General features: G+C 48.6%; 1 protein-coding gene across 4 annotated transcripts; it reads right to left on the bottom strand.

Moving 5' to 3' along the window:
- Positions 1 to 31,009: 31,009 nt before the first annotated feature.
- Positions 31,010 to 126,051, bottom strand: Znf516 (zinc finger protein 516). 4 transcript variants are annotated; one of them, XM_059245956.1, is made up of 6 exons: positions 122,138 to 122,239; positions 75,770 to 77,713; positions 48,941 to 50,398; positions 44,591 to 44,695; positions 42,967 to 43,034; positions 34,974 to 35,033 (listed from the first exon to the last, which is right to left on the bottom strand). In XM_059245956.1, exons 2-6 carry the CDS (start codon positions 77,544 to 77,546, stop codon positions 34,974 to 34,976), a joined length of 3,468 nt encoding a protein of 1,155 aa, XP_059101939.1. In that variant the 5' UTR covers positions 77,547 to 77,713; positions 122,138 to 122,239. The 4 variants fall into 4 exon arrangements, with proteins under 4 accessions (XP_059101937.1, XP_059101936.1, XP_059101938.1 ...); XM_059245954.1 differs by lacking the exons at positions 42,967 to 43,034; positions 122,138 to 122,239 and adding an exon at positions 125,947 to 126,051 and having other exon boundaries at positions 31,010 to 35,033; XM_059245953.1 differs by lacking the exon at positions 42,967 to 43,034 and having other exon boundaries at positions 31,010 to 35,033.
- Positions 126,052 to 144,179: the final 18,128 nt, after the last annotated feature.

Below are 144,179 nucleotides of genomic sequence, written 5' to 3'. Positions count from 1 at the left end.
GTGTGTATGTGTGTGTGTGTGTGTGTGTGTGTGTGTGTCTTCCTGTTTGTGGATCAGATATAAGCTCTCAGCTACTGCTCCAGTGCCATGCCTGCCTGCCGCCATGCTACCCCACCCTGACGTCAGGTCATGGACTCCACCCTCTGAAACTGTAAGCAAGCCCCCAATGCAATACTTTCTTTTATAAGTATTGCTTTGGTCATGGTGTCTCTCGCAGCAATAAAACAGTAACTACGACACTAGGTGTGGTGGTGTACACTGTAATCCTAGTACTTGAGGGGAGGGGTCAGGAGGGTTCAAAGTTCAAGCTTGTCCTTGGCTACCCAGCTGGTTCAAGGAGGCATGAGGCCCAGACAGGATGAGACAGAAAAAGGGAGAGGAAGGGGAGGGAAAGAGGGGGGGAGGAGGCAGAGGAGGAAGGAGGGGGATGAAAACAAAACAAGAAGAGTTAACCCAAAAGAGCCCCCTGCAGGCAATGGCCACCGTGTGAACAACATTCGCTCTATTGTTTGAAACAGACCGGCTGTACCCATCTGAGCTGTTTGACCTGCAGTCTTCTGAAGTTGCAAAGTCAAACGCATTTCAAAACAAATGCAAACAGCCGGAGGATCGATCATCTACTGTTTGGGATTCTACACCACCCCGCAGCACGCTTTCATTACTGTGGGGAGCCACAGCATCTGCCAAGGTTAAAAAAAAATCATCGTGGAAAGAACAAACATCTGACCAAATAAGTTAGCTGTGATCAAGTTACCTGGTGTTTACCACCACAGCAGCAGCAGCTGGGCGTTCACAAACCAACAGCACACCCAGCCTTCAGAAACGAAAGAGCCTCCAGGGCAGACTGTGTAGAGGAAATGGGGCACCAAGAGCCTCCAGAAATAGCCTTATCCCACCAAAGGCCTGTGTAGGAGCAGTGTTCCCTGCTCAGGGTCTAAACTCGGCAGGAATAAACATAAACTGAAATGTAACTTTCAAGCCCAAGAACACACTCTGCGCACGCGCAGGCTGCCGGGCCATTTTGCTTCCTTGTGTGTAAAGTGAATGTTGTGATGCTTGAAAGTAAATCAGCATCTTCCAATTTCTATGGAATTGGTCCCTAAATGTGCTCATGAGAGACAGGGATAGGGGATACAGAGAAAAACAACAGGAGTCCCCAAGAAGAATTAGAGACCTGGGGAGATGGGACACAGTGGGGAATGGCAGTGACCTTGGGTGACAGAGCATGGTGACCGGATGGTGTTTTCCCACACCACAGACAGCCTTGGTTAGCCCAGCTGTTTTTGTTTGGTGTGGGCAGGTTCTCTTTTCCTTCTGTAGAGAAGAGGGAGACTTGGTGCCCACTGGACAGTCTCCTTCAACTGTTCAGCTCTGAGCATTTGCCTCCCCATGAAAGCTGTTTGCTATCACAGCATGTGACCGGACCTGGAGTTGGTAAAGGTGCCTGTGAGCTAAGTGAGGAGGAAGAGACAGCAGCTAGAACTCTAGTGGGAACAATGTTCAAACTCAAGTTCAGCACAGTGACAAAGCATTGCGCTTCGTCACTTCTCAACACAGAGGAGATGACAACTTCTGAGTTTTACAAACATATTCTCTCTTCCACAGGAATAGTTTTGGGTATTTGCTCGATCCCCAGCAGTTTTAGAAAACATACACAAGCATGTTTTATGAAGAAAAGAAAGCCATACAAGCCTCACACTAGAAGGAGAATACTCTGGAAAAGATTCTGGGTGTGCAGTCTTAATATTTGAGACCAATATTTGGTCATCCATGGAAAACATCCCCAAGCCTGAATTACCACAGGGGAAAAATGCCTACATAAGGATCTCTTTGTCAACATGCGCTCAGCCCAGTTTGAAAGCTTAAGTGTAAATACACACGTTTCCTGCGTATGGCGGCAGAAAGCAAGCCATGGCAGGGAAGTGACTCCATTTCATTCCACACGCACGCACGTTTGCTGAGCAAACCCAAGAGCAGCAATAATATACACAACTACGTTACTGCACCCAAATGCACCGTTCCTCATTAGTCACCTTCTGCTGGTGGTCCAGAAACAAAACCACACAGAAGTACAGAGCCGTATTCTAAGTACTGTCCTATGAAAATGCTTTTTCCCTTCTTTCCTTGGCTTTTTGTGAACAGAAGATATAAAATGGGCCTTTGAGAATCCCAGGAAATACCTCTACTTTATACTCAAATAGCCCATAAAATGCACAGAGAGCCATGGATATAATTTTTATACCCAAACTGAATTCCAACCCTTAAGAGCTATGGTGCTATTGACTAGTTCACTGGACTAGTTATCCCACACCGACTACCTGGGGCAAGCTGTAGCCTGAAGCCCCGTGTAGGCCACAGACTTTGCTCTCCTTTGAGACCACAGGTGCTTTGGGTTGACCAGTGACCAGTCACATCACCCCTCTCCGGCGTCAGTGAGTAAGATTTGGGTGGATGAGTGAATGACCAGTTTGGAAAACTGGCAAAATCCCAGACACATGTAAATTGTGGTGAGCACAGACTGAGCGCGGGTCTAACAAAGCCGTGGGCTGCCTGCCATGCCTGAATCTTCCGGCATGCAGACTGTTTCTCAGAGCGCCGATTTTATTGTGGCTTCTATTACACGCTGCCCCGCACCCTGAATTTATAACCTCTCCCCAGGTCCCTCTGCAAATGCCCACCCCCTCTTGCCATCTCCCTCCCCCATCCCCAGGGTAAACATGGCCCCTTCACACAGTCACAGAGGGCAGGGACACCAGGCAGCTGATGGTGACTTCTTTTTCATCTCTCTCCCTCAGCCTCGGCGGAGGCTGGTACCTAACAAGCACTTGGTGAACTTGTATGAGGCCCGTCTGTGTCCTTCAGGCCACTTTCCCCGCAGAGGTGGGTGAGTGTGTTGGCTCTGCGACCTCTCAGCCTGGCGACACGGAGCAAGCACTGAGCAGCTGTGCACCGCCCCCTGAGTCTCTGTCACTTTGCCTCCTCCTTGGCAAGAACGGACTCGCTCGTCTCGAGGAAGATTGCCAAGGCCTCTCAAAACACTGTTCTCAGACACAAAAACTTGAAGAGACCTGCAAATGCCTATTGTGGATTTCAATGACACTGAAAAGGCTTGCCATTCAAGCCACATGAATACTCTCAAGATACGAAAGAACCCTAGCCCTCAAGGACCTTGTTCGCATGAAGAGCTGACAGGCATTTCATGAGGTCAGCAAATGAGGCACCATCTCCCACACCTACACAAAATCTCCCAGGCTCCTGGAGATGTGCCTCTCCAGAGAGCCTGTGTGCTACTCTGTGCAGATGATTCAGTGCTGAGGCAGCAGAATCCAGGAACGGCTAGCAAGCCCATTATGGTTAACCATGTACGCAGTGCAGCTTGACACAGTGGGGCTGTGTAGCAGGCACCCACAGGCTGAAGGAGAGCCTGGTAAGATAAAGCTATGGGACTTTCAAATTTTTTTGTGAAATCTTCCCTTTATACCTAATCATAAAGATTCTTAAAATTAAGAAAAGATAACCCTTTGCTTATTAGCAAAACAAAAGACATGGCTTTCACAGCTCTGTTTTCTTAGGAAACACAATGAATAATCACACCAAGACATTCCCAACACTCCCAGGGAAACATTGTTGCCATTTAAATTTTCCTGGGGACAATTCAGGGAGAGTCATTTGTGTTAGGCTATATTACATGCTCATTTAAAAAAATAATAATAACTCCAAATTTGACAGGTTGCCCTGCCTTTAAAGTAAAATATTCCGAGAGTTCATCAAAAGCCACAGAGAGAAGACAGGGTCTTTTCACAGAGGGACACTCTTCCCAGAGATGCCGTCGCTCTCTGCTTACGTGCAGGTCTCAGATCTCAATCATCTCTTTCAGGCATCATGAGCATCCCGGGTTCCTGGGGCGCGTTATTGCCACAGCTCTGTTCTCTTTCCTGCCACTCACTGCCAAGAGATTGGGAACAAAAGCCTGCTGCTTTACTCTCAATTTGTTACACTAAAAATGCAAAATTAAAGAAAAAGGAGGAAAGTTTAATATTGCCAGAGAATGTGATTGATAACATTGTGTCATGTTACGATTTTTAATATTATAAACTGAGTTTTATATGGCTGTCTTCTAATAGTGACATATTTAACATTTTAAGACTGGATATAATAATTTTATGGGGTAAAATGGATATTATTAGATGATTATACTGTAGTACTTTGTCAAATTCTTGTATATTAAATACAAAAGAACTACAATAAAAATAAGAGAGAATTCTGCCCTCCACTGAGTTTAAGAATACAACCTGCTGCTGACCTCCCCTGTGCTCAGCTACCCCTGCCCCAACTCAGAGAGCTGAAGGATGGCTTTCCTACGGGACACGGTGACACGGACATCTCATCTCCCTCAGTATTTAAGGTCCTGCGTTGCTGGTTCTCGTGGCTGTGTCTGAACTCCATTCCCGTCAGTAACTCCCCACCAAATCTCCCTCGTTTCCTTGAATGCATTTCTGGGGCAAACCTGAATCACATTCTTGAAGGACAATTGCCCAGTGGCCAGTTAAACAGGCTGAGGGGCTAGGGGAATCGGACCACAGGACTCTGCGTCTAAAAGCTCCTGCTGGAGAAGCACCACTTAAACACTGAAAAAAAAATTATCACAAGGCAGTTTCACCTTTTGTAGAACCTCTTTTAGGTGGTCAAAGGTCACATATTTCTGGAGACATGGAGGTCTAATTTGTTCCCAAGACAAGGTGGACATTCAAGCTTTGCACTTCCTTAGCAGAAAGGACAGCAGGGGAGACTATCATGCCACTGCCACAGAGAGGAAAGGTGGATCTGGGGAGCCTATGGCGTATGGAATCAAGCACCCAAAGCAATCGAGGTCACGACAGGAAGCAGCAGAGCTAGCCAGCCCCACTTCCAACTGCCATCAATAAGCAGACACCATTGCTCACTGCCCCTTGTGTGTACGCAGGGGAGAACCGAGCTGTCCAAATGCATCTGCGCTCATCCTCGTAGTACAGTGAGTGTGTGCCCCATTGTGTCCACTTGCAGATTCACAAGCCAGAATTCCTGTCCCATCCCCTCTGCACACAAACTTCTGAGTGACAGCTGTCCTTGAGCAGGAAGCACACAGTGTTCAGGGCTTCATTCTACTCTATGCCTGAGGCCGAGAGGTATCCCTCCCTTTCCCTCCTGAGTCTTTTTGTGTAGCAAAGTGCTTTCCAGAGAGGAAAAGACATTCACGAAGACACCAGTGTCACAGGCACACATCCAAGTCCAGGGGGTGCCCACTGAGATTTCCACACTCTTGTGTCCAGCCAAGGCCAACAGACTGCGCCAGGCATACACAGTCTGCAGCAGAAGAGAGACTGTTTATTGAAAACAAGAGAGATGCTCCTGAACTTGGGAGTGGCTAGTGAATAAGGAAATGTGAGAGGGTCAAAGTGCCAGACCACACATCCCAAGACCCTCCTAGGCCATTTACAGGGCACCCACCTTCCATCCCATGTGTTAAGCAGGCTTTTTTTTCCCCATGTCAATTCCATGTAATTCAAATGGAAAAGGGTTTTCACACACCTCTGTGTGTGTGTGTGTGTGTGTGTGTGTGTGTGTGTGTGTGTGTGGTGTCATGTCCCCCTGTCCATCCATAGCCCTACTCCCTGTCACACTAGGAATCAAAACAGAGAATGGACCAGCGTCATCCACCTTGGTTGTACATGCTCTGGCAGAGAGGCTGGGTCAGGAGGGCTGACAAGAATGAGCTTCAACAGGAAGACCATGCACATTCCAGAGCACTTGGCTTCCTTTGAACAAGACTACTGGGAAGTTCTTTTAACTCACCATCTTCATCAAGATGAGAATATATGGAGACAGGATGTCCAGGCCTTCGAATGACTCTCCTAAGTCCACTGTTTGCAAAAGCAGACTACCATAATCACTGTGGATTTACAGACACCTATTTCTGCCTAGAGGGATGGTAAGGACCCAAGATTCAGCTTCACTTTCAAACAATGAACACAATCTCAAGCTGGACATCTGTGTCCTCCCTGCCCCGCCCTGTTTTTTCTATTCTCAAACAAAATACCCTGTTTCTACATTGGTATTCCTATAGATGCACGTATAGGTTTAGGTATCATTAGAAATGCTGGCGTAGGGAAGGGTTTACCTACAGGTTTGTATTAGAAGTGTATAAATGTAGATTATCTGTTTAACTTCCATTACAGCTAACAATTTAAATGTCTGTACCACAATAGCAAACCAAGTTTAGACCAAATAAGAGTCCCAGAGCAGCTGGGTTGTTGTGTACACCCTTAATCCCAGCAAGAGGTGGGTCTCAGTGGTTTGAGGCCTGTCTGGTCTAACAGAGTGAGTTTTAAGGCAGTCAGGGCTACTGGAGAGATGGATCATCAGTTCAGAACACTGGCTGCTCTTCCAGAAGACCCAGGATCAATTCCCAGCACCCATACAGTGGCTCCCAACCATCTGTAACTCTAGTTCCAGAGACTCTGATGAGCTTCTGGACTTACAAGGCACCAGGCATGCACTTGGTACAGGCCTACCACCACCAAAACATCAATACCCATAAAATAACTGAAAAAGTTTAAAAAATCCTAGAGCAAAATATTATCCTATAAAAATGCCTGCCATGGTACTCCTGAAAGTATCCCATAGCCCTGTCTGCTCTACATTTCCTGAGGTGTCTGACAGGTGTCTAGTCCCTGTAACAGGAATGTCCATATGGATGGTCTGTCCCATACACTGGGAACAACAGCAGGCCCTGAGATTTGTAGACATTTGTCTCTATTCTGACTCACAAAAGAAGCAACGCAAAACAAAACTTTATGCGGCAAAATCCTTGTGAGCACATGCACATTTTAGGCCCAAATGATAGATTTGGGGCCTAAATCATATGATTTATTGTTTCAATAACGCCAGTTCCCTTAATACAAAATGGCTTTGGAAATAAGGCTTCATCCACACACCACAGATGGAGTCATGGCTACCTTGTGGGCAGGGCCAGGATATCTCACAGGCCCAAGACTAGACTGGAAGATTGGTCGTGGTCATCTGCTTTCAGAGGGACAGTAACTTCAAAATTGTTCCATCCAGATGGGCATTTTACTCGGTAGCCAGAGGGGCACACTGAGGGTGATAGCCTCCAGCAGGTGGGAACAGGAGCCTGCAGCAGAGGCAATCTGCTGGACTTGTGCCTAGATGGAAAATTCAGCAGTGTTGAGTCTGAAAAAAGCTGTGTGTCAAGGAATTGTGGGCAGGCCAGTAATCCCAGCTCCAGGGAAACTGCTGCAGGAGGAAGCCAAGTTCCAGGCCAGCCTGGACTGCAGAGCAAGATTCCACCCCAAAAGGAAGAAAGGGGGGGGGGGATAAAGTCAAAGGAAAGAGAAAACCAAAGACAGAAAAGAAGAGAGATGAAAGGGGAAAGAGAAATGAAGGGGAGAAGGGGAGCAGAGGAAGGGAGAGGAGGGGAGAGAAGGAGAGAAGAGGGGAGGGGAGGGGAGGGGAGGGGAGGGGAGGGGAGGGGAGGGGAGGGGAAGGGAGAGGAGAGACAATCAGAAGCCACGATGCCCAAATTCAAATCCCATTCTTCCATTTCTTAATAGTGCAGCCTCCAGTAAGTTAATTACAAAGTATTCTGTCTTAGTTACTTTTCTCACTGCTGACACAAAAGTATCTAACAAAAGCAACTTCAGGAAGAAGAGAGGGCGGGGTTCCTTGGGCTCCCAGTTCAAGGTACAGGCCATCAGGGCAGGGACATCTTAGCAGCAAGCACTTGAGACAACAGGTCACACTGTGTCCGTCCCCACTCAGGAAGAAAACAATGACTGCTTGAACGAAGCTTGTGTTCTCCTTCCGACTCAGTCCGTGGGTCCAGTCCTGTGGAACAGTACCACCCACTTTTAGGGTAGCTGTTCCCACCTCAGTTAGACCAGTCAAGATAACTCCTCACAGGTACGCTAGAGGTTTGTCTCCGCCTGGCTCCCTGTCAAGCTGATAACCAACAGTAACTGTCACACTCTCAGTCCAGAACAACAACAGCAGCATGTCTGTCCGAGCCTCCACAGCCCAGGCAATGACATCTGGAAAAGGTCATCAGTAGATGTAAATACATTGTACACGAAGAGAACAACAATGTCATTTAAAGCAAAACTCCATGAAAATGCCGAGAAACACAAGGCAAAGTGGGAAACTTTGAAACTGGTAGGAGATTAAAAAAAAAACTCTTGGAAAAGGTTTCATAGTTGAGTGCACACTTATTAATGTTATTATTTATAACACTTGTATAGTGAGTAAGACATTTTGCCAGGCACAGACAATAATATGGTCACTATTTTTACTTAACAACCAGGAAAACATAAACAACTCTCCAAGGGCTCTGACAAAGATGCTTCATTTTGTTTTAAAGGAAACAAATTCGTATTAATATTGTTCTTGCCCCCATGCTATTTGTGTTGGTGGAGTATGTTATCACACACAGTCTCCCAAACCTGAGAAAATATTCAGAAGAAAGAGAAGGGACTTGACATTGGCAACAACTTATCCTATAACCTTAAAGAAAGAAGAAAGATTCCAACTTTCTTTCAGAAGGCACCAGAAACATCAAGAAATATAGAAAGTAATACATAATCTGCAAGAAATCGCTAGAATTATCATGTGGTGATTTGAATAAGAATGTCCCCCCATAGGTTCATATATTTGAATGTTTAAAGAGTGGCACTCTGAAAGGATCTGGAGGTGTGGCCCTGTTGGAGGAACTGTGTCACTGGGGGTGGCTTTGAGGTTTCCAAAGCTCATGTCAGGTCCAAGGTCCCTCTCTTTCTGCTGCCTTTGGATTTGGATGTAGAACTCTCAGCTCCTTCTCCAGTACCACATCTGCCTGCACGCTGCCATGCTCCCACCATGATGATAATGGACTAAACCTCCGAAACTGTAAGCCAGCCCCGTTTCAATGTTTTTATTTATAAGCATTGCCATGGTCACAGTGTCTCTTCACAGAAATAGAACAACACTGACTAAGACATTCCAGTAGGAATATACTTGCACTATAAACCCAAGTTCAAGGGTAGAAGAGATACAAGCTCAAAAACATGTCCAGTCATTAGTGCTCTCAACAAACAGCAGGAGGGTGTGGTCTTTTCCAACGGTCCTCAGTGTCCAAACTCAAGGAGGGGCAGGCTCTAAAGGGAGGCATGGCCATCTTACTTCACTCACTTCCTGACCAATGGATGCCACAAATATAGCCATCCCCAGGTGACAGTGTTTACAGGGAGCACTTCGTTCAGACTGTCAAAAACTCTGAAGCAAGCCGGGCAGTGGTGGCGCACACCTTTAATCCCAGCACTCGGGAGGCTGAGCCAGGCGGATCTCTGTGAGTTCGAGGCCAGCCTGGGCTACCAAGTGAGTTCCAGGAGAGGCGCAAAGCTACACAGAGAAACCCTGTCTCGAAAAACCAAAAAAAAAAAAAAAAAAAAAAACACCTCTGAAACAACCACTTTGAAGTCACACCACCACCAAGTTAATTGCAGGGACTACTTTATATTAGGATATGCTTGTGACACAGTACAATGGCAGCATATGAACCTGTCAAAACAAATAACCCCCTTAAAATATATACACAGTGAAATCTACTGCATAAAGAGCTAAACAAATTATGGGATAGAAGCAAATGTCTACTACATCAGCTGAACTAATACCCGAAGAAAAACCCAGGAAGCCTTCTAGAATTAACTGGGAACTATTGAGCACCAAGAGAAAGCCATGTTGGGACGGAAGGGCATCAGTGGTGTGGTCACAGACCCGGGGCACAGCACCGTGTGAAAACACTACCTGTGCTGCACCTGGCTGGACATCTCTCAGAAGAGAATGCCAAAGCCATGTGGTTCAGAGGAGGGGTAGGGAGGTTGTTCCCAGGCTGTTTATGTGGACTCACTCATGGCTGTTAGGGTCCTGGAGAAGTCCCACAAAAGACCACCATCCGTGTATGCCATCAGCAAGAGTGTCTTTTATTCCAGCATGCTGGGGCCGTCCATTCCACAGAAAGGCAAAATGGTGACAACCCAAAAGGAGCTCACAGACTCCTTTTAAGCATAGCCAAGGGGAGGTCCTAGAGCAGTTAGGTCATCTTGGATATGATTGGTTTAAACAAGTGGCAATCATATTAGTACATTCTAATTGGCTAGGGCTAGTTAGGGGCTGGTCAGGGCTACAGCTTTCCATTTTGGGGCAGGCCTAGACAAGTCCCAGGCTTTGTCCTTATTTGGTTATTACCTTGAGCTTGCTGACTGTGACTCAGGCTTGGCCTAGCCTGGTATTGCATGTACCAGGTCTCCTTGTCCTTGCTGCCGGGGGTGGTGGAGATTGATTATCCTTTGTTTGTAGCTCTTTCAGAAACTGCTTGTTCAGTCTCAGGAGGCCTGATCTCTGAGAGAATTCTCAGCAGCCTGTTATGGTGTCTGCTCAGTCCTCTCAATGGCCACCAACATGCAGAGTCTTGGATAGCATCCAAATGCTTCTCCCTCATTTCTAACCAGAGATGAGGGCCTTGGTACTAATCCAGTATGGCAACTGATCCACAGCTGAGGTGGTTGATTGGCATTAAAGAGATAGTTATGGTAAGGAGACAGACAGCTTAAAAGAACGTGGTCGGAAGTATGCAGGGAAACACTGAGCATGGACAGGGGGTGGTTTTGAATCCTTAAAAACATACCAGCTTTTTGGGTGTCACATGACAATTGGGGACCAATGCTCTGGAAGGGCATTGCTGTGTGACAATACTTTTCCTTGGAAGATACAACACACGCCTCAGATAGGGAGCTCACAACAGAACAAAGTATGGCCACCACTGAAGTCCAACTTAGTGACCCATTGAGTTTTTGGGGGGTAACTTACTGGAATAGGGGTTACTTACAGGAGCAGAAATGACTCAAAGACAGCTGGATCATCAAAACCCAACAGCTCACGAAAGCTGGGAACCTGGAGCACGCTGCACGGCCTCCGGGCAGCTCACCGGGCTGGAGAGTGCCCTTTCCAGGTGCCTCAGTCAAAGCCTCTTCCAGGGAGCTCAGCTGGTGACTGCTTCTTTCCAGCAGCTAACTTAGTCCCAGGGTCTTCTCTGCAGCTTGTCTTGTCTGAGAGTGACTTTCAGTAGACTTTCCTGTTTATATAGCATTGGCAGAGGGAGGGTGTGCGGACTAGTCTTATGTCAACGTGACACAAGCTATTTATCTGAAAGGAAGGATCCTCAGCTGAGGAAAGGCCTCCATGAGATCCAGCTGTAAGGCATTTTCTTAAATAGTGATGGATGGGGGAGGATCCAGACCATAGTGGGTGGTGCCATCCCTGGGCTGGTGGTCCTGGGTTCTATAAGAAAGCAGGCTGAGCAAGCCATGGGAAGCAAGCCAGGCAGCAGAACCCCTCTATGGCCTCTGCATCAGCTCCTGCCTCCAGATTTTTGCCCTGTTCAAGTTCCTGTACTGATTTCCTTTGAAGATGAACAGCAGTGTGGAAGTGAAAGCCGAATAAACCCTTTCCTCCCAACTTGCTTTTTGGTCATGGTGTTTCATTGCAGCAATAGAAACCCTAAGACAGAGGGACCTTGTGAACCTGACCAGTTTCAGGGACTTCCTGAAGCTATTTTGACTTGTTTGCCTTCTGTCTTAAGGAGGGGCCTCCCTGGGAGATGGGACATTTCAATCGTAAAGGAAACTGCTACATGACAGGTAGCCAGCCCTCTTATACTCCACCATGAGAGTCAGAAGAACCCAATATGAGCCTGCAGGGAGGGGAGCAAACGAGGCTCCTTAGAATATTGAGACAACAGGAAGCAATCCACAGGCCCACTGGGGCAGAACTGGCTACACAAATAATGCAAAATGAACTGCTTTGGAACCATTAAAAGTCATGTTCATTAACATGGAAGATATTCACTGTTGGGAGCACATCACAAAGGTCCTTGCACCCCCAGATCTCCAGAGAAACCAGGAATGTTAAGCACACAGGATGGTCTTCTCAAAAGAATGAATATAAAATCTGTTCTTCCATCCAGAACGCTGGGAATTGGAGGTGATTAATAGCCTGGTGATCTGCATTGTCTGTTGGGCCAGGCCATATCAAGCTCCTATAACCAAGACTGGAGGTGGCTAGTAATCTAAATGACCCTTACAGCCAGGGGCTCCCCAAGCTCCCACAACCAGGTCCAGAGGTGGCTAATAGCCCAAATGACTTCCATGTTCTCTGTATGACTGACACCAGGTCATACCCTTCCTTGAGCTAGTTGAGGTAGCATATCTCTGGAGCCCATTTTCTTGGAAGAAATGACATGTACCTGAGTTGAGTTTTGAAGTAGTTATGCTTTCTTGTGCACCAGGAATTGTATTACACCAGGAAGCTTTTTCCCCCCTCAAGTTATACTGTTTAACTATGCTGGCAGGAAACCCCCGGGCATCACACTCCCTGAGGTTGACAAAATCAATCTTGTAACACGAATTGCTAAACAGTCTTATTAATAATTTAAAAAAAAAACAGAGCCAGATATTGGGGTGAAAGCTTAAAGATCAGAAAAACAGAACAAACCAGCCACGTTCTTACCTCTATGAAATCCTCAGTCTAAAGAGTGAGACTTTCTGTTTACTCACGCCTTATATACCTTTCTGTGCCCTGCCATCTTACTTACTTCCTAGTGCTGGGATTAATGGCATGTGTGCTTCCCAAATACTTGGTAGCAAAAGCATGAGATCTCAAGTGTTGGGATTAAAGGTGTGTGCCACGACTGTCCAGCCTCCATATCTGATCTAGTGGCTGGCTTTGTCCTCCAATCCCCAGGCAAGTTTATTAGGGTACACAATATGTCACTACACAATCTGAATCAAGTTTTCATTTTCACCTCTTAGTGGTTCACGTCCCTGTCTGCTGTGACCACCTGCAGGATCCCCCTCAATTCACAAAGTCAAATAAACAAGAAATAATCTCATTTGGGGAAGTAAAGCTTGTTAGAGTCTTTGCTGTGTTACAGCATAGCATAGAACATATATAAGAAACTATTTTGAATCATATTTACCAAATATTAATAGTGAGTACCTCTTTGTCACATGCCCTCAGACTATTAGTTTTTCTTTTTGCTTACCTGATTTTTCTAAGGAAAGAAATTAACATGTCATCATCACTTTGGTAATTTAAAAATAAGTAAATCCAGCGCCCTCTTCTGGCCCCCGTGAGCACCAGGCATGCACATTGTATATATGCATACATACAGATAAGACACATAAAATAATAAATTAAAAGCAACTAAATAAGTCATCATATTTAGTCTTAACAGCAAAGGGAAATCATTTGGGGGCTAGGGAGATGGATCATTGAGTAAAGTGCTTGAGGACCTGAGTTTAGACACCCAGCACCCATGAGCACAGTGATGTGTCCACACCCATTACTGGGGAGATGGGCTACAGGAGAGGCCCTGGGGCTTGCTGGTCAATCAGTTTAGTTGGAACAGTAGGCTCCAGGGAGAGACCCTGCATATGCGTGCACACACATGTGCTATACAAACATGCAAAAGAAAATCATTTGGAAATTTAAAAATTAGTGAACTAGAAGAAAGACTCGATCCTTCTACAAAGTGAAGGAGAGGAGGAGAAGGAGCAAGAGAGCAGGAGTAGAGATGTGGACGCCAACAGGTGGAAGGCCCCATGACCGGAAGCAAGTGGAGCAGAGGCATGAGCAGGTTTTCTTCCTTCAGTCTCTCAAAAATTGCATTCATTTCTGAGAAAGAAAGCCAGTCCAGGCCACAGCCTCCTTCTCTAGTTCTAAACAAAAGAAAAAACTTAAAACCCTGAGCAGCTTGGCCTGTGGATGGCCGTGGAGAAGCTCAGCATTCATAGCTCATCATTAGCTAGAGGCAGGACACATAATATGATGCTCATTGATTTCCCCTCCCACCAATTCATTTAAAAGAATGGTGTTGCTAAATCTGAAATGAAGCGAGCTTGCTCGGATGGTAGTCATTCATTAGCCAGGCTGGACCCAATGCCGCAATATATACTTAAAGTAAGGACAGGGATGAGACAGGACCTGTAATTAGACTGTCTCTGGGGTGAGACTGGGCAATGGAAACAGGCATTATTCATGGGGTGACACCAAACAATGTCCCCATCACTTAGGAACAGTGTCTCCTCCATCAGGAGGCCTGGATTATGGGCATCAGACAGAGACCCAGCCCTATTCTCCACACAGTGCCTGTGCTCCAGTAGACCCATCACTGGGGTTGCTCAGCACTCACAATACAAAGCGCATTTGGTGGTCATTCTCTCCTTGGGGACTTCATTAACCTTATTTCTATAGGGACACCATGCCCCATGGATGCAGGCTGAGTGTAACTACTGTCCATACCTCAGACTACTGACAACACTCGCTCTAATATCATGTGCATGGTTTGACTCTTGCTGCCCAGTCAAACCTGGAAAAGAACCTGTTATAGACAGAACAGGCTAGAATTAACTCCCCAAGGGATGGCTCACTGTCTGCATTGGCTTCCCGCAAGGGACCTTCACAACACAAGATGGAGCCTCCTCATACCATTTTCACATCTTAGGGCCCTAGTGGGTATCAGCAGGCACCCCACAACAACCCTGAAAACTCAGAATGGCTTTTCACAGTACCTAATGCTGGGGAACTCCTATAATAATACACACAGCTCTTAATCATTCAAAAGAAAATCAAGTGATTTCAGACACGTGGAGAGTGTATCTGGTTTCAATAGGAAGGAAGCAGGACAAGTCACAGTAACTGCTGTCAGGTCAGACATATCTACTTGTAACCCACAGACTGCATGAGCCCAGAATATCTATGAATGTGGCACAAAACAAACTGATAAATCTACTTAAAACACTGGTTTTTGCAGTTTTTGTAACCTGATTGCCCACAGTTCTCATGCATGAACTCTGTATATGACAACATCCTATCACACTGTCCAAAGGTGGGATATGCCTGGAACTTTGGGTTGTTATAGAGTATATGTTGGTAGAATGACCCAGGGAGTCTTAATGTGGAGTTATCTTGATCAAGTTGGATTGTGGGCATGTCTGTGGTGAATTGTCTTGATTATTAATTGATAGAGAAAGACTCAGCCCACTGTGGGCAGCATCATTCCCTAGACAGACTGTGAACTCTATAGGAACAAGGGAGCATTTCTCTCTGCTCTTCACCTGCTTCTTCACAGCAATGGACTGTGTAACCTGGAATTGTGAGCTAAAATAAATACTTTCTCCCTTATGTAGTTTCCTGCTGAGGCTTTTGTGACAGCAATGGAAATGAAACTAGGGAAGATCATTTCTGCCTCACAAGCAGTCTCCAGATCATACACATCACCCACAGCTTTCAAGGGCCTTGCTGCACACCGTTCTTCACAGAAATCCCCTTCATACGGGAGAGGTGGGGAGAAACTAATGCTAAGTAATGCTTGTAAATATTAACCTTCCCTTTTCTTGTGCACAACATGGACACAGTGTCACATACACACACACTCTCACACATACACACACACACACACACACACACACACACACACACACACACACACACACCTTTGCTTGTGTGCTGTGTGACTTATCACACCCTAGGACACCAGAAGCTTTCTGAGTTCATTCGGCAAGTCCAGCAACACCAGCATCTTCAGGTTAAAGCAGACCCTGGAAAGGGAAGTTAGCTGGATGAGAACCAGGTCTTCTCACCCCAACCCATGTAACACTGACCGTGTCACAAGCCAGTCCTATCCATGCTTCCACTTCCCAGACCAAGAGAGCAAGGAACACCACATATGCCCCGCTGTGGTCTGCTCCAAACACAGCCAGGGAAACACAGTCTCCATGCCATTAGGAGATGGGAAACTCCAGACACCTCTGCTGGAGAAATGGGGGCATGACAAGAATGATTGAAGAATGACCCCAGGAGTGAGAGGAAGAGCAGTTGGCTGCATCCGGAGAAAACAAGCCTCTAGGTATTTTTGGTTTCATGATGGACATCATTAGCAACTTCCACAGAGGGTGGGAGCTGTTGTAGACTATTAGTCAAAGATGTGTTTCATTTGTTTATGCTGTGGAACATTTGTTTAATGGTGCAAAGATGTGCTGCATTCTTTTATGTTGCATTTGTTTAACTCTGTGAAGCTGTGTTACTTGCCTGTCTAAAACACCTGATTGGTCTAATAAAGAACTGAACAGCCAATAATGAGATAAGAGAAAGGATAGGCAGGGCTGGCAGGCTGGAAGGAGAAATCTGGGAGGAAAAGATCAAAGAGGAGAGAGAAAAAGGAGGACTTCAGGGACCAGCCACCCAGCTATACAGCAAGCCACGGAGAAAGAATGAAAGTAAAATATACAGAAATAAGAAAAGGAAAAAGCCTAGAGGGAAAAGATAAATGGGATAATTTAAGTTAAGAAAAGCTGGCTAGAAACAAGCCAAGTAAAGGCCAGGCATTTATAATTAACAATAAGCCACTATGTGTGATTTATTTGGAAGCTGGTTGGTGGGCCCCCCAAAATAACCAAAAGAGCAAAAACAAACAACAACAGGAAGCCAAGACCCTACTACTCAAGTTCAGAGCCAGATGTTCAAGCAAGCAGCTCCTGTATCCTCTCAAGCCCACAGGGGGACATGTGGGGAGACTCTCCCCAGCCAGATGCAGACAGCCTGAACAGGTGTGCTCCTCTGGGCTCCTGATCAGCTTCTTCCATAGCTTCTCAGAAAGCAACTGCCCTCCTGTCTTCTACTTGCAGACCTCCCCAGAGTGCCTCTTCATGCTGTGTTTAACCTAAGGCTATTCAAGAATGAGGATGAGTGCTGGCCAAGGCAGCTGGAAGCTGCTCTTGTGTAGGGCACAAGAAGTCTGGAAGAGGTGGTGCAGACTTGACACCAGACAGCACAGCAGCATGGCTCGTGCCAACTCGCACAGTGTGTGTGTGTGTGTGTGTGTGTGTGTGTGTGTGGTGTGTGCATATGTACAGGTACACACGCACACACACATGAGATCTAATGCTGACTAAGGAGTGCAGCAGTGGTGAGAGAGACAGGAATAGGGAATAGCTTAGTAACCCATGTCTCCACTTGGCTTGGACCATGCATACACTTCTCTTCTAACAATGCACATGGCAGCCTATGACCCTTAGCTGTGTGCACTCTGCATGCACACTCCTCTCTACACAATGCACCAGGCAGTCTACACCTACACAAATCTGCACACTCTTTGAACAACGGAGTAAGTTTCTTTTCCCCTTAATATCCACCAAACTTGGACAGTTTATACTCAAGCTTATTCCCAATACATTCATGTTTGGAAAGTATGAGGCAATCCAGTCTTATACTTATCTTAGTGCACGCACAATGAGGCAAACCATATCTCCGAATAAACTTTCATAGAGATTCCCCTATAAGCTATCTATGCCTGTGCATTATTGGGTTTGCATATAATTAAAATCAGATGCATTATGAGAAGGGACAAGCATAGTAGAAAAACGGTATATAACCTATTCTGCCAGTCAACATAAAGAACCACCCAAATTATGCTTCTAGTAACTAAGCTCTTCCATCTCTTGAACCCCTTAAAATGCCCCAAGCAACACTCAGAGCCTTTTGGTATCAGTCACATGGCCTGCTGTTCTCTTGCAGTATATCTGGTCTGTCCTGTGGCTTTGATTGAATGAAGTTTCCTTGCTCGTTTACTGTGTGGGCTCATTCTTGACTAAGAAGGCAAGAACTCAGAAGTACCTGGCCTAGACCCCACCAGCAGCAGTGGTCCTGGACATCATTGGGAAAGATACTTCTCTACGTTGTTGTAGATGTAGAAGTGTAAGAAGATGCCCACAGAAAAAGCACCTATGTGGACTTCAGTTCCTGAAGGCCAAGTGAAGTAGGATATTGGGCAAACACAGCAGTGGTGGGCTTCTCTGAGAGCTGAATCAACATGATCGACAACTAACTGGTATGGGGAGAGAGGCGAGTGGAGCCTGAGCCTGCCTGCTTGGTGGCTGTGCGTAGCTAGAGTTTTCCTGCCTGGCCCACAGTCAGGACAAATCTCTGTCACTCACCAGTACCACAGCCACTCAGACCCGACCAAGTAAACACAGAGACTTATATTGGTTACAAACTGTATGGCCTTGGCAGGCTTCTTGCTAACTTTTCTTACAGCTTAAATTAATCCATTTCTATAAATCTATACTTTGCCATGTGGCTTGTGGCTTACCGGCATCTTCACATGCTGTTTGTCATCATGGCGGCTGGCAGTGTCTCTAACTCAGCCTTCCACTTCCCAGCTTTATTCTCCTCCTTGTCCTGCCTATACTTCCTGCCTGGCCACTGGCCAATCAGTGATTTATTTATTGACCAATCAGCAACACACTTGACATACAGACCATCCCACAGCATTTCCCCTTTTCTTTTTTTTTTCAAAAAGGAAGGTTTTAACCTTAACAAAGTAAAATTACATATAATTTGGGAATTTGGGCGTAGCTTCTCTTATTACTTCCTGCTGGAGGGGGGCGCTGTATCTTATGGGGACACAAAGAAAATTTTAGGATTATGGAATAGTCCGTGAGGCTGTATTGTCTGAGCCAGTTGCCTTCAAACCATTCTGGATGTTGGATCATCTGGGCCATGGTGTCATCCGAGACTTTTCAGGGGGTCTTGGCTGGTCAAACCTGATGTATCTTAATCTGGAACAAATCCATAGCCTCTGGCTTTCTGTGGAAACAAAAGCAGAGACTCTTTTCCAAAGCAACATATCCTTATATCCAAATTTTGAAGTGAAGGTACCTTTAAAATATACATTTTGGCATAACTCAACAGCTTTTACAATCAAATGTTTTTCTGCAGTTAAAAATCCCAAAGACAACACAATCCAGATTCTCTGTGTAATATTCATCTTCACGTGGCTTATTTTTTTATATTAATTTTACTGTCTCTTTAAAGACTTTATTTTTTAAAACTATGTATTTGTTTATATAACTGTATATATCACCTTTTTTGTCTCTTTCAAGCCTACATATATTTTACACACATTGTAAACTATTACATCTGAATCTGTCTTATTGAGAATCTATTGCTTTAAACTGCAGCAGCTGTGGCTGCTGGCTCCGCCCACCTCAGCTTCCCAACATGGCGGTGGTAGTTTACCGCCAGCTCTGGGAGCTATCGTGGGTCTATGCTTTTTATCCAAGCAGCGTGTAGCCCAGAAACCTCTTTTTTTGTTTTGTACTAGCAAAGGCTAAATCCACCATGCAGCTTAATGTGCCACTTGCAGAGGCCTCATTCCCGCCATACTGCAGGTTGAGCGTGCACGCTAGGAACCCACCAGTAGCTCAAACCAGCAGCTGCTGCTCATTTGAGAGAGACAATTAGGAAGTTGTTTTTAGCTCCATTTTAGAATCTTTTCTCAGGTTTTAGGTGGAAACTCTTGCCAACACGTTGGGCGCCATTTGTAGCTAGAGTTTTCCTGCCTGGCCCACAGTCAGGGCAAATCTCTCTCACCTGCCAGTCCCACAGCCGCTCAGACCTGACCAAGTAAACACAGAGACTTATATTGGTTACAAACTGTATGGCCGTGGCAGGCTTCTTGCTAACTTTTCTTACAGCTTAAATTAATCCATTTCTATAAATCTATACCTTGCCACGTGGCTCGTGGCTTACCGGCATCTTCACATGCTGTTTGTCATGGTGGCGGCTGGTGTGTCTCTGACTCAGCCTTCCACTTCCCAGCTTTACTCTCCTCCTTGTCCCGCCTACACTTCCTGCCTAGCCACTGGCCAATCAGTGATTTATTTATTGACCAATCAGCAACACACTTGACATACAGACCATCCCACAGCAGCTGTGTGACATGGTGCCTCCCCTAAGCTTCCACTCCCAATTGTTTTGTCTCTCCATTGTTGTGTGTCTTTGGCATCTTCTCCACTCCTGAGGAACTCAGGACACATGACAGCCTCACACAAAGTATGCTGTTACCTTCGCAGCATTCCACCTCAAGCCTGTCCTCTGTGTCCGATCCTCCCTGGGATGGCCATTCCGCAGAGAAACCTGAACGCCAGCCTTATGCCCCTTTCAGCCGAGTTTCTGGCCTGTCCAGCTTATTCCAGGGTCTTTCCACTTGCTTCCTGATACAAGAGAACAAGCAGGATGTTCTAAGGGGAGGGGAGATAGTCCATGCTGAAGGGAGGCTCCTTGAGCTTAGGATGCACACAACTCAGAGTGGCTTCTGGAAGTCACTGAAAAAGACCAGATTCACCAGGCCTCTCCTGTGGACCTCAGGAGTAAGGACCCACTGAAGTGCCTGGAAGAAGCAGAGACCAGCCAGGGCGCCTGGGAGAGGCTCAGACCAGCTGAGCTGTGTGGACAGGACACTCCCCGATGTGTCCAGCTGTCTGCAGGTTGCACAGTGTGGTTGGATCTCCAGCTTTAGTGAGCCCTCCCTCACCCATGCTGGGGTGGGCTTCTGGTGATACAATGCAGCTGCCTCTAAGCCATGTCTGCTCCTGTCAGTTACCTCAGGAAAACTCAGACTGAGTTGGATTTTCATGGCGTTCATACTTTGGTCTGTCATCAGTTCCCTATCTGGTGTGAGTAGACATTTGTTCCCATCTCTCCATAAATAGTGTCACCCAAGAGCCAAGATTCTGTCATCCACCACCCCACCCCACCCCCCGCCACTCCTACCCACCCACCCCCACCCCGCTACCTCGGGCTTCAGTTTCAGTGGTATTCAGGCGAGAATTCTCTGAGACCTTGCCACTGTAACTAAATTGGGACTCCCTTTTTTATTTTTAGCATGGAAGTAGCAGGTTTCCACGTGGCATTTTCATACCTGTTTGGTTTTGGCTGACCTGCCTGCCCCTCTTCTCTCTGTCCCCGTACCCTGTTTTAGAAATGTGACTATGTTGTTACACCCTTGTTAATGCTTGTTAAATATCTTCTGAGCAAGCGTGTAAGCGTGTAGGGAACTGGCTCCTGCTAACTCCGGCTCCTGGCCCTCCTCTTCCCCATGCACAGCCCATCAGACCCTTGCTACCACCCAGATGCATCTGTCTTCTGTCGGGCTGTGTCTTTCACTAATTTTTCAAAACTTCCAAAGGAGAAAATGCACTTAGACTGGCAATACTTTTTATTTATTCAATGGCCATTTCCAGAACACAATGATGGATGAGTCTTAGGCTGGAGACAAAAAGTCGGGGGTCACTGGCCTCATTCTTGGGGATCTTCTGTCTCTCCTGAGAGCTCCACTTGCCTCCTCAGTGACGTCTCTGGGCAGACCTTATGTAAATCCACCAACACACAGAGTTTTTTTTTTTTAAACTACAGCTATGCTTGTGTGTGGCTTGTCCTTCCTCAGTTTCCCCAATTTCTCAAAGACCGCTAGTGATACCACTCTTATCTATGGGTTGTTTGTCTTCAGGTGAAGGTGAGCGGGCAGGGCACACCCGAACCAACACTGCCCATGTTGAAGACATACCCTCAATTTCTTGCCTTCCTGCCCTTCCCCCCACACCTCATCAGTGCTCCCAGCCCCCAGCTGAGTGCCAGTCTTAGAGTCAGGTCTGGGGTATATACAGTGTGGTCCTTCCTTCAGGAAAGGTCGTCCAACAAACCAGCTCAAAGTGATACAGTGTAGTGTGCAGCTGAAGCCATAAACAGTCTTACTAATTCTAGATACCGCATGAGAGCATTTATTTGCCTGGCAATTCTAAGAAAATACTTCAGTGATGCTGTGAGCTTATCACAGTTCCCGAAAGGAAGGCACTCATTCTTCTCCACCCCAACCTTACATTATAACAGAAGCTTCCTCATTTTCCAAAGTAGTGATATTATGAGAGAAACAGACTGGAAATCCCCAGAGACAACTTTCTTCCAAGAAACCATTTAAAATTATGTAACTGATTTACAGTGGCTGCTAGATCCTGTCTATTAATAGTGCAGATTTCAATTCTAATTCTCCAAGCGAACATTCCAGAAAAGGACTCCTTATTTTGGTTCATTGCAACCCCAGCTGGTATCTGGCAAAGGGATGATGTCTTTGGGCTCCCCCGAGGTGCCAGGGCAGCAAAGTGGTGACACTTGCTGATGCCTGGTTCTGCAGGGTACGGCGTGATCTTCCACCATAAGAATTCCATCCACCACTCAGGGAGACTCTGCCTTCCCACACCAATCTGGCCTAGACTCTGTGAAAGCGTTTGGCCTAGGCTAGCCATGCGCTTGCATCAGCTGGTCCACAGCAGCACCTACACCTGCCGCTAGCTACATCTCCTTCTCTTCTTCCCACATGAGCATCATCGCCCACTGATACATGAACTCCCTTTTATATCACTTTTTTTTAGAAAGCTCACACATTTTCCCGGCTTTAGCCATAAGACTAACTACACAGGAGGCTGTATGTTCCATCTTCTCTCAAATCCTCTGGTCTGTGCTTCCACCTGGGGCAATGTTATTCACATACAGTGATAACGGTAAAGATGGATTCGATGGCAAAGGTGGTGAGGACAATAGTGGTGGTGATGGTGACAGTGATGTTCTGGTGACGAGGATGGTGATGTCATAACTACGGTTGTCTTAATTAGGGTTACAGTTGATGTGATAAAAACACAATGACCCAAGGCAACTTGGGGGAGGAAAGGGCTTGTTTTGCTTACATACCCTATCACAGTCAATTCAGGGAAGCCAAGGAAGAAACTCAAGACAGGAACCTGGAAGCAGGAACAGGAGCAGAGGCCATGGAGAGGCACTGCTTACTGGCTTGGTCTCACTGGCTTGCTCAGCCTGCTTTCTTATAGAACCAGGACCACCAGCTCAGGGATGGCGCCACCCACCACGGGCTGGGCCGTCCCCCGTCAATCACCAATGAAGGAGACGCTGTGCAGACTTGCCTGCAGCCTCCTCTTATGGAGGCCTTCTCCCGCTCCTCTCTGATGACTGTCACTTATGTCAAGTTGACACAAACACTAGCCAGTGGTGATGGTGGTGGTGGTGACAGTCAGGATGACGGTGGCACTGATGATGATGAAGGGAGAGGATGGAGGATGGTGGTAAGAATGACGGTAGCGGTGGTGATGACACTGGTGTTATGGTAATGAATGGACAATGGCTGTTGTAGGGATGGGGAGGATGGTGGTGGCGGTGACGGTTATATCAAGTTCTCAAAGGGCCGAGAATAACTGACTGCTGAACTGAGCCCTCAACGGGACCTCTCTCTCTCTCTCTCTCTCTCTCTCTCTCTCTCTCTCTGTCACACACACACACACACACACACACACACACACACACACACACACACCATCATACTCGGGGAACATTGAAGAAGAGAGAACAGAAAGACTGTAAGAGCTGGAGGAAGAGAAATGTCATAGAACGCTTTCTTCCAGACGTTTACCAGGCCATTGCACTCTCGAACCCTCGGTAGCTGTGATTATCCACACAAGACCTGCACAAGATTGAGCTCATCAATGGGGGCTGGAGAGATGGTTCAGTGGTTAAGAGCACTGCCTGCTCTACCAAGAGGTCCTAAGTTCAACTCCCAGCAACCACATGGTGGCTCACAACCATCTCTAGTGGAATCTGATGCCCTCTTCTGGCATAAAGTTGTACATGCAGATAAAGCACTCACATACATAAATAAATAATAAAAATCTTGAAAAAAAAAGATTGAGCTCATCAACATTCGGTCACAGAAAGTGTAAGAGATCATGTGCCTCTCATCCTGGGCATAAATGTAATGGTGGGGCTCAGATTTGTTGCCCTGACCTCTTGGGCTCCAATCCTCCTTCCCCTCTCTCATTTCCATGCAGTTTACTCCTCTCCTGCAGAAAGACCCAGGTTTACGGTGAGAGGGGCACCTAATGTGCCCATCACCCAGCTGCCATCCCCAGCCTCTGCCCACCTTCACCTGGTGCAGACACAGATGTGGAGCAAGCACTCATCCCTTAACCATCTGACAACTTGAGACCCCATACCATGACAGATACACATCCCCCTGTCTTCCCCAGCCAGTGAGGGGCTCCATCCACTTCAGCAGCCCTGACTCCAAAGCTGGTGGACAAGAGTTTTCATTTCCCAAATAAAAACCCATTCTACCAACAGCACACAAGTGGAATTTTTCTGGTTTCTTGCTTGTTTTTTTGTACGTGGGTTTTTGTTTTTTTGTTTTGTAGCACTGTTAGGAATGGAACCTAGGGTCTGGAGATCTTCATATTTCTTATTTCCTAGGCAAATCTCTTCCATGGAACCACATCCTCGCCCTAGACAAGCGAACTCTGACAAACATAAACATATATTTCTTCCACTGTTCTGTGCCCCTAAAGCGTCACACAACTCCCTGTGGTCCCCACTGCCCTCTGACATGCTCGAAATGAGAGGTCCCCTTCAACCCATTGTCCTCCCTTTGCCTGGACCATCTCACACTGGTCCTCCAGAGTGAGGAAGCATGTTGCCACACAGGCCTGTGGTCCTTGACATCCTCCTTCTCCGGGAGCCCACAGCCTCTCGGCTTCCCACCCTGGTTTCCTGCTGAGATGTCGGCAGGGGGTGGTTTAGTGACCCCAAACAGAAGAGTCCCAGAAGCAGGACTTGCACCATCACCCTCTCCCCGGTACCTGGTTCTTCCGACCAGATCATTAGGCATTTGGAAGGACGTGATACCTGTTTCCTTCATTGCAGGCTTCCCACATCACCACAGACTTACTGTGTCATCTTCATTCAGGCAGCCCCTCAGCATGGGGATGCTGTAGGTGCTCAGTGTGTTTAGAACAAACAAAAACAAAACAACCAAGTGGATACATCTGATATTGGCATTCGTCTTCATGTGTGACCTCCACCCGCCATCTAGTGGTGAAAGAAGGAAACTCCACGACAGCACGCTTTCCCAAGGCAGTCTGGGAGCAGCGGAGGAGCTGGGCGTCCAGGTCCAGAGGGACACCCGCTGTAGTCCTGTAGACGCCAACCTTTGTTTCCTAGAACAGGTATTCCACTGTGCAGCCAGCCATATCATACATGTTGGGGAGATAATCATCAACACGGAGGGGGGGAAACCCTGTTAGGAATGAGAGCCGTGCGTCGATCTAGTGGGATGACCTATGAGAGAGATCGCCCACCTTGTCAGATGGGACAATCCAGGCAGATCTTCTGTGGGCCCAGGGGCCAGATGTGTGCGCAAGCTTTCACTGGGGGACATGGGGTCTTCATAGTTCATATTTCCTGGGCCAACTTGGTAGAGAATTGGGGACAAGTTAAAAGAAATTGACAAGAGTGCTGAATGTAAAGTTGAGGGGTACTGGTGGAGAAAATAGAAAAGATGCCCAGCATGTGAAACTCCAAAGATAAGTAGACTATTCCATGTGCAATGGTAAGGAAATAAAATGAAGCGGACATGACACCTGGGTGTGTCCTGAAGACAACTTGGGGACCACTCACTCCTCAAAGGTTCACTTACCTCCTACCTTTGAGCTCTGATTTTGAGTTAACTTAAAGTCCTCCACCCCCATCCCCACCCCCATAAGAAGCTATGTTAATAACAAGCACATGGATTGGGGGATTTTCCTTGAGTAATCATACTGATGGGGGTCACCTTACCCCGAAGGGTGGAAGTCCCCTATCAAAGGTGCCATGATCGGTACTTCAGTCTGTGACTTGTCTAACACACTTCTAGGGAGCTAAGAGGGTTCAGTAATCCTGGGGAATAGACATTGAAAACTTAGCTTGATGAGGTATGCGAGGCCCAAGGCCTTCCTGGCACAAAGCAACCCTGGCCCACAGGTATGCACTAAACCATAAAGCCACCCAGGACATCAGATGAATGCCTGGGAGCGTCCATGAACCCCAAGTGCCTGCTGGACTTCTGACTACAGAGATGGTTATGGGGGAAGGCAGCTGTCTCATCTGGAAATCGGCAGGAGGCGGCAGCCGTGAGTCCTTGCTCTTGGTGTATCCACACTCCAGGTGCCACGCCTGTGTGGTGATGGGATTGCAGAGCCAGGCCGGACTAAACCGGACTGCTACCTCCACACCTCTGCCTCGCATTCAAGGTACACACAAGAGCCCTTTAATGGTCCTGGATCACCAGCTGTCAAGCCCATTCTTGAGAAAACCTACGTTCTGAGCACTCTGGAGATGGAGGCAGGGGGATCATGATTTCTGGAACAGCCTGGCCTTGCATAGCCAGAAAATAACCGACAGAAACCCTGCCCCCACCTGCCTACAAAAGGCCTAGCCACCAAAAAGTGGATCTGAGCACCCCAGGTTGCTCAGATGGCTTTTTATAAAAGATGGTTCTTCCAAAACCAACCCATCAGCCCTTTAGCAGGTTTTGAATGGGCAAACAATTCTGTTTCAACCACAGTCAGCTTGATCACAGTCTAACTGAGGTCTACACCTCTGTGGGTGGGAAACAAATTCTAGCTATATTTGGTCAAACAAAAACAAAGAGACCCCCAGTTGGTAGAGTACCTGCCTAGCATGAGTGAAGCCCTGGGTTTGATCCCCAGAACAACAGGACAGAAACCAAGCAGAGTGGCTACACTCCTGTAATCCCAGCACCTGAGCTGTGGGGACAGAAGTTTAAAGTCATCTTTGGCTGAAAGCAATTTGAGGTCACCCTGGGCAACATGAGACCCTGTTCAAAAATAAAATAAAAAAATAAGAGCATTGAACATGGGACAATGGCCTAATTTCTTGAGTGTCACATAAAAATAAAATATGCGTTTTCTGCTGTATAAATGCAGGTTTATAAAAGGTGAGGGATGGGCAATATAAAAATCTACTTGGTGACAACTGAATGAGACTTGAAAAAATATATATAAACTCAACTAAATGTCTCACATTTTGTGTATCATACTAAAGTTTGAAAAATTGCGCTCATAATATCCTTCACCACAGGACCAAGTCACTGGAGTAAGTGTTTACACTTGAGGGCTGGGAACGAGACTAAGCTGACAGAATACTTGCCTGGCATGCTTGAGCCCTAGGTCAGAATAAGCCAGACATGGTGGCAAAAGTCTGTAATTCCAGCACTGGGGACATGTCGGCAGAAATAAAGGAAATTCAAGGTCATCCTTGACTACCTAGGGAGTTTGAGGCCAGCCTAAGCTACATAGGGAGTTTAAAGCCAGCCTGGGCTAAGAACTGTTTCACCAGAAGAAAAAGGGCATTCCAATTGAAAGGTCACAACAGCTAGGGTCATTTGAAGGGAAGGAGAGAGGCCAGAACCTGAATGATCAGGAGTATCTGAGTGTATATAATTTCCCACCGAAAAGGCTAGAACAGAGTAGTCATTACATTTACTAACTACATAGTCTCTGACAACCTCAACAAGAGATAGGGAAAATGGTGGTGGGTGCAATCCCAGACACCCCCGGAAGCTGAATTTGAAGTGTGGAGAATTGGAATGAGTGTGTGTTGTGGAAGAAGGCACCATCATCACCAACTTTGTGACAAGGGGGTGGCTTAAATGCACCAACGTGAGCAAGGGACGACCCAACCAGTCGAAGAGAGGAAAAGCTAATGGATGCTGGGTTCTGCAGGCAATATGATAGCCCTGAAACTCATACCCTATCTTCAGAATCTGAGTTCACCTCCACTTTCTGTTGCTGAGAGATACAAAGCCAGCCTCTGAGGGAAAGGCTTAGAGAGCCAAAGCACCAGGTCTCCCGAATGGACTGGCAACATCCCACACTTCCTACTTCACTGTGTGATTTCCAGATCCATGAGAGATGTTCTTGCCCCATGGGTGTGGCATCCTATGGCACACAGGCTAGGGACATGCAAACCACAAAAGATCTGAGCCAACACCCCAGGGTCTTGATTTCTGAAAGTACTAGCTGGTTCTTACGGTCCTCTACTTCAGCTTTCCATACCGTAAGATAGCATCAGTGACGCTGATCGTGGAGGGTACTGAGACGACAAAGTCACATTCCCAGGAGAGAGTAGCCTGGAAATGACAGCATGTCCATCTCCGATCATCATCACTCTTTCAGGACAAGTCAGAAGATCTGGGTGAAGATGACCACTCCCCATCCCTGTGCCTCAGACCCAGGATCTTCCTTCCACAAGTCTCCCCCAGCCTGGTCCTCTCTTGACCCTTTACCTAGCCTGAGACAGCTTCCGAGTCATGTTTCTCAAATCTATTGCCTATGTCCTTGACGTTGACCAGAGACTCAAAAACACAGACCACCTTTGCGCTGAGCCAACCCTCTTCTCTCAGGATCATGGCAGCTGTTGGACACCTTTTCTTCCTGAAGCTTCATTCCGGCTGCCATCAAAGAGTAACTGACAAGGATTCTTGTTACCTTCCCTCTGGCAGATCTGACAATTAATGTTCTTGATGCACTGCCCCGGCCCAAAGACTTCCTTGAGCATCTCTCAGCAGCGTTAGTGTTGTTTTCTGTCTTAATCGTCCATCTTATCAATAGAGCTCTGAATTTCATGACTGCCCCCACGATGTGAAGTGACCTGGTCCTAGGTATAGGTGGGCATGTAACTTTGGACCCCTGACCTCCAAGTGACCCCTATCCCTTCCACACACATCCTTATACACAGAACAGCCCCCTGGACTGGACCCCATCACCTCTAGGTATTGTCGTTCTTGCTCCACTGTGAGCCCAAGGTACAGGCTTTTTCCTGTGTCAGCATCCAACACAATTGGCTCATGGCAGCCAATGAGTTTGGCAAACTTCTAACACCCATTTCTACAGACACCCCACAATTTTAGTGGAGCCAGAACTCTTGATAGGGTGAAACACAATGCTGCCCTGGCTCTCTGCGCAAGATTATACAGCGTTCCTCGAAAACAAACCAGAAGCAGCTCAGGGAACTGGCTTCTCCAGAGGCAAGCCATTCACTGTCCCATGGCTACCCTCCGGGTGACTCTTGATACTGCGCCTGGGCTGCACTCAGCTGAGAAGGCATCCTTACCTCAAGGCTAAGCTCCAAACCTTTCAAGCATCCATTTGGGTCAGCTTTGTGGACATAGCCCTCTCCTCTGGCTCTCCAAGCCCCACCCTTTCCCTGGGAGAGTTCAGAAAAGGTGGAGGGTGGCTTATGAGTCTTTGAGATCTAAGCATTGCCCTACTGCCAAGTGGTCAGATGCCCCTGCCCCTTAGAAGTTGTCACCAGTTCACTCTGATGTTCCACTTTTGCCAAGGACTTAACGTGGGATCCCACACATCCTCCACAGGAGGAAAGAGCCACTGCTGTCCTCTGAGGGTTTACACACTTCCAGGACAGACACACTGAAATATATCCCCACTGTGGTGACCTGAAGTGGGGGAGCCTCTGAGAGCCCAGTCTCCAGAGCAAGAACCCTCTTGGGTGGCATCAGTGCCCTTATGAAAGAGGTGGCAAGTTTCTCCCTTCTACCCAGGGATGATGCCACAAAGTGCAGCAGTGTGGGAGAGCTGGCTCCAGCTAGATGCCAAGTCTCTGGTGCCTTGCTCCTGGATTTCCCACCACCCGGAACTGAGCGCGGTGAATCCACTGCTTAAAAATGACCCGAACTAAAGTATTTTCTTATAGGGTCCCAGAAAGAAGACCTGCTCGTTATGTCTTCCTCTTCCAACAGGGGAAATCTAATGGACTGTGTGATCACGTGCTTCTACATCCCTAGAGGACTCCCTGGAAGTCATCCTAGGCCTTTTATCAGTTCAGAGTATGCACTGAACATACTGGCCACAAGCAACAGCCACGATTCGTATTTCAATCTGCTGGTCCCTCTCGTAGTATTTACCTTAAAAGAAAAAAAAAGACTGAACACAAACTAGCACCTTGGGTTGACTGGGCCCACCAGTTTCATCACTTGAGCGTTATCAGTTGTGAGTGTGAGTGTGTGACACGAGCATGTTCAGCGCTTGCTTTCAGATCAGGGACATGGTGATCACTGGCTGGTCTTCTCCCGTAACCCCAAACAGCCAAGGAAGTGCTCCAGGCAGCATGCACGTCCGTACTGTTACACAGAGGCGGTGATAGAGAATGCCGGGCTACGTTCCTGAAAACGTGTTTCCATGAAGAATAAGGGGAAATGTGTATCTGGGATGTGAACACTGGAGCATCATCAAGTCTGAGAGCTAGTCACTCCTGGCGAAACATGGGGGCCTGGGCTGGGCTTGGCTCTCACATCTCAGGGGCTGTTGCATTTGTTCAGCTCAGCCTCAGCTGCCTTTTGACAACTTGGTATTCCCATCTTCTCTCTCCTCATCTCATCCTTTTAGGAACCAGCCATCCAATGGCGGGGAGGCCCAGAACAGCCACACCTCTCACCTGAATCAGAGCTGGCTGTATTCCCTCTGCTCAACCCTGAGGCCTTAGGAAACCCCTCAAAAATGGCAATTCACCTTAGAGCACAGCAGGAGTGGGTGAGCGTGAGGCTGCCCATGGCTCTGTGGTTGGAGGGACTGAGAGCAGTGACGGCCACTTTCATGCCGCCAAAAGCCACGCCCAAGTACTTGCTCATCCCTTTTCGGGGGCACGTAGACATACAGGTACATCTTTTACTTTTAAGACATACTTTCTAGTTAGGCAGTTGATGGCCAGATCCCATGTTTATTACCTAGTGGGAGGGTCAAAGGCCCTAGGCCACCAGATGCCCAAAGTCTGGTACAGAGACCAGGCATGGCTCCAGCACCCAGATCCCCTCCCCACACTCTACTATGATAATCCCACTGCACCAAGGGATTATCTAAGTTTGCTGCAAATATTAAAATATAGTGTTCATGCAGAAGAGGTGTGTAGCAAAAAAAAAAAAAAAAGAAAGAAAGAAAAGGCTTTTCACTAAAAACAAAGCGAAAAAAGCATATCCTGGAATTCACAAAAGATTGGGGGGGCTGTCCATTTGGCATCTTTTTAGGTGAATCACCCCATGGCTTGTTGTAAAACTGTACAAATAAAGAATAGTAACATTTGGGCTTACGTTCAGCCAATAAAAAGAAATAACCATAGGTCAAGACAGGCTGTCAAATGATGGAAGCCACCTTCTAAAGGAGGGGCAAATATCTTACAACTCCAAGATGTTTTTATTTATTTCAAATTCCAATAGCGTGAATATGTTTTATCTAAATATCTTTTATCACACAGCTGTAACATTGAATTTTTTCTCAGAAATAGTTAAATACATCAATCTAGTTACAGATTCTAATATAAAGAGTACAAAATATAGCATTATAAATTGTATTTTTAAAAAGAAATACAAACTCTATGGTCTTCTGCATCTTCCCACCTCAGAGAATAATTAGTGAAATTGGTGAAGAAGGAACCTTTGCTTGGTGGTCACTTCATGCAGGCATGTCCCGGAGGCTCTGCGGTTTGCAGCATCACCCATGGTGGGAGAGGCCTTGTCTGCAGGGCCTTTTTCTTTGTTTTGTTTTTTCCTCAGCAAATAAAAGTTACTATTAGAAGTTGCTGGATTTGTAAGCATTAAAAACCAATCACGTTCTGCAGGTGGTGGTGGCAGGGAGGGGTCTTGTCTTACAGAGGCTGGTCAAGAGTTCCTCACAAGGGCAGGGGTGCTTCTTCCTAGAGAACTGTACCAACTGTGCGACTTGGAAGACACCCTCATCTGCCCAGCATAGCCATCCTCCTGGCTCCAAGGAGGAGAAAAGATCACAGCTACCAGCCCTGGAGAGGCCAAGGTAGAACCGGCCACCTGCTCTGCTCAACAGGGCCCCTGAAAGGCCTGTGACTCCTGCCCCAGCGCCTCCCAGCAGCCAATCTGAAGAGGCCTCCCTGCAGCCTACAGAACACTGGCACTCTCATTGGTATGAAGTGACCTTGTGCTGCCTGAGCACCTAAGTTTCAGAAACCAGTGTCTTTCTGGACTTAAAAAATAAATAAGTAAATATTGGGGAAAATTTCTTAAAATATCTACTACTTTTCAGAACCAAAAAGGTGAAGCCCACTTGACCTGGACACTGTACTGTGCAGGGGAGGCTGAACTGTCTCCACCTAAGACGGAAGAGACTTCCGAGAGCCAGCAGAAGTGTGGACAGGTACACTGGGCAACTCCCCAGGGGAGACAGTTAGAACCCACGATTTGTTTATTATTTGTGAATTTAAATCTTCATTCTCTGAATTAAGAAAGGGTTTGAGAAATGTGTTATTTGCCATTGAAATGAGGAAGATGTGTAAGAGAGGAGGTAAGAAAAAGGCAAGAGAGAGGTGAAAGGTGGACTGAGCGAGGCAGGGAGGGAGGGAGGCAGGAACCAGGAAGAGCGCGGGGCAGAAGGCAGGGGAGACACACAGAGCGGCTGCAGTGTAGACAACCAAACCCTTTATTGTCTAAGTCACATTAGACCAACACTGTAAAAGTCCCGTTAGGAAACAAGGAGACAGCAGATTCATAGAGGTAGTAGGAAGTCTGTAACAGTCAGAAATGTGGAAATTATCGCAGAGGGAGCAAATCAAAACAGACTGGCTAAATAAATAAGAAAACACAAATCATATTAAATACTAGGGTTGAGCTGACATAAATGAATTAACAAACCGGTCCAATACTGATGGTCAGTGGGACAAAGAGGCCATACACCCAGGCCAGCACGTAGCTGGTCCCAGGAGGAGTGTGAGCTGGGGGGATGGGAGGGCGTTGCTCACGGCCTTGTGGCTACATGAAAACTGTATCTCTGTGCTTTGAGGAGCAGGTTATCCTGGGATTGGCTGTTCTCCTGGCTGCTCTTCAGACAGACCCTCAGCTGCAGGGACCCCATGCACCCCTCTTTCCCTAGACCAACTGGGAAGGAGGCCCCACTGGAAGACAGACCCTTCCAGCTTCAATGCCAAGTGCAGTTTCAGACACAGTAAAAACGCAGACGACACCTTTGTGTCCCTTTGTGTACAGAATTTTTTAATAACTAAAACACAGATAGAGATGGGGCCCAAACCACAGGCCCCTGCACATTCCTAACTGTCACCTTTACTTTCAGCCAAGAAAACAAAAAGCCAGAGAATGCAGAAACGGTGGGGCGAGCTATCAAAATGATCGAACACGAATCAACAGAACAGTACTCTGCTGCCTCAGGTGGAGAGAGGAATGTGTCTCTGCGACCTGCTCAAGGTAATGTCTCAGAACGATCAATATTCCCAAGCACTCGGACATGGCAAGCCGTTCTCATACATACCTGGTGTAGGCGTATCAGGAAAAAAATAAGTAAAAAAAATAATTATATATACACATAGATATGTATATATGTATCTGCTAGCCAGTTAACATTGCATTGTCTGCAAGTGTCACAGCCACCTGAACGGTCAAGTAATTAAAACAGCAACAAGTAGAATCCAGAATCAAACATTAGCTAACAATAACAATAACAATAATAATAATAATATAATAATAATCCAACATTATTAGAACAGAGAAACCACACGCCAGGGTTCATGTATACATGTGTGTTTAAACAAGTCTTTGTATCAGAAGCCCATTTCCTACAAAAACTGCACTGATCCATTACTGTGTTAAGTAAACTGTCGCTCTCGCCAGTATATTAAAGGTTAGGATAATTTCTGTACATGTAAAATTATTGCTTCTTTTTTTGAAAAATATATTTAGCATGCTCGTCTTAATCCATTTCCTGCCTTTACAAAATTTCACAATAAAAAAAAAAACTAGTAAAGCTTTTGCAAAAAATTTCACAGAACGTTTTCATTCAAGGCAGCAGTAACTTCTGATAATGCATAAAATCCTATGTGCAAACATCTGGAACTTGCAGAAGTATCGCCATCACACACAGTGTCACAGCAATGGGGAAGGGGGACGCTGCTACCTGCGGAATACAGTTCCGAGCGCACACGCGGCTGCGTGGGCTCAGAGCCTCTGCCAGGGCCTTCACCCCACCGCAGAACCGTGAACTCGCGTGACTAAGGAAGAGGTATATAAAGCCGTCCTCGCCCTCAGGCCTGGTGCCCTCCCACCAACCTAGGAACAAAGCCACTAGGCCAATGGTGGGCACCAGGCCCAAGAGGGAAAGACATCTATTTGCCGGGGTGCTGCAGGGGAGAGGCTGGGATGGGGAGGAGGGGAAGAGAAGGTTCCAGGGCAGTAGCACCCTAATGATCTAGGGCCCCCAAACTGCTCAAGGATTCTTCTGCCATCACTAAAACAGGCCCAAACTGGGAGGATTCAGTGGCTTAATCTGTTAAGACGTGTAGTCTTCTTTTGTGAGCAGTTTGCAGAATGTAGCCCTGTTACAAAAAGGTCCTGAGAATAAACAAAGACGCCTGCTCTTCTTAGTGTTCAACTAACTCTCTTTTCCAAAGCGGATTTCTATGTGTTCCCATCTCTGCCGTGTTTCCTGTGCCAGACGCAGCCCAAACGGCGAAAACACAGAGAGAGCATGAGGATGACATGAACGGCTCAGAGCGGGTCACGGCCAGACCTCGGAACTGTGAGGATCCGCCATCGCCCTGCCTTACCGAGCCTGAGCACCACCAAGCCTTACAGCTCCTGAATACACCCTCCATCTTACCTGCTACTAAATACCCACTGAGGCAGGGAGAGGCGGGAGTGCGGGCCCTCAGCGGCCTCCACTCCCCACGTCCTGACAGCGTCACCTCTAAGCACTGGACACCTCCCACAGTGCTTAGGTCTCCACTCCATCCAAAACACACCAGTATCTTTTTTCCAGTGTCTCACGCTTGTCTTGAGTAATACAGATGCCTTGAGCTCCCACTGTGCCTGCCAATACCACTGCTTATCATGAGGAAACACAGGCCATGGTGGATGAGCACATACATGTGTGTGAAAGAGCTACACGGGATTCTAGGCATAGCATCTTCGCTGTCCCTAAATGTTACCAAGGGAGGCATCTCCCTTGGCCTGCTCTAGCGCAGCGGCTCCCGGGTCTAAGGTATCTGGTCAGGAGACCCTGGCTCTTCTTCCCCAAGGTGGCCATGGTCACCGCTGGGAGCCTTCCAATCGCCCGTGAGGCCACTGTCGACACCATCACGGGCTGAGCGCTGGAGGCGTGTCTCTAGGTCCCCTTTCGGAGAGGCCCCGCTGGCACAGTCCCTGGGGTAGTATGGTCTCTCCCCTGCAAAAGAAAGAAAATAGCAGGCAAGCTTAGTTGTCTTCCAGTCACAAGAGCACTTACGGTATCAATTTTCTTAGCAAGACCCAGAAACACAGGTGCCCTTCACAGCAAAGTAGCAGGGGCGACAGAGGCCTCTGGTTTTAGGGGCAGCTCACTTTATACCAGCACGGACACTTTGCTGTCACCTTGCTGCCTTCCGTGGGGGCAGCTCTAGGAAATCAGTGTTGGAAAGCATCACCAGCTTCAGGCAGCAAGCAGCAGTGGTGGGCTTGGCTCCGAGCAGGGGCTAAAAATCAGCAAGGCAGGAGGAACAGGGTTTGAAAAGCACAAGTCTATGGTACGGAGACGATTCCCAGGTGAACGGCAGTGCTTACGGGTGAACGTGGAGCCACACAAGCAAAAAAGGAAAGCCCCTGGTTTCCACATCTGAAGACAGTGCTTCCCTCAGTGGAGAAGCAGAAGAGCTATGCTGTGAGTCCGATGAACAGAGACAGCTGGGAGCACAGACATGAGCCTGTACAGTACCCCCCAGTAAGTGGGAGCACTGGTGTTCGAACAATGTCATGTTCCAGCGGAGGACAAGATAACATGCCAAGATAAATCTTTCTGTGGTGGTTTGAATAGGTATGACCCACACAGACTCATGGGTTTGGAAACTTGGCCACAGGGAGTGGCACTGTTGGGAGGTGTGGCCTTATTGGAGGAAGTGTGTCACTGTAGGGGTGGGCTGTGAGGACATCTATGCTCAAGCTATGCCAAGTGTGGCCCACAGTTGCTTCTGCTGCCTGTGGACCAAGATGTAGAACTCTCAGCTCCTTCTCTAGCACCACGTCCGTCTGCGCACGGCCACGAAGATAATGAACTAAACCTCTGAAACTGTAAGCCAGGCCCAATTAAATGTTTTCCTTTATAAGAGTTGCTGTAGTCACGGTGTCTCTTCACAGCAATAGAAACCCTAACAAAGACACCAACCAACCACTTGAAATCAACATGCATCCACAAACCACAGAGCGCATGGGAAACTCTAGTCTCTAGCTAAGTTTATGGGAACCCTAGAAACACACAGGAAATGAGCTCATTGCCATCATGAATTTAATGTTTCAAATCTTTAGCTAAGATTTTCAGAAAAATACTAAAAGCTGGTCTCGCACACAATGTCGACTGGTCAACACACAGTAGAAACCAGAAAGATACTAGAGAATGTCTACGAGACAAGGCAAGTACAGAGCTCTAGCCAGTGGCCGGTCTGCAGCCCTGGAAGTAACATCCATTAGAGATGTGACAACCCCCTCTTAGGAGATGGTAAACTTCCTGCTGTGGACCAGGAGAGATGGCTGACAGGGCTGCACGGCAGCCATCTCTGTGGACACCAAGCTGCAGCAGGGCTCACTGGGAACTAGTTCTGGGCAAGTTTACCAAGCAACAGGGGGCTCTGACTCCCACAAGAAAAAGAGCTGTGATTCTGAGTGTTTGGCCTTGAGTGTCACTCATAAACACCTGTCTATACCAAACACACTGCCAGAGGTTCCAGGACAGGGGAAGCTGTGCAAGGCCGAGGTGTCATGAACAAGGCTGTGGTGTTGTGCAAATCTGGAGTCTGCATGGACTGCTGCCCTACAGCCCTGGTACACATCTACCTGTGGCTTCTATCTTTGGACAGACCCCATAAACTGCCCCTGGGACAGGGCAGAGAGAACAGGGATAGCCCTCCCCCAATAAAGGGCAGAACACTGCACAGCTCAGAAAGCTTTCCAAGCATTTATCCCAACTGTGTAAAGCCTGAAAATCTAGAATAAGGCACTTGCTATGATGAATCCACAAATTGTTGCAGGACTGGCATTTCCCCTTTATACTGGAAGAGATGAGTTCACATGCCTCACTTCTGAAGAGTCATTTTATATCACTGATTCATCAGGACCATCAATGATGGGACCATTAATACAGTAACTCTTGCAGGGATCTAAAGAAATAATGAGTTAAACAGGGACAAGAGATCTACAGTAGTAATCTGAAAATGCACAAATTGCTTCCTCTTCCAGGGAGGCCGCAGCCAGGACATAGGAGCTGGCTTTGGGGACACTGGATTTTGTTTCTCACAGCTGTGAACTGTGAGATGAGGTTGAGCTGAAATGAATACTAGCTATCATTGTTTCAGTGTTCTAGGGCTAGACATTGACTCTGGAACCAGGTGAGATCAATTTTCCCCTTCTTTATAAGACAAGGGGCCAAACTGTACAGTCATGGGGGTCTGTCTTCAACATGCACACAAGCCACAAGGGGCACACAAGAAAAGCCACAGAGCAAGGCTCGTCGGTGCTAACCCACAACTGTGCACCAGACCTCGGGGACCCTGGCCTTTGCCCAGCCAGCAGTCAGTCAGCAGTGACAAGGTGAAGTGATTTTGGTTAAGTCTGCAGTTACACTTACATGTGGTGGAGTATTATACTGGGAGAAAACAGATGATGTTCGGAAGATGCTTGTTTGATTTCACAAATAAAAGCTTCAGCTTGCATTAGCTATCAGATCTGTGATGCCAAAAATCTACAAGTGCACTGGTGAGAATGGGCCAAAGATGCAGGTTCACAGACCCCCGCAACACACCGTCTCTACTGCTCACTGCACAGGATGCAGGTTCACAGACCCCCCAATGCACCGTCTCTACTGCTCACTGCACAGGATGCCAGGTTCACAGACCTCCCCAATGCACCGTCTCTACTGCTCACTGCACAGGATGCAGGTTCACAGACCTCCCCAATGCACCGTCTCTACTGCTCACTGCACAGGATGCAGGTTCACAGACCTCCCCAATGCACCATCTCTACTGCTCACTGCACAGGATGAAAATGATGCAGGGTGAGTTGCCTTTTTTTTTTTAACTTTTCTTGTTAGTTTGATTAATAGAATTATTTCTCCAGCTTAACTATTTTAAACTAACATTTAGAATAACAAAGAATAAACATCTATTTTAGATTCTGACAATAAATCCAAACAAATAAAAACACTCTATTTCACATTACAGCAAAGCTCTATAAACTGGGGGGGTGGGATGGGGGGGGGGTTTGGGATGGTTTCAAAAGTTCTTCTAACTTCTTTTTAAAATATTGTACTACATTTATGTAGTCCCAGTGTGTGCACCTGTGGGCATGCACACTACGGTGCATGTGTGGAGGTCAGAGGACAGTGTGCAGGAGACAGCTCCTTCCATGCTTCATACATGGCTCAGGTACTCATGAGGACTCAGGTCCTCAGGCAGCAAACCACTTGCCCACTAAGCCATCTCACCAGCTACTAGTTTAATTTCTAATTGTTGAACAATAAAATAATGATAAAAAACGGTTTCTCTGAAATGTTAGACAGTTTTTACCATGGATTAGTAACGCTCATACTTCAGCATGTAATTTTCAAAAAGTGTTTTGTGTTTTTTTTTCCTAATGGCAAATGCTGAGGATTACCAGGACCTAAACATGGACATGATACACCATCCTTAAATAAAAACTCTCCTTGGAAACTTGGTTTGGTATCCTGCCCACGCTTGTGATAGAGAATGTTCAACCAGGATGAAACCGAGTCCTGTGAGGGCCTGCCCTCCCACCAGGAGGAAGAAATGGCTTCTCAACTCAAGGCCAAGACACTTCATGGCTTCCTAAGTTTGTGTCTTTATTTTGGTTTTTACAATAATTGGGAGGTAACAAGCAGTTCAGACAACATGTCATGTGGCCAGAGCTACCGTCTGCAAACTCACGCCATAAACTAACCTGGAACTTCCAAGCCTCTTACTTCCGATAGAGACGTGTGGACATCACAAAGGAGAGGTTGGGGACCTGTTTTCTGAAGGTCCTGGGCTCTTGTGACTATACACCTGTGATCTGGGACATGTACATCACAGGACATGTACAGGAAAAAGATTACCCTCAGACTCAGCAGCAAATTAGCTCTCGCTCCTCTGAGTTCATGTATGGAAAAGGCCTGAGAGAAGACAGTGTTAAGCCAACCACTTCAGAGATTTGCTAGGTCCCACTCTGGTTCAGTCATGTCACCAGAAAGTGCAGCATATTTTGATTTTCTAAATTTGATTCGGGAAATTGAAGTGTTGATATGCAAAATAAGTGTGCATTAGTTCCTTTTTCAGTGGCTATGTCAAAACCCCAGAAGTGACTTAGTGAGGGAAGGGAACTTTCAGCTCAAGTCTCTCATCTCAGGGAAGTCCTTGTGGTAGGAGTTTCCGGCAGCTGTTACATCGCATCCTCCATCAGGAAGAGAGAGGAGGGGGAGGGAAAGGGAGGGAAGAGCTGGCCACAAGAAATGCCTGCGCTCAGCCTGCTTTACCCTTTTTTATTCAGTCCACGGAACAGCGCTAACCACAGTGCTGTCTTCCCCCCACAGCCAGCCTCATCTAGAAACTCCCCCCGCCCCGACAGACCCAAAGGTTGGTCTCCCGGGTGATTCCGGATCCTGGAAGTTGGCAGAATTAGCCCTGACGGTTGTTCTGTGGCTGTCAATGCAAAAACCTCAACGCACCAACTGGCAACAAGAACTGCTGGGAAACTCCGAGTTGGCAAGACTACTCAAACCAGGGCTTCTCCCGGACCCCCCTTTTATAAAGAAGGAGCGACTAGTCTCTCAAGCACAGCAAAATCCGAACACACACAAGCCCATCAGCACACCTTGCAAAGGCTGGGTGAGTGAAGACCAGACGCCCCAGGGCTGTTCCCTAGCATAAGCTACTACTGACCGTCCCCGCCCTGTGGGAATGGGCCTGTCCACACCAGAGAGACACAAGCAACGTGCTCTAGGTCTCTGTGCACACTCACACTGCATCAGAGTTTTCTACTCAAGACAGCTGTTCACTAGAGTATCAGGCAACAGTGGCTCCCTCACAGTGTGTGCTCCACGCCGGGTGTGGGGCAGCTCCTGGGGACCACTGTGTCAGCACTACACAGGATAGGAAACGCATCTCCCATCGAGGTTAGCGCCTTCCAAAGTGTATCCTAAAAACTACATCACTCACGTCTCAGAGTCGAGTTAGCTCACCCTGAGTAAACTGAACGCTGATACCTATTAAACATAAAGATTGCTGCCAAGATCTTTTTTTCTCCAAGTTGCCTGCTTGCTAGGCATTTGTACCAGTCCTGATAAAAAGGCTTCTTAAACAATCTGAATTTTCTCTGGAAATGGGTTCACCCTGCTCCCCTACCCAGGCCTAAGGATAGGACAGAACCCAGTCCAACTCACATCCCCGTCTTTCCTCGTCTACTACCTACATCCTTCCTCTCAAACGTCTCTCAGACCCCGCTCTCCTCCATGCCCATGCTGACCAGGCTACACAATCTCTCACAGGGATCATCGCCCTGGTTGTCCACAAGTCCAACCTCCGAGCTGAACTCTGGACATCACCCCTCTGCTTCGAGCTCGGTTTTCTTCTGGATGACAATCTCCTGTGGTGACCAGATGCTGCCAACTCTCCAGACACACACCCACAGTTCTGCCTCCCATGTCACGAAGCCCTCTCCAGCCAGCTGATTTCCACACTCTTCCTCGTGCTGTTCCTCCTGGAGTCTGTCCCCGTGCTGAGCGCAAGTCCTCTGCCCCAGCGGGAGCTCCCAGAACCATTCCCATCCCTCATCCAAACCACCCACCAGCCTTAACCATAGATTCCATCTCCCCCAACCCACGCAGGGTCTGGCACAGGGAGCTGCCAAGACGTTCTGTCAATAAGTGAAAGGATTATAAAACTTAATTTTCAAATACTGCCTCAACTGGCTAATTTAGCATCTTTTACATACATATATAAAACTCCATCAGCTTTTGACTGTCACCTGGAATGATTTTAGCATGAATAAACAGTGTTTTATGATCTAAAAAAAAGTCCAGAGCCCAGAGCCTCTAAAGCCCAAAGGAAAATAATCCAACGTGAATATTAACTGGTTAATGTTAGGAAAACGCCTTGATAGGCATAACAAGATACATTCCTGGCATTAATGATGATGTAAACTAGTTCTAAGTTAACGTCTCCTAAATTCACCATTGTAATCATGACCAAACTACAAGAATCAGGAAGAAGGAAGAACACAGCTTATGCCCCAACCTATCATAGATGTTGTTTTCTGACAACACACTTCTTCTAGATTCTTACAGTTCCAAAATATACTAACAAAAAATAGAATTTCCATAAAGATCCAGAACATTCTATGATGAATCAACAAAAGATACTTTTCAAGGTAAGGGAGGGCAAAGGGGCTGATGGAGCACATGACCTTAAATATGGAACTAAACCAACTAGCTATTGTAAAGAAGGGTGAGTCAAGCTGGGGCTAAACACTAAGGCCTGAGCTACAACTGCCCTTCCAGACAAATGAGAGCTGACCCGCTGAGGCCTCATGGCGAAGCAAATGTGCACCTCAGGGCTGGATCCACGCTAACAAGATGTCAGTACTGGATGGTCATGAGCGTGACAGAGGACCGTGGCAGTGAGTCTAACAGGACAGCATTAAGTTTAGCAACAGAGAAGACACGTCAGCATCTTTCTCTGTCAGAGCCACAGATGGCAATAATTACCATAAACACCTAGTGTAAGTAAAAGTAACCCAAGAATAAGCCAGCCTAAAGTCTTAGTGACTTCCACCTTCTACTTCCTGTTTCCATGTGACGAAAGCATGGGAACAAGCTGGGCAAGAATGACTCACAGTACGCAGGCTCACCAGTGCTAGGAGACTCGGGGGCTATTGGCAGATCTACCTCATGCATCCCTCTCCATCAGACACACTGAGCCACAGGGGGTCTTTGGTGGCCTTGGAGGTGGCCTGTGAGCAGGAGCGCCTGGGATTCATTCTAGCTGTGATGCCCAAATGTTAAGCCTCTGGGCACAATACATCCTTCCTATCACTGCATCCCAGGCATTCCACACAAGGGCTCTTCAGTAGCAAGCAGCCTTTGGTTCTGTTACAGCAAACAGCACTAAGCTGATTCAAGAACAGGCCCTGTGCCAGGATATCTTTCTATTCAGTATTCAGGAGAGGTTATATTTATTTTTTTAAAAATTGTCTCACCACCACAAAGGAGCTGCTGTATACTTTTAAACCACAGGTTTTACTGAAATGAGCTAAAACAACCTGCACAAGTTCCTTGAGATCTCACTATTGTGGGACCACAGTGGAGGCCTTAATCCTGTCATCACAGGGCATGGGACACTTTAGAGCCAGGCACACAGACCTGAATCCAACCAGCCAGACAGGGCTTGGGCAAAGAGGAGAGTCTCTGCAGCTACGAAGTTTCCTAGAACAGTGGATAACCCCAGTGATATGAAGAGACGAAGACAGTGGGGGAGGCGGGCAGAGGGCGGGGAGCAGAAGGTGACTGATGCCACACGCTGTGAGCCCCGGATAACAGAAAAGCAACCCGGAGCACTTACACCCCTCAGACCCATACTACGAACCAAGCATGGCACAGAGCTTTGCCACATCCCCCGCACACCAAATGGCATGTGTGAGACAGTCACACTCCCACAGGAGAGGTGTTAGAGGGCAGGCATGCAGGTGTGCCAATGCACAAGAGCCTTGTTTTACCCGGTGTTTCCACAGCTGGGAAACACCAGACCGACATCTTTCACAGGCATCTCTTACAGAGGAATTCGAAAGTAGTGCTCTTAAAGGAGACAAGATGTGATTTATCTGCGGGCCAACTCAGACCCAGACTAAGAACTTCTGATGTTTTCTTCACCACTGACCACTGCCAACTCCCTGCTCCTTAGCACCAGCTATCATGGGCAGCAGCTGGCAGCTATGTGGCCTCCTGCTCTCTGTTCACCCCCAGACAGTCCTGGCTGGGTGGGCTCCAATGACATGGAATTATTCCACAGCGCACATTACGCACAGATGCCCTATGTCCCAAGTCTTTGCAGGCACACTGACACTCAGACATGCATCATAGGACATACTTGTTTGGGGGCATCTGTGGAGGCTGTGTGCACTTCAGAACCTCGTGGACCATCACACTCAAACACCACTGTGGGGAAAAGGGTCTGTTAGCAGGGGGCTGGTGAGATGCGTGAGTGCAAATCAAAGTGGCCGCTAAGGATGAAGCACTTTCACAGAGAGACACCAGTACCCGGCCTGCAGCTGGAAAACACCAACTCCCCATAACGCTTACAGTGAGGAACACTTACAGTGAGAAACCTCAGTAACGGATGCCCGGGGCCACTACCCTTCCTAAGTCAGACTCCACACTGTGGAAAGCAATCCCGAGCAACATGAATTACCAGTATGTGGGTAAAGGGCCCTGTTTTCTGCTCTGCTGACCACTTGGCCTGTGTCACTGAGCATCAGGCTGGTTTCTGGGTATGTGCGTGTCACACTGCTAGACAGTGTACCCATCTCCCTAAGGCTCCTGCTCGGTTGTGACACACAGGTAGCCCAAGCAGGTCTCAGGTCAGATTTGTACAAGGGGCTGGAAGTGCTTCGGGTCACCACTGATGAGCCAAGGGGGTCTTGTACATATCTACAGACCAGCTCTGCCCATCAGGATGGAAGTCATCAGGTTTGGGGCTGGAAGACTAATGCCCTGGCTGCCACTGATGATGGTAACACTGTGACTCATTAGCATCTCATTTCTGAAGGTCTACTCTAGTTAAAGGGAACATATGCAAATGGATCTTTCTCAAACTAAGCTACATGACACACAGATGCTAAATAAATAAATAAATAACACCACGCCACGTACAGAACAGGCGAATAAGGTCAACTGAGAGGTGGATGGCACAGTGACAGCTCTGGAAACCTGAAACCCAAACACGCCCACCATGACAGTGACTAGCAGAAAAGGGTCTGTGCTGGGAAGTCAACCTCAACCGAGTCACCTGGAAGAAAGCATCTCATTGAGGAAATGCCTGGGGCAGACAGACCTGCGGGCATGACTGTCAGGGAGGATCTTTATCACTGATACAGGAGGACCCAGTCTACTGTGGGCAGCACCATCCGTGGACAGTTGGCCTGGGGTTGTATAACAAAGCTAATGTATCTTGATCAACAACTGATACAGGAGGACCCAGTCTACTGTGGACAGCACCATCCATGGACCGTTGGTCTTGGGTTGTATAACAAAGCTAATGTATCTTGATTGATAACTGATACAGGAGGACCCAGTCTACTGTGGGCAGCACCATCCATGGACCGTTGGTCTTGGGTTGTATAACAAAGCTAATGTATCTTGATCGATAACTGATACAGGGGGACCCAGTCTACTGTGGGCAGCACCATCTGTGGACAGTTGGTCTGAGGTTGTCTAAGAAAACTAGCTAAGTATTAGTCTGTGAGTTAGTGAGCCAGAAAGCATGCCAGCAAGGAGCAGCCCTTCAAGACTCCTGCCTTGAGCTCCTGCCCTGACTTCCCTCAGTGATAGATCATGACCTGGAAGTATACTCCAAATAAACCCTTTCCTCTCCAAGTTGATTTTGGTTATGGCATTTGTCATGACACCAGAATGTAACCAGAACCGCCCCCACCCCCGTACACAGCATGCATACACTTGGCACTGGCCAGTCACACGGCACAGGGCTGTGATACCTGTGTGTGCCCGAAGGTGGGCCCTGAGTTGGCTGGGCTGGTGGAAACTCTTGCCGCACTCCACACAGACAAAGCCTCCCTGGCGGGCCTGTGTCCGCGGTGTCCCTGTTAATGACGTGGCATAGCATGGAGATGAAGAGAAAAGAGGGAAGGGGAGGGAGAGAGGAAGACATCGTTAGTCTGTCTGACATATCGATGTGAGGAGCCACCGCTGGCCCTGGTGACAACTGTCAGCCTTGGCTGGGCTGACAGGCACACACAAGGCTGCAAGGATGCATAAACTACGGTGAATTAAGCAAACGTTCCAGGGACAGGACAGGAACAAGGCGGCACTGCCAGACTGTGTGGTGGGCATGTGGCTCCAAGCAGCTGGATACACCACCCAGATGTCACCGGGCTCTACCAAGCACTAAAATAAACAAATGAGAGCGACACCGGGGTGACAGAGACAAAGCCTGGAAGTAACAGGAAGTGACTAGGAACAGAGCCCACTGTGCCCACAGCTGCAATCCAGGGAGACAAACACAGAGCAGTGGCCATCAGCAGCCGCCCCAGCTATGGCCTCCCACCTGTCTGCCCCTGGAGCTCTTGACAACAAGCAGGTGGTAGCCCTCAGTGTAGCCTGTACCATCAACAAGGCAGGACAGAGCAAGAGACACCGATACACCCCGAGCCTAAGTTCTGGGCTCCCCTCAGAGTCAGGAGCACCGTGCAGCCCTGCCAGGAAAAGGGACTTCCTCCACCCTTGGTTCCTTCTCGCTCTTCCGGTAACACCTGCTGCGAAGAGCCTTTCTCCACGGTGTCCTTCCCCATAGTAACTCAAGGGTCTCATTTACCTGGACGTGGGCATCCCTAACATCTGAGAGGAACGCCTAAGGCAAACAGAAAGGACAGCCAGAGGATACACACCTCCAGGACCGTCCCCAAGTCCCCATGCTCAACTGGTAGCAACTGGATAAAACTGTGTCACATTCCATATTGTGCAGATGAAGAAAATGAGTCTGCACGGTGAGACCCTGCAGACTAAGGCACTTCATTTCCTGTAGACTTACTGGGGACACACAAAGAACACTAAGATTTAACGAGAAGCCACCAACCAATGCTCACGGCTTAACACTCATGGTGGAAGGTGAGGATGACCCTGTGGGAAAGATCACAGGTCTTGAGTGACCAGGATGGTCACACGGCCTCTTTCTAACACTTAATTTGGAGAATTGGTGTGAGCCTACAAGTACAGGGAAGAGGTAAAACCCTCAGACCTCCCAAGCCAGACAACGGGAAAGCAACCCACAAGGTGACTATGTTGCCTGCGGGGGGGGGGGGGGTGGGGGGTGGTCCACACCTCACAACAGACAGAACCAGCCCCTTCTGAGCATGGAGGATCCTGGTGCCAGCAGAGCTCAGCCACCCAATTAGATGCCCTGGGTTCCGCAAGCTTAGTGTTCCACTTCCACTTGAGCCAAGCGGCTGACAGGAAGCCTGAGGAGAACGATGCTCCTTTCTAGGAATGCTCAATCTGAAAAGTGATCCGTCCCCTTCAGTTTCTACTGATTTGCTGAATGCCTAGCAAAGTTCCACTCACAGCTCTTCTAGAACCTTCCTTGGTATACTTCTACAGCGTCAAAACACTTCATCAACCACACCAGAGACACCAAGCCATGGCAATGGTTCCGACAGCGGCCCTGCCGCAGCCCCCACCTCTAAGTCACTATCCATCTTTCTCTGCCTACTGCTGTCCACTTCCTGTCCAACCTCTCCACTCATTCACTGAACTGACACACGCAGTCCCCCACACAACTACCACAGCACTTCCATTTACTTTTTAAGAAAGGGTATTTGCCAGTTACAGCCAATGACACCACACTCAGGCTGCTGTAAAATTCCAAGTTACTCAAAACTATCTTCTATCTGAACGGAAGACTACCTTGGGAGCAAACCACCTCAACATACTTCCCGAGATTCTCAGGCTGCAGAGACAGGCTCCCCAGAGTGAGGAAACAGCTCTGGCCATGCACAGAGAGACGTGTGTGGGCAGCATGGCAGTGTTTCTCATCATTACCTTGTGCTGTGTGATCTGTAAAGAGAAAGACGAGGCTAGAAGCTACTCGAAACAATGAGACATGAATTTTTTCTAAGTTCCAATAAGGAAGCCCGCGCATACTATTTTATCTAGAATTATCTCCTTTCCCTGTCTGAAATGCATATCATCATGCGATAGAGGGAGGGAGACTGGAGACACAGTGACTTTCCATGTCTCCTGTTATCAACAAACCATGTGTGTTATGCCCTGCGTTTCTGGACTCTGCAGTCGCTTTGAAGAAAAACAGTGAATACAGTGGGTTTAATCTGAGCCCTGGCCCCTACGGCAGCAACAGCTGTTCTTCTATGTTCTGCTGGAGAAGTGGGGCTCCACAACCCATTCCTATAAAACATCACCCAGACCAGCCCAAATCAACAGCTACTGCCCAGACACCCAGGGCAGTGGCAGCATGGGTCAGGAGTGGGGGGGGGGGGTAGGACTTTCAAAGCAGGCCATTTTCTCACTGTGGAGAGCCTGTCTCCACAGCCTGAGGTTCTAGGGAAGCACACTGGAGCTGTTTGCTCCCACGGTAGTCTTCCATTCAAATAGAGGAAAGTTTTGAGTAACTCAGGATTTTACAGTAGCCTGAATGTGGTATCATCGGAGGCCTAGCTCACCAAGGTATACATTGGCAGGTAAAGAGCCAGACATATCACAAGAGGCTACCAGCAGTAACTAGTTTAAAGAATGAGTCTGGGTCAGTCGCTGGAACATAGTATAAACATCCAGGTCCGCTGCAAAAGGTCAGGACGACAGGGCAAAGAGATGCCAAGAACCAGGCATCCCTAACAGGTGATTGTCCCATCATGGACTCCAAGAAAACACTCACTGGAAGAATGGAGGACAGCTTCCCACCCACAGCCAGCCATCCTGGCACCTCACACCACAGGGCGATCTACAAACAGCACAGGACTGTGGGCCAAGAACCACTCGCACGCCCAAACCTGAGACGGAGGAGGGGAACCTCACCAGCCACAGACACTGTCCCCAAATCAAGTAAAAACCAACAACCTCCCTCACCAGAAATCCACAACTGTAGAGCACTAGACTACCAACCCAGGTTCCCACAGGTGCCACAGCCTGGCAGCACACCTCCCTAACAGCACTTCAAATGGCCTAGGTCTGAGGCACCAAGACAGCTACTTCAAGGAGTAACTGCTCCGAGAAGCTATGGGGGGTTCCTGACAAACGATGCTACTCAAGGAGAGGGTAGGACCGCCGGGAATGGACTGAGACTGGGGTGGATTTGGTTTTGGATGCCGAGTCTCACTTAAGTACCGAGGCTGGCCTCGAATTTGCAATCTTCCCCTCTTCTTGTTGATGTTAACAGGCTCTACATGTCCCTGGTGCTATGCATGTTAAAATGAAAGTGACCTTTGATTTACATTCAAGAACAGGGCCGTCATTCAGGGCCACCGTACCCAAGACATAGCGAACCAGCAGGGAAATCTTTAGGCAGGTTCTCACGAGCACTACTGGCTACTGATGCTCCAAACGTCCATGTGACAATGCTCCAAAACTTAAAGTCCTGCTCACACCACCCCTCAGTTCATGAACAATCGTATTAAAAATCACTGCCCCACTCCCACCCCACAACCACCTCCAGACTGCATGAATTTTGTCTTCAGACTTGGACCCCATTCCCAAGAGAATGTATGTATAGGGAATTATTCCGAAATCTCTAAAGATCCAAAATCCACACCACCCCCGACCCCAAGCACATGAGATCCTTGACCAGCATTGCTATTAGCTGTCAAGAATGACACAGCGTAGGAATGGAAACACCATCAAGCACTGCTTGAGGATCAGAGGACAGCTCAACCCTGCAGTCTTCATGTATACACCCATCTCCAGCAAGACCGTGCCTACAGGGCCTTGCTTATGCATGTTCCGTATTATTTATTTACAAATACAGGACTCAAGGATCACTTCAATGATCACAGTTTCTCTGTGAGGAATCAAGCACGAAGTGGACCAACACTTTAAGGTGACAATGTGAGTGGGGTCAGGCCTGTTGCTCCTGTCAGGTTGCAGTATTACAGAGTAAACAAGCAGGTTTCTAATTCAGTGTCCACAGTAAGGGGACAGGCAAAGACTGCTGACTACTGACCCAGACACACAGTCCCAAGGGAGAACTGCTGAGCTCCAGGGTAAGCCGGGTCAAGAAGAGGCAGCAACTTGCTGCTCTCCGCCTTGAAGACTCGGGCAGGAAGGTATGCACACCCATGACCTTCAGAGCCGCCAGGGAGGAGGGAGCCCACCCTTCTTACCTCTGTGCTCAGGCCCGGGGCTGCTGACACCCCAGCCCTGGTAGAGTGTGGCGAAGTCCTTTGGAATGTACGTCTTAAAGATACTGAGGATGTCCAAGCGTTTCTCCTGCCCCTCAGCTGCCGGCTCCTGCTTGATGGAGTGTAAGATGGGGGGCGTACCAGGTGGGGCCTGCAAGGCTGCATCCCCTCTGGACCCCGCTGCACAGGTGGCTAGTGTTCTCAGCTCCTGGGCCGCCTTCACGGGGGGTTCTCGGGGAGGTAGAGGGGAGCCTCCTTCACCTTTCGTGGGAGGCTGACCCTGAGGCTGAGGACTGAATTTGGCTTTCAGACAGTCTGGGGCACTGTGCTTATTCGGAGGGGCAAAGCCAGCCCCCACTGCAGGGACCCCGAGTTTCTCCACCGGCTTGCTATTGGCTGAGGGCTGGGCACCCACACGGGTTATAACCGAGGGTGTAGGGGTGGCACTTCTGCTGAGGCCCCCACTGCCCGGGGAAGGTGCCAACTTGGAGCTGGCCTCCTGTTTGGGTTTGGCCAGAGGTCCCTGCCCAACAGCGCCGGAAGGCTCCTGGCCATGGCCAGCTCTGGTCTGTCGATATCCATCGGGGCCAGAGGCCCACAGAGCGCAGGGGCCCCCAGAATGGCTCTCCTTATTCTTAGGCATGCTAGCGGCTTTTGTGGTGGTGACCCCGAGCGGGGAAGAGCTGCCCTTTGACCCTGGCACCCCACCTGGCACCTGGGTGCGGGTAAAGCGAGCAAGGAGCAGGGGCTGGCACTCCTTGCCCCCAAGAGCAGGCGGAGGGCCCGTGCGCCCGCTGCGAGCAAGGAAGACCAGGCTGCTGCGAATGCTCTTGTGGCCATTAGGCTGAGTCCAAGGGGGTGCTACAGAGCTGCAGCTGACCCTGTGCCAGATGCGTTTGTGCATCCACAGGACCTCGGGGTAGTAGGTCTTGTGGTTACAGTAAGGACACGGGTGAATGACCAGGGCCGCCTGCAGGGAGCAGGCGTCCTTACTGCTGGGGTCATCCCGGCTCGACCTCATACTCAAGTCCAGTGGAACCAGGTCAGGGGCAGGTGCCCGCTTCCCGGCCCCATAGTGCTCCTTGTGCAAATCGGACAGCTTTTCTTTCGAATGCCCAGCCTGGCTGTCCAAGGTGAGCTGCAGGCTAGCTATTTCCATGCTCGGAGGGAAGTCTACCCGGTCAGCAGTGCTGGGCACCTCCTGCTTGGGGTGAAATGCTGGCATCTTTAAGTCAAGAGAAAATCTACGCTGCTCGGGGCCCTCGGCAGTCTCTCTGCTGCTGTTTTCAAGTATGGACACGGATGGCGTGGCGATCCCCACCTTGGGCTCGCTGATGTCTTTCTCTGGCAGGATCGTTCCAAGTGTGTGACTCTGGTCTCCGTTGGAGAGCGCGGTGGGCGCCACCTCTCCCGAAGAGCAGCAGTGCCGTGGCTGGCCCCCTGCAGGATGCAAAACGTAAAAGGGGACGTTAACCACTTCTCATCAGAACAGAGTAAGACACGGGGGGGGGGGGGGGCGTGGGGGCGGCGAGCAGCTAGACAGGCATTCCAGGACATGCCTGCCTCCCACCAGGACCAGGGCTTGGCATCAGCAAGAAGGGAGTTCTGGGACTGGGTTTGCTCTCAACAGATCGGTCAGGAATGAACCGCACAGAGACAGGTAACACTACACGCCAGGCAGGCTGTCAGTTTTCAACTAACTGAAACGACCCAGAAGATGGGCGAAGAAACCACACTATCTTGATAAATGTAACTACACCACTACTGATTAAAAACAAGGTGGCTGGTTATAATTAACGGAGGGCTATCAAGACGGCCCACTGGGTAAAGGCGCTTGCTGCTGAGTCTGAAGACATGAGTTTGATCCCCAGATCCCACATGGTAAACGGGGTGGGGAGGGCCTCTGACTTCTCCAAGTTATCCTCTGATTTCCATGTGCATGCTATAGCCTGCAATGCAGTCCCATACACATACACAAATAAACAACCATAATAAAATAAGATTTTAAAAGAAATTGGGAAAAGAGCTTAACTGTAGCCACATGGTACTTTACATGCTCTAGAACTCTCCGCAAGGCATGCATGCAATCTGTAGTCACCACAGCACATTTTGTGGTAAAAGCCAGCATGGAGGCCTCCACGACCCTGATCACTCTGAGCAGTACGGAAACAGATGGCCCCCAGGACCCCAGTGCTTCCCTCAGACCCTGCAGGCTACGGAGTAACTTCAACCTCCTCATCCTGAAGGCCAGTTTTCAACTCTCAAATCTTGACACTAAGTTCCCTTCAAAGGCCTGTGCACATGCACACCAGCTCTGTTACTCTACGTGTCTCTACAACGTCGCCTCTGGTCACCAAACAACTGAGTAAATCCCGGGTGTAGCACTAAGCTTGGGCTCCTAGAACCGGGGGTGGGGAGCTCAGTACACTGGAGGTGGGTGTAGATGGGAGGGTAGTCTGCGGGATCCACACCCAGCACACGCTGGCTGTGCCACACCTGTGGTTGGGGCTAGACTCCGCAGTCAGTACTACAGTGGACAGGACATAGCTCAGCAAAGTCTCCTTTAAATCTGTACTCACGTCCCGGCTTTATTCACACCTGGGTCTGAACCTGGGACAAGACACAGTTTGGGAAAGTCTGCCTTAAATTTTTACTATGTCTTGGGTCTATTCACACCTGGGTTTGAATCTGCCGAAGGTGCCCTGGAGATGCCCAAGTCCTCACTAGAGCACACTAAGACTCTTCACCACTGATGAAGCCACAGTGGCCTTCGGCTCACAGCCCTGACACTTAGTGCAGACTGACATGTCAGGAGTCACTTGTGAGAAGGCCAATCGTTTCCCAAGACTCCAGAGATTGGAATATCTGGTGGAATCCAGGTATTGACTTACTCAGTTCTTCTAAAATGTTCTATGTGTTTAGAGATAGGACTTGGGAATGTTATCAGAAAACTATTTCAAAGGACTCTTTGTCAAAGCAAGAAAGCACCTAACACAGAAGGCAATCCCAAGAGGGGACGCAGAGGAAATGCTCGTTTCTGAGGAGATGGGGGTTAGCAGGCACTCAGGCTTGATTGTGAAGTACAGTCTCCTAAGTACTGTGACGGAACGTTGAAGTCAGCAGAGCTGGGAGTTGGTGTGGGGGGGGGGGGGGGGGCGGGTTTCCACATCCTCACTCTGGTCTGCTCCGAAAAGCTAGCTGAAGGTTACTGAGAGTGAGGGGTGCTCATTGTGCTGAGCCCACGCTAGAGTGGCTTGGAAACCACACTGCAGACACCAAGGTCACGGTCTCGAATGTGACACTGCTAGACTCTGGCAAACAGGAAGAAAGGGAACAGGAGCAGGGACTGTGCTTCTCTGAGGTGATGGGAAAGACTCACACCACTGAACTGCACTGCGAGGAAACTGACATTCAGAAACCACGGTTCTTCTCAGGGACACCAGAACCATGGCTCCTCAGTGGGGGCTCTGGAAACAGGACCACGAAGAGATCCTACGGTGATGTTTTATTTGTACTGAAATGTGATTTTATTCATATGTTAATAAATAAAGTTGCCTGGGGGTCAGAGCTAATAGCAAGCCTTAGCAGAAGTCTGGCAGTGGTAGCACACGCCCTTAATCTCGATCACATGACAGGCAGATCTCTGTGTGTTCAAGGATACCACCAGTAGGGAGACACACGTTCAATACCAACCATAGAAGACCTGGAGGTCTGTATAGATGGGCAGTGATGAGGCGGTCATGTGGTTGGGTTTACAACCAATGAGAAGGCAGAACAGAAAGTCTATATAAAGACAGACACACAGGAAGTAGTGCACTTGCTGAGGAGGACAGGAGCGGCAGTGAAGGGTAAGGTTTTAGCTATTAGCTCTTGCTCTGACCTCTTGGCTTTCATCTCTGCATTGGCTCTGTGTTTCTTATTTAACAAGACGGTTACATCTACAAGATCTTTTAACCATTCCACCTTGAGCTGAAAGATGGCCTCCTGGAAGCCAAGTGTAACCTTTCTCCTCTAAGGTGCTTTCCATCAGGGTGTTTTCTCACAGCACCAGAAGGGAAGCCAGAATGATGTAGTTCTAAACATTTCAATTCTTTCCCTTCCAGTGGAAAATCGGGAACCTTGAGAGGTTCAGCTCAGACAAAAAGGCATCTGGACCACAATCCTGGAGGAAACAATCCCAAACACCAAAATCTCAAACAGTGAAATCCAAGTATCAGAATCTCTAAGACATAAAATTCCTAACTCCTTAAAATTCTGAAATATCGAAATCCTAAAACTTCTGATTCTGGGTTAAAAATACAAACTTCCAGTGTCCGATGAGATACTCGGTGTGAGGTAAAGGTGCTTGCAGTCAAGCATGGTACCTTGAGTTCAATCCCCAGGTCCCCCATGGTGGAAGGAGAGAACTGACTCCATAAAGTTGTTCTCTGACCTCCACATGTGAGCTTCACAGCATGAGCATAGGTGCACGTGAGCAAGCGAACAAACACACACACACACACACACACACACACACACACACACACTTAAAAATTGTAAAAACAAACAAAACTGCCCAAAAGACATTTATTTATACCCTTAAGGGAGGATTTATTTGTGACACATAAAAACATGAGGTCACACTTCACAGACCACTTTACACGCTATCTCAAGTCATGAGAACACATGTATATTCATAAGCAGAAACATGGAGGTCCACTGAGGCAGAAGTTAGGAGCAGATAGACCGTGTTCACTAAGAAGCAACTCCAAAAGTACAACCTATGATCCTCACCATGGTCACCACTGCATCAGCAGTTGTCAATAAACATGTCTGGGGAGACTGTGGCTCTAACCAAACAGACCAACGTGCAGCCATTTCCTCACTCACCAGGAAGCATCCAAAATCCTTCATGTGTGCCCCATGTGTACACAGAGAGTTCTGCCAACTTTGCAAAACTGCATAAAACAAATAGGAGCTCGATAAAGGTGTTCGTATGATTTATGTACCCAGTAATGGAAATGATGTGAAGATAAAACACACACACAGAGTGTGGTGAATTACTTAAAAATAATGTTGACAAAATCGCGAGAGAAAAACTAAAAAAGAAAAAAAATGCAAAAGAAAAAAGCTAAGAAGAAACTCTAATCTATAAATCAGTGGAGCAGATTCTGGGTGGTCCCACCAGAGTCACGAAAAACTGGCCAATTCTTATCACATCTAAACTCTTGAGTGTCTACAATAGGTATTCTCACTTCAAGATCATGGCTCAGCTCAGAAGGCACACTCACAGATACACTCCTCGGCCGTTTCTGGAATCACTGTGGCTTGATGAAAACTGGCAGACGCTCTGCCCTCCAGCCCAGTGTCTGGGGCCAATGGTGTGCTGCCCCTACCTTTGCTTCTGGCGGTCACTGAGGACCCTGGTACTCTTATTCTCTGTTAATGCACATCTGCTGAAGTGATCTGTAGTAGTAAATAGGTAGACATGCAGAGAGGTAACCGTCCTCTGCCGGGTCGGTTCCTTGTCCTTCTCTGTGCGTTTGTCTTTTGTTTGTCGAGACAGGGTTTTCTCTGTACAGCCCTGGATGTCCTTCCTGTAACTAGCTCTGCAGACCAGGCTGGCCTTTTGGTTTTGTTTCAGGGGGTCTTCTGTGTTTTCACTCTCCAAACTCTGTGTTCGCACCTAGACACTGGCTGCAGTCACAGATTTCCAGAGCAGGTGTGGTCCATCTGGAGTCTGGCCCTGCTCAACCACTACAATTACATGAGTTTCTATTTTTGAAATACTGATAAGAATAGACCTTTAAACTTCCATCTCCCATCAGGAAGTACTTGTCCCACCTCACAGGACACAGCTGCTCCTCAAGCTGACTAAACAGCTGATCCTGCTCCAGAACTTGGTTCCTGCACCCCAGGGAGCTCCGTCCCATGACGGTGGCAGTTTCAGAATCCTAGCATCAAGGAGTACCACACTTAGGAGGTGACTGGGGATTTTAAGCTGGTGGGTCTTAGACACTGGGTACTGGAGTGGTTTGAATGAGAAGACCCCCCGTGAGATGCTGCCACCTGTGTCAAGTGGACAGAAAAACGAGCAGGCACACAAACTAAAAGCCTGCTCCTTGAGCCGCGCCCAGTCCTGGGTCAGAAGATCTGCTTCCGAGCCCATGGAAGCTCTCCCCGCTGGGGCTGTGCACACAGCGAGAACTATACCACACACACACACACACACACACACACACACACGCACACGCACACGCACACGCACACGCACACGCACACACATACACACACATGCACACATCCCACTTTTCCAGTTATGTTTGAACACACTTTGACCTAATATGAACCTATTAGCATGAGTCACCCGTGAAAGCTGACAGAAAGGTACGTTAACTACCTTAGCACTTTTGGAAGCCCCGACCTGTAGTGTAGAGAAAAACTAGCCCCAAGGAAATACAGGGTCTCTACATAGACATGTTTGCCAAATCACACACAGAAAAGTTTAAAGTCTGAGAAAACTTTTTCAAAGATGTTTCTTGTGAGTGAGAGCAGAATCAGCAACACTCTGAGGGTTAATCAAAGGCTCCCGGCCTCGGCGGCGAGGCTTCCTCTGGAGACCAGCAGTTCATTACCCACAGAACACAGTCCCATCCCAGCAGCCTAGAACTTCCCGAGTCCTTGAAACTCAGCATGAAAACCCCACATAGCTTTGTTTTAAATTGGACCCACACTAAAGTGAACAGAATGTGTCTCTTTTTCTGCTACCCCATGTCTTCGGTGCCTTCCTGGGTCTCCTAACCCTAACGGCCAACTCCACCTATGTCTGAAGACACAAAACTAAGAAGAAACTGGAGAAAGTTCAAAGGTCATTTCCTGATCACACAGATGTTCTCACTTCTAAAGGCATGCTCAGCTGGCTCTGGGTGTGTGCCATTCCTTAAATGGAGGAAGCGGACAGAGAGGACTCTCCCAGTAACTGCTGGAAAGAAGGGAGACGTGTCAACAAGGGTGAGCAGAAAATCCCAGGGAAAACTTCAGCCTGCAACCCTGGCATCACCATTGACCACCACACTGCATAGGAAGGAGTTGGCCAACTAAAAAAAAATAAACTATAAATAAACCACTCACCTGCGCGCTTACACAGAATGTTTTAGGAAAAAGAGGAAGAGGAGGTCAAGACTTCAAAGGAGAGGCGTTGCCGTACACTCTCACCAACACGGGCAACACAGCCACAGCCTGGCATGAGTGTGGCAGGAGGGGTTTCCTGTAGCAATGCATACTTATCCAAACACAAAATCCAAAGTCTGTAGACTGTATGAAAAAAACTATAATGATCCTTCTTTTAAAAATAAAAAAGGATCCAAATTATGCATCTGCAGAACCTTGGGGCTTAAAATCCAGCATGTGTCTTACTGGCAGGCAAAGGCCATTTCATAACACAAGCTTTCTGTGTTCTGGAAATAGAGGCAGACAGTGCTTGACTTAACAGCAGCCAGAACAGTGTGTGGGCATGGCCACTAGGTGGTGCCTGGGACCAATTTATGATCCATTCCCTAGCCCTAGGCTCCGTGTGTGGTCTGCTATTTTAGAATACCACAGGACAGACTACTTCTAAGCAGGTATTCATTAACAGAAAACACACCAAGTGCTTGTGCTATAAGGGCGTCAGACAGGATTATTTCTTTTGAAACAGATCTGCAGATTCTGCAATGCACTGTGTGGACTTTCATCCAAAGGACTTAAAACATCTTAGTCTTGGTTTCAATATTCATCAATATTATTAAACATTAAACACAGGGGACTTTAGTCATATACTTGAACTATCTGACAAAATTAATCTAAGCAAAATAATATATCCATATGCATAAGACTTAGGTTACAGGCTGCACACTCAATTTCAAAGATGTCTGATATTTTTAAATGCATGCAATTTGATGAGGTGGCAACCTGCTTTAAATACACAAGTAATTCGGTAACTGACTGAAGATGTGTCCATCAGGTGTTAGCACCCTGACTTCAACACAATTCCTTAGGAAGTTAGAGCATGGGTATGCCAGAGCCAGTCCCGACTGACCAGAGACCAAGATTCTCTATGGCCTGTAGATTCCAGCTACAAAGATCCAAATGCCAATGCTGCATAGCAGGGGGCACCTCACCCATGCCATCCAGCCTCACCCAAAGATGCTACTCAGCCCTAGGAGACCTGTATTCCACCCTCACAGTGCTGAGCTGATGAACCACTGGGGACAGAAAAGGAAGTCCATGAGGGAATGAAAGTCACCATGAAGGGGTAAGAAAGTCTGTAGGGAATGGAAGCTGGTTGGGGTGGAGTGCTGCATGACTCTCACAGAGGGAGTTAGCACCCTGGACAAATCACCCAGGGTGATCCCATCAGTACCACCCTCTGAGTGCAGGGCTAGGATGAGGCCCACCTCTCCTGGCAGATGATCCTCGGTACCTCATTTTAGCAAACTCAGGCAAGATGAACAAGCTTCTAGGCGAGGGTAGAGGAGGCGCATCCCAAGATCCAAAGCCATTGCTCTAAGTGTACAGAGGAGTGGGGACACGGGGGGGGGGGGGGGTTACTGTGTATTCTCGTTAGCTGTAGAGGGCCTGAGTTGTTCTGGGAACCACGCTCCTGAGCACTTGCTACCTAAATTCCCCACCACCACCACTGTGGCTAAAACTCTTTGACAGAGCAAAAGACATCAATACTCCACCCTGCCCCATGCAGCTCTGCTTCTCCCCATGCACCCTGCCCCATGCAGCTCTGCTTCTCCCCATGCACCCTGCCCATGCAGCTCTGCTTCTCCCCATGCACCCTGACCCATGCAGCTCTGCTTCTCTGCAGGTGTGGGAAGTTCCTGAGAAATGAACTAGCTCTTGGCTAGGGTGGATTACAGGGCTGTAAGCAGAGTGACCAGGCCTTAGTAGCCAGACAGGCTGAAGAGCTTGTCTGACTAGGAGCCTGCCCTGTTCAGGGAAGCAGGACACTGTGTACACAGAAGCAACTGTCAGCAGACACAACCTGTCTCCCAAGTGCAGAGGTCCGCTCTCATCCAAAGATTAGATCTCTGGAGCTCCGTGTCACTGTTTAGAGAAACTGTCATGTCCCGCTTTAAGCTTAGTTCTTCCCAAGTCACAGCCCTACACTGTTTCTGGACTCCAGCAAAAGGCTCCAGAAAGACACCATGAGTCAACCGCAGGGTTCCTCATTCGAGTGTAACTCCCTTCCTGACTCTTCTCCTGCTCTAACGAAGACAGCCAGCTCTCCTTCTTTACATATCTTTATTCCAGTTGGTAGCCCACTTTTGATTATCTAAGTTTTGCAAGTCAAAACCACAGACACTAGATTCCCACAATGCCTAAGTACGGCCCAGGAAAGCTGCAATCACTGGAGACCTCTCCACCCTTTAATCTGGTCTGTGTGGGCACTGGTCTCTGTGATGGTTTCCCAGAGATCAATGGCTAACCAGGAGTCCAGATCTATAAGTTTCCAGGTGAAGTCAGTTCCATCCATTCCTATCAGGTATTAGCCCACGCACCCCTAGCCCTTCCCAGGAGGCAGAGAAAGGCAGCCTGCTCCAGAAGTCCCCCACACTATTCAGCAGGACTTCTGTGGAGGTAAAGAGACAAGGATTACTACAGAACATGGAGCTCACACGGTGCTGGCCGCCAGTGTCAGGAGACCCCAGAGGCCATAGAGACGGGGAATCAAGACGATCACCACAACACTGCTGGCTGAGTGCCTACCCTATCCATGAGCCCAAAATAGACACACAAAGGTTAAGCAATCCGGAACTACACAGCCTCCAGGAGACAGTGGAGCCATGAAAATACCATTAAAATTAAAAACTAAGAGTCACACACCACAAATGTGTGTGCGTGCACAAGTGTGTGTGTGTGCACATGCATACACATACACATGTGTGGTACACATCCATCCATCCATCCATCCATCCATCCATCCATCCATCCATCCATCCGAGTAGAATAACACCAACAGAAAAGGTTTCAGAACACCAAGGTCACACGAACCTCAGGGAGGCTCTATGCTCCACTTCCTCTGCTCAGATATGCTGCTCACAGATACTAGGTGACTCTGATGATCATTTTCAATATAAAACACATGACATGAAGTTTCATTTATCAAAATTAACTTAAATATATTTAAATTAAATATATTTCTAATATTTAATTAAATATATTTCTAATTTAATAAAATTCTACATTTTACTATCAAAACAATTATCTGGGTTAGTTAAATGCCTACATGAGGACCTGAGTTCGGATCCCTAGCACCCACAAAAGTTAGTGCTGTGGGGGAAAGAAGGCAAGAGACAGGCAATCTCCGAGGCTCACCAGCCAGTGGAACTGCATCCGTGAGCTTCAGGATCAAAGAGACCCTGTCTCCAACAAAAAAGGCGGAGCATGATCAAGGAGAGACACCTAACATCAACCTCTGGCTTCCACATGTAAACACACACACACACACACACACACACACACACACACACAAAGCCCTACAGGAAATGCCACCCCTGGCACAGTTAATTTCCCAACTGAAATTTTAAAAACTTAAGAAGTTAAACTTGAAACTGACAGAAATCTCAGATTGAGGGGGACCACACACTTGAGTTTCATTCAACTAGAAACGAAACACTAATGTGGAGGGAGTACTAAATTTTCTCCTGGTATTATTCTCACCAGGAATTATTACCAAATATGACACCAAAAATATACAACCTGGCTAGCGACAGAGATGCTTCCGGGCAGGGCAGCCAGGCTCTCCAGACCTACACCTCAGCCACCCTGCCCTGCATCCTGTGTGCGGGAATTCCTTCACTGAGGAGTCCTCAGGCTAGGACAGCTTCAGGCCACCAGCACTAGCCCAAGGGTCCCGGTGCCCCCTCCAGCCCCTGGTGCCAAAGCTGCACAGAAGAGCCCTTGGTAGACGAGTGTGCTCCCTCCTGATCATGTCCAGAGAAGTTTGGTTAATAGTGACTGCCTCCTTTCAACCCTGACGTAAGTGGGTTGTGCAGGGCTCTGGGAGCTACTCAGAGCACAGGATGAAGCAGGCCACACCATCTTCTCAGGATGGCCGTCTCCACATGGCAGGCTTTCCTGGGGAAATGCATAAGAGGTACCTAGTTCTGACCTGAGCTGAGACAGAGAAACTCATCAGAGAGAAGACCCTAATTAATTTTGGTAGAATGGAAAGGTTCCTCTGAGATGTTCACTTTTAGAATCAAAGAAATCAATCACTGGTAGGTAAGTCTCAAGTCAGAGATGAAGAGGAGACACTCCCTGACTAGGAGGTTTCACCTAGGAAGAAGATCTGCAACTGTGATCCTGTGGGAAACCCGACTGTGTGAGAGCGGACACCAGAACCAGCATTCAGAACTGCTACAGGCTGCTTAAATGTCACGTGACTTACTCAAGCTCAGAGGAAAAGCATCTGTGTACCTTTAAAATTGACTAAACTTGGCTGGAGATGAGGCTCTGCCTAGCATCCCAGAACCCGAGTCCAATCTTCATCACTACAATAAACTAATTAATTAATTAATGAGACCAAATTCACACTCCTTTCATTAACTAACCCAACCACTCGGACTCTGCCAAAACAATTTTTTTAAAAAAGTACTTGAAGGGGCTTAGCAGTTAAGAGCACTGGCTTAACTAGCTTAACTAGAGATGAAACCACCCACAACGGGTCAGCTCTGACCTACTATGAAAAGTAAGAGTCAACCAAGCAGAGCTGCCACAGGACAAAAGCAACCGAGAGCATTTCTGACAAGGGAATGCCCAACCCACCACTCTGGCCAGGCCACACCTGTCCTGTGGAGTTTGCCAAAGCAGGTGACCACCACGGCAGAACTGGCCCCGGTTCTGGCACCTGACAAACTTCACTCCACGCCAGCGTTCCTCCCACTGAAGGTGTTGTTCTTGACCACCACATTGTAACAGACCAGACCCATGCACACAGTTCATCAGTACACGGGATCGAGCACCCAGGCAGCGCTGGGTCTCGGCAAGCCGAGCTCCATCCCTCCATGGCTCAGCCTGCCCTGTGCTGTGCGGGAGCCTCATGCAGAAGGACCTGGGTGCTCTCACACCCTGCACCTGCCCCGAAAGAAGGGTGGAGCTCAAGAGTTTCACGCACACTCCTCCATTTCAAATGTGCAGGGCTGAGCACAGACCAAGAAGTCAGTCTGTCTGTGATGGAGGCTGGCAACCTCGGTGCTTCTGCTCTGCCCTCAGATGCCTGGCTCTGCCCCAGGGTGGTGATGGAACCTAGCGCCTTCACCAGAGTGGCTCTCCCAAAGCCAACTTCTATCATCTTACCCACACAGCAGGATGCCTTTAGTGGACAATTCTGGTCCCGCTGCCAATTTGTTTGGCTACCAACCAGTCAACATGCTATTGTGACCATTTCCCAAGTGAACACTGAATTTGTTAGTTGTGCTAACATTGAGTTCATAACAATGGGTCCTATACCAACTGCACAATTACTTGGAATGGAAGCTGGAGTTCTAGTGCAGTGAACTGAATCCTAGGCCTCACCAAAGGGAAGAAGGGATCCTGGGAAAGGCAAATTTTACCTCGGCAACACAAGTCCCTGTGCAGCAAGGCACTGAAAGGAAACAATCAAAGCTTCATCACTGGAAGCCACACTTCAGTCCTCGCTGGAAGGAAGCCACTCCCCAGTTCCAAAGCACCCGTTCTGTGTCATGCTGGCCTCTTCGTCTCTCAGGCAGGACTGGCAATGCTCCGGAGTCACCATGACTGTGACATGACCTGGGCAGACACCCCAGGCCAGCCCGCCAGCACTTCCCACTGACCACAGGGGTGACCGTCAGCCGTCAGATGCACTTACTACTGGACGGGGATATGTGTGCTTATAACCAAATAGTTAACCCTGCTTCAAACTACAAAGTGTCACCCAAGGCCCAGTGTTAGGTCAGGAAATCATGACTGTGATTTTCCTGTGGGTCTCAAGAAAGAAAAGGGAAGAGTTTCTCAGCCTCATCTGAAGCCCTAAGTGAGAATGCCCTGGCATCTGACCTTTAAGGTATCCAAGCCAAGGCTCAAGGATTGGTAAAATAAGTAAACCAGTAAATCAATCAATCAATCAATCAATCAATCAATCATAACACACGTTACCCTTCCTCTTACTGCCTTCTTCTTGGTGGATCCCGAATAAAGAGCAGCCCCCGCTTCCCCATGGCTCCCTCCTCCACATTAAAGGGGCAGAGTGGCTTGAATCTCGATTATAATTATGGCTGTTGTTAATAAGCACACAGAGGAGGAAGAAAAATGGATTCAGAAATGCTTAACCCTTCTCAGGTTTGGCAAACACAACCCGCAAGCTTTCCAATAAATAGGAGAACCCGGGGCCAGGAGGACGGCAGCCCCGAGAAATGAACAGAGGCTCACAGTGCAGCCCAGTCTGCAGCCACCGAGACCACCGCCGTAGAGTTCTGACAGGAAACTTGGCAGGAGGCGGCAATGCACTGCTTTGAACTGGGAAGGCCGGGCTGCACCAGCCACCAAGGGTTCCAGTCCCTTGGCCCTACTTCAAAGAACAGGCTCCCCCTGTCCTGGAGAGGGAGAGACCGGAGAGCACAGCCACAGTCACAGCCTGAAACGGCATACGCTGTGCTCCGCCCAACTCTTTCAACATTTTATAAACCCATGAAGACGTGGGAGCTGCAGTCCTCAGAGATCCACCAGGAATCTCCAGAATGTTCTAAGATGTAGAAGACAACCCATCTGCCGTCCCCTGATCTAAGGGCCTAGTCTGTCTTTATCAAGAAGTCCAATTTCCTAACATGCCTCATAACACAGTTCACTGGGAACAAACCAAGATTATTTTCTTTTGCTTTAACATCATATGAAGGAATCCTCCACAAAAACCTGTCCGAATTCACACCTGACATGTCTCAGCCGCTTAAAGCTGAGAAATCATAAAACTTGAAAGGACTTTTTTCCACTTCCACTCGTGATGTCAAGCTTCAAATGACAGGAAACAGCGTGCGGGAGTCTTGCTCGCCCTGATCCACACAACGCACGTCCTACGTCAGCACAGCTACCATTCCCTTTGCAGAAGGGCTGCTGTCATCCAACCTCCACACAGAAGTTCCAGGAAGCCCGAGCTAACGAGTGTGTGCGCCAACCACCTCAAACCCTGACGGGAAGCAATATTTGAGTATTCAAAGGGTCAGAGTGCCCATCGACTCAATGTGAAAATTCACCGTCTTACTAGTTACCAATCTGGTGAGTTTTCTCGGGCTGTGTCAGCTACAGCTGGGAAATTTTACAGTAAGGAATAAGCAGGCGTTGGAAAGTAATTCTGTCAATCAAAGAGTGATTTTAGTTTTCTCCTTCTTGATTTGCTCCCCTGGTATCCGCCCAGTTTCTGCTCTTTCAGTTCCAGGCATATAACACACTGCCTCCTGTGCACCCTGGTCACACACTGAAGCAGGCTGGCCCGAGACCTGCGATATAAGACGAAAAGGACTGCATGTGCTAGACCCACCTCAAATTCAAAAAGGAACGAAACCCGTTTAGCAATGACTTCATTTTACGTGTAATTACAGTCTCTGTTTCCCCTTTAAACACATGCAACATAGTGCTGACCCAAGAGACCAGGGAGCAAGAGCCTTAAAGTGCAGGACGACTTTGGTACCCACAGCAAGGCTAACAGACGACGCCAGAACCAGCCTGCCGGAAGGGAGAGTACCGGCTTCCACGGTTACGGTGCACCAGTCTACTTCCACCAGGAGGGCGGCTCCGTGACCACAGCTGGTGCGAGAAGGGGCGGTGAGCAAGCAGAGGCCTGCGGTGACATCAGGGCCCTGTGCCCGACCACCTCACCCCCAAACAACAGGGTTCACTCTCATGTTGTGACGTCTCACCAGTAAAAGACATCCGTTACAAGACGCTGTAAGTCACAGCCAGACTCGCCCTAGAAATGCACGTTTCCAACTGCCTAAAATGAGCTCTAGCTGCACTTTCGGTGTGCCACGAAATTCAGTCTGGTATATGTAAGTCTATACCCATGGCACACAGAGGCCATGAGGAACGACATTTACTGTCTGTCTGTCTACTGCTTGCTCAGCCTGCTTTCTTACGTCATCCAGGACCACTGGCTTAGGGGCAGCACTGCCCCTAATGGTTGGGCCATTCCACATCAATCAACCAAGAAAATGCCCTACTGACTTGCCTATAGGCAATCTTAGTGAGGCGTTTTGCCAATCAAGAATCCTTCCCAAAATGACTCTGGCTTGTGTCAAGTTGATATAAAACCCAACTCAACTGCCCCCTTGTCAACTTAACATTCAAACACATCACTATTAAACCATTAACTTTCATTTCTTATTTGTCCCCAAGATCTCATATTAATATCACTATCACAATATAGAACAAAAATAACTTTAAAAGTCTCAGTCTTTGAAAATGCAAATACTTTAAAAGTTCAGACTCTTTCAAATACACCCAAAGTCAAAAGTTCAAAGTCTCTCACCCATGGGTTCCTGTAAAATCCATTAAAGAACAGAAAGCCATGAACTTAAGGAGGAGTTAGGGAGGCACAGGAGGAGTTGGAAGCAGGGAAAGGAAGGGACAAGTGGTATAAAAAGTATTCATATATAAAATTCTCAAACATCAAGAAGATTAAATTGATGTGGAGAGCGATAAAGGAAGCCACTGAGCACTGAACTCAGACTTCCATACAAACATGCACGCAGGTACGTGCACACAGGTGCACACACACCACACAAAAATATCAGCAGTCATTTTCCTAACAGGAGCATCCTCCTTTTGACCCTTGACCTGCACTGCCTACAATTTAATACAATTGTATTAAAGCGGATACAGGGTAATAACAGAAGGGTAAAATGCACTGACTTCTGAGCTGTCCATCAGCAAAGACATAATGAAGCGTCACTAGCCTTGCTCTGCTTTGTACCCACTGCCTAGAAAAGTGATGTCGGGTTCGACATCAGTAAAACTGCAGACAGAAGAGAACACCCCCCAGGGGGGACCTATGGCCAGAGACGCACTTCACAGGTAAGTGAACACTCGCTGCGATGAGATCTTCCAACACAGAAAAGAGGGTGAGTATTATTTCACAGCACATGGCAGACACTTCCGGGAGATCCTAAATACAAGAGATGATCAGAGAAATGTGAGCAGAGGAAGTAATTCCTTCCTTAGCACCAGGCAGGAAAGGTGGCACTTCCTCACATCCTCCTGGGCAGGAGGCCTCATCCCAGGCCTCATCCACTGGGCACCAACTACTCAAACCAGAAGTGCATTCTTACCAGTGGAGACCTGACTCATGTGACTAATGTATACGAACGCCACATATCATGAGAGCAGTTGAAAACAATGATACCACCACCACCCCAAAAACAAAGGACTCCAGTTGTCGTGCTTCCCCAAAGAAGACAAACAGGAGGACACATTTCGGGGACAAGCTGACACGGGGAAGCTTGGGGGGCAGCCGCTGGACTCACTGCCTGAAGCTGACCCACTTCCTTCTGGGAGAACACACGGCCGCAGAAACCCTGCTCTTACACCCAAATACCACATGGGATATACTTAACGCTTTTTCAAAGTAGTTCTGTTTATCTAAACTCCAAATTTAATCAAGCATGCTGTATGTTCACACTACAAATCTGGCAACCTCAACTTCCCAAGACCAACACATTGTCTGGATAAATGACTTCAAGCAAGAGGCACTGTGTGCATGCGTGCATGAGTGCGTGCATGCGTGCGTGCATTCCACACCCAGGCCGGAAGCACGCAAAGCTGCTGTGGGCACAGGAACACTGTGTATAAAGACGAAATCTGCCTCGCTAGAGTGAAAGTGAGCTGGGCTTCAGAGCAGAGCGACCCTAGGCTCTTGTGGCTGCGCAAGGCCACAGGCCAGAGGGCAGGGATGTGGAGAAGAAATGGTGTCGCTTCAGAAACCCGCTTCCTTTCTGTCTTCTCCTGCCCCCCACGCTCCAGCCCATGGGGGACTGAAGCACTGACGAAGGTCACCAGTATGTCTTGGTTCCCACTCACGACCGGTGTAACCTTGAGAAACTCTGTCTAACCCTCTCGGCCTCAGACATGCTCAAGCACCATCCATAACGCACCTACCAATGGGAGCATGCTGTAGGAAGCCGTCAACAGTTCCGACAAGTGGAGAAAGACTGATGCAGGAGTAAGAAAGGCTGGAAACACCAGGGAACAACATGGGAACATTTAGGAGCTCCTCACAGAATGCACATAAAGTTCAACTGGGTTAACACTGTGTGGAATGAAGAAAATGTAATAATCCAAGTTTGACTTACTCAATGAAAACATTTTCATGGTTGGATAAAGATGACTCTCTAAGTTGTATGCAAAAATTCAAAAAACGATAAAAGGAAACTGGACAACTCTGATTTTTTTTTTTAGAACTCCCACAATTAAACACTTCATAAATAAAATTTTAAACAATGAGAAACTAGAAGGAAGTACTTGAAACACACTAAATAAAATATTCAAATCTCTAATAAAGTTACTGAAAGTTAAAAGGGAAAAGACCAGAGCCAGGATATAGCTCAGTAGAGTGCTTTGCCCAGTATGTGTGAGGCCCTAAGTTCAATTCCTAGCTCAACACACACACTAGAAACGTATACCAACTCCAAGTCCTTGAACAAGGAAATTCTTTAAGGAATATAAAGGGCCAGTGAGCATAAAAGCATGTTCACAAAAATTAGAAAAATCAAAATTAAAAGCAATATAATATATCACTTCTCTCTTTTCAGATGGGCAACTTAAGAAATATTAACAAATTCTGAGTTCTTGGGCAAATACATATCCATGACGGTGTACATGGTGATGCTTACGGTGGAGGTGATGGTTAGTGTTGACTGTCAACTTGACAGTATGCACAATCGCCTCACAGGCAAGCTTCCACGCATACCTGGGAGGGAGAACATAGACTGGGTAAACTCCAGGCATGCCTACGAGCGATTATTTGATTAGGTTCACTGAGACGAAGACCTACCCAGAAAGGGCAGCACCATTCCCTAGGCAGGACACCACTTGAGAACGTGGGCTTGGGTCCCAGATGATAAAGAAAGGAGGGAGCGGGGTGGGCACCAGCGTTCACTGCTCGTTCCCCAGCTGTGGACATGATGTCACCAGCTGCTTCGGGAGCCTGCTGCCGTGACTAGCTGGCCATCATGAGCTGTGCCTTAAACTTGGGACCCAAGTAAATACTTCTTCAACTGCTTTCGTCAGAGCGTTACAGACATGAGACAGTGGCCAGGATGCTGCATGTGAGAATTACTAAGTTCAAGTGGCAGTGTCTGTCCCAACACAGAAGGTGACAATACCAGGAAGCAGCAGCTTTACTAAAAGGCATCAACCATGGAAGACTCCTGAGTGTCCTCATGAGGAGCTGCATCTGGAACACGCTCTCTCTCCACTTTATTTTCGGGGGCAGTCTCTCTCGGTGAGCCCAGAGCTCACGGATTGGCTACTCTTGCGAGCCAGCTTGCTCCCGGGACCCTGGCTCCACCTCCCTTGGTTGTTGTTTGAGACAGACTCAGGAACATGGTCCTGGCCTCCAACTCACAGAGATCTGCCAGCCTCTGCCTCCCCAGTGCTGGGATTAGCGGTGTGCTCCGTCAGGCTCAGTGTGTCTCTGCCTCTTGAAGCCTGGGGTGACAGGTGGCCACCAAGACCAGGCGGCTTTTATTGGAACTCTTAGACATCACACCAGTGCACGATCATGTCTCCGGCCCTCCTGTCACACCGTTGAGCAAGTGAGGCAGAGGTCATCCTACCCACATGGAAAATTCCCTTAGGCACCCTGAGAAGCTGAAAACAGAAGCTCAGGAGCAAGACAGACGGGTCTCCTGAAACATCAAAACGTACACACAGAATCCACACAAATATATTCTCACAAGAATGCCTTCTGAAGACCTGGGGGTGGGGGTGGGGGTGGGGGTCATGAATCTCGGTGAAGTAGCTGAAGAAAGTCAGCAGGGGGTGACAGGCTCCCACCTGAGAACATGAACATTATTTAGACTGTTCAGAAACAGCGCACGTTCACGAACAACTCGTAAAATTAAAGAAGGACTGAGCAGAATTCTAGAAGCAGCTGTAGCACCAGAGACGGATCCGGCCTTGATGTCATCCTAGCTTTCCCAACACACCCAAGGCAGCCTGGGTAAAAGAGACGGCCTCAGGGCTGGAGAGATGGCTCAGCAGTTGAGAACACTGACTGCTCTTCCAGAGGACCCAGGTTCAATTCCCAGCACCCACATGGCTGCTCACCACTGTCTGTAACTCCAGTCCTAGGGAACCATGACACAGACATACACACAGGCAAAACACCAATGCACATAAAAATAAATAAATAAAAGAGAGAGAGAGAGAACTACGCTCTCCCTTGTCCTCCTCTTCATCTCTGGGGTGGTCAGGGTCAGGCATGCCTGGTGAGGGGTGCAGAGCCTTCAGTGAAGAGGATGGGCTTGAAGACCCTAATCTTGACCGAGAAGACCCTCTCCCACCACAGAACAGCAAGACATCAAGCTGAGAAGAAACCAGTTAGGACGGGACCCAGGCAGAAGGTAAGTGTGCGGAGCGGGCAAGGACAAGAACAGGGACAGCAGGAAGTGACACAGAGGTGATCTGCAGCTGGGTCATCCTCCAGTCACCGCGTAGGTGAAGGCCAGAGGCAACAGGAAGGACCGGCCTCTGGCCTCTACAGAGACACCTGCTGGGCTCCTGGCTCAAACCTCCTCAAACACCAGCAGCACCACCCGAACATTATTTGGCCTTCACACTGAAACAAAGCTATTTCCACAAGCCGGGACCTCGCCCAGGACAACGGGCTGCCAAGAGAAAGGTGTCCAGAGGGGCTCGGAAGCCTGAGCTGCTCAACCCGAAGCATCACCCTCCACTCCAGGAGCACAGACCTTCACACCAACAGAGGGAGCCTCCATCAGTGGCACATTAACTGTTGCCATGGAAACCACGGGTGCCTCTGGCTGCTTCTCTCCCCATCCCGCCAGTCCTTTCAGACTGCTTTCCTCATGCCGAAATGTAAAACTTCCTACCCTGCTCATCGGTCAACTTCCTGCTTCTTCTCGGCAGTCGAGGCCCATGAAGCTAGGGTTCAACTTGACCTAGGAGCCTTCTCCTGCAATGCTACATCATTTTGGAAAAAGGAGTGCCCACTGATATTTCTTAAAATGAGAAATTCCCACCATGCTGCTGAGGATTTTCAAGTTCAATGCCATGATGATCTGTCAAGCCGTGTTCTTGTGAACCCTAGAGTTGTCAGTTCTCAGAAGCAAACCGTCTCTGTAGTCTTCTCTGTTTAACTCTTGTCTACTCAGTGTGTGTCCACGTACAAGCTTGTCACAGCGCATGTGTGGAAGTCAGGGGACAGCTTGTAGGAGTCAGTTCTCTCCTTCCACCGTGTGGGTTAGAGGGACACAGCTCAGGCTGTCAGGTTTGGTGGCAAGGGCCTTTATGCACTAAGCCACCTCACTGGCCCTAAATCCCTTTGTATGTCAGAGGAAATAAAGTGAACCCAAGTTGGACTGGACACTGGGCCATTACTTCAATACCAAAGACACTCTCCAAATGCCCAGTCCCTCTGTGAGCTATCCCGATGGCATTCACACTGGACTCCATCACTGGGCAGTCGGTCCCGTGCATGGAAAACTAGATTTTATTACGATGGAAGGTACCTGCCACTCTCCTCCAGTCTCTGATGTCAGATTCCTGCACATATGCAGATTTCTATAGTAGGCAAGCTCGCAGACAACACCCCTGAATTGCCATTCATACACCACATTTCAATAACCAATTAGGCTATTAAGTGAAACCACGTTAGGTTTGGAATACAGCTTATTCATAACTGCTGAAAAGTAATCATTCTAGAGCTAGAGCGAGCGCGTGAGGAACACCCAGACTTGGCAGTCTTTACATGAGCATATTTGGCAGCTCACAGCCAGCCCAAATGTCTTACTAATCTGTGAAAATACTTCTTTCAAATCAATGGCTTCCCTCTGTAAATAACGCAGGATACAGAGCCTCCTCTAACGGTATATTAATACATTAACTACGCACACAGAATCGAGTAGAGGCCAGAAAAAAAAGTACTCCTTTCTAATCTTATAATTAGTCCCTTTTTCAATCTTGATAAAATACAGGGGCTCACTGTATAGCTTTGGCTGGCCTGGAACTCATTTTGTAGACCAGGTTGGCCTCAGATTCATAGACATCCATCTGTGTCTGCCTCCCAAATGCTGGGACTAAAGGTATGTGCCACCACTGGCTTGTCAATCTTCTTAATATGCAGAAACATATGCAAATTGTATAAACAAAGGGTGCATCCTACAGGCTCTTGTGGAAAGCCAGCCTCGGATTAGATCCAGCACATAAGAAATTACTTCAGAAATGTTCCCACCCCAAAACTCTAAACTTACAAATAAAAAGTTAAGAACTTAGAGATGAGCACATAACACTTACCAAGTGAGATTTAATGTTCCAGCATTCAAAATCCAAACCTAATAAATAATTCAGAATTCCCACATGAACACACACCACAATCAAAGTGCACACCACCAGTTCCTGCAAGAGCTGAGGAACAGGGCCCAAGCCACGCCCACAAAGAGTGTCACACCCTGGAGGAGGAAGGGAGGTGAGCCAGGAAAACCTTGCCCTGGGCCTTAAGGGTCAGTGGGCTCACCCTGGATCTGATAGGGATGGAGGGGCTTCTCTGAACTACACATGCTACTAAGGGACAAAGTGAACACGTAGGCCTTACAATGTCTCTGGCAGCATGTGGCCCCACCCAAGAGATGACTCTACCTGACAGGAACAGGCCTTAGGCTCCTTAGACATTCTCCTGAGGCTCCCAGGGACGGCAGCAGATTTCCCTTAAAGAACAGGGCTGCAGGCTGGGAGAAAGTTCAAGGGTGCACGAGCCACACAAGACTGATGACCTGAGTTCAGGTCCCCAGGTCCCACGGAAAAGCCAGATGCATAAACTGGTAGGGAGGGGTGGATGGTACATGGGGGTTGGGGGAGAACATGGCTGCATTTTAATATCAACTAAGAAATTAATACAAGAGTTTTCAACTGTCTGTTTCTAACTAACTAAACTGCACACTGTCACATACCCAACCCTGTGACAGTCTGACAATCCAGGGACAGGTGCTCCAGGCAGGGGCCATACACGTGTCCAGCAACAGAAGTGGACAAGAACTAGGGTGGTCCAGTGAGTTGTAGTAACTCCTAAACAGCAGAGCAGGATCGTAGCTGCTTCACAGGAAAAGCATGTTGACTACCTGGGACCACCCACACTGGTCCATGCAGGCCCAGCTTCTCAGCTCAGGGACTTCCGATGAGGATGACAAACTCCAAAAGCACCTGAAGAAACGACCTTTGGAACTCCTCACCTCCTTCTGGTGCAGCCAGTCACTCGTCACTTCAACGCACTCTGAACAGTGTCCTCCTAACACACTGACTCAAGGTCTATCATCCAAAGTGGTGGTTTTCTGAGCTCCTGGCTGTGCTTGTGTGCACTAATGTTGGGGTTCTACACACTTAGTTATATACCCTGTTCCTCTCTTTATTAAAAATATAAATTTTTACAATCTTTAAATATACAGTTTCTACCTGTTTTTCAACAACTCCAGCTCAGCAGCCTTCCATCACTCTTATTCTCAATATCACACTGATACATGTGTCTGGGATGATGGCTGCCTGGTCCAGCTCAAGTTTCTAAGACATCATTATGAGCAAGACAGCCCCCTACAGGCAGATGCAGAAAACAGCAGCCACATAAACTCTGGATGTCAAAATTGTTGTTCAGGTAAAATTACAGCCCAATTTCTGAAGGCCAATTAACACAGCCCTGTTAGGCTGGCTCTCATTAAGTTTCATTCTCTGCATCCCTGATTTCTGAAAACCTGCTCCTGGACATTCCATCAATGCCTTACGGGAATATAAAATGTTTTATTTAAAGACTTGCAATCTTAATAGCAAGATAGGTAAGCATTTTCCAAGGCTCTGTGCATATCTAAAGAAAAGAGAGGGGGAAGAAAAAGAGAGGGAAAGGGGGCACCATGCAGATCTCAGCATTCAAAGGTTTCTTTTTAAAACAGCTGGTCCAAAAGCCGCAGCAGACCTTGCAAACAGAGTGAGAGCAGTCACATGATAAGGCCATGTGACATGCCTGTCTCCTTCAGAAACAGCCAGGTCCCATAACTCAGTTACACACTGAGTGCTACTATGATCAGAAAGCCTGGGCGTTCAGGTGGGAAGACACTGTCCTTGGGAACCACAGGAAGTGACGTCAGCAGACAACCACAAGGCTCTGCAACACCGTTGTGCTCCCACAGTGACAGTGACACAGATCTCTCTTCTTTCTTACTAAATTGCAACTTCATCTCTCTGTTCCCATAGTTAAATACAAATACAGCATGTTATTTATAGGATACTGTGAAAATATGCATACGTATATAGATAGATGATAGATAGATAGATAGATAGATAGATAGATAGATAGATAGAGATAATTTTTTAAAAGTAAGATTTGGTTGGAGATGTGGCTCAGTGGGAGAGTGTTGGCCTGGCATGCACAAACCCTTGGGGTTCGATACCCAGTGATGCACAAACCTGCTTTGGTGGTGCATAACTACCGTCCCAGCACTGAACAGATGGAGACAGGAGAATTAGGAGCTCAGGCTCATCCTCATTTACATGGTAAGTTCAGGGCCAGCATGAGATGTTGACTCAAAAAAAAAAAGATACTTTTCTAAAGACAAGTCTCACAGTCCTGTGCAAAGGAAACAATGGTCTCTGATACTTAATAAACTCAAGGGGAAACGCTTCTAAGTGGAGCCGCAGAGATGGCTCAGCACCAAAGAGCACATGCTCTTCTTACACAGGACAAGAGCTCTGTCCTTAGCATCCTAAAAGCTCATGGCCACTCCTAACCCCTTTCAGGAGATCTAACACCTTCTTCTGGACCCCACGGGCATGATGTGCATACAGACAAGCAGGCACACATGGATAACTTTTAAGTATTTTTAAAGCCTTTTAAAAGCAAAGCTCATCTTGGCTCAGCAGCTGCCTGGCTATGAAGGGGCCACAGAACACATCCTCACAGCGGATGGCAGTTAGATCGAGAAGTTCTTTTCTCCTCTGGGGGTGGTAAAATCCTGTAACCTCAGCTACTCGAAAGGATGAGGCAGGGGGATTAAAAGTTTAGGGCCAGCTTGAGTAGAGTGAGTTCAAGGCTTGTCTCCACTACTCAGTGAGATCTTGTCTCAAAAAAATAAAGACGTTGGCAATGTCCCTTACTGGGAGAGTGCTCACCTCACACACACAAGGCCATATGTTCAATCCCCAATACCACAAAAACAATTTTTTCCCTCAGAGTGGAAAAAAAGACACAGTGCTTCCCTAACATTTTAGCCAAGATGCACATAACAAATAGTATTATCAGAACACTGCCAGTAAAATACAGAGGTATACAAAATGAAAGGGGGGTCTAAAATTCAAAAAGGTCAACCAGGGGCTGCCATCAGCTTGCCAGACTTCACACCTCAAGCTGCTAGAGGACTGCAGAAGGGCTTCAGCCATGGGCCCTCCCCTCTCACCAAGCACCTGTTCCCCTACCCCACCCCGAGATGAGTGACCAGCTCCAGGAACGATGGGATTGGCAGGCAGCTCGCTGTCCTGGTTCACTAGTCCCTGCGGGTGCTCAGACTCCACGCAGACATCCCACAGGGCTGGAGACACGGCTGATGTGCCCAGTTCTGATGCCTGTGTGGATGCAAGCGCAGCAGCCAGGCAAGCAGCACACCACACAAATCTAATAACTAGGGAAAGCAGCATCTGCCACGGGCTCCTCTGACTGGGAGCACCCAACGTCAAGTAAAAGCAACGTCTTCCACCAGCGGCAACAACACCAGAGCACCCTGGCTGTGGACAGTCACAAGTTCCACACCTCAAGCATCGCCCTCTCCTCACGGCAACTCGTGGGGAACTGCCCACGGCAAAACAACAAAGGCAACACCAAAATACTTAAAATTTATTCTAAAAATGGGGACATTATGAAAACGTCAGGCCAGAGGTCGGGAAGCGTTTTCATGGCTGCTGTTTGAAAAGAAATCTGTTCCAATTAACAGTCTCTAAGCCCACAGGGTTACCTGACTCCGAGGAGATTAATTATAACCACAAAGAGATTCTAAGTTAGTCTTCCACCCAGATGTCTGCATTGAAAAAAGAATGGAAGAAGAAAGTGTGTGTACACGAGCACGTATAGTGTATGTGTGTGCACGCGCACGTGTGCAAGAACAAGCTCATGGCATGAGTGTCGTACATGCTAAATACGTGAGCATATATGACTGTACATCAACAAGTGTGATTATGATCTCTACATGGTATGTTCGTGCATGTGTTGTGATGTCTGCATGTTTACGTGTGTGTGTGCATGTGAGCTTGTCTGTGATAAGCAAGTATACATTTATGCATGTGTGCTTGTCTATGCATAAGCAAGTATATATTTATGCATGTGTGCTTGTCTATGCATAAGCAAGTATACATTTTTGTGTCTATTTGTGCTTCCTTGAATTTGTGTGATATATGCATGTGTGTGCACATGCATGCTTGTGTATATGCATGTGTTTTTAATATGTGTGCCTGAGGTGTCTATGTGTAGTGTTTCCATGCCTATATGATATGTGCATGTTCGTGCCTGAGTATATTCATATATGCTTGTTTGTACAGAACAGGTATTTGTGGATGTACCGTGTGTGCGTGTATCCATGCTTATGTATACACGCGTGTGCCTGTGTATGTGATTGCAATGCCTGTCTATCATAGTCACTGTTCTATCGTGTGAAGAGACACCATGACCACAGCAACTCTTCTATAGAAAACGTAATGGAGACTTTCTTACAGCTCAAAGGCTTCATCCTTTATCATGGTAACGAGGAGCATGGTGACATCCAGGCAGACACGGCATGGAGCCGAGAGCTTTACATCCTGACCCACAGGCAGGAGAGCGAGCCTGGGCCTGGCATGAGCTTCGGAAACCTCAGAGCCCACCCCTTACCCGCGACACAATTCCTACATCACGGCCACACCCACTCCAATAAGCCACTCCTTCTAATCCTTTTCAAACAGTGCTACACTCAAATATGGGGGCCCCCATTACCTACGGCACGTTTCCATGAATATGTGTGTCGTGTATGTATGGATGGACACGCACATGCAGGTGTATGCGTGTGTTTCGTATATGCATGTGTGCCTGTTTGTACGTGAACAAGTCTATGTATTTTTGGGTGTTTATATATATTGTCTTTCTCTGTGTGCGTGGAGCATACACAAGTATGTATGCTTGTGACATACTATGAGAACTCTGTTCTGCCAGAAGTGGAGAAGAGAAAGCCATCTCAGAAGAGTCTAGGACTCTCTCCTTAGATTCCAGACACCCTGAAGAGACCATAGACTCGAAAACAAACATGTTCAGGCTGCAGCATTTGTAGGTGAGCGGCAGCAGGAGAGACAGGGAACTGACAGCATCAGGTACACCTGTGTGAACTCCAGGACCAACTAAGTGCAGGATGCCCAGATGCATGGCCACCTGGATACAGGACTCTGGGCCAGACCAGAAATAGGGTACAAGGTCATCCAAACACAGGCACACCTGAGGACGCAAGTCCCTCCAGCAAGACCGCCGGACACAAGGCCAGCTGAGTGAAAGGTCACATGAGCTACTTGAATCTGATCCACCCAGGGACACCTGCTCACCTGGCGCGGGTTCAGGCACAGCCTCCTCTCCACTGTCATCCACCACCTCTTCGGCCAGGCCAGAGCCTGGGGAGTCAGCGATGGCACAGGCTGAGCCGGGGCTGCTTGGCTGGGAAGCTGAGTCACCCTCGCTGAGTGAGCCGCAGCGGGCACGCACTGCTCTGTCTCCTTCGGGATCCCTGTCGCGGCGTGCACGGCGGTGCACGCGCGAGTGGAGCACCATCTGGTGGTAGGTGCGGAAGATCTTGCCGCACTCGAAGCACTCGGAGGACTTGCCCTGGCCAGTGGTGGCCGTGGCCCTGCGGCTGGGGCGTGAGGCTGGCCGGGGGTCAAGGTGGCCAGGAAGCATGGGGTCCCCAGGCACACTGGCCCTCTTCCTGGGGGGACCCTGGGTAGAAGGGGCATCCTGTTCACGCTTGCGCTTCTCCTGGCTCACCAGGATATACTCGCGCTTGTCCTTGTCAAAGGCTACATCCCCTGCCAGCGCTTCATCCCAGGTCCCGTACTTGAGGTACTCAGCCGGCTCAGCCACCTTGCCCCTGGTGGCTAGCTGCCAGGCCTGATAGCTGTTGACGGGGTCCAACTCGGCCACCCGCCGTCCAGCCTGCCCACTGGGGGACACATCACCAGCCACGTATGGTGTCAGGTTCAGGCACTGTAAGAAGAAATGCTTGGTGTCCAGGGGGCCCTCGGTGTCCCCCTCCTCAGCCGGGGCTCGTGTCCGGCTGGCTTCAACCTTGCGGTGTATGGCGTTATGGGCATTCAAGCTGTCCAGGTTTGTAAACAGGTTCCCGCACTTTGTGCAGACCTCGTAGAGCGACAGGCCAGCGACGATGACCTCCTCCTGCACCACATTGTTGATGGTGGCAATGGGGTCCAGCTCACTCTTGGGCCTGTTCTTGTTTCCTGCCTTGGGTCCATGGGCCTTCATGTGGTTCTTGAGGAACCAAGGCTCTTTGAATCTCCGGCCACAGATGTGGCAGCCGTGGTCAAAGGAGCCCCGATGCTTCTTCATGTGGGCCTTCAGGAACCAGGTCTGGCTGAAGGCCTGGCCGCACACCTCGCACGGAAACTCCCCGGGGCTCAGCTCGGGTTTGCCGTTCTCCACACAGGCCTCGCTGCCGTTGGGCACCTGTGCGGTGATGTGGTCCCTCTCGATGTGGCTCAGCAGAGACTCTTCCCGCAAGGTGACGTAGCTGCACAGCCTGCACTTAAATGGCTTGTGGGCCTGGTGCACATGCAGCTCCAGGTCCTTCTTGCGTTCAAACCGGCTCTTACAGAAGGAACACTGCACCACGGCCTCGGCATCTTCCTGGGCACCGGCCGCCCCCTCCGCCTCCTTGCGGCTGCTCCTGAGCAGGATCTTGCTGTTGTCCATCGGCACGGCCCCGTTCAGCATGCGGTTGCAGGCTGAGGTGCTCTTGGTAGGGCTGGCACACCCATCCAGGCCCTCAGAGACACGCATCTCACCTAGCTGAGCCTCGCCTGCCTCTGGCTCGTGCCCCTGGATCAGAGTCCCCGTGCGGTGGCTGCGGATGTGGATCTTGAGGTTGCCCTTCTGGGAAGCCCTGTGGTCACAGTAGGGACACTTGTAGGGCTTCTCTCCCGTGTGCTTCCGCATGTGCTGGGACAGGGAGCTCTGGAACGGGAAGCTCTTGCCACAGATGCAGCAGCTGTGGCACGCGGCCTTGTCCCCTTCCACCTCGTGGCTCCTGCCAGCCCTGGGTGGGCTGGGCGCTCTCCTCAGCTCCATCTCAGCCTCTCTGCTGCGATCCATGAGGACGATGGGGGGGCGGGGGGGTCACAGCACAGCCTTGTGTCTCGAGGGCCGGAGGGTGTGTCTTATCTCTCCATTTTCAGAGGGGCTCCTGCTGCCCAGAGGGGAGAGAGGTATTTGTGATGAGTAGGTGCATATTCTGGGATGTAAGAGACGGCAGCAAGCACCTGCAACAGAGACAGAAACCCTGTAAATAGAGCATCCCACGTCATCAGGGCACAGTACTGAGTGCACAGTACTGCCTGTGCTCAGTTCTCCACACTCCACCATGAAGACCAACCAGTCCGAAGGGAAGGGAGAGGACGCTCACGGAACTGCAAACAGGTGAATACAGAGCCATGTGCCCTGTAACTAAAATTAATAGTTCATGCTAAAGTAAGTAATGACCACACCCCACCAAAAGAGTGACTCTTTAAGAACACCTATGGAACGGTGTTTACAGGAGCATGCAGGCTGCTGCATGAGAGGATGTAAGGCAGTAAGGGACAGAGAATTAGACTAAAAGAACATGGGCGGCAGAGGCTGGCTGAATCCAGAGCCCACATCCCTGAGCCTCAGGGGTTAACACCGACAGAAGCTAGAAAGCCTGGTTTCAACACTGGGGAGGCAAGCCCTCCGTGAGGAACACACAGTGACAACACAGAAACCCCCAGGCTCCCGAGGCCACAGCAACCAGACCCGCTGCGGCAGCTCCCTGTCTGGGCTCTGTGCAAAGTGCTGGCTGGCTATGAGGACAGCCACAGACACGCTACCACACTTTCCTTCCCACCTGGACTCCTGGCCTCCACGTATTCCAAGGAACCCCAAGCCGCAGCCCTGCGTCCTAACTCCAGGAAGGACCCCTTCAACCTTCCTGCCTCACTGTGTCCTCATGGGTCAGATTCAAACCCTAGGCCCGAGCAATGACCCAAAGATGGTGCCCAACCCTTGTAAGTCCACACATCATCACATGGTGTGCTCACTCCAATTCCACATCTATCCCACCAGAGAAGGAGAGGCAGGTTCCTCCCTGGGTCCTACCCACTACATGACAGCCACCAATGGCAGCCTGTGTCCAGTGCAGATTGGGGATATGGTGCTGAGACACACTTCCCGCCCCTCCCACACACACACACACACACTCACATTTGCAGAATTTCACAGAAACACAGAGCAGCCACAGGTCCATCTTCTGTTTTGATCAAGCAGTGCGCTCACACCTGTCTTGGGCGCACAAGGGTCTCTCCCCAAAGAGCCCTGGGTACCAGTTCCTCGCCTGCTCTGGGCATCCCCTGAACCTATTTGCGGAGATAAGCCCAGAAGGAAACTACCAACCAACAGAGGGAGCACGTACTGTGAACCACTGCATACAGCAAGCGTCATCCGGGCATGCTCTCGGGGACTGAGGATTCTGAGTGCAGCCTGACCACAAACACTCCACAAGGCAGAAATCTAAGAGTGACCTTAAAACACAGACGCAGCTGAGGAGAGAACCCAGACCACCCAGGGCTGGCAGGAGCCACGAGATGGACTGGGACACGACTGCCTGCCACAGAACAGCTGCTGCGTCTGTTGAAACGGCTTTCCCCTCCAGAGCCTGCTGTCACAGCACATGCTCAAACATGCAGGGGAGAAGCCCCCTACAGACCTTGAAGGAACTTAAATGAACACGGGCAGATCAGGCTGGGCAGAGCCCCCTACGGGTCTCTAGGACAACTAAGTGAACATACAGGGGCCAAGCTGGGCAGCGCCCCCTACAGGTCCCCAAGCAACCTAAATGAACACGGGCAGATCAGGCTGGGCAGCGCCCCCAATAGGTCTCTAGGACAACTAAGTGAACATACAGAGGCCAAGCTGGGCAGCCTCTGATAAAATTAAGTAATTTTATCAAGGAGCTTTATACAGCTGTATAGTCATTTACAATGACACTATAAAAGGTAAATAATACCTAGGAAGTACCACCCTTCCCCAAACATTACTTTAGTTGCCCAGAAAATGCTGAATGAGAAACATATAAAAACATGAATAACTTAAGGACCCAAGAGGGTATAAAAGTCATGTACATTTAAAGAATTATATAGTAATAAATTATGGGGAAGAAAGCAAAATTTCGGCTGTGAATGGACCTGAAGGCATTTCAGACTCCAGTATACTAACACGTGGCCACCAAGGGTGCTCAATGCCACTCAGCTACCCAAGAGAATTAAACAGTCACATGGCAGAGCCTTAGAAAAGACGCAGAAAAACAGCCACGAGGCAAGCAGGGACCGCTGAGGCAGCCCACAGGGTGCCCGGAGCTCCAGTGAACACATGCAGCACGAAGGCCTGCAGGTGTCACAGCCAACACGCCCTCTGGAGACACCTGTTCACTCAGCCGCAGACGCGTGGTGTGAATCCCTCCTCTAGGACAGCACTGCACAGCCAGCCTCGTCCCCTGCCCCTCACCTTCCCCCTTACGTCACACCCTTGGTGCATCTACCTGCTAGAAATGTAAGGAGAGGACAGGACAGAGCCATGTGTACCTAGAGGATCTTCAAAAAGAGCTCTGTATGGCTCTGCTCACCCATGACACATGCCCATCTCTCTCCTCCCTATCACCTCAACACTTGGTCTGACTCCAACCATCCCAACCCCAGTCACAGCTGGACACCTGCCCTCACTACCCAGGGACTGGGATAGGAGGGTAGGGAGCTTCCATTTTCCACCTAGCCATCCCCAGAACTAGCTTACAGCTCTACCCAGGACCACCAAGTCCTATAATGAACAGGAAGGCTCACATTCAGGGCAGGGCCTCAGGGCCCTAGGCAGGACATCCTTCCTCCCACTGCCCACCAGGTCCTCAATAAGCAGCCCTGAATAAAGCCCAGGAGAATCACCCAGGCTGAACTTCTGAGCACTGTTGGCACCGAAGAGAAACTAACAGCCATGTAGAAGTGAAGAGTGCGCAGTGCCCACTGTCAAGCCCAGACACCGTTATCTAAGGAACGCCGCATGGGGACCTTGCCACTCTGACCAGAGGCTGGGCCACTGCTCCTCCTGATGCAGGCTGGGGACCAAGGCCTTGTCCAAAACTAATTCCACCATAGATCCTCAGAGGGTCACTCAGGGGCCAAGCCAACAGATCCACATACTCGTTCCTTTGGCTTCAAGTACAGACTGCTATTAATCAAGGGTGTGACTCGCAAAACTGACCATAGATACTGATCGCAGAACTCTGACGGCCAGAAGCAATCGCAGGGCTGTCCGACCCCCCATACCGACCTACTGTCCTTAAAGCCCAAGGTCTCAGCAGCTAAGACCGTCTCCAGTGACTTACCTACCACAGTCTAACCTGACAGGCACTGGCTCACACACACGTAAGTAACCAGCCAATACATGCTAGCCTGCTACCTCCGTGAGGACGTCAGAGGTGTCCAGAGCCACACAAGCCTGAGGAGGGGGCACAAGAGTGGTATGTTCTGCTACTGTGAAGACACCAGAGCTCACATGAAACACTTTGTGGGTTTTGTGTAGCATATACCAATTTTTCCCATTGCTGAAATTCAGAATTAGACAAGCAAGGCTTTAACAAATTGTTTTGGCTGATTGGGATTTTAAAATAAGATTTCTCATGGGTTTCTGCTCTGTGCGCAAGTTTCTCCAAGGTGTGGGCGAAGAATGGGTTGGGACAAAGCTACTTTTTAGCAAGTGTTTTGTAGTCAGGTGTTGGGGTAGCACGACTTTAATCCCAGCCCCTGGGAGGCAGAGCCAGGTGGATCTCTGAGTTTGAGGCCAGCCTGCTCTACAGAGCAAGTTCCAGGACAGCCAGGACTACACGGAGAAACGCTCTCTTGAAAAACCAAAAACAAACAAACAAACAAAAAAGTGCTTTGTCTAATTTCTAAATACTGTGTTTCATTTTATAAATTTGGATAATCACATTTATTTTTTATAGGGGAAAGTAAAATATTAATGTGTCTTAGATAAAAATATATGACAGAGATCAAGAGAAAGGGAATGTATGACTGAACTTTGAAAAAAATTACATGAACAGCACAGCCCAGGCCTGATAGCACAAAGCTGTCACACCCTGAACAGCTTCTTCTGACCCTTGATCACCCAAACGGCACAGGCAGGTCCAGTGGCTCCCTGGATCTGAGACCATCAGGCTGCAACACCCCAGTTTTCCAGTTCCCCATGTCACCCAGGTTTAGTCAGATGAAGTGACTGTCTGGGTATCACACTCCAGAGAATGGAAGAGTTAACTTCTGGCACCATGCCAACCACAGAGCCTTCCGATGAGGAGCCCTACAACCCCATGGCACAGAGGAGTCACTCCCCACTCATCAGCCACCAGAGGACCCCAGAGTAAAACCCTAGATGCCTATGGGATAGGAAATGTGATGCAGCTGAGCTACAGGCCAGTTACAGAATATGGGAGAAACTGAGTCACTCCCAGGACCCCAAGACTGATCACGTGCTCCCAACTGCCAAGCATCCATCGAGGGCACACATGAGAACAGGCTGCCTCACAGTGCTCAGGTCCTAGGCAGGCTGAGCATGCTGGGACAGACCGGAACTGAGCAAGTGAAGGTGACAGAGGGTGCTCCCAGGTCAGAAGGAGCAGCAAGCCACAAACCCCAGTTACAAAGAGCATGCTGGCCATGGCTGGCAGGGCCGAGAGACGTTTCCAGAAGGCCCAGATGGGGTGATGCTCCACTTGTGAGAACTGACAAGCTCCTGTGAAGGACCTGCATCTGGGATTCCAAACAGTGTGGATGGACACTAAGCATCAGGACAGTTCCATGACTCCTTTATCAATCACACGCATGGGCCTTCCCTGAGCCTCATACATGACAAGTATGCATGTCCCCAGGTAACTCTGAACCCCACCACCAATCACACACTGTCCCAGAGTACAGTGCACAGCTAACTATGAACCACTCCCCAAGCAAGGCACTGTCCCAGAGTACAGTACACAATCACCCAACCCCCAGCTAAGCACCACCCCAGGTACAGTGCCACCAACCTCATGGAGACTTCTAGCCTTCATAGGCCTCTCCAGTCCTTACCATGACCCAGAACACCTTAGCTTGGTCTGCAAGGAACAGTCTGATCCCTGCTGTGCCCAAAGCCCTGTGCCCCCCCACCCCCATGCCCCTGCACCCTGCACCTAGCACTGAATACCTCCAGGACTCAAGCTCCCAGGACTGAAACTATCCTACCCACCTCAGCCACCGACATACAAATGAACAGCACTGCTCGACAACAGGTCGTGATGGAACATCAGACCACCGAGATCAGCGTCACGCCACGGTATGACCCCAAACAAGTACCTCTGCCCCATCAGACCACCGAGATCAACACCCGGTCCCGACATTTACCCAGATCACGGTATGACCCCAAACAAGTACCTCTGCCCCTCTCAGTCATTTCTCCATCTTCCAAACGCAGTGACAGAAATGCTGTGGATCCTATACATGCTTCACTGGGTTAAGTTTAAATGCACGTGAGCTGCAACATCCAGCACGCAGTACAGATGCTCAGCACAGCATCTCAGAGACTTTCAGTGAGTGACTCCCAAATCCGTGAACAAAGTGCCAATGAAGTCGCCCAAGACACCTCCCTGGTCACTGGCTCAACACAGTCAAAGGGACCAAACAGCAGCTTAGGGCTGTTGCAGAGTGTTACTTTAAAGGTCTGTCACTTTTGTGTGTGTTGCATTTGTTTACCTCTGGGACGCTGTGTCACTGTGACTGTCTACAACACCTGATGGTCCAATAAAGAACTGAACTGCCAATAGTGAGGCATGAGAAAGGATAGGCAGGGCTGGCAGGCAAAGAGAATAGATAGAAGAATTCTGGGAGGGAAGAAGGAGGAGCAAGAGAACAAGGAGAGGACACCAGGGGCCAGCCACCCAGCCACCCAGCCACCCAGCCACCCAGCCACCCAGCCACACAGCCACACAGCCACACAACCAGCCAGAGTAAAAGTAAGATTTACAGAAGTAAGAGAACGGGAAAAACTCAGAGACAAAAAGCAGATGGGATAATTTAAGAAAAGCTGGCAAGACACAAGCTAAGCTAAGGCCAGGCATTCATAATTAAGAATAAGCCTCCATGAGTGATTTATTTGGGAGCTGGGTGGCGGGCCCCCGAAAGAGCAGAACCCAAACAACAAGGACAGTCTTGAGATGCACCTGATGACTAGTGCACTTACGGGCCCTTTGAACTTACCCTACACCAGGTTACTCAGCACAGTTAAAGAGCCCTCACCAGGGCCTGGAACACCCACAACACACAGCCAGCACACGCAACACCAGGTCACTTTATCAACCCAGCTTTAGTGTGGAGTCCATGTCGAGCGGAGCTTGAGCACTGCTGCTATCATTCACGCTTCCGGGTCAAGGGTGTGATGGACTATCTCAAGGTGCTCTACAAATTTACCCAGATGCTCGGGACACTGGGTCTAGTAGGAGGTGAGTACCTGTGAGTCCTCCTGCGTGCATGGAACTGGAATTCATCCACAGAGACATATGCAAGCCTCCAATGCCGCTCCAGGAAGAAGCACAAAGGAAAGTGGAAACACTCTGGAACCTTCCTCACTCCCACCCCTATTCTGGGCCTCCTCCACCTCACCTTACCTGCCATCACCCCCTCCACACAACCTCAAAGAAGCCAGGTGCTCAAGAATATAGTTTGGGAAATTACCTTTCCCTAACTACAATTTGAAGAACTTCTCAATAATTAGGGTCTGTTCAAATGAACAGTGGTCTCTCTATTTTTTTTGGGGGGGGATGCTTCAAGACCTATGAAGACTCCCTCCTCCACCCCCAGCCACAAAGCCCTCCCCACACAGAATGAGTAAAACCCAATCGGCAGGCAGAAGGAAGCAGGGTCCACCCAGGACAGCCCTGAGGTTCTCCTTTGACATCTTAAAAGATGCTTTTCTGACTAGTTGAATACAGTCGTGCCAGGATTTGTACACACATTTTTACAAGAAGTTCATAACAGACAGTCCACCTCAGCTCTCTGGCTATGAATGGAACCAATATAGAACAAAGGCTGTATGGTTTCCCTGTTTTCCCTAAAACCAGCAAAACTGACACTGGTTATCGGAATATCAACCTGAGAAAGGAATGAGAAAGCCAATTTTCAAATATGTTCTGATATCCACTCATTTCCAAAGCAACCCTGTTCCCAAAGTAGGAGAAGGAACAAAGGTCTGGAGGGGAGTAACCAAAAGCCAAGGAACGCCATCAGATCTGTTGGTGGGGGGAGACGAGGGCTCTGACCTGCTGTGGGTGGGGGGAGTAGGACTCCATCTGACCTGCTGGGGGAGGGGGAGACTAGCACTCCATCTGACTTGCTCACTGTGAAGTGAGACTGGAACTCTGTTAAATCTGCTGGCTTGGAGGTAAAGCCAGAGTCTGCTACCTTCAAAGCTCTGTCTAGCCTGAGACTTGCTCAGTTCTGATTCACTCATTAACTCTATTCGTCTCTACATTGCTCTGGCCTCCCCAAGGCCAGGTGACTTGTCTGTGTCTATGTCCTTTTGAAGCCTCTTCCAGAGAGGAACTGGGTTTGTAAGGGGACCTGGTGTCTGCCAGAGCTAGAAGCCTGCTGTGGGGACATGACCGTGTGCTCCTGCCTCTGTGAACAGAGGGAAAGGATCAGGAACGTGAGCTACAGGGGGTCAGAGGAGCAGGGCAATGAATGCCCCCACAAACCTATCCGTTTGTAACACAGCTTAACCCAGAGAGAAGGCTAAAGAGTAGTAAGCTTGTCTGCAGAGGCTCCGGGAGACAAGTCAGACATGGCGGGGGGTTAGGCTTGGCGTGCCTCTGGGCAGTTCCGGGAACTCCAGGAGCTGGCGTGGGTGCAGGGCCCAGCACACCCCACACACCATGTGGGAGCTGCTGCTCTGTACTGCAGGACACTGTGAGTTTGTTCTCCTGGAGACAATGAAAAGGCCTCGCAAGTCACACTGCAGAATTATGAGCCATGAATTAAAATACATCATTAACATCTTGGGCAAGCTTATCTGACTTCTGTAGACAAAACACGTATTATCTGAACGAATGGGGGAAATTCCCCAACAACAATGAAGAGTCCCTCTCCTCGCAAACCATTCTACACAGGATTAACAATTGTGGTTCAGTGTCCCCAGACCAGGGACCCTCAGAGGTCCATGAAGGGATGTATTCACTGCTCCAGAGTGTACAGGCCACAGGGCAGGGTCTGCGGGCTTCTGTGTCCTCAGACCATCAAGAATCCATTATGAACAGGAGTCCTTTCCACTCTAATAGGAAGATCTGAATGCAGGCCCCCCTCCCACCTCCTCCACTCAGGACAAGGACACAGACCCACAGCCAACTGCAGAGAGAGCAACAGCGCCCTGCTTAGGGGCATCAGAGAACAAGAAGCCTGGGTGTTTCTGATAAAAACGCTCACTTTGCAAGTGCGCTTCGGCTTTGCTTCATCTGAAAAGGGGGTGGAGGGAACGAAGACGACAGAACGCAGTTGTCTTAAACAAGACCTTCCTTTAAATTTTAGCAAACCCCAAATAAATTAAAGCAAGTACCATCAGGCCAGATACAGAGAAGCATCCCCACGACTTTCTATGAATCCGTGGTCTTTCTAGCAAGTTCTGCACCTCAGACCAGGGCAGTGGACCCCATGTGCAATCACAGCAAAAATACAATGTGGTCTAAATGGGATTCCTCTGCGTGTAAGTTGCCTTTTAACAAACAAAAAGCCAAATAACGTCCTTGTTCCAAACAAAAGAGACACTCCATCTTCCAGATACGAGTCCGAGGAGAGAAAGCCTTTGCTCAGAACAAAGGTAACCGCAGTCTACTTCTCAAAACAGAGCATGGAGGATGGAGACACAGCCCAGCAAGTGTGAGCACGTGCTGCCCTGCAGAGGACCCAGGGTTCAGGTCCGAGCACCCACACTGCGGCTCAAAACTGTCTGTAGCTCCAGGAGATCCAATGCCCTCTTCTGGCCTCCGAGGACCCACACACACACACAAATAAATAAAGTCTTAAAAAAAAAAGGAGGGGGGTAAGAAACCTCTGTGTTCTTTCCCTTAATATGAAGATGGGCAGTCACGGCTGAGGAACCAAGAGTCACACCCAGAGAATCTCAAGAATGAATGAGGATGGACACCCTACCCACTACTGTGACGGTAAGAGGAGATTTAATAGAATACAGGGCTGGAGTTTGGGATCGAAGTGCAGGATCATCCAGTATGTATACCTACCTATCTGTCCTGCTCCGAAATGAACACATTCCTGTGACTTGTTGTTCGCCATTTGCTACTTTCTGAGTCTCGTATCAGTGACTTGTCACTAGGAAAGTAAACATCACAAAGCTAACAAGGGCCAGGGCAGCAGGCGCCAGGCTGCTCCGTGAGGCTCTCCAGATAAGTACATAGGTGTCTGTCCTCTCCCAGGCCACTCGGAGCAGCACCGGGGTCTGATGGCAGAGCAACTCCCCAGTAGCATGATCTTCTAGAGGTTTCCACGAAGCGCCCCACTTCCAAGCTCTGAGAACTGCACGACCCCCTCTCTGGACAGCCTGGGTGGAGTGTCTGCTTCTGCAAAGGGCCTTTCCACGGCACCCCTAAGACAGCTGGGCTCCTTGCTACTGTGACACCAGCCAGGATTTCAGACTTTGCATCCTCCCTCAACACCATCAAGACCAATGTTGCAAATAACTCAGGAAAGCTGAAAACTGGAGCGGTGGGGAGGGTGTGTAACTCCAGAAAAAAAAAAAAATGAAAGTTCATAAACCTCTATTTTCAAAACCAATGTCAAAAATCAGGAAGCCTTCATGGAACCTCAGGAATAGTCCAGTCTAAAAGCAACTGAGAAGTTTCCCAAAGGGCCTGACTTATCAGAGAACCCTCCCCACCCCGGTGTCTAACAGAAACATTATTTTCAAATTCTTTTAGAAATTATCAGCAGTGAAAACAAACAACCTCACAGAAATACACATTTCCTATCAGTTGAGAGCAAAATACACTTTGGCTACAATCTGTTTCTACAATGGACGACGTCACGTACCCCAAGCAACAGACGCTTGCCCAACTCCAGACACCACCCTAGATGGAGCCTCTCACCTAACCACCACCCAGCTGCAGCTGATACGATCCATCGAGCTGACATTAGCTCATGCCTCTCTGCCTTTCTGTGTGTGGAACAGCCTCCGACTCACCACCATGTCAACAAAAGGACAGGCTGGAGCACAAGGCAGGCAACATCCCGGAGCAAGCTGAGCTTCCCGCCACCCGTTACCTATGTCCCTTCCTTCCCAGCTCACGGGAGAAATAAACACTCTGGTAATGAGTTTTACTGAACTCCAGAACTTACACATCTGATGCAGACCATGCTCTGAATTAGGTGCATTTCGGTAAAACAGCGGCAAAGCACATCTCGGTAGGCCTTAAGATTTTGTTTGCCATTATGCAAACACCAATCAACATACCCTGAACTCACAAAAGAACCGTCCTCCCAACATGCTTAACTATACATACAGTACTAATACTACACCCATCTGAGTCTTCCAGATTGATGGCTGCCGAGAGCAGCGGCAACAGGACCCAGTTTATCACTAACATTCACGGTCCTTCTGCAAAGCAGCCAGAGCCCTACAGGAGGGTGATCCATCAGAGAATGTTTACAAAGACTGACTCCTGAGGAGAACATGATGTCACATTTCATGGGATTTACCCTGCTTTCCCTGTCTAAAAATATACCTTCAGACACATTTACTGGTACACAGCAGCACGTTGTAGTCTTGAGGACCAAAGACCACCTAGACTTCCCTTGCTAGGAAGCACAAAGCTCAGCAAGCCAAATGCCATCCTAACTCTCTGGAAGGCTTTGTTGTGTTGTCTAGTCCCAAAAATTATTGCAAGGTTCTACACAGAATGGTTGTGACTGATCTTGCAAAAATAAGACTATGCTTTAGGAGGCTACAGCTTCTCAGTGAAAATGAATGTAAAATAAAGAATTTTTTTCTTTAGTTTCCAGGTGCTGAGCTCCACCCTGAGCCCCTAGAGCAGTGGTTCTCAAGCTGTGGGTTGCAAACCCTTTGGGGGTCAAACAACCCTTTCACTGGATCACCTAAGACCATGGGAAAACACAGATATTTACATTACAATTCCTAGCAGTAAAAAAACAATAGCTTTGAACTAACAGTGAAAGTAGTTTTATGGGTGGGGTCACCACAACATCCTGTATTAAGGGGTTGCACCATTAGGAAGGTTGAGAACTACTGCCCTACAGAGAAGTGCTTTCTTTAGACTCACAGCAGGACCCGACACACGGAAGGAAGGTTAGATCTTGTGCCTTAGTCTAACACTGGCTCACGTCAATCACACCGGTTGCTTGAGAACATTTTCCAAAAGCCCAAGACCATGCTGCTAACTGTGTGACTGTATAAGGACAGTCCCTTGGCCATAAGGTCAGGACTGTTGTAAGTGCATGTTATTTAACGGTGCACACATCTACTGATACCACTTTTCCTTCATCTGCCCCTCACCCTCCACCCCTGCACACAGGAGCACACATAGCCCTGGATTTCTCTTCTCTAATTTGTCCAATGCAAATGTTGTAAGCAGATGCGCAAGGTGCTGCTAGGAGACAGGCAGAGATTAATAAAGGTATGCATCCTGCATCTGGCAAGGTGGGGCCTGGAGGTGGAGCTACTGGGCCTCTGCCACACATAACAGGCCATGCCTGTTTGCAGACATGATTCTATGCGGTTCATGAATGTTACTTACACATGCGTGTTTATAGAAACAACCACACATACACCCCTGGCTGGTAACAGAGAAAGTCATTCAAGCTCACCATTCAATACGGCCACTTGTCTAGTAGAGAGAGGCTGTGTGGCTGCGTACATTAGATGCTCATCTCTATGGAAGACAGAAGCAACACAGGGGGCAGTTAACCTGCTCGAACCCGGCACTAGAGACTAAAAGAACCCAGCTCCCAGCGTCTGCCAAACTGAGTCCCTGTTTAAGCTGCCACACATGATTCGCTAGTAAGCATGAAGTAACCGGAGGAAAAGCCACTTTGCCTACACACTCTCATCCCTGCCTGGGCTCCCATCTGTAACGAGATGGCATGAACACAGAGCACATTTAGGTGGCTCTACCAAGCAAGGCTTCCGGAATGCTCCAACAGTGCGTTCTCATGAACTATCGGTACTGAGGATGAAGTTTAAACTGAGCCACTTCACACCTGTGCAAGCCACACCATTCAATGTGTCGGCCTGGGAACTGTGACTTCACACAGGTGCTGTGGGCTTCTCAGCTCTGCACCTAAACCCCCATGTCAAGCCACTCCTGACCACATGTAGCGTGACGCTGGTTTCTGTTTCCTGCTTTATTTCCTGCTGAGTTCATTTTGCTTTGCAAAAATCACTTTGCTGCACTAAGCCTGTGTCCATTAGAGAGTGCTACAGGGCTTGGTGCTGCCTGCTCTGTCTGCAGAAGGGAAAGCCTCAGAAAGGAAAGCCACAGGACTCGCGAGATGCCTGATGAATTAAACTGACAGGGCATCAGAGGGCGGCACAGCCCATCAGTGTAACCACGTGTAGCAGACCAAGATCTTCAAGTACCTACAGGAGAGCCAGGATGACACTGTATGCATAACACAGAGAACAGAACAGGTTCCTGGTGTACAAGACTCTCCCTTCTAGAAAGTTCTTGGTAGGAAACGACTACCTCATTCTCTCCTCATTCACTGGACATCTCCACTGCAGACATGCAAACCATATGCTCTCGTAGTCAGGACAGTTTCCTAAATCAGTTCTCAAAACCCTTAAGGGAAAACTGCAAACTAATGAAGACAGTGAATTTCAAAACAAGAACCAAGGGCTAAGAGCATGGCTCAGTCAATAAGGGCTTGTCAGACAAGCATGAGAACCCGAGTTCGGACCCCCAGCACCTGGGTCAAAAAGCTGGGTTCAGTGGTGTGTGTCTACAATCCTAGCAGTGGAAGACAGAGACAGGAGGATGGCTGGATTCCACTGACCACACATAGAGCCTGGCCAAATTAATTAAAATAATAATTAATCGAAGTTAACCTCTGGTCTCTACATGAGCTCATATTAGCATGTACATGTGTATACACATACACACACACACACACACACACACACACACGCACACGCACACGCACGCACGCACGCACGCACGCACGCACAGAGTTTCCCTACAACCTGCCCCTCACTGGGTCTTGTACATGGAAAGGTGCTGAACATTCAACTTCTTCAAACTAAAGATGTCCTTTCCCAAAATACATTAATCCAAAGTTGGGACCTAGAAAGAAGTTGTCTCCACACTTCAAGCTGACTTCCCAAGGACACAATGGAAAACTCGCCAGTCCCCTCACCACCCTACTGGTCCTCACAACAGCAGTGCCACGGACACTCTCAAAGAGTAGTGCCCAGGCTAAATGTGTAAGGTCACCCCCAACAACACAAATACCACTAGCAGCTGCTCTTCCTCAAGTGCCCAAGTCCTTGGAGAAAAGCCACCCTAAAGGAAACCTTCCAAAAGGCCAGCATGACAGGGGTCTCAGACACCCAAGCCACTCTTGTGCACCGTCCTTACCGAGGGAGGCCCATGGGGAATCTGCACCCCTGGAAGAACCCAGAAGGGAGGCAGGTCCTAGAGCCACCGAGGACAGAGACTTGGGGATCCATCAGCAGCTCTTCAGAGCAGCAACTATACATGTGTCAAGAACGGCTGTGAGCACTGAGCTGTGACTGAGTACACATGCTCCTGCCAGTGGGTAGGCATGTGAAGCCATGGAACATGTGGGCGCCTGCAGAGTGTGCCTGCATTTTAAGTGTGTGTGCTTGTCACATGTTCTAACGTAAGTGTTAGCACAACCTGAGCATGTCACGTGGAGATGAACACACATTCACTCATGCTAGTGGGTCTGCTCAGCAGCTACTGTGAGCTTTGGGAGGATGATAGTGCCTTCTAACACACACACACACACACACACACACACACACACACACACACACGCCCCTCAGCTGTTGCCACTGGCCCCTTTGTTTTTGAGATAACCAGTCCTGTCCTCAATAGAGAGCTCAGAATGTGCTCTGGCTTCACCACTGTGACAGTGGATACATTGTCGTCCTGAGCACCCCTATGGTCTTCCCCACAGTCCAAAGGTCCCTGAGAGCAGTGGGTCCCTTCACTGCCAGAGATTCAGGCCACCACAAAGGAATGTACGGCCTTCACCTCAGCCAGGGCAGGCCTGCTGCTGCGCAGCCCAGTGTGGATTCTTAGCAAGCACAGTCCATCTGCACACACTTGAGACCCTGAAGGGCAAAATTCCTCACAATCCAGCAGAACATGTTCAGAAGACCATGCTTGAACTGAAGCACCTTCTGTTGGAAATGGACCACCAGCCATGATTTCAGCAGCACCTGCAAACAGCTGCAGCTCTCTCTATGGGGCCTCCAGAGCACTCACGTGAGATAGCAAGGGACTCAGAATGGCAGGCAGGTATTTTTCTTCAATAGTACTGGTTCCCACTACAACTCGGAGTGGTCCAGGGGCCAGATGCAGTACCGTAACCCAGAGATTAGGAGAGTGGTCCACCTTCCACAACACATGCCAGCAACAGGTAACATGGCCAGCCACTGGAGGAGGAATGCACTGTTGGCATCCATTAGGTGGGGTCTGTTCTGCAAAGGACCTGACTGAATTCCTGCAGGTGGTTCTCACTGTCCACACATCATAGCCACTTCTGAATCACTGCAACTTCATCATTCACCGCTGCTGACGTAAGGTGTAAACCAAGGAGTACACTCACCCACAAATGAGCATCATGCCTAGAAAGCCCTGTGCTGAGCTTTTGGCTTGAGTCACACCAACCATTCATGTGCCTATAGAATTCAACAAGAAGCTAAACTCCCCCATGCTGTCAGAAGTAGAACTCCACCTCACTGCTGCCACCAAATGTGCCCAGGACTCCACACGCAATGCAAGGCTCATGTCTGCTGGGGATTGTGCCTCGTTTAGATGACATAACTCAGAGTGGGCAGTCTGGAAGCATCTCTCTGGACTGCGTCCCTTCCACCTCAACATCCCATCCCACCTTCCAGAATCTCCAAATTCCAGTGTCTACAATGAACCCACTCACGTGTCCTAAGAGTATGCCTGGGCCCCACAAATGGGTGTGATCTGAACATAGAACCTCACTTAGACTTGATCACCACTCTGGTCATAGACCAAGCATGCTACGGCCACACAGCTTACAGACCCCAGACTCACACAGTGGAAGCAGGAGGCCATGGTTGGCTGGCACATGAGCTCAACTGTAAACCAGGACAAAACCACAGGAATTTGATGGACTACTTTTTCACTCTTCTTTGGTGAGCCCTGTGCCTCAGACAGCTTTGCCTGACACTACAAGGGCTAAGGACTTGGGGGATGATGTACCTGATGACCAATGGCAAGAGCCCATCACTGAAAGGGACTTCTGTCCTACATGACAGAACCCATGCTGTATCACCATCCAAACTTTCCTGATGGAGTGATTATGCCTCTACTTTAAAAGAAGTAACGGGCTATTCCAACGCACACTGAATAAGGCTCTTCAGCACTTCGCTGGTAAACACTCCAGTTATGACCAAGGCAGCCCTTTGTCTGTAGCAACACAATCACCATTAATGACAGGCACCATTTTTTCATACAACAGGGAATCGTGACAGCTTCCCCTGGTCAAACAGACCAAGGAGACCACAGGGGCCAGAATCTAGCGATTCTGAGACCCAAGTAGTCCGCCCAGAAGCATTCAGATGCCCCACTTAACAAGGCCTATGAAGAGAAGGAGAGGGTGACGGGGAGCCATAGTCACCCACAATTTCTTAGCTTACCATGGACTTATTTGTAGGACAATGAACATTTTGAACCAGCAAAACTCAAAAGCAACATGAGAAAATACACCTCAAAGCTTACAGCCCTGGTACACGTGGCTCACAGCCAATGCCGGGTCTCTCTCCCAGACTAGGACCCAGCAGCAGCAGCAGCAGCAGCAGCAGCATGCATACCCAAAGTCCACTGCAGAGGACAGATGCCAGCTAGTCACCTGCAGGTCACAATGAGATTCAACAGGGATTTCCCAGAAGCCAGCTTGGACCATGGAACTCCACCCACAGGGCTACCGCTCCTGTGCACCCCACCTCGACCTCAGCATCTTCATCTGTTTCGCATCTCACTACGGCCAGGCTCTTACCCAAATCCAGAGTGGACAGATGAAAGCTAGCTTTTCTGTCTCTTGCCATCCAAGTGCCATTCAGGTCACCATCCACTCAACATTTCCCTTACAGTATCTGTTCTCTGAGTATTTCTGTCACCTAAGTATCCTGGCTGGTGTACCGTTGGGGTCACACCTACACAGCTGGACCCAAACACTGAATCCTCTATGCACATGGTCTAGAGCGCACCACCACAGCCTCTGAGAGGGCAAAGGGGCAACAACACCATGTCACCTGTTGTGGTGTCTCAAAGCACAGGCTCCCCTATCCAATCCAGCCACGTGTGACCTTAACGAAGACAGCATCCAGGACCACTGAAGGCACAGCGGTCATCACCGCCCATCCTGGCAAAAAGACAGAAAGGCCCTACACACCTGTCCTAAAGCAGCCCCTCAGGTGAAACCTGGGGATGGCACACTTGGACCCTGGGATGAGAAGGCTGGTGACTCGGCCTGTGAAGAGCCACCAGGAGGACACAGTCCCCACCCCAGGGGCTGGAGGTTCAAGAAGGGCAGCCGTCAACTCTCCAGCACCCTCCACCCCTGCGGCTGCTGCTCTCGGCCCCAGACACACCTCCCAGGAGGAAGCACACTCGGCATGCACCCCAAATATTCGTGCCTAAAAATCTGAATCTGACCAAGCAGGGGGTCATGCAGAGAGCTGGGACAACATGGGGAGAAAGCAACCAGTCGTGTGAGCAAGCTGGTGACCACAGGTGGGTATTTAAGAAAGCACACAGTTAAGGAAAATCTGCTGCAGCATATATTAAAATACAGGCACACCGCCTCCGGGGCTACTAGACACAGTTTCAGGACACACTGAAGCACCCCAAACAGCTTCTGGTAAACCACACGGTGAGGGCTGCTACCTCTCCTGTCTATACAGGCAGCAGGCACAGGAAGCATGCCGGACAGAGGCTCAACGGCAGGGCAGCCACGAGGCCATCTACCACCCCACCTCTGATCACAGCCACTGTTCTCAACCAACACGGAAGTGACGCCACATGGATACACCTGGGGGTGAGCCTGGAAGATGACAGGTGAGCATAACTTTCTCCGGATATAGGATAAAATATTTCTAACTTCTTGGTGCTAAGACTCCACAGTGTGTTTATTTGCTTATGTGTTTGTTGAATGAAAAGGCAGGGGCCATCAAGACATCCCGTCCTTTGTATGCCCATGAGATGATTCTTTGCCTGTGGACTCAAGAGTGGAAACCCCTGAACTGAATGGAAGGACGAGCTCTGCAGGTTCTCAAGACCGCCAGGAATCTAGGCAGCACTGCTAGGAGAGCCCCAGGTCTCAGAGAAGAAGGTAGCATCCCCCTCAAACAGCTATAAAACACGGCAGAGTAACCCCCACCCCAAGAAAGGTATGAGGAGCTGGGCTGCGAAGGCCTCTCCAGAACCTACCCTTGGCCATTTCACATACAAGCTTAAACAGACTGTTTTCTTATTTTGTAGCCTATGTATTTTATAAGATCTGGCATTGAGTCATTCAATGCTGGGAAGTCAGGCAGGACCAGGTAGGAGAGGATAACCAAAACTGAGTGTTGCCAAGAGCGACAGAGAACCTATGCTGCAAATTCACAGCTCCAAGTGTGTGTCATGTCACAGAGGACAACCACGGCCTCCTCATCTCAGACCACTTCCAAGGAGTCACCAGGCACAAGGACCAGACACGGGGCCAGAGCCCGTCTCCCTTCCGCAGAGGCTCTCCAACTTCACGCACGCACGGCATGCCCTGTGTCCCACCGGCTACTGTTGCCTCTTCTTCAGTGTTTGGTCTTTAAATGGCTCTGCCTCCTGCTGGGCCTCCTGCTCATTAACAGCCCCAGCACCCGAGCCCAACAGCTTGCTTCCAAGGCTGACTTCCTGCCTAGGACACCCAGCCCAGGTTTACTGCACGACCTGAGCCCCTCCAGGAAGCTGCATCTAAAACACACAAGAGCCAACAGCCAGCAGCGCGTGTTATGAGCTCTTTCAAACACACTGGGCTGGGAAGGGTTTCAGTCACAGAATGCTTGCCTAACACACTGGGTTAGCCACTCAAAACTGTCAAAATAAACACACTATGTATGTATCGGCCCAGTGAGCTCACTCACCACCCTTAAAGTGATTACTACCATTCTGCCAGCATGTGGATACAGGAACTAGGCCCAGAGAGGGTGCACACACCACTCTGTGTCACCCAGCTCAAAATGTCTGAGAGGGACTCTGATGGGATCTGGGGAGGTGAGAGTGGAGTTCCATCCCCATGTGTCTGAGTTATCCCCCCAGAAGGAGGCTGTGGGAATAAAGGGATGAGGTAGAAAGGAGACGCACAGGCCGGAGCAGAACTCCGCAAGACTGGGCTACAAAGACATGACTTTCCAAGACACGCCCGCATGCAGCACAAACCCCCAACTCAAACACAGGAAACACAAAGGCACAAAACCCATGCACTCCTCTGAAGGTCTTCAGACATCAACGCCTCTGCTCCTGCTTCTCACACACCCAGTGGCTCACGCCTCTGCTCCTGCTTCTCACACACCCAGTGGCTCACCCGAGCCCAGCCCCAGTGCAAACTGGCACGCTCTCCCAGAACGATGAATCCAAGCTCTGTGAGATACTTCACTTAAGCCACTGATGGCTTCGAATCCTGTGGGAAAACACTCAAAAGGGAGACCTGCTCACAGGGTCACTCCACTCCCACCTCCAGATGCTCTGGGCTAATTTGGGGAGCGTGAAATAGAGAGCAAACAAGAAGGCCAGAGTAGCCAGAGATGACATTCCCTCTTGAGTCCCATGACTGCTGCCCCTTTATAACTGTCCTCACTGGTCTCCCTCAGCTCTCTACCTCCAGCACAGGATCAAGACTTGCCCAGCCTAGCTAGCTACTGGTGGTCATGAGTGCTGGCCTGTGTGTAGCAGGCAAGACCCATCTCCAAACAGCTCCAGTCAGTAAGCACTGTGGTGTGCCCAAAATAATCAACCCAGAAACAAGAGACAGCTATCTAACCTGACTGGACATGATTGCACAGACAGCAGGAGACCCACGGATTCCACACCGAGATCAGCAGTATGAGGGATGTCATCCCAGTACCAGCCAGCTGAGTACTAACACAGGGACCAGGGCAGGCTGAGGGACTGAGGGAGAAACAGATCCAAGGCCATTCATGTTAGATGGCTGTACCCTTAGTTAGAAAGCAAATGGGAAGCCAGAGAGCACCTGAAGAGGCGAGTGTGACCAACCAGGCTGTGAGCAGACAATGGACAGGAGAAATGGGGAGATGGGGATCCTGAAGCACCTTTGGGGTGCAATAAAGCAAGGCAGCAGTGACTCTGAGCAACAGTGTGTGGAGAGGCCTTGCAGGATTGTCTCCACAGAGGCTCAATGATTGGACAAAAGCTAATGTCCTCATCTAACTAGATTCCAGGCACCTCTAGAAAAGAAAAGGCATCACCATTTCCCATGAGGTTACCCTGGTCACTACTAAAAGCTACAAGCAGCTGCTCCCCAGACAAGGAAGATGGGATCATGAAGACTCACTACCCGGGGCCCTGGTCACAGTCCCAGTATACCCTGCTCCCTCCCAGTGTGGTTGTGGGGACAGCACAGTCCGAGATAGGACAGGAAAACTTTCCCACAGTTCCAGCCAGGGAATATGTTACATTACCTAGGCAGCTTCATTTTCTCAGCGTAGTGTAGCCATTTCTTGTAGTTGTAAATGTTCAACTTAAGCACACTGGTTTCCTGTTTTCTTTTCAATTCATTTTCAGGTGTAAAACAATAGCATGCATCTTACCCTCTTTATGCAGCCAATACAACGCATAAAATGAAAAACAGCAACCAGTACTTCCAATATTTATCCACTGGTTTATAAGTTTTGTCATATGGGCAGCCTCACAAACTGGTATAATGCACCCAAAACTGGCTTAGAGCACAGAGGTCTCTTGGGAGACTGCACCAGGTCAGCATGCCAGCGAGAGCAGCCTGGCTGCACACAGTTCCCTGCAGAGGTGCCCTAGGAGATCATCCAATGGACTATAAAGGTCAAGAAACTGGTGAAGTCTACTTCCTGTGCAACAAAATGTGTGCATTGTATTTGTCTAAAATCACAGATGCTAAGACAGGTGGTATCTTTCATCCTTTGTGGCCTGGACAGGCCTATGGTCACCAGGTGAGGTGAGATAAACCACTCAACTAGGAGGAGGCAAGAACTCGGTCTGTGAAGTGCTCACCTCATCAGCACGGGATCCCAGTCTGATCCCCAGAGCCCATGTGGTGTACATACCTGGAACCCCAGTACAAGGGAAGAGGAGGGAGGATCCTGAGGCCTGCTGGCCAGCCAGTCTCACCCAATCAGTAGCCCCAGGCCAGTGAGAGACCCCTACCTAAACAGCAAGCACATGTATGTACATACACACACACACACACACACACACACACACACACACACACACACACATATGCCCACACAACACCCAACTCCAGGGGCACAGATAAAGATGTACATCCATGTCACCATTCACTCCACAGCTTGGTCCTCAAGGATCCTTTGCTGTGAGGGCTACATCACCTCCCACATATTTGTCTCCTAGTGAGGAAAGATCCTAAACCTCTCAGCAACAATGGAGCATGAACAACAGGAACGGCTGAGGGGCCAGCACCCCAGAAGAGGCCCAACACCCACTCCTCATCAGCTTCAAGCTCACTCCTGAGTATTCCACTTGTTCTAATGAAGTTAGAGGTTCCCCCCACCCCTCCCAGATTTAGCTCTGAACGCCGGAACAGAAGCACCCAGTGGAAACTGGACATGCTAACCTCTGCTGCCTGGCAGAAACTGGGCGCCTTCTCCCAGCAAAATGTAAAATTAGTAAACTGACAGCAGGGTGAGATCACCAAGCCAAAATTACCCCCAAACTACTACTTCTTAAGAATCTGCTGTCCTGCTCCTCCTGGAACAAACCACACAGCTCCACCTTTGTACTTATAGGGCTTCTTAAAAATAGGCTTCGGCGGAGACTTCTGAATGTACGGCTGCACAACACAGTGACCACACTCAGAATTCTCAACTACAAACCTGCCCTTCTTCTCCAAATAACTAAAAACCCGGTAACAGTTTCCACTACTGCCTGGGGGAAAAAAAGGGTTCTCTCAATGAAAGGGAAATGGGAAACTACGGGGCTGTGGCCAGGGGAGGAACTCAGGAGCCATGGTAACTCTGGCCTTCCTGTCAAAGCCTTCAACATTTCTAAAAATATAATGCAACGCTGGGATTTAACAGAACCTCCACTTTCTAATTTTATCTTCTTCCTTTAGAAAGCCTGGAACCCTAAAAGTTAAACCACTGTCCTGGAAATCAGGCTGTGGTGATCTGAGTAGGAATGGCCCCCACAGACTCCTGTGTTTGAATGCTTGGCTCATAGGGAGTGGCACTATTAGGAGGTGTGGCCTCCTTAGAGTAGGCGTGGTCTTGTTGGTGGAAGTGTGTCACTGCTAGGGTGGGCTCTGAGATCTCATCTATGCTCAAGCTGCGCTTGGTGTGGCACACAGTTCACTTCTTGTTGCCTGTGGATCAAGACGTGGAACTCTCAGCTCCTTCTCCAGCACTATGTCTGACTACATGCTTCTCGCCATGAGGATAATGGACGAAACCTCTGAACTGTAAGCCAGCCTCAATGAAATGTTTTCCTTTCCAAGAGTTGCCGTGGCCACGGTGTGTCTCCACAGCAACGGACACCCTGACTGGGACACTGGCACACACTGGCACGGCCACCCCACTTAAATGCTTTCACCTAACACACATAACTGTGTTCTTAAGGCAGGCGTCAAATTGTACATTTAAGTGGTTAAAATGGCACATTTTATACTATGTACATATTATCACAATAAAAATACAAAATCAAGATTTTCAAAAGCAGGAGATCATGTGAAATCCTACTATATGTACTTCCCCAGCAATCTACAACATAAAACGGGAACTAAATTTATAAGACAGCACCAAGTAAACAGTGTATTTCTACATTTGGATGCAGCTTAGTAATCACTGCTTTTTAAGATTTATTTTCTTTTTAATATGGGGAGGGGCACATACACTTGAGTACAGGTGTTCATGGAGGGCCAAGAGGCAGCCAGATCACCTGGAGCTGGAGTTAAAGACGGTTGTGATATGGGTGCTGGGATCCAAACCCAGGTTCTCTGCAAGAGCAGTAAGTGCTCCTAACCACTGAGCCACCTCTCCAGCCCAACTCCATTTGATTTTTGTTAGCATTTAACACCCACCCTTGGCTGAAAGCACTCCAGTTCTGACTAACTCGGAGCCAGGACTCCCTACCTGTGATTTTCTGTCTGCATCTGTCTGATTCCATGAGATAAATAAAACTATTCAATGTCCTTCCTATGCTTTTCCCTTTGCACACCTTCTCTGAAGGTTTCTGTGTTAGCTAGCTGATCAGAAAACACCTTCCAGAGGGTGGCATTCTTCGCAAGAAATAAGAAGCCTAAGTAAAACGGGTGTGAAAACACTGCAGGGCAGCTGGGGTACTGTACACAGTGCAGACACTGTCACTGCAGGGCAGCTGGGGTACTGTACACAGTGCAGACACTGCAATGCAGCCGGGGTACTGTACACAGTGCAGACACTGCAGGGCAGCTGGGGTACTGTACACGGTGCAGACACTGCAGGGCAGCTGGGGTACTGTGCACAGTGAAGACACTGCAGGGCAGCTGGGGTACTATGCACGGTGCAGACACTGCAGGGCAGCTGGGGTACTGTGCACGGTGCAGACACTGTCACTGCAGAGCAGCTGGGGTACTGTACACGGTGCAGACACTGCAGGGCAGCTGGGGTACTGTGCACGGTGCAGACACTGCAGGACAGCTGGGGTACTGTGCACAGTGCAGACACTGCAATGCAGCTGGGGTACTGTACACAGTGCAGACACTGTCACTGCAGGGCAGCTGGGGTACTATGCACAGTGCAGACACTGCAGGGCAGCTGGGGTACTGTACACAGTGCAGACACTGTCACTGCAGGGCAGCTGGGGTACTATGCACAGTGCAGACACTGCAGGGCAGCTGGGGTACTGTACACAGTGCAGAAGATGTCACTGCAGGGCAGCTGGGGTACTGTACACGGTGCAGACACTGTCACTGCAGGGCAGCTGGGGTACTGTACACAGTGCAGACACTGTCACTACAGGGCAGCTGGGGTACTGTACACGGTGCAGACACTGCAGGGCAGCTGGGGTACTGTACACGGTGCAGACACTGCAGGGCAGCTGGGGTACTGTGCACGGTGCAGACACTGCAGGGCAGCTGGGGTACTGTGCACAGTGCAGACACTGCAATGCAGCTGGGGTACTGTGCACGGTGCAGCACCAGCACAGGCTCTTTCTCCACTCATCCCAGAAGGAAGCAATCACAGCTGGGGCATCCCCACTGTAACCCTCCAGGAGAGGACATGCACTGTCAGGGGAGGGCTCACATCCCTACACCGTCTCCCTAACGAGGTGTGCAGTTCATCTGTCACTGAACTTAAGCAGCCCCTAACCTTCCGCATTGTGTTATGAGGGACTTATAATGGAAAAACAGTTTTTCAATTCAAGTCTCCAGATTCTGGGAGGCGGGGTAGGTGTAAAGGGCACAATTAGTGCTCCCACTTCTTGTATCTACAGGCCTGTGCTTGTCAGGTTTGGTTTGGTTTTCGACAATCTGACACAAGCTGGAGTTGAATGGGAAGAGGAATCTCACTGAGAAAATGCCACCGTCATACTATCTGAAGGCAAGACTGTAGCCCGTTTTCCTGATTGAAGACTGGTGCGGGGGTGCGGGGTAGGCCCAGTCCACTGAGGCGAAGGGTGACGGGGAATGTCATCCCTGGACAGGTGGGCATGAGTTGAAAAAGAAAGCGGGCTGAGCGAGCTATGAGGAACAAGCCAGCAAGCAGACCCCTCTGAGGACTCTGCTCCCAGGTCCCTGTCTCAAGCTCCCGCCTTGAACTCCGTCAGAGGACTGCGACACGGGGTATGGAAGCCAAACAAACCCTTACTTCTCCACGTGGCATTTGGTCACACTGTTTCATCGCAGCAACCGAAACCCTAAGACACGGCCACAAAGGGCTGAACTGCTCTGAACTGAACTAGCCCATCCCCACAAGATGAGATTCTACAATAGAAGCTGATGAGAGCCCAGGAGTTTATCTGGGAGCCCTGGGCGATCAGACACAAGTCCCTATCTTAGCACATACTTCTCTGGCCAATGCCGGGCTGACAGTTTTACTAGGAGTCTTCAGCCTCCTGCCCGCATGTCCCCATGCCCCACTGCCTCACTCCCCTCCAGCACTTCGTGTCCTGCCAACAGCACCACTGTCCCTGTAGTTCCTGGAGATGACAGTTATCCCTCCCACCCATCACACTCAACAGATGATGAGCATGTCTTAGGGGTTCTACCTTGCAGTATAAGCCAAAGCAGCCCGGTTAGCGTGTCTTTCTACCTCCTCACACATCGGCCCCACTTTCACCCTCTTCCCTGGGCCATCTGCTGCATGATTTCTCTGTTGCAGGATGACTTCAAGGCTGTTGCAGGATAACTTCTCCAGTATCAGCTCTTGGAGAAATTAGCTCACCGTACAAGCCTGAAAACCTGAGTTCAATTCCTGACTCCTGCAAGTTATTCTCTGGTCTCTACAAGCACCCTGGGGCGCACACCTACAATGCACACGTAAGTGTAATTTTAAAAGTAAAAATTATAATAATTTAAATTTTTAAATTAAAACACATACTAGCTATGAACCACTGACCTGGCACACCCAGAAGTCCTTAGCACTCAAGCACACTTACACACAAGTACATATATGTGCACAAGGCAGGTGTGTTTCAAGGTAAGACTGTGTGCACACACACACAAAGGTGTGTATGCTTACATTGACTTAAACACATCCATACTTTGGAGTGTAAATACATGGCACACTTGCATGTGTGCATACTGTGCACTTATAGCATGAAAGTACATGCCTTCACACACACATTGTTCACTGTTACACAATTGTGTGCTTCTGTACATGTGTGCTTGTATACACTCATACACACACACACACACACACACACACACAGAGCAGTGTAAACATTCAGGTACTCAGCTGTGGCCATGTGCTTCTGCATACATACATGAATGTACACAGGTGTTCACACACCTCTAAGCTCCAGCGTTCTCATACTTCCCCTCCTGTCCTGGGCTCTGGCCACTTTCCTGTCCCCTAGAACCATTACCTACTGCTCCTCAGAAGCTGGAGTCCCTAACAGTACGCCCTTCAAGTGTACTTGCAAAGGTAATCTCACAAACTCCTGCCATGTAAGAAGTTCAAGCTGAAAAACAAAACACCTGACCCCCGCAGTGATCACTTACTCTTGTCAACCAGGACAGAGCCCATCCTAAACATCTGTAATCCACCCAGGAAACGTTCAATCTCAGCACGCCTCAAATAAAAGCCCTACAAGGTACAGAAAAGCAAATCTGCAAGACCACACTACATCTACCACCAGGAGGTGACTACGGAGCGGTGTGGAGGTCAGGACACAGGACAGCAGGAGTCCCTCTGTCCTGGCATCCTCCCACAGCTTAGGTCTGAACAGGCGCACGCAGGGTTCAGAAGTTACACGTGTAAACCGGTAGGGAGGCCAACAACAAGGCACTTTCTAAACGCCTCTGACCAAGAATTAAGTGGAATTAATTGATACAGTGATGGAAATAACGGGGAAAGACAAAGAAGCATGCCACAAAGGCTTTTTCAACGAAGACCACAGCCTAGACTACAGGGTGAGAGCTTATCACAGGGAAAGAAAGGAAGGGAAAGGAAAAAGGAACGACAGGCAAATCAGTTTCAGAAATAAACGGAATAAACTCAAAAGAAAATCCACAATAGGATTAAAGCCTAAATCCAACTATTTGTTCCCTATAAGGCATTCCTAAAATTAAAGACCTCTGAACAGTCGACCAGAAACAGTAGACCAGAATATACCCGAGAAAGAAAAACAAAACCGACAGTGAAAATTCAAATGTCCTGTGAAGTTTAATTCAGGGCTGGACAGCAACCCCTGGGCAGAGCACTTGCCCAGCATTCACAAGGCCCTGGTCCCGTCCCCAGCACTGAAGAAAGAGGAAAAAAAAAACCACTAACACTAAATTATAAAGTATGAAGATATCACTGACCTACACTTTTAAGACAAACAACAGAATAAAATGCAAAGCACAATTCATGAAGACACAGAAACATCAGCAGAGAGGAAAAGACAACCCAGGAAATGTGATGAATCTCTCATAATCCTGGATGATTAAAGCAAGCATAAGAAACAGATCTGAAGGACATCAATGTTCCCTCTAACTTCACAGTCTGTACACAAGGTGCCCCCACGCACCTCAGAAGCCAGCAGAGGCCCCCCATGGGCTCCACACATACCACCATGACAAAAAGTCAACATGTACTCCCAAAACAGGATTACCAAAGGATCAGCCACATGAGAGGGCTCAATTCTCATAGTGACATAGAGGAGGCCAGAACTAGGCCACCCACAGGTCCAAGTCCAATGTACATAAAGAAGCAAAATAAATACCCAAGGCTGACCCACAAAGAAACAGTAACATGGACAGATAAAAATCATCTACTCACTTTTAATGACCCCAGTGAAGCATCTAGACAGAAGGAGGAGGTGGAGTCTAATGATTTCCCCCACAGGAAAAATAAGAGAACATAGTAGGTCATGGTTACACATGTACGTGAACTTGGAAGGCTGAGGTAGGGGGATGGTGAGCTGGAGAATGCCAGCCTGGAACACATAATGAGCTCTTGTGTCAAAAAATAAAACCAAGGCTGGAGTGATGCTCAGAAGTTATGAACATAGAACTCATGGAGAGGACCCAACTTCAGTTCCCAGCAAACAAGATGGTCCGTTCACACCCACCTGTAACTCCAGCTCCAGTGGATTTGATGCCTTCTTCTGGCCTCTGTTTATAGGTACACAGATGTGTATACTCATACACATATACTCATAAACAAAAAATAATTTTAAATATGTTCCATAAAGATATTCGAAACACTTAAGAAAGTGGCTATTATCCAAAGTGTTCTTGCAAAGCAAAAATCCCAAATTATTAGTAGAAAAACTGACTAAATGAAGTCAAGTGATTTTCAAGAGAGATAAAATGACCTGCAGACATTAAGATATACGCATCATCTTATGATGCAATGGTATTTCAGGCTGGCCAAGATTTTAAAGACTGGTAACAAAGACAGAGAAACCCAAGAGCACAGATTCTTACAGAGAATGATCCATGCCACTGGGGACCTCTGTTGCGAAGTCTGGTGATATTCACCCATTAAAATAACCTCTTGTTTCAAATACCACACCTTGGGGAACTGACCCTAGAAGCATTCCCACAAGGACATACACTGTATATCCGGAAAGTACCCTGCATGCTAGAAACTCTGGAGGCGACCCCAATGTCCACCTCCCAGACACAACAAACTCAGGAAATGGAGCTAGTAAGCACAGCACTCCCCTGTGGGATATTTGTGATCAAGGCCACCCAAATAGTCTGTGCTCTTCCCACACTGGGCATGGAGCATGTTCAAGTGGGTGTCACACACAGGACTATGACTGAGGCATGCCTTTAAATTTTTATATTAAAAAAAATACAAAGAGAATGAGGAGATCTTAGTAGGTAATGGTGTTTGCTATGAAATCAAGAGAACCTGAGTTCAAATCCCAGCAACCACATAAAATCCATGTGTGACTAATGAATGCCTGTACCCGATTCCCTGGAGCTCACTGGCCAGCCAGCCTAGCTGAAAGGCTCAATGAGAATGTCTCAAAAAACAAGATGGAAAGCTCTATAGAGGACGAGAGCTATGTACTCTTCTGGCTGTGAATGCACATGTACCTGCACATACCTATGAGTGCACACACCACACACGTGTGTATGTATACACTAATATATATATATATATATATGTATACAGAGAATTTTTTAATCTTAAAAATTGGTTGTAGAAAAACTCATGTAACATGATAACATTTTAAGTGTGACATGGAGGGCACATAAGTGGAAAATCTTCACACATAACTAAGCTAGTGTAGTTAGAAGCCCATCAGACCAGTACAGAGAAAATAAATAGCTTACATAAAATTATATCCATGTTATACAATGTCTAATTTTTTTCCTCCAAATGCCATTTCCCCTTTACTTTACAAATGTCCAATATCAATGTCACTTTTTAGTCACTGATAACACACATTTTGTATAAGCACAAATACAGATAGTCAAAGATAACACACAATTTGAAAATAAATCATTTGATGTGGACATAGACCATGCCACCCCAAGCATTTGACTATTATTAAATTACTAGGATAGACAGATGCTGGGGGGCTGGAGAGAATAGCTTAGTGGTTAAGAACACTGACTATTCTGGCAGAAACCTGAGTTCAATCTGTAACTACAGTTCCAGGGGATCCAATGCCCTCTTCTGTTCTCCCTGGGTACTGCACACACATGGTACACATACATGCAGTCAAAACATCCATCCATACCTATGAAATAATAACTACTTTAAGTTTAAAAATATTTTTAAAAATAGGGGCTGATGGCTCACCAGTTAAGAATACATGCTGTTCTTGCAGGATTCAGATTCAGTTCCCAGCACCCACATGGTGGTTTCACAACCATCTGTAACTCCAGTTCCAAGGGATCCAGTGGCCTTTTCTGGCCTCTGGGGGCACCAGGCATGCACAAGGCATACATATATACACGCAGGCAAACACTCATACACATATTCTTTAGTTACTAAAATAAATCTGTGGCTAGAAACCAAACTTCAGAGACTGCTACAACCAGTGTTGTTGATAATAGAGGGGGAATGGGGTCTTCCTGTCATCTTGAAAACTTCAGGAACCTTAGCCTTTGAAAATTTTCTGTATGTCCTCAAGATGCGGTCTAGCTTTAAGCCCTGAGCAGTAAGACCCTGAGAACACCTGTCAAGCAGTTTCTCTGGTTCAATAATTAAAACACACATGTAGCTTCAACTACTTCCCCTGACAACAGCATTCAAATCACCTCAGGCAAGGAAGTTATATGGAAGAGACAAAGTCCACATCTGAGCCTTATGGGGACATGGCCCTGCTCTCCCTCAGCTACCATAATTCCCTTCACTTAAAAATAGGACACAGCCCATTTTCTTAGCTCCAACTGCAGACATCTTAAAGTGTATTAAACAAAGTGCCTTTCAAATGAATAGGAAAGAATTCTGCCCCAAGTGATTAACTGTAAGCCTATAGTCCTGTTTTCCACTAACCCTCTGAAAGCAGGCAGGGTTTGTCTAAGAAAGGGATGTTATAATCAGAACACTCTAATTTATTGTGATCCTGAAGTCCGTCTGACCAGCAGATCCTAAGGCAATTGAATAACCATAAATTTCACATGACTGGTTAGAAACAGCCTGAGCTCTTGAGCCCCCACCCAGATGTACAGCCGGCAGGGGGTGACTGGCTCTGGCAGCTTAAATCATTTTCAAGACCAGAACCCAGAGATGAAGCCTAAAGTCACAGAGACTCGGGGATTTCTGAACCCAAGGAGCAATCAAACAAGATCTGTCCACTCACCAGCGAGGACCCTCGGGACACAGTTTTCTGTTAAACAGATATGCCCCTTGACTACATCAGCATACGTGCTGACGGGCACTTTCTGTCCTCCGTGAGCAATGTACACTTGGCCTTGGTGACCCCACCTGAGCACAAGCCTATCTCAGGTTTAAAAGCCTAGCAAGTTTTCTGAACACTGATACTGCCATTCCACGAGATAATAAACAGAGTTCCAGGCCATTTCAGCGGTATTTCCCTTATCAAAACAAGCACTGCCATGATTGATACAGCCAGGAACGGAACTTGACCCTCAGTCAAAATAATAAACCTGATGATCAGAACATCTGCATTCACAAGCAGGAAGAACTGGTAACTGAGAGTTCCATCCAAGAACAGGGCCCAGCCCCAGAACCAGGAAGCAATTCACAGCTTGCCTTGAGAGGGGGATAAAACTGTATTCACCAAACCAGAGAGCCTGAAAACCACGGCAGGCTTTGCCGGGTGCACACACCCAGCAGCACACACCCAACGCCCCGGTGCTTACTAACCGGCTCTCTGCTCACTTTCTTCTTAAGGCCCTTCCCTTCCAGCTGGTGTCTCTCTCACGTGGCCCACTGTGAAGCACCCCTCTGTGACATTCTCACTCCCAGTAATGAGGGACACACATCGGAAGGCTGGGAGCCTGCCACGCCGGCACATTGCCCACCACCACGACCGCCAGGGCGGCAGAGCCTCAGGCATCTAGGCAACTTTGGGTCACTCTGACGCTGTCTGCCCTGTTCCTCTCCAGACCAGCAACTCTTCTAACACAACTGCTCCCTGGACATTACGACTGGCACTGATGTGACAGTACCGTGCCCTGTCTGATAGAAGGAGACTAGTGAAATGCTCTTCCCTGGTCCTTCTGAGAAAAGAAGCAAGGTGGTCTGCCTGCCTCCACAGTGCGCCCTAAGCAAACCCCTAAACACAGCCATCTTCACAGACTCCGATACAGAGCTGAGAGGGTGCTGGCCGGCTTGTAACCCAACAACCGTGCTTCAGACGGGCAGCACCTGGGGTGGGAAAGGGAAGGAGGCCTGGGCTGAGGAGAAAGTGTGCTCATCCTCTACCAGGACAATGTTTTCACAGGGATGTACATCAACCCTCCTCGCGGTTTCCATCTGGTCTACCTCGGCCCTAGACAATGTTTATCAATCTTCTAAATTCCCTCGTGTTGTGAGAGTCTCAAAAACACACCAAACTGTGGTGAAAAAAAAAAAAACAGTTTAAGGTTTAATGTATAAATAATATCTTCATAAATGAGGTCACATTTCTCTGCTGTTTTGAACAAGTACCATTTTGACCAGCACCACTGTGGTGATAAATTGCGCACCCCAGTATACTGTGTGCCCTAATAGTGTACCCTAATAAACTTCTCTGGGGACCAGAGGACAGAGCCAGCCACTAGACTAGACATAGAAGCCAGACAGTGGTGCCACACACCTTTAATCCCAGCACTTGAGATCTCATGTCTTTGCTTGGGAAGGACACACGCCTTTAATCTCAGGAAGTGATGGCAGGAAGCAGAAAGGTATATAAGGCACGAGGACCAGGAACTAGAAACTTTTTAGCAACAGTTCAGCTAAGACCCATTCCAGGGAGAACTCAGAGGCTTTCAGTCTGAGGAAACAAGATCAGCTGAGGAGTTGTCGAGGTGAGGTTGGCTGTGGCTTGTTCTATTTCTCTGATCTTTCAGCGTTTACTGCAATATCTGGCTCCCGTGTTTTTTATTAATAAGACCCTTTAAGATTTGTGTTACACACTACACTTTAACGAACTGAACTAACCAGCTAAGTGCCATCTTTAAACCTATGAAAAACAGTACGTGAATCACCTTACAGTTTATACTAAACTGTCATTAGATGATAGAGAACACATACTCATCTTTGGTCCACACCTTCTTTGGACTAAACACCAAATTAAAAACTAATTCACTTCAAATTGCAAAATCACCCTCAGGATTCCTCAATTGAGCAGCTAAGTGTACGGTGACCATCTGAAGGTCCACGGCCCTTCTGGGTCTTTAAATACAGGAGGAGACACTCAGAGCATGGGAGGTAGGTGCTCAGGGACAGCCTAAGAGCACCCTGTTGAACATGCTACACCTCTTAGCAAACAGGCACCCTGGTGTAAACACCATCCCTCACAGTGAACAGGGGTCACTCTGGTGTGCACACCATCCCTCACAATGAACAGCGTGACCCTGGTGTGCACACCATCCCTCACAGTGAACAGAGACACCATGGTGTTCACACCATCCCTCACAGTGAACAGGGTCACCCTGGTGTGCACACCATCCCTCACAGTGAACAGAGGCATGCCCGCACACATGCCACACCTCTCAACAAGATATCAAGTAGGACAAGAGTAAAGGCCAGCAGAGGGGACTGGCCTTCTGTTTCTATGACTTGGGGTTCTGTGACTACTCAGTTGCAAGGGGTTCCAGCTATCTGCATTTTTCCTTCCTTATGGGGGGAGGGTGTTCACACATGCCCAGAGACATACTGGATCTAAAGACAAAAACTGGGCCTACCATGCTGAGTCCCTTTTGAGTAATAATAATGCTAGAATTCAGCAGTTTATCAAATGCTGCGGCAGAGGTGGAAGCCACGGTACAGGAAACACCAGTCATAGTCTAGAAAGAGAAGATGCTGTGTTCCAAGAGTACACAGGTGGGACAGTTCCTGGGGGTCAGGTCCCTGGGGGTCCCCACGGTCTCCCTCGGTGTTCAGGATGTCAGCAATATGGTCTCTCAGGGTAGGGCTTGAGAACTTTCACCCCTCAGAATCCATCCCAGCTATTTCAAAATAGCTTCGCAAACAGGTACCAGGAGAGTGAAATGCAGGTCCATATGGAGTGGGGATTTCCATACCAGGCCTGACATGGGTGGGGCCCCTCACCATGCTGGCTACTGGAACCCAGGCCGCTGCCAAATGGGGCTTTGTCCACACTGGGATGGGCTGCTGGCAGGACTACACATAAGTTTCAAAGATCTGGCACAGAGAGAATAAAAACTACATCAGTATTAATTAATTCCTGGATTGTTCGCATGAGGGGGGTTGTTTGGTTGGTTTGGTTTTTTGTTTTTTCTTTTTTTTTTTTTTGTTTTTTTTTGTTTGTTTGTTTGGGGTTTTTTTTGGTTTTTTTGAGTCAGGGTTTCTCTGTGTAGCTTTGGAGCCTTTCCTGGATCTCGCTCTGTAGACCAGGCTGGCCTCGAACTCACAGAGATCCACCTGCCTCTGCCTCCTGAGTGCTGGGATTAAAGGCGTGCGCCACCACCGCCTGGCGCTTGTTTGCATGTTTTTAAAACTACATTAATTTGTGTGCACACACGCACATGTGCACAGGTCAGAGGACAACAATGGAAACTGATTCTCTCCTTCCACCAAATGGGCTCCGAGGCTCCAACCCAGGCTAAAGCCCTTTATCCACTGAGACATCTCCTGGGCACTCACTCACTCACATGTTTAAGAAACACTCTGAATATATTAAATTCTTTGAAACATCATGAATTTTACACAATTCTCTTTTGATGTGATTATTAGCATTCTATCTTAATGAGCAGCAAGCAGTCCATATAGACAGCAACCGAGTAGACCAAACCTGAGGCCTGCTTCTAAACCGCCTCTGGGCTAAGAACAGCTTTGACATGTCTGACAGTTGGGGAAGAAAATAACAAAGCAACATTGTGTGAGACGTCAGACTATATGGAACCCAAATTGCAAGCGTCCATAACGAAGGCTTCTCCGTGGTGATGTACAATCTCTAATGCTTAGTACTTCAAGGCCAAGACCACAGAGACGTCTTTAACTGGCCCAAAAAGCCTATCTGAGAAAAAGTGTACTGGGGCTGGGCAGACGGCTCAGTGGCTAAGTGTGCTTGCCTGAGTTCAAATTCCTTACATGCATGTATGTATGTATGTATGTATCTATGTAAGAAAGGGAGGGAGGGAGGGAGGGAGGGAGGGAGGGAGGGAAGGAGGGAGGGAGGGAGGGAGGGAGGGAGGAAGAGAGAGAAGAAAAGGAAAGGAAAGGAAAGGAAGGGAAGGGAAGGGAAGGGAAGGGAAGGGAAGGGAAGGGAAGGGAAGGGAAGAGAAGAGAAGAGAAGAGAAGAGAAGAGAAGAGAAGAGAAGAGAAGAGAAGAGAAGAGAAGAGAAAAGAAAAGAAAAGAAAATCCAGGCATGGCTACATATGCCTGTACCCCCAGTACACTGTGGAGATGGTTACTGGGGCTCTCTTGGCCATCAGCCTAGCTCCAAGTTCAATGAAAGATATACACACACACACACACACACACACACACACACAAACACACACACACACACCGAAAAGGAAGGAGTGAGACGGGATTGGCACTTCTTCCTCAAAATGTTGCACCTACAGACATAGGTGTAGGGGAGGCAGCTAGAAAGGATGGATTTCAAAGGTCCCTACCAGTCCACTGGACAGAAGGACCCAGACATGATCGAAACCCCCAGAAGTCTGGAGCCCCCAAACCTCCTGCACTGAGTCTTCCTTAGACCATTCACAGTAGCTACTCAAGGCTCACGCTTATTTTCAGGCCAGATGGTCACATAAGGACTAGGGATCCAAAGGCTCCACGGCCAGCCAAACTCAGGTGAACTGCTATGATGTCCTCCAGTCTCTTGTGAAGAATTCACCAGTGGGAATGGGGAGTGGGCCATGACTCCCCAAGTTCTCCTACTTACTTCAAATGGCTCAGACCAAGATGGAAATCCATTCTGCAGTAATTTCAACAGGCAGAGGGGATGATGGAGTCACAAACCAAGGACAACTGTCCAAGGAGGTCGCCTGCCCAGATCAGCCAGCTTCTAGTCTAGAAGAGTTCTGGTTTCCACATCCCGGAGGAAAAGGCATAAAGGACTGCCAACTTCCTCCAGATGTTCTGAATGTCAAATAAAACACACGGAGCTCACAACAGTGCCTTGTTCTGAGCAGGTACCAGAGGAAAGGTCCATGAAATCACACGGGCTTCGGTGGGAGACTCATGTGGGGGACTGGTTATCCAGGCTTGCTCCAATTTAAGCCTACAATAAATAACTAGTAAGAGGGCCAAGCAGGGTAACTCAGCCAGCAAAGGTGCTTGCCACCAAGCTGGACAACCTGAGTTCAATCCACAGGACCCACATGGTGGAAGGAGAGACCCAACTCCCACAATTGGATCGCTGACCTCCACATGTGTGCTGTGGCACACACTGGCCTGTGGCACACACACAGTGAGTAGATGAACAGTAGCTCCTAAGGCACTGTGTTTTGTTTTTAGGACCTCGGCTTTGTGGTATCTAAGTAGCCAGGAGGAACCACCTTTGAAAATCTCCACAGCCTCTGCCTTGGTACTGTCCCTGAGCGCCAGAGTCTGTGTAAAATAAAGAGCAATATTCAAGCCAATGGGAGAGCGTCCTGTGCTACACACTGAAGAATGCTCTCCCCAGGAAGAACCCATGTGCGACATATAAATCATCACCTCATGCTTTTTATTTTGGCTGCCAGAAAGCTCTGATCCTAAATTATGGCCTATGCATCCCCCCTGGAGGGAGTCCTGAGGTCTGTATGGACAAACTTAGTTTCCCACCATCATGACCAATTAATTAGTCCATGTCCTGTGTCTTATTTGTACTTTATGACATATTGGATGTGTGACCTTAAGCGCTCTCAGCCTTTAATGGCAACAGAGATATAAACACAAACTATTAACACCAACATGAATATAATGTGATTTTAATCACCAGATACTCAAACGGGCTGGCCACACGCTCACCCAGCACCTACAGGGAGACACAGCCTGTTGTGATACTAATACAGTAAGCTGTGCAGCTCTCGGTTTACACTGGCCATAACACATTTTGAGAAGTTCTTAGGAAATCAGCAAATTACCCAGTACAGGGCCAGCGAAATAGCTCAGAAGGTAAAAGCATTTGCCAGATTTGATACTCAGGACCCATGTGCCAATTCCCGCAAGTTGACCTCTGACTCCACACACGTATCGTGGCAAGCACAGGACCCTTATACACTCAGCCGTGAAGAGAGTACTTGCCGCTCTGGTAGGGGATCTGAGTTCAAGTCTCAGTTGTTGTCAACTGGCTCGCAACTGCCTGTAAACTCCAGCTCAGGGATCCCGACACCATCTTCCGGCTTCCACGAGTGTCCACAACCACAGGCACATACCCACACAAACACATGCACAGCTAAATAAACACGTAAGATTATTAAGTACACAGCTCAGGTCAACAACGAAGACACAATCCTCTTCAGAAAATGAACACCATCCCACGTCTGGGATGTCAATCTGGACATCCTATCTCCCTTCAGAGACCATCCCCAATGGCTGGCTACGTCTATTTAGAGTAACCCCACAGGAAAGGCTAGGGTTTCTATGCTTGTTAACAATAAAGAAAAACTACACAGCACAGGCGGCCCATGGAAGACTGAACAGTGAAGACACCACCACTACGGATCATTAATGATCACAAACAGCCCACCCAGACATCACCTGGAGCACACAGGACAAGAAGACCCTCCAGTCCAGTGGGCTCCCAACGTGGTCACTCTGCTGCATCACCAAAGAGAAAAGGAGCCTGCTCTGCCGTCCGGCCCCATCCTGTCACATGTCTCGCGCTATCTTGTCCGTGTGTGCCCACCACGTCCCGGTCAGCTCTCCATCTCACCAGCCCGGGTACACTCCTTACCAGCTTGTCCCGCTCAGACCTCTCTGCCGACACCTTCACATCCTGTCTCCCTGTTCCCCCCTGAGGACAACCAGACCACAGCTCTCAGACTAAGATCTTCCTTGGTCCGTGGCTTTGGGCACAGGGCACTGTCTGTACATCACAAAGGCTCTTGACTCTTCCGACTCCTTTCTCAGAGGTCCTCTATATCCCGTGCCAGTAACTCGCTCTTATAAGACGGGATGCTTCTAGCTAGGAAGCTACAGATCGGTAGAGAACTTGCCAAATGAAAGGGGCCCTGGTTTAATCTCAATACTGGAGGTAAACATGAGGTCCTCAGGTGGCTCAATTAAATGTTTGCCAAACACACACGAGGATCTGAGTTCAGATCCCAGCACCGACATGAAAACTGGGCACAGTAGTTGGTGTCTATAATCCCAGGGCTGAAGAGAAGAACACAAACAGATCCTCGGAGCTTGGGAGACAGCCAACCTAACCTAATCAATGAGTTCCATGTTCATAAACACCCACACAAACGCACACACACGCACAGAGCGCTATCGGTATTGGTAGCTACCACTGAATTTCCTTGAAAAATCTACACCTTTGCCCACAGGGCTGGCCTGGGAACTATGCTGACAGCTGGCTGGCTGGGAGACAGGCCTTTCTGCTTCCTCCTGGACTGCACTCTACAGAGCTGCTATGGCCTCAGATGGTGACAACTGGCCCAGTTCTCACACAAACACTTCACTGTGGAGCGATGCAAACACTGAATCAACACTTTTTCTACTCTCAGGAGCTAGGTTTTAAGCACCACAGGTGAGCTGATGGGGCCGCTCTATAAACCATGCTTAGCAACCGATCATGTGCCAGCTTGGTGCTGACTCAGCATACTCTTAGCAACCTTGTCCTCTAGGTGGACTTTAGTGCACCTAGTTAAGTATGTTCAGTGCCAGTACCCCGGAAAGAAAACTAACCTGGTGCTAAGATTTCCCCAGGCCAAACCCCGACCCATCGTGGCCTTGGCTGAGTGACCAGATTTTCCTGCATTTCAGCACCTACAGAACCCCAAATTCACCCAAAAATTACCCATAAGCCACCGAAATACAGTAAAGTAAAAAAAAAAAAAAAAAAAAAAAAAACCAGAAATACACAAAGACATGCAAATGATCATAAAAGCACTATCCTGGTATGCAGTGAGGCCCCGTCTCCAAAGAAAACAAAAAGGGGGAGAGATAGAGGGAGGAAGGGGGAGGGAAGGTGGGAAGACAGAAGAGGAGAGCAGCAAGGCCACACTGAAGTCACACTAGCCTGCTCAGACCAAGGAGGGATAGCTAATAATTTATCCCCTGGGGTTGGAGCACAACTCAGCGGCTGGACACTTACCTTCCATGCACAAAGCCCTGGGTTACATCCTCAGAGCTTCAGAAAGACTAATTACAGCCCACCCCCAATGTAAGCACCTAAGGAAGCCTCTCTGAGCCAAAAGATGTAATGCACGCTCTAAAATGGGTGACTGTCTCACAGGCAGTAGGACTGAATGCCTACACCACATGTTCCAGCTGCCCCTGCACTTGTGCAGCGCAACACAAACACATGCCGCACACACAACTAGATCCCAAATTCCAACTGAGACCGAGACTCAAAAACGTACGCCTATCGGGAACACGAGCCACTTCCTGAAGTCAAGATTCAGGACAGCCTATAATCTTCCACCAACCTAGAAAACAAGTGATAAGCCCATCCACCAGGAAAACCATTAACACACTCCGCTTCTCTGTCACCGGGGCAATTTACAGAGGCTAATTTTAATCCTACCACTAATCCCATGGTTCTACCGAATCTGTCCCCAAGTTTGTGTTGCTATGGCGAGTGCTCATAACACCAGGAATGCACTTACTGGCGGTTTTAGGAACAAGACCATCCTCCTCCCCTTGCAGATTTTTCAAAGTACAAAGCCATTTCTGGGAAGAGGAAGACAATTGGGTGCCTGGGTAATATGCTATTCTCATCACAATGACCATTATGGCCTCGTGCCAAGTGCTACTCCAGGACAGAATATCATCATCATGCTAATGGGTCATGCCAAAGACATGGGAAGTACTAGTATGATTGGAATGACCCATCTGGATCTGGGGGAATATGATTACCAATGAATGATGGTATTTTCCCTTACTGGCACAGAAATACTGTATCACTGATCATCTCAGTGTGACTGGGGTGCAGGGAAAATCACAGCTCCCCTTTTCACACTCTGGGCAGTGCCCTACCTACAGCGTCCACAGAACATGTCTTGGAGACACACATATGACCAGGCTTGTTTGTTTACTTCTTTCTAAAGCCAGGATGATGAAGGCTAGCAAGGCCATCTGAGAAGACACAGTATCCAGAGGTGCTGGGGCCCCGGAACAGCACAGCCACGCATCGGTCAGGGATGGAGGAGATCGGCCCTGACAGGGCATGTTGATGCCCTCCTGAATCCCAGCATGAAAATCTACCCTTGTGAATAAAATGCAGTCTAACCAGAAATCCCCAGCTAGAGTGTGTGGACAAAGCTGTCACACGCGAAAACATCAACTACAAGTGTAGGTAATTCCATAACAGCTCAGAACTTCAGTAAAACTAGAGAACTGATCTATGAAATCACCACTAAAACCAGGAAGCCGTGAATATAGCAACCTGCTACATATATATATATATGTGTGTATATATATACATATATGTATATATGTATTCTAGGGGTTGGGGAAACTAAGCCCTTAAAATGGAGGGTGGGAAGGAAAACACACATCTTTAGCTCTAGGTTAAAATCTCAGGAATAATAAAGAACCAATGTGTAAATATTCTCTTTTTGACCAGCAGGATCCTTAGTCTTACTCCCAAGGAAAAACCTTGCCACGCCTATAGATCTCTAGGTTTTCCTGAATTGGCATAGTCACTCAACACTTAATGGCAAACTATTTCCCATAAACACGAGCCTTGCTCACCACTCATAAATACCAGCTGAAGAACCTGCTAAAGCCACAGCTACCTCTGGGCACAACTTCCAATGCATCACTGACGGTACTCAATTTCAAAGAACATTCTCGAATGCCAAAATAAATCAACGTCCAGCACAGCTCCAGTCAGCTCATGCAATATAGGTTAAATAGAACCATATGGTAAAGACAGACACATGTTGCCCTTTGCTGAAACAAAGGACAAAAATTCCTAAACAAATTGTCCCTTACCCTTTCACATGGGAGGATGTGGAGCTGATTAGAAGGATTTCTGAAGTGCTAAGAATGCTGGGGTGGGGGGAGGGGGAGAACGTGGGGGGAGGGGGAGAACTCACTGCCTCGCCATTAACAAAATATTAGACTCCACAGAGCGCCTCCATTTCTAAGTCTCCCTCTAGGTCTAACACCATATTGTAACCTCTGAGCACCAGCTCCTAACGAAGCAGGAGGAGGGCGGGCCAGCTGTGAGCAGGAGGCTGTGGCATCAGCGGGTCCCCAGGGTATGAGAGGCAGCGAGAGACAATCTACCTGTTCAGAAGGAATAAAACACCTGCTCAACTAAGCTTGGAAACAAAATAGCAAGTCATGTACCTACCTCCTCCCAATGCTGTGGAGACAGACCTCCCCTGCTCCATGTCAGGTATGGAAAGCATTCGGACAGCAGCAACTTCACTAAATTCCTGACTCACAAACACCCAGAGCAAAATTATCTACCAGGATGAACACATCCTGGAACACAGAGACACCGTCCGATGAAACTGCCTTTTAGATTATTTTTCCCCTCTTCTCCAGTTTTGTGTCTTACTCATTACTTAACATATATTTACATGTTTGCTTTGTAAAAATAGCTTTAGGTCTAATTACACTGCTTAGTAACTCCCAGTACCATTTGGGCTGAAGATTAAATGCCAGCTCTTTCTTGAAAAACTACATTTAAGGCATGTTGAGAGGCACAAAATGATACTTCTTGACAACTCGGATGTGTGTGCTCCTGAGAGCATTTCCTTCCACACAAACACCAGAGTTCTCAATCTGGCAGGGAAGGCCACAGCTGTCGGGGGACACGTGTAGGCAGATGGGGGTGGGGGGTGGGGGGATAAAGAAGGGCAGAGTGGACAGTTGCCACTGCCAATTTGCACAGATCCTTCAGAAATACACCTCATTTACCTCAGCAGACAGGCCAGGACATTTACAGGCCCGGGAATGTAGTCATATGCATGAAGTATGTCTCCCTGGAATAAAATTAACTTTCGAGCTGTTTTGTCTAAGAGCCAGATAAACATTTCACATTCACACTCAATGCCTCCCTTTTCAGCCTCCCTTCCACGAGGTTAACGTTATTAATAAATTCTCCATCAATAGGAACACTCGATAGGATTCCTTTCTTGAAATGAAAGCTTCTGGTAACTTCCAAAAATTCTTGAAAATTCTGAAGTAATCATAGCTGGCTTCCAGGGACAGAAGACTCCCAGCCCACCCTCCTGGGCAGGAAGGAGGGGAAGGGAGCACTTGGAACAGGGAAGAAAAGGGTCCTACCTCCCCCAGCTGCAAAACCCCTCCTGGGGGAAGAAGGGAGGATGGGAGCCAGGGCTTGAACGTGGAAAGTGCTGCCCCTCAGATGCCCCCGATACTCTAAACCCTGAACAGGTGGTTGCTACTGCACTCCAGGCCGTCTGGCGCGAAGGCTGGGATCGGGGCCCCACAGCCAAGGCGGCAGGACCGGTCACAGCAGAAGCGGAGGAGAATAAAACCCTTCCCACAGCCGCTGAGCAGCTCCAGGGTCCGCATTCACACCTGCCTCCCAGCATCTGCACCTTCCTCTCAGCCAGGGACACCGACAGCCTCGGATTCCCCACGCCCCTTCCCCCTTCCCCGGGCTCCACCACAGCCCTCCATCCTGAAGCTTGCTGGGAAAACCAGCTCCTGAGGAAGTTGCAGTTCCCAGCAGCACCAGAGGGGGCGCTCGCCTGCCCCGCCAGCAACAGAGTCATGAAATGAGTCCCTCATGCTTCCACGTGAATAATTCTGGAAGCTAAGGTCAAAGGTGCCGGATTGTAGGCAGCCTGCAGAAGCCTAGTGAAGCACCAGGACAAAACTCCGGTGGACTCACAACTCGGCTCTGGAGGTACGAACTCTGGAAGATGGGAGCTAGGGGATTTCCCTGCTGTTTCCAGAACTCGGGGGATGGGAGGGGGCACTAACAAAGAGATGCATTTTTTAAAAGGACTTCGTCAGGATAGCTTTTATTCCAAGTACTAAGATATACAAACACGTACTTGGTAAGCTGTCTGCTTTTGAGGAAGGAATGCTATTCGCAGGTTCAAAAGTTTATAAAGCAAATGCCTAACTAAATAAATTTGTTTCTCCTTTCTTCCACGAGTTCCATTAATTATGATCAAATCCACGTGCAGCGCTAAGAGAAATTTTGGCGATTCGGGATAAGTGTGGCCAGTCAAAAAAAAAAAAAAAAAAAAAAGCCAAAGTGAAAGCTGATATGTTCCCCTGCCCAGTAACAGCCATGTCTGCTTTGGTTGTGAACCTAGGGATAGTATAAGCGAACTATTTCGTGTAGTCCCACAATTAACACCTGTCCTTCTCTCCTGAACTCAAAGTCGAATAAGAAACCAAGCAGTGAGATGACGAGGAGACCCTCTAAAGGAGCAACATTATAACAGGAAAGCACGCAGGCTGGGGGATGCTCCCTCCCTCCTGCCCCACATAATCAGCTTACATTTTGGCTCCTACTTTCACAGCCTTAAGGTATAACGCCGCTGAAACTCTACACACTCCACAGAGTCCAGTCCCACTCGACGCCACTCCCACACAATTCTTTTTCAAAGATGACTTCTGGTAAATTATGAATAAGGCAAAAACATATCTGGAGTATGAATACACAAAAACCTACAACAATCCCTTAAACCCAGGACTGGTTTTTCGAGAAGGAGCCATGACTAAACTCCACTTAGGTTGCCAGAGTATATTACCATCTTCCCCCAGTTGAAGACTGGGGGCCATCTGTTAGGAGTATTCCCCACTTCAAAGTATTCTTAAAGAATCTCCCTTTCTCCTTCACGTAATTGTTGCTAAACTTAATCACATCAAATGCTCCACTTATAAAACTCAAATATCTCCTAGTAGGAGCCAGTAAGGCAAACGGAGTTAAAAGTTTCATTTATGAATGTGGAGACACCGTGTGACATGTTGTGGTGGGGAGGGCTTCTCTCAATCCACTGTAACAGTGTCTCTGGGACACCGTGGGAAGTTTAAGAAACAAGTAAGATTTCAACATCCCCGGAGAATTTTTAGAGGTACCTTAGCTGCCTCTACAAGGTGTTTACAAATAACAGTGTTCAAAAACTGCCGAGATAAGCTACCAGGAGGACACACACACACATCAGCAATTAGTATCAGATACACATACCAAAGTAAAAGTTTGGGGCCCCAAGGTGATTTCATGTATTAGATTTTTAAAAGCTCAGAAACACAAGTAATCAAAACTCCCTTCTCTCTGTCCACGTTGGGAGCAGTGAGTAACCAGGGCCAGCCACTGTGGAGTTTTGTTCCCGCTTGGAAAGCCATGCCGACTCCTCTCCCTAGCTTTAGTACAGACACACTGGGCTGGCTTCTTTTTCAGAAGGCTAAAGTTCTCTGAAGGCTTCAGTATATTCAAATTAGCAAGTGTCAGGAAACAAGTTCTCCTAATGAACTAAGAAAATATTAGACATGTATTTATTTTAACACACCAGGATTTTAATTTGATTATCAAAACAGTTGTGAGCCTTTCCCTGAGTTTCAGTTTATCCCAGAACCCATTCGAGATAGCTATGGGGTCACTCTCGTGGAAGTAAAGCTGTCCCCTCCAGTGACCCAACTCACACCCCTGACTCCAGGGCAGCTCAACTCCATCTCCAATTTTGCTAGAGGGGGAGGGGGCCCTTAGAAGTCACGCACAATAGTAAGTAGTGTGGTAGCTTTAATTCTAGCCGGTCGGTGTAAATAAAAATAACACAGCTATTTTGACGAAACAATTAAAGAATGCAAGAGAAAATGAAGGAGTGATAAAAATGGGCTCTTGTGTACAGGGCAGTAGCAAATATCCTACCAAATGGCAAGCATGCCTAGTTCCTTAAAGTAACACATTCCTAAACCGAAATACTTCAATCATATTAATAGGGAGGTTTAAAACGTAATCTGGAAAGATCCTGCTGGGGAGCTATTCTCTTGGCTTCTACGCCGGTCAACGCACATCAATTTTTAAATTATATTTAATCAACATTCAAGACTTAATGGTAGGTTCACCGGGACGTGACTTTCTGCTGTACCTTTAATTAAGACGCCGTCTAAAGTTCTTCCGAGACTTGCTGGTTAAGTGGGCACCGCGAGTGGACCAGAGGTCCAAGCACTCGGTCCTTTGTTACTCAATGGACACCCTGGAAGGCCCGCCCCAGCCCAAGGGCACATCTGGGCTTCTAGAAACAACCCAACGTCCACTCGGGGCCTCCTCTCCACGCAGACATCCATGAGGTCCCACGCGTCGACCACCAGAGCCCCCCGCCCTCCCCCCACCCCAGCAGCCGCCGGCACCCCCGGACCCACCGGCCACTCCCGCCCCAAATCCGCCCCTGGGGGGGGAGCAGGGCCCAACTCAGGTGTGGAGACTTACATAACCGCCCCCCAGAAAGCGGGGGGACGCCTCCCCTCCCGACCCACCTCCAACCGAACAAAGTGAAGTTTAAAATAGAAACCAATTACCTGGCCTGCCCGCGGTGCTGGGCCGCGAAGCCCCGCCGCGCCTCCGTCAAGCCCCCCCAACCCCGTCCCCCCTCCCCACACACACACACCCGGCTGGGCCACCCCTCCCTCCCTCTCTCCCCCTCCCTCCCCGCCCACGCACACCCACGCCGCTGTCCCACGAGTTCGCCGCCCCTCCCTCCCCCGCCCTCCCCGTGCCCACGCCCCTCCCCCACGGCCCGCGCCCCCACGGCCCCGCACGGACCCCCCGTCTTTGTTACGGTGCGAAGTTGGGCTGCGGGTCCCCGTCTCTTTCACTTCTTGGGTTACAGTGCTGCAGGCGTGTGACGTCCGCTCCACATGACGGGGGCGGGCGGGCGGGCGGGCGGGGAGGGGAGGGGAGGGGAGGGGGTAGGGGGGCGGGCGCCCGAGGAGAGGGGGCGGCGGACCCGGGGGCCTCCCCCTTCGGCGCCCCGCCCACGGCCCGCCCCCCGCAGCTCGCAGCCCAGCAACAAGCGGCCGCCGCCCCCGCCCCCGGGACGGGCAGGTGGGTGTCCCGCCCCCCAGCCGCACGCCACGCCCTCTAGGGCGGGCAGGTGGTGCCCCGCCCCTGCGCGCCCTCCCCTACACCCCCCCTCCAGCAGCCACCCAAGGCCCCACGCCCCCGCCCCCAAGAGGCGCCGGGCCGCCCCGGACACACAGAAATAGGAATGATTTAATGCAACAACATACCCATTCCTCAAGCCACCGGGCTCGCTGAGATTGGAGAGAGAGGGCCCGAAAGGGGTGGCGATCCGGTTGGGTGGAAACGGCCCGCGTAGGAGGGGATACGCGGACTGACAACACCTAGTAACCGAGTTGGAAATCTCAGGAGCCCGGGCACCCTCGAGGTGACCTCGGCGCAATCAGACGCTGCCCACAGGGTGTGGACACTGTGCCTTCCAAGGTCTGTGCCCCCTCCCCAGGGGTCTCTAGAAAGGGGAGGCGCACGCGTGTATTTAACCCAACATTGCATCATCACCACCACCACCCCCTAGTGAATCGCAAGGCAGACCACCGAGCGCCCCGAAGGCCCAGCATTTAAACACAAAACTAGGCGATCCAGGTCCCGAAGAGAGAGTGCCGCACTAATCACCCATCACTGTGGATGCTCCTAAGAAGAGTGCAGCAGATTCAGACAGTAGGCGGCTTGGTGTGGCCCGTGACACAGTCGGCTCGTGAATGTACCCGCTGTGCAGAGCAGACGCGGCCAGGGCGCAGCCCTGCTAAGACCGGTGAGCACCAGAACTTTCATTAACCGTGAGCAGTTCGCATTCTAGAATTTACCATGGGCTAAGTATCACTCCCCGTGACAGAGTGAAATTGGAAGTTGGAAGACGAACAGTGCCCTTCAGTTTTATATGGAGTTAACATCCTTTTCAACAACCCACGACCTCTGCACGTCTGCTATCGGCAAGTGGCTGCAACACGACCCCACTGGCGCCTGGAACCAGGCGGATGGAGCTGCTCCAGAGTGCCCAATGGCTGAGAAGTGTTATCAATCGTTCCTCTTTCCTTCCCGTGTGGCAGGTTTCGACTTGAATCCGAAAGTGCCTCTACTGCCCAGTCTTCGCAGGAAGACGTTGGGAGGGGGCAGGGTCTCCACTTGGACTGCTGCGTGCGCATCTAGCTGGACAGACTTGGATAAAAGCGTGTCCACGTCTACAGCACACATCTGTGCAAATGCGGGAGCCTGCGGATGCGCGCGGCTGGCCGGACTCTGTGCCGACACATGGACGCGTGCACGCGCGTGCGCGCACTCACACACACACCCCAAATTACCTCCGGGATAGAGAAAGCTGCTGCGGATTGGTCGACAGAGCCGTCACTCACACCCAGGGGGCAGGGAGACTTTTCAAGGCAGTTTCTTTTTTCTCTCTCCCTCCCCTCCCTGTCGTTCTATTTAATGGTAAAACAACAGCAGAGCTCTGAAAGTTAGCCATCTATGCGGAGTTTGAACCCTAACGAGGCCGGAGTCACAGGATACCATTTAAATATATCCCGTACGTCCACAATGGACGAAAAGGGAAATAGCCTGAGCGAGGAGCCTGGAGTAAGGGGAGGGGGGGGGCAATCGGGGCGGGTAGACTCAGGGTAGTGTTCTCAACACCCCAAAAGAGACTTTGACCTTTGAGTGATTTAATAATTAAAAAATGTTTTCACACGTCAGATTATAACAAATGTTCATCCCTAATTTTTAGAGTCGTTATTTTATTATTTAAGCATGCTGAAGCAAGCATGTTTCCTTAAGAAAGAACTGACCTATTTTGGGCTGGAGATAAACGATCATGTTAACAGATGTTAATCTTGTAATCTGTTTTTCCTGTAAAGCACTTCACATACCCGAGCTTCAAGACCTTAAAAATAACATCTTTTCCAAAAAGACCTGACGTCACAATCCACTCCCTGGGAAGAAAAAAAAAAATCACACTCCCCTCCAGTTTTTCTCTCCTGCAATGATTTCAAAGACATTAAATCTTTTTCACTTTATAAGTGCCGATTTGTTCTGCCTCAACTCCCACAGGCTTTTATTTGCATTTCAAATTCCACAGGTTACACCAGTCGCCTTTTCAAAAAAAAAAAAAATGTAAACTAACAATGAAGCAGTAAATGGCTTTTTGTGCATCTGGATTAAATAAGACACCGAATGAATATATTTTAAAGGAAGGGGCGAGCAAGTTGATCTGTGCTCACCCAGAGACCAAGAGACTCTTCATCAGCCAAGCCAGGCAATGAGTTAGCTAGCTACACACACACAACCCGAGGCTGGGGGTTGGGGGCACTGGCTGGTCTGCTGCGGAGAGCTTGTTAACGCTGGTGATGGATGCGGCTGACTTACAGACCCACATTTTTTCGGGTAAAAGGCTGGTTCTCTGGAGTCCTAATTGCAGGGATCCACTGGTTTCCCGACTCACAAAGCCTGATAGTCATCGCACACCGGCCTTCCTCCATGAACCACTGGCTTAAAGACCCCACTGGCCTGGCTTTTGACAAACTTATTCAGACAAAGTTTCTTTAAAACTTGACGAGGCGATTTAATCTAAATACTGGTCTTAACTATTCGGTATGTTCTCCCTGGAAATGGCAGAGGAGGCGCCGTTCCAACCCCCACCCCACCCCCGCAGCATACACCCCTCTGCGTTCTTCTCTTTCACACACCCGGGTGTAATTCGTGTGTGTATATGTGAGTGTATACACATATATACATGTATATGGCTATCAATAAGTGCCCCACCCCCACTCTACTATACCCCAGGAAGGCAAAGCGCAATTCCGAGGAGTCCCGGCCTCGCAGATCTCCTTCCCTCCCCACTCGGAGTCACTTCCAGAACCTCGCCCCCGCCCCCACCCCTACGCGAACTTCCCTTTCTAGAGATCCCACTTTTTTAGTGTTAGGGTCACTCCAATCTCCCCGCTGACCCGCAGAAGCCCGGGGAGGGGACAGTGAGAACACCCCCCCACACACACACCGAACACAAATACGCAAACAAGTCCCCTAGGCAGCAGCGCTCTATGCCCACAGGCATCGATCCCCTCCGCCAAACCCTTAATAATTGAAGCGGCTCCTCCGGCCCCGCCGCCCATCACCCACCTTCATTAGCCAGAGCGTTTTACTTTAAAGTAAGGCAATTTGCTCTTTGTCTCCTAATGGATGAGAGCGCATCCGAGCTCCCCTCCTCCCGCGTCGCCTTTGACGAAGTGTACAAAGCCAGAGCCTCTTCCGCGCTCCCACCCCGGCCCCCACCCCGCCCCTCCACTGCGGTAAAAGCCACCTCCCGGGCGCTCGCCCCGCCACCCGAAGTTGCATCTTCTCCTCTCCTGGAATTGCAGAGCGGAGTAACTACCAACAGAGAAAAGCCAAGTCGCCCTCCTGGCGCCAGGGACCTTCTACAGGGCGCGCCCCCTGCCCAGCACGCCCCCACCCCACGGGGCACAGCAGGGTCTTGGGCACGTTGTGGGTCCCGACCCTCCCGGCCCTGCCTGTCGATCCGCCCTCCCACGGGCCAGGAAGCGCCCCCGCCCCACGGCCCCTACCTTGGAGGAGAGGCGGCGGGCCCCGGGAGGAGGACGCGCACGCCCCGCGCATCTGAAGGTGAAGCAGAGCGCCCGCGGCGCCGAGCCGAGCGCTGCTCTAGACCGACCGCGCCAGCTGCGCCCGGGCGCGGGGGACGCGCGAGGGCGCGCGGGACCCGCCACGCGCCCGGCCCCCCTCCGCGCGCCGCGCGCGCGCCCGGGACGCACCCGCCCCGCGGGGGCCCAGGCGCCGGCAGGGCTCGGAGGGACTGCACCGAGCAAAGACGGGGACCCGGCGTCCACGGCCAGAGCAGGCCTGAGGCTTCCCCCAGCCCGGGAATGGTCTGCCCTGAAGGAAACGCACACGCTCCACTATTGTCTCATCAGCACAAAGTTCTGCCACACTGCGGAGAAAGTCTGGAGGCTCACGATGACTCAGACCCAGATAATTCCTCCCCTAATAGCACTGAATCACGACGTCCGCGGCTAGTGGTCGCCCCTCAGCTTCAGGTCTCAGGTTGCCGCAGCTCCAGTTCCTAGAGACTGTTTACGCGCGCGCGCACACCACACACACACACACACACACACACACACACACACACAAACGTGCAGACGTGCCTGAGATGTATGTCCAGCCTTCTCAAGCACCTGGACGCTGAGCCTCGAGCCCAGCCTTAAACGGTGTCCACCCTGCCCGCGTGTCCTGAACTTCACGGGAGCGAGTCTAGGAGTCCGCATGCCGCGGGAAGAACACGACATCTCCGGGGCTGAGTGGAGCTTCGACTCGTTTGTCACCGTGGGGCTGTTTACTCGTGCCTGCAAAGTTCAACTCATTTTGCTTTGGTTCTGAAAACTTCATTTGTGCCCCCCCCCCACACACACACACACACCTTACTACTTTTGGTGGGTTGTAATTAGTGACAATATATTGAGTCTGTGAATCAAAACCTTGATTTGACTCCTCTAAAGCTTTCTTGGTACTTGGCAGGGAGGGGCTGCGGGAAGGGGGGGGGGAGGGGATCTGGAGAAGCAGAAGGAGGAGAGAGGAGGAGGGGCCGGGGAGCGCGCCCCGCGATCCGCGGTGACGTAGGCCAGGGGAGCTGTGGCCTGCGGAGGGGCACTATCTTCTCCCACCAGGCTCTTGGCCATATTGTTCCGCTGCTGCGCGTGATAACTCCGCAGTGGAGAAGCATTCGGGCCAAGACGCCTGAGTTGGCTCTGCCTAACAATCGGCGTCCGAGATCCCGGCGGTTACCTTTCGCGGTGGCTTTTCCCGGTGCCTAGCCCTCGCTGCCAGTGCAGCTTGGGGGCCCTCCCTGGCCACTGGTTTTGCAATAGAAACTCCTGTGCGGACGAGCTGCAAAGGGCGGCGCTTGTACCCTGGCAGAGCTGGCAATCGGGCGGGGGCCTGGCTGAGAGTGAGATGTTTCCGTGTGCATGCGTGTGTTTCCGCCGAGGAGGGGGCGCGGAGGGAGGAGGCCCGCGAGGAACGGCCCGCGAATCATAAAATGTAAGCCCCGTGTGATTAATGGTCGGCACTAATTTGGAAAGCAGGCATGTTAAAGGTCACGGCCAATTGTTGCTAGTTTCAGCCTGAATGCTTAAGTGGGATGTATTCTTGAACAATCACATTTAAGTCTGATTCACAAAAAAACTATTGAAGTGCCCACAATTCATTACAATACCCAGTGAAAATTCACAAGAAAAGCTTCACCCAACTCAGCTAATGACATGAGTATAAATAGCATGGGTAGATGTTACATGTGTGTACACAATCTCCAACACAGATTTAAATATGCGTGGCACAAATTTTAATTGAGTTTTTTTCGGGGAGGGGGACGTATTTTTAAATCGATAGTGGTCCGTAGTTAAGTCCACGACATGCAGGAGGCATCCATCTGCCCCTTTTGCTCTAGTTTCCGACTACAGGTTGCATTAATAATTTCCATGTGTTGAAAAATTGACAAGTTAGAGTAGTAGACAGTAAGGGGGGGGGGACCTTCCTCTACATAAAATTCTACAGTTTACATGACGTGCCTCCTTTCTCCAGTCAGTTTAGAGAGCTTCCTTTAGCCACTCCCATGTGATTTCACTCAGGGCTTCCTCTGTCTACAATAATAGTGTGCTTTCAAATGCTTTTCTTGCACACTTCTGGACAATACATTCGAAATCTGAGAGTGAAATTTGATAGATGGGCAAGAGTCAGATTCTCCTGCCCACGTGACAAACCTAGAAAAGGCAGCCTGAAGGCCGGCCAGTTTGTCACTAAGTTGAAATGCGTCTTTCAGTAGTTGCTCCAAAGCCCCAGAGGTTGTTTATTGTCAACATACCAGTGCTAGATTCTCTACACACAAAGAACTACGGTATAAAAATGAATTCGAGAGGCTTCTCGTGCTACTAGTGCAGCCATACTGCAGCTGTTTTATATCTTCAAATATCTTTTTTTAAAGCCATTCAAGATTCAGGACCCCTTCTACACAAAGTACAAACCCCTGGGACTCCTTGGGGGTACGGGGTTCCTCCTGTCCCGAAAGGTTTAAGTCAATTAGAATATTGGAGCTGAGCACAGCCGCAATGGTGATGGTTAACATTTGGATATTTATAACGTTAAACCGGCTGATCCTTCTGGCTGATGAAACAGGAGAGGGAGAAAGCCCTAACTCCCCTCTGCTGCCCTGGTTGGTTCAGCATTTGAAACTCTGCTCCTTCCAGCGATTTGATGGGGAAGCTGTGCTCTGTGATTGGGGAATGTTTAGATAAGAAACGTTCCTAGGGGGTTCCAGTAAAGGAGAGCTAAGCGTTAAAAAGCAAACAAAAAGCACCACTCCCCTCCCCCAGAAAAGGCCTTGCCTGTCTGAAAGCCTGAAGTGAAACTCTGCAATAGAGCATGAAATCCGAGGCAAGCTACCAGGATGTACTAGATAGGAAGGCTCTAAATGTGAGCCCTGTGTGTGTGTGGGGGGGGGGGGGGGGACGACCATGAATGCAAATATTAATCCTATCTCTTTGAATTTATTAAGACTGTGTGAATTATAACTCAGAAAGGAGAATGGCATTATTTACCTAGGCCAAGGGCGATCTTCTACTCTGTAAACTAACTTAAGTGTACAGAGGGAATGTCTAAAGACAGGAATTCAGAGGGAATGCAGTCTAAATTTGGTTTACATCACCAATGGGTATTCCTAGGTGTTCCATGTGAGGGTCAGAGTTAAACTGTTGGGAATGAGAAACGTTTTACATAGAAATGGAAATTGGATATCTGCTGCTATTTCAAAAATGGTGCCCCAATCCTAACTTGGTGCTCTTTTGAAAAATCTTCCCTTTCCATGGAGTTTAAAGAACTCAGTATTCTCTGCATTGAGAATCCAGAGGAGCAGAGGGATAGTGTCTCAGCTTGGGTGTGCTGGTGGGAAGTTAGCAGTCAGTCTCCCCTTGGAGGGTGGGTGGTGAAACCATGCCTCCCTTCTAAAGGCAGTTCTCTGAAATGCTTTCCACCTGCTGGAATCTAAAGCTGATTGTATGGGATGTTTTCGTCTTGGTTTAGACTATCTCGGTTCTCTTATATCTTCATTCTATTTAAGGCAAGGCTAATAGAAAAGAAGCGATGTTTTTCTCACACACGTGCACACACATATGCACATAACCACCTCTAATGGGAACTGTGCCCGGATAGTCCCGTGATTACACGAAAAGGCTCCTTACTAAGGGCACTCTTCTCTTACGTAGTCATTTATATACCAGATAATTCAGGGGCAATGATTCAATCAAAGTTGAGATCTTCATGTTCTTTCGAACACTTGTGAAAATTTGTTCATCCCTCTTTTGAATCTAAGCCTGAGGACTCTGTACAAATTGTACCCTTGTGTGCAATGACAGGAAAGCTTTGCTCATTCTCCCCCAATGTAGAAATCTTTAAAAAAAAATTTCTCACAGAATCATCATTCAACAATCTTTCCTTGATTTCTTCACAGGAGTAGAAAAACACACAAAATAAACACGAAATATCTGCATGCTGGCCCGTACACTGTTCTTTTTGTCACACAGATTTTCTTTTACTGATCTTTGCTGTGCATATCTTTCGGGCTACCACAATGGGTAGCATTAACAAATAACACTGTTGAATCACAGAGCGACGAGCCCCACTCCCAACTGAGGCACCAATGTCCTGGAAATTGCCCTCACTGTTTAAGCCAGGCAGCTATATTTTCTCACGGTTTGCAGTTTTTGGTGACTTCACAGCAGGTAGACGACCCTCAAGTCTGTTCCTAATTTCACCCTGACTAAAAGGCCCAGCAACAGCTGGCTGCAGAATAGCCCAGTCCAGAGCACCACAGATGTGGGTCATAATGGTTTGGAGATTAAAAGGAATGGGGCCACAGAGTAGAATTCAGGGAAGGAGAGAGAATTCAGTAAGTGCTCTCTTTGGAGGGAGTCCCCATGTTTGGGACTCTGCTAACTTCTGTCATGATCCTATGGCATGTTAATTCCTCAGCAGGCAGGTTGTGGCCTATTAACATCTCACATCCTTTACAGCAGCAAAACCCTTGACTGTCTCAGCCCCCAGATCTCATTAGATGTCGCCATGCATAACTGATTACATGTGCCTGTCGCCGGGAAACTTTCCCAACAGAACAGAAAGGAGAATTAGGGAAGCGGCGGCCATGTCTTCTTCACTGTGGCAGCGAAGCATGCTCTTACTGAAAGGGGAAGACACTCAAGACACTCGAAAGGCCCTTCCCTGAGACGTGATACCTCCGTGATGCAGTTTAAAGGCCAGCAGCAGCGGCTCAGAGGGGTCAGGAGGAGGGAAGTCAGTGGACACAGGATAGAGGAGACCTGCCCAAATTAGGGACTCAGGACATTGCATTGAGGGCCGGGGTACAGTGACTGGGAGGCCTCAATAACAAAACAAAATGGACAATCTTAATGGTCTTTAAATATACGACTGGCACATCTCACAACGTTGTTTGTCTCCACAATGCATGCCTGGAACTTTTTCATCATCCCAACAGAAACTGCCATCCATTAAACACTTCGGGTCTCCCTCCCCTCCCCCAGCCCCTGGCATTCATCACCCTACTTTCTGTGTCTGCATTTGACTCTGGGGACCCGGATCCCCCTAGTACTTGTCCTTTCCAACAAGTATAATTTCACTTCCATCATGTCCTCAAGGCTCACCCATGTTAGAGAATGTAGCTGGATGTAATTTTGCTTCCTTCAAGAAAGGCAGACGTGGGCTAAAGAGGAAGGTTCCGGGTAAAAACTTGGCTACAATGGCTGCCCAGCACATACACAAGGCCTTGGATTCAGTTATCAACACTGGGGAAATAATTATAAATGGAAGCAAGTAATTTGAAAACGCAATAATAAACTAGCTAACGAAATGACCAGAACTTCACTAAAAACAAACCTCAGGAATTTTTCTGTGACCCCCAATGATCGATCCCCCTCTGGCTGTCTTAGTCTTTGCAGACCTTGTAAGCATCAGCAGGAATCCAGCGGCTCTTCTTCCCAGCCAGCGGTACCAGCAGGTCTGGGTCTACATGGAGCCAAGACCTGCTTTGAGTCGAATTCTCTCTGGTTAGAATTCTTCATTTATTTATGACTTATATTATCTTCTTTTAAAATAAAATTTCACACACACCCTGCCACCTCCCCCCAAAAAAGGGTAGAAAAATGGGAGATAAATATTAAGGCATTATAAATGTAAAGGAACAGAGAAAGGAACGTACCAGGCATTGGAGATGTATTAACAAATGCAGCTGAGGCCTGAGTAAATTCAAACCTCCAGGCCTCAAAGAACCTTTCATGAGAGCTGATTTCTCTGGAACCCAAGCCCAGCCTGGTCTCTAGGCAGTGTGGAGGTGGTCCACTTTCAAATGGATGATGGTGCTCCAGGGGTACTTACCTAGGAGGCATGAGGACAGATTCGGGGATCTACACGGAATCTTTCAGAGATACGTGGTTTGATCTCTACTGAGTCAATAATGCACAGGCTCTCACTTTTGTGCTTGTGGTCCTGCGACAGCATTATGGGACCAATGGGAAATGTGGGGAAATAGTATTAGACTGTTAAACACTTTGTTCATTAAACACTTTCATGGTATTTCACACTGGCCATAATCATTTAAACAAGATAATAAGGCCAAACAAAATGGCAGCACTAAGGGGGCCAGGACAGGAAGATCAAAGATCAAAGCCATCCTGGACTACCTAAAGAGATCCTGCTTTAAAAAAAATCATATAATACTAATAATAAAATGAGTATCATATCCAAAGTATAAACAAATGTTTGCTGCTTTTTCAAAACTGTACATTTGTTCATTGATTCCACATTTACTCTTGAAGCCAGGCATTAAATCAAGTGCTAATTCTAAAAACAGAATTGATGGTATGCTTATTATCAAAACCTGCAGCCTGTGAGCCCTGTGTGCCAAGTACAGCTATGACTCCAGCCCAACACCAAACTGTAGACTTCAAACATTGTGAGACTGGTGTGTGTGTGTGTGTGTGTGTGTGTGTGTGTGTGTGTGTGATTTTCTTTTCTAGGTCAATTGTGCAGTTCTCCGCTGATGTCAAAAGGTTGGTTTTTACCTGATGGGAGTCCCACTGGCAATTTTATTTTGTGCCATTTATTCTGTCACTGTTTCCAGGGAGGAAGGGGCTCCTGTTAGCCCATTTGTCAGATGCCAACAGAGAGTCTCGTAGTTCACCAAGGAGACCAGTGGGGAGAGCTGGCAAGTAGCAGGGCTGAGGTGGAATGCAGTGACCTCAGAGGTCTTAACCTCTCACCTGACGGACACCGCAGCCTTGCTAGTGAAAGAGCAGTTCTATAAAGCCAGACATGGACTGTCCCAGGATGCTCACAAGTCCCACTATCTACCATTGTCCTATTTATTGGCCATTTGCACTTACATAAATGCTGTGATGTCTTCAGACACCACCCCCCAGGTGTGTCTTACATCGGCATCCGTCTTTTCCACCTTCCCATCCTTCTGAACCTGATGTGCTGGCTGCCAACACTGGGGCAGAAGGCCTTTCTGCAAGTCTCGTTCATTTACTTTCTTGGAGTTGAACCAGCTTTGAAAAAAAAAGAAGCCTAACATACAGGTGGCCTGGCCATACAGAACTGTCATCCTACCTCTCAGAACGCTGAAGCAGGAGGATGGTGAGCTGATGGCCATCTGGGCTACAAAGTGACAAACTGCCTCCGTTCTCAAACAAACAAAACATATATATTTAAAATTCAGAAAATTTCAGGAAGAAATCGGGCCGAGAAAAATGAGAGGAAAAAAAAAATGAATGAAACAGGGTGGGTGTGGACTCAGCCGGGGTCTGCACACGACGACACTCGGGTAGGTCAGAGATGATGGAAATTTCCTCTGAGCTTCTTTCTAGCTGGTGTGCAAAGCCAGGATGGAAGCACATCCTTGACAAGATGTGTGCAGCCTGTAAACCAAGACCGTGGGCTGGGCGCCCAGCGCCGTTCCTAAAGGAGCAAATCCCGCTTGTTCCCTCCTTACTGTGGGGAGGCAAAATAATCAACTTACAATTTAGCAAAAAAAATGTGTCCTGACTGTGTGAAAAGTGGGAATTACTATGAACAAGAAATGTAACTGTCTAGCAGAACAAAGGGAACCGAGGGGAGGGGGGAGGAGTGACGAGGGGCGGGGTGGGGCATGTGCTCAGAGTACCTTACATGCTTCTATGGAAGTGTCCTTACGAAACCCAGAGCCGTGGTGTACAATTAATATTTGCCAATTATAATTTTTTATGACATTTCTTTATTCATTTTTGGAGAAGGGGCAGTATGCAGGCCAGGCATGGTGGATCAAGTGTCGGGGTCCGCAGACAGCTGAGAGATTGTTCTCTCAGGCTCAGGCCATCAGCCTAAGTGGCAAGCATCTTCGCTGAGTTATCCAGTGTGGGTCCTAAGAAAAAGTATTATTTGAAATAAAAGGAAAGCAAACGTGAAGTCATTTCAGGTTGTCTCCGGGGCTGTCAGTATGGAGGCAGGTACGTTCTTAACAGCACAGATCCCTCCCCAAGTAGTTGCTGATGCAGTCAATATTATGAAACTATATTGTAATGCAAGATGTCTGAAAAATACCCAGAAGCCTAAGAATGCTCTCTCTTAGACTGCAAGAATGGTCTGCAAACATGAATCACTTTTGAAATCATTCCTGTTTTCCTTGGTAAGGTATATATTTTTTAGAACATTGTTGGTACAGACCTAGGACTGTGTCCCTGAGCACAAATGCACACTCGTGCGAACGTGCAGAAAACACACACACAAACATACACACACACACACACACACACACACACACACACACAGCATCCATGTTCCCCTGTGAGGCCTGCCCCTTCCTCTGAGGACTAGAGAGAGCCGGCATGGGCTGAGCTTATGTCCCCCAGGCGGACTCCAGCAGGGAAGCTTCCTCGGGGTATGTCAGCACTTTTGACTCCGTGCAGTTAAATTCCAGGGCTGACCAGCCTGGCCTCTTACCTCCCGAGCCGCCCCTGGGTGTGTAGAGCATGAGGCCTTCTAGTAACTGATGTCCGGGCAGGCTCCGGACGAACACTTTTCCTTCTTTATTTCCTGTGGCTTAAACCCTTTCGGCTTCTAGAAAGCCTTTATTTAAAATAAATACAGAAAAGATGTGCTTCGCTGTGAGCTATAATACAGAACAATCCTCTGCTGAGTGCCGAACTCTGTTCAAACAAAGTTCACGGATGGACTGACAAATTTACAAAAGCCAGGGACCCCAGAGAGGAGGGGCTGCCCCTCACCCGGGTCTCCCCGCAGTGCTGGGCAGGCCTGTCACCAGGCGCCAAGGGGGAGGGGCTGGGCAGTTGTCTCTTGGGGGGAGGGGGTGCAGGGGGGAGGGGTGCGGGGAGTGTGTGTGTGTGTGTGTGTGTGTGTGTGTGTGTGTGTGTGTGTGTGTGTGCTCTGAGTTACCACCGGGCCCTAAGTAGGGAAACTGGAAAAGTAAAAGGGAGCCTTAAACCTCAGTGGTGGTCTCTGCGCCCCTTGTTCCCAGAGAGTAAATTACCCGCTCCAGCCGCGTGGAAATGAGACCCTTCTGATCTCCAACCCCTCCCCCGCAACCTTTTTCTTTTTTTTTTTAAGCTGCAATTGAACCGCTGCAGTCGTTAACACGTGGGCTTCTGAGTGAGGCAGAGAAACTGTTCCGCACACTGATGCTAAGCGTCAATTCTAGGTCTTGTATTCTTTAGGAAACCTTCGAATACGGTTTTGCTGATATTTCTGATCGTAGAAAACAGTCCTTTGGAACAACTGCAAAAGCACCTTAGTTTTTGTTTGTTTGTTTGTTTTTCAGAGTCAGTAGTTAGGAAATATCACAGAGCTAAACTCCTTACCCCTCCCGGTGCCAGGGAATGCCACTGTATCCTTAAATACAAAGGCATACTGGAACACATCCTGTAGTGAAAACACAAGGAGAATTTCAAATACTAAACCACAGGACCGTAGACTCACACAAGGACTGTAAAGAAAGCTGGCTGGTGCAGTGGTGCCATCTTATAATCTCAGCGTTTGGGGAGGCTGAGGTAGGACTCTGACTTGAAGGCCTGCCTGAGCTGCACAGTGAGCCCCTGTCTCAAAAAAGATTAAATGGGGCCGGATGGCTCAGTAGTTAAGAGCATTTACTGCTTCTTCAGAGGACCAGGGCTCAGTTCCCAGCACCTACTTGGCAGCTCACAGCCATCTGGGACTTCATTTCCAAGAAATCTGAGGCACTCCTCTGACTTCCTCTGGCACCAGGCGTACATGCGGTATACAAACAAACATACAGCAAAACAGATAAAAATAAGTACAGCTTTTTTTTAAAGGTAAAAATAAAATAATGTTTCTTTTTAAAAAGCGTGTAACAATACGACTTCCGTTAGAAACGTCACGTTTCCCTTGTCATTCATGATTGTGAAATTTTCATTTCTCCATCTTGCTGTCCTTTAAAGTCACAGGAAAGTTAATGGTGCAGAGAGCTCTGAATTTTGGAAACTTCCAATCCAGAGACGTTAAGCTGCACATCTGCGCGAGAAGGAGAGTGTGCCGTGGTTTGGATCCTAAGACTGCCCCAAATGCCCACATGTTAAACACCTCGTCCCTAGCTTGTTGCTATGGAGAACCTGTGTAACCATTAAAAAGTAAGGCCTGAAAAAAAAATAAAAAAATGAAAAAAAAAATAAAAAAATAAAAATAAAAATAAAAAAGCCGGGCAGTGGTAGCGCACGCCTTTAATCCCAGCACTCAGGAGGCAAGAGGCAGGCGGATCTCTGTGAGTTCGAGGCCAGCCTGGGCTACAGAGTGAGTTCCAGGAAAAGGCACCAAAACTACACAGAGAAACCCTGTCTCGAAAAACCAAAAAAAAAAAAAAAAGTAAGGCCTGAAATGGAGTTAGTTCATCATCGGTAGTACCCTTGAAGGTGATTATGGAACCCTGGTGTACAGGGTGAGCTTTGTGTGTCAACTTGACACAAGCTCACCCTGTACACCAGAGGAAGGAGCCTCCGTTGAGGAAATACCTCATTGAGACCCAGCTGGAAGGCATTTTCTCATTTAGTGATCAATGGGGGAGGGCCCAGCCCATGGTGGGTGGGGCTATCCCTGGGCGGTTGGTCCTGAGTTCTATAAGAACCTGGCCTGAGCAAGCCATGGGAAGCAAGCCAGTAAGCAGCACCCCTCCATGGTCTCTGCATCAGCTCCTGCCTCCAGGATCCTGCCCTGTTTGAGTTCCTGTCCTGACTTCCTTCAGTGATGAACAGCAATGCTGAAGTGTAAGCCAAATAAACCCTTTCCTCCCCAACTTGCCTTTTTGTCATGGTGTCTCTTCACGGCAGTAGAAACCCTGACTAAGACACCTGGTCTCTTTTTGTTGTTATTGTTCCTACTTCTCAGTTGCCATGACATGAGTAGTTTCCTCCGCCAAGAGCACCAGCCGTGATGTCCCTGGAGGCCTGCTGACCCTGGACTGACATCTCCTGTACTGTAGCTAAAATAAGTCTCTCTTCTTTCTAAGTTCATTATCGCAAGTGTTTGTCACAGTAACAGGAAGCTGGCACAGAGATTCTAAAAAGTTTTGTTATTAAATATGAGACTCAAATATTTACTAAAAAGCTTTAAAGGGTCTCAGTAAGAAGTTATTTTAGGGAGTATAGCATCATGGCAAATAATTCACCTACTATTTGTTTTTAAGAATTATAAGTCGGATGAAAAAATAGAAACCAAAAATAAAATGTTTTGATTGAAAAACTTTAGGAATTACATCAAAATAATTGCTTCAGAGAGCGTGGTTCAATGGCGGAACATTTGTCTAGCACGTGTGAGGCTCTGAGTTAAACTCCCAGCCAAGGAAACGTCTCTCCCTTCAAAATGTGATGGATGCCCACACTGCAATGGAGTTTACAGACCACTGTCTGCTTCTTTTATGCATAAAGACACCCATCTTCTGCTCAGACATAATATGTAGAGAATGCCATAGATTTGAAAGGCAGAGACTTGTCAGTATAGGTGACAAGCTGCAGGACAGAGAGAAATACAAGCAAGGCCTTGAAATTGGAGATGTCTCCTCGTGGTGGGAAAACTGCTGTTTATGTGTGCAACTGTGTGTCCTCACCACAGCGTAGTCCATTTAAAAGTTAAAACTCGGGGCCATCGTTTAGCTTCTCAGTGACACTATCGATTAGAACAAGGGTTGTTTTGAACTCGTATGAGTTTCTAAGATTTATGGGTCTCAGTGTAGTTCTTAAAATCCATGTGCCCCACCCAAATACTGGGGGTGGGGGGAACTTCCTTCTGGTTACTCCAGGGCTGCTGCCTCATAAGGCAGCACACCATCTTGAACAATTGTTCTATTCTTCATAATGCTTTGTTGAAAGGGATACTGAAGAAATATTATCATAATGTTGAGTGTCAAACCAAGATGTTTTTTCACAGAATGTAGCTATAGCAAGCTGTAAATTTGTGACAATTTCTGAATAGACTATGAATTAATGTCAGATGCACGCATGACTATAACTTCAGCAGGCTTCACCTAACGAACGATGGTAAGAGATAGTGCAAAGGCTGAGGCCCACAAGGAACACTGTGGAGAGCGTTATAAGGCCATACAGTGTACAGCTTAAAATGTTAATTTAGATTGAGTCAGGGCGCTTGGCCCTGTCACAAAGATAACATTAAACACATATGACAAGCAGAGATGAAGCCATTCGTTCCTTCAGCTAAGATTGGCTGCTCATATGGTGCATATTTGCTCCATGCTGGTTTTGTTTCTGTGAACAAGGACTCTACGGCTTAGCTGGGTTCCAGTGTGGACTGCACACCTTGCTCAGAGGCTTTGCCAAGCTGTCCATCTTGACTAGGTTCCCATTCTGTCCCATCTTATTGGCTAAAGAATTTCTTGGGCCCACCAACCATCACACGGAGTCCCACCTCCATCCTGTGTATTGTCCACCTTGTGTATAACCAGTGACTACAGGAAGCTATCTGGAACCTCAGTCTTAGAAAAGAGTGAAGAGAGAGCTTGAGCCAATATGGTGGTCCCACTTTCCCATGTCTGTAAATAGTATAATTCTGGCAAGAGGACACAAGGCAACATTTGCTAGGAGTGGGGATTCTGGCCAAGGGACTCTTTGTGGCTAAAGGAGCCCGGAGTCAAGTGCCCTCTGACTTTTCCTGAAGTGCAGTCATCTGAGGTGGTAGTCATTTGGGATGTCAAGAACAGGTCTCTTTCCCTTCGGCTATGTGAGGACATAGAAACTCCCTCACCAGAATGCACAATCCTTGATCTTGGAGTTCCAGTCTCCAGAACCATGAAAAATAATGGTACATTGTTCAGAAATCCCCCAGCTGGTGGCAATTTATTTGAACAGCACAGATAGACTGAGGAAGGCCCTAACTAAAGCAGCTGCCACTGCAATGAGTGTGTGTCAATTCTGTGCCATCAGCTGGTCCCAGAGAGGGAGCAGGTGCTGCTCAGCAACTATTCAAGCTGTCTGGAGGGGAGTGCACTGGGCTGCTGTGGAGACTCCTATCCTTCCATCAGTGACATCTGAATTTGGAAATATCCATGCAATGCACAGTAGAAATATTGTCTTGGTTCAGGCTACTTTCGCTGTAATGAAATATCATGACCAAAAAGCAAGTTGGAAATGAAAGGGTTTGTTTGGTGTGATAGTTTGTAAGAAAATGGCCCCCAAAGGGAGTGGCACTATTAGGAGATGTGGCCTTGTTGGATTAGGTGTGGTCTTGTTGAAGGAAGTGTGTCACTGTAGAGGTGGGCTTTGAGGCCTCATATATGCTCAAGATACCACCCAGTGTCTCAGATCACTTCCTGCTGCCTGTGAGTCAAGATGAAGGACTCATAGCTGCTTCTCCAGCACCATGTCTACCTGCACACCACCTTGCCAGACTATGATGATAATGGACTAAACTTCTGGAAATGTGAGCCACCCCAATTAAATGTTTTTCCTTTATAAGCGTGGCTGTGGTCATGGTGTCTCTTCACAGCAACAGAAACCCCAGCTAAGACATTTGGCTTATCTTTCCATATTGCTGTTCATCGTCAAGGGAAGTTAGAACAGGTGGGAACCTGGAGGCAGGAGCTAATGCAGAGGCCATGGAGGGGTGCTGTTTGTTGGCTTGCTCCACGTGGCTTGCTCAGCCTTTTTTTTTTTTAATAGAACCTAGGACCACCAGCCCAGGGATGAACCCACTCACAATGGGCTGGGCCCTCCCCCATTGAACTAACTAAGGAAATGTTACAGCCAGATGTTATGGAGGCATTTTCTCAATTAAGATTCCCTCCTTTCAGATAACTCTAGCTTGTGTGTCAACTCAAGTTGACGTAAGACCAGCCAACGCAAATACCTAAGACAAGTAACCCAACTTAAAAAGGAACCAAGAAGCTGGGCGTGGTGGCACATGCCTTTGATCCCAGCACTCAGGAGGCAGAGGCAGGCAGAACTCTATGAGTTCGAGGCCAGCCTGATCTACAGAGTGAGTTCCAGGACAGGCTCCAAAGCTATAGAGAAACCCTGTCTTGAAAAACCAGAAGAAAAAAACAATAATAAATAAATAAATAAATAAATAAATAAACCAAGGAAATGTATCTAGGGCCCCTACATCCCTTGTAGACAATAGGGAAGTACAGAGCCAGAGTGCAGGCATACCTGACTGGAGTGGCTGATGTAGCAAATGGTGGTGAGGATGGTGTGAAAACGCTGTCTCCTGTACTGCTGACAGGGTGTGGGATGCAGACACTGCTGGGAGTCCTTCAGGCTGCTGGTGACTACGTTAGCATTTCTGTGTGACTCAGCGAGCCCATCCCTGGGTTTACTCCCAGCAGAAGTGAATACATACCGGCATGAAAACTGTACACGAGGGTTCACACGCCACTGATCCAATGCTGATCCAATGAACCACAGAGTGAAGATAGCCCTAGTATCCACGCACTTGAAGAGTGATTGAAGAAGAGGTGGCTTATGGGTCCACTGGTGCACCATCAACTGGGGAAAAGGGAAGCCTACTGCATGCTGCGGCAAAGGTGAACCCCCCAGAATAATAGATGAAGTGACGGAAGCCAGCACAGTGTGTGGAGATGCCATCAGCACAGGGTTCAGAGCAAGCCTGCTTGGAAAGACAGGAGTAGAGCTGTGGTTGCCTGGGGATCCTAGTTGGCTTTCTGTTGCTATGGAAAACACCATGACCAAAAGCAACTTACAGGGAGGAAACATTTATTTGTCTCATACTTCCATGTCGTCGTCCATCATTGAAGGTAGGAACTCAAGCAGGAACCTGGAGGCAAGAGCTGCTGCAGAGACCAGGAGGAATGAAACTCACTGGCTTGTTTCCCATAACTCATTCAGCTTGGTTTTTACGTCATCAAGGACCAGCTGCACAGGGGTGGCACTGCCCGCAGTGAGCTGGGCCCTTCCACATCACTCATTAATCCAGAAAAGGTCCCCACAGACGTACTCGCAGGCCAATATGATGGAGGCAATTCCTCAGTTGAGGTCCCCTCTTCCTGGGTGTCTCTAGTTTTTCAAGTTGATGGTAACTAATGAGTACACTGGGGTTACCAGACGTGGGGAGATGTCTGCTCATGGCTATGGGACTCCTTTTCTTTTGTAGCAAGGATGAAAATGTGTGGGTATCAGATATTGGTGATAGTTATGCAGTTGTGCATGTTAAAGAGGTGGATGGTGCGTGAATTATGTCTTAATAAGTTGTTATTTTTTTAATGTTGGTTCCATTAACACCGGTCATATTCAGTTTCACACAAAAATGAAACTCAAAGGTCTGAGAGTCGATGTCTCTTCCTGGGCTACTCAGGAGTGGGGACATAGGAGGAATGGCTTCCTACCTTACTCTTCCGTATACCGGCTAAGTTAACCGCCCCCAACCCCTGACCTTCAGTCGCTCATCTCAAAAATGAGAGGCCAGAATTAAACCATTCCCTCACATAATAATTCCTTGATTCGTATTTTAAATGGCTCTCTCTACACTCATGTGCAAATATGAGCATAATCATGAGAACAAAACACATGTGCTTATTTTTTAAAATGCACAGCCATGTATAAATGTGGCTGTTTGTGCGATGGGGCCATTAGCAGTTCGCTCTTTCGTCTTGTGTACTTTTCCATTCTTCCTGAACAAGCATTTTAAATTTATACTTGGGAAAACCTTTTCATCAAGAGAAAAAAAAAAAGATCGTGCTGCATTGATTAAAACGTGGTAACCTGACAGAAGCAGGCTGCGTTGTGGTTGCTAAGTGCGGGGGAACACATCTGTGCCTCCCCAGCAGTGGGTGGAGATGTCTGAAGCCCCCGGCGTTTCTAGAGTTGGGAGTCTTCTGGACAAGGTGAAGATTCATATCTAAAAATATTCTTGGTTTTCACACTGAACATAGACCACTTTGCTTCGATTCGTATAATGTAGAAACAAATGCTGACCTGATCTTTGTAAATACTGGTGGAGGGTGCAGGAGGACACTGCCCCCCAAAAGGGAAAAGGGGGAAATAAAGCTTCATACTCAAAAAGTGAAGCCTGGGGTGTTGACTAAGCAGCAAAGGACAGCTGTGGCAAAGTGGGCTGTCCTTGACTACCGTGCAGGCAGCCACAGGACTACGCAGTGGTCCCTCTTGGTTTGGATTTTCACACCAAGAAACTAGGACTGTGTGGCAGGGAGCTCTTGGATTAAATGGCAGTGAGACTTTTTTAAAACTAAAAATTGTTATGTGTCTATAGTCAACACAGCCATTGATGTCAATAAAGTTAAAGCATGCATTGTGTACTTTAAGAAGAGAGGAAAGGAACTAGAGAGATGTCTTGGTGGTTAAGAGCACGTGCTGCTCTTGCAGAAGACCTGGGTTTGATTCCAGCATTCACGCAGTGGCTCAAAATCATTCATAACTCCAGTTTCAGGGCAACTGATGCCTTCCGATATCCATGGGCACTAGATACATGCATGGTACATATACCTGCATACAGACAAAGCAAGTATGTCAAAGTTTTAAAACAAGTGAATAAAGCTGGTGTCAGACACATTCCTATAATTCCAGCATGCAGGAGGCTAAGGCAGAAGGATCACTACCATGAGTTAGAGGTATGGGCTCAGAGTATGACCCAACCTCAAAACCTAAATAGATAAATAATAAATAAATAGGTAGTTACAGATCTAAGGACCAGCGGTGTACTGATGCAGGACATCAGACATCTACACACATGCACCACCGGGTCTTTGTTGCTATGACTGTTCTCTAAGGTTGAGGTCGTCACTGACCCCAGAAAGACGAACTGACACCCTGAGTAATGGGCAAGTGGCTTTCATCCTGGGAGAGAACTGTGACTGCTGCAGGAAGGGACCAGACCCTGGTGCACTCGGCAGGCCTAGGCTATTTCTGTACTTGCTCATTTTTTCCTGGGGTTCAGAGCCCGCAGCCAGGGTGGGGAAGGAAGAAACAGTGTGTCAAATGTTGGGTCAGGAGCACCTGCTTTGGTATGGCTTCTTCACTGTCTTTGTTATTTAAATATACTCTTGTGTAAGTATGCAGACAGGAAACCGGTTGCACAGAAGCTTACCCAACAGCTTATTGAGTTTCACATACTCAGATGGACTCCTGTTTGGAGATTGCTCTATATCTCAGTTTTGGGAACTACTGCTCAGTATTGTGTTCTCTGGGAAGAACATTCTGAGGACTGCAAACGAAGCTGGGGCTAGGGAGATGGCGTAATATTCAGAGCGCTTCCTGTGCGAGCAAGAGAACCCGGTTCAAATCCCCAGGTCAAAAGCTGGGTGCTCCTACGACTCCAGGGAGGGAGCTAGAGACAGGTTTGGTCCTGGGAGCTCTCTGGCCTAGCCAAAATGTCTTCCCCTGGAATCTGAATATGTGCACAGACATTTACACACGTGGATATACACCCTATCCTTCATCCCCCCACGCACTAAACACATGTGTGTACACCCTATCCCCCAACCCCCCCACACTAAACATACATGTGTATACACCCTATCCCCCTATCCCCCCACACTAAATACATGTGTATACACCCTATCCCCACACATGCTAAACACACATGTGTACACCCTATCCCCCCAACCTCCCCACACTAAACACACATGTGTGTACACTCTAACCTTCCAATCCTCACACACTGAACACACATGTGTGTATATACCCTACCCCCCACCCCTCCACACCAAACACACATGTGTGTATATACCCTACCCCCCACCCCTCCACACCAAACACACATGTGTGTATATACCCTACCCCCCACCCCTCCACACCAAACACACATGTGTGTATATACCCTACCCCCCACCCCTCCACACTAAACACACATGTGTGCACAAACCTCCGGCCCTGGTCCTGGAAGAAAGAGAGGTGGGCAGGCTGGTGTGTAAATGAACCCCTCTCCTATGCGCACAGAGATTCTTACTAGGGTACAGCCATACACATACACTAAAAAGAAGCTAGGAACATTATGTATAGATTTTCTTGGTTCATAATTTATTGCTACAATAGATTTTGATAATTCTCCATGCCTCCTGTATCTTTTTCGTGATCAGCAGTGGGAGACAGTGAGTGAGCAAGCAGGAAGTACCTATTGCAGGGTTTCCGCCAAGTTCTGCAGGCTGTACACTAGTAAGAATCTCTGTGCTCATAGGAGAGGGGTCCATTTACACACCAGCCTGTCCACCTGCCTTCCTTCCAGGGCCAGGGGCGGG

The sequence above is a fragment of the Peromyscus eremicus genome, chromosome 19, assembly GCF_949786415.1.
Source record: "Peromyscus eremicus chromosome 19, PerEre_H2_v1, whole genome shotgun sequence".
NCBI classification, from domain to species: Eukaryota; Metazoa; Chordata; class Mammalia; order Rodentia; family Cricetidae; genus Peromyscus; species Peromyscus eremicus.
This window is presented reverse-complemented; position numbering and strand designations above follow the sequence as displayed.

Coding starts and splice junctions, on each gene's coding strand:
- Znf516 (XM_059245954.1), bottom strand. CDS start 77,546: ATGGATCGCAGCAGAGAGGCTGAGATGGAGCTGAGGAGAGCGCCCAGC. Junction 50,399..75,769: donor TGTGCCTGAACCCGCGCCAG/GTGAGCAGGTGT, acceptor TGCATCCTGCAG/GGGGCCAGCCACGGCACTGC. Junction 44,696..48,940: donor CCCCGGGCCTGAGCACAGAG/GTAAGAAGGGTG, acceptor CGTCATTAACAG/GGACACCGCGGACACAGGCC.